Raw genomic sequence first — 113,640 nt, 5'->3', positions numbered from 1 at the left:
ACACCTTGTGCCTCACATTCACACACCGACGGCGGAGGCGACCATGCAAGGTGCCGACCTGCTCAACGGGAGCAATTAGGCGTTAAGTGTCTTGCTCAAGGACACTTTGACACACTGCCCGGGAGGGGCGGGAATCGAACCCAGAACCTCCGGATTAGCAGACGACCTCCTCTACCTCCTGAGCCACTGTCGCCCCCATATCATGATATATATGGAGATACATATGTTGGTCAAATAAAGCTCATGATATTAATATTGTTCCATACAGCCCGGCTACAATATGACACTGTGCGTGATGTTTTCTCCTTTTAAACTAAATGTAAACATTACAGGGAGATTATTGTATTAGTTGTATTGTCATCCTTCTGGATCTTTATTATAGATATTTTATCATGTGAATATTATTGAACAGAATGATACTTAATACGTCTTCAGTAAATACAAGGTAGATTAGCTGAGTGAACTTTCAGGGATCCACTCTACTCAGACAGTAGGTGGCCTCCCCTCCCTCCCCTCAGACTGGGTTCCCCTCCCTCCACTCAGACTGGGCTCCCCTCCCTCCACTCAGACAGTAGGTGGGCTCCCTCAGACTGGGCTCCCCTCTCTCCACTCAGACTGGGCTCCCTTCCCTCCACTCAGACTGGGCTCCCCTCCCTCCACTCAGACAGTAGGTGGGTGGGCTCCCCTCCCTCCCCTCAGACTGGGCTCCCCTCCATCCACTCAGACTGGGCTCCCTCCCTCCACTCAGACAGAAGGTGGGCTCCCTCCCTCCACTCAGATTGGGCTCCCCTCCCTCCACTCAGACTGGGTTACCCTCCCTCCACTCAGACTGGGCTCCCCTCCCTCCACTCAGACTGGGCTCCCCTCCCTCCACTCAGACTGGGTTACCCTCCCTCCACTCAGACTGGGTTACCCTCCTCCACTCAGACTGGGCTCCCCTCCCTCCACTTCCAAAAATATAATACTGGTCTCAAATCTACACTGTTTTGCAGAGAATGTAATGAATTGGAAGACAGTGATATATCAGCCCTTAACGAACCTAGAATCTTCCCTTGCTCACGGATTTGGTGGCTTAGAACTCAAAGAGCAGGTCTATACAAGTTATAACAAACAATATATTCTCCTGTTTTCTTGTCGAGAAACATCCTTTTGAAGTCTCTTGAAACTTGTGAAACAATAAATGTTTTGTGCACTAAAAACATTGTTTGCCAGGTCTGACGTCCGGTTAACCTGAAGTCAGGTGTGGTAGTTGTAGTCCGGACAGAGCCTCTGAACCAGCCTGTAGTCCGTGCTGTAGAAGGACACGTAGATACAGATGACCTGGAAGGGCTTGGAGCACATCCAGGTCACGTGGCTCTGCGTCTGATCCAGGCGCAGGTCTTGGAGGGGTCGTAGTTGCACAGCGTCACCTTCCTGTGGCGCTCCACCCGCTCGTAGTGCACTCTGCAGTTGAAGGTCTTGGAGTCCTTGGGGTGGACCACGCTCTGGCGCTCCAGGTCGAACTCCACCTCCTTGGCGGGCGGGACGAGGCTGAGGGAGACGTTGCCTTCGCCCGTGCTGTTGTGGCGGACGTAGACGCCAAGGGACCCGTTGCCGTGTCCACGATCTTCCCCGCGATCAGCAGGTTCAGCTTCACCGTCTTGACGTTGGAGTAGAAGTCGCCACCCCCGGCCGAACATCGTGGAGAACTTCGACGTCTCGCAGACTTTCAGGGCGGGGCGAAGCGTAATGCGTAGAGAGCGATCGGGAAGCTTGATCTGTAGAGAGGGATCGGGAAGCTTGATCCGTAGAGAGGGATCGGCTGAGTGAGAGGTGACTCCCGGCGTCTCGCCAGACTCCTGCTTCGGAGAGGGCCGGGAGGAGGGCTGCAGGGAGGAGGGCTGGGAGGAGGAGGAGGGCTGCAGGGAGGAGGGCTGGAGGAAGGAGGGCTGCAGGGAGGAGGGCTGCAGGGAGGAGGGCTGGAGGAGGAGGGCTGCAGGGAGGAGGGCTGCAGGGAGGAGGAGGGCTGCAGGGAGGAGGGCTGGAGGGAGGAGGGCTGCAGGGAGGAGGGCTGGAGGGAGGAGGGCTGCAGGGAGGAGGCTGCAGGGAGGAGGGCTGGAGGGAGGAGGGCTGCAGGGAGGAGGGCTGCAGGGAGGAGGAGGGCTGCAGGGAGGAGGGCTGGAGGGAGGAGGGCCGGAAGGAGGGCTGCAGGGAGGAGGGCTGGGAGGAGGAGGGCTGCAGGGAGGAGGGCTGGAGGGAGGAGGGCCGGGAGGAGGGCTGCAGGGAGGAGGGCTGGGAGGAGGAGGGCTGCAGGGAGGAGGGCTGGAGGGAGGAGGGCCGGGAGAGGGCCTGGAGGAGGAGGGCTGCAGGGAGGAGGAGGGCTGCAGGGAGGAGGGCTGAGGGAGGAGGGCTGCAGGGAGGAGGGCTGCAGGGAGGAGGGCTGCAGGGAGGAGGGCTGCAGGGAGGAGGGCTGCAGGGAGGAGGGCTGCAGGGAGGAGGACTGCAGGGAGGAGGGCTGCAGGAGGAGGGCTGCAGGGAGGAGGGCTGCAGGGAGGAGGGCTGGGAGGAGGAGGGCTGCAGGGAGGAGGGCTGCAGGAGGAGGGCTGGGAGGAGGAGGGCTGCAGGGAGGAGGGCTGGAGGGAGGAGGGCCGGGAGGAGGGCTGCAGGGAGGAGGGCTGCAGGGAGGAGGACTGGGAGGAGGAGGGCTGCAGGGAGGAGGGCTGGGAGGAGGAGGGCTGCAGGGAGGAGGGCTGGGAGGAGGAGGGCTGCAGGGAGGAGGGCTGGAGGGAGGAGGGCTGCAGGGAGGAGGACTGGGAGGAGGATGGCTGCAGGGAGGAGGTGCAGGGAGGAGGGCTGGAGGGAGGAGGGCTGCAGGGAGGAGGGGGCGGTGAGGGAGGAGGGCTGCAGGGAGGAGGGCTGGAGGGAGGAGGGCTGCAGGGAGGAGGGCTGCAGGGAGGAGGGCTGCAGGGAGGAGGGCTGGAGGGAGGAGGGCTGGGAGGAGGAGGGCTGCAGGGAGGAGGGCTGGAGGGAGGAGGGCTGGAGGGAGGAGGGCTGGGAGGAGGGCTGGAGGGAGGAGGGCTGGACGGGAAGCTTGCCGTTTTGGCTCAGACTCTTGGGCTGTGTCCAGTGCTTCAGTGGAGAAGGCTCTTGCTTCCTGTTGCTGTCAGTGTATTTGTCCTGCGTCTGGTCGTGGCCAAGAACCAACTATGGAGAGGAGATTAGAGAGAAGATATTGTAAATGAGGTGGAAGTGAAGAAAAATTGACAAAGGAAACGATGGAAACAAAATAGAGCAGAAAGGGTTGAGCACTCTTTGCTTCTCTCCAGTCCTTGTGTTCATGTGGAACCCAAACAAAGAGCCATTTTTAACTCTTGCCAATGAAAGAAAAAGTTGCATTAGCACATTTTCCATTTTCCTCACCTGTTGAAGGACGTATTGCACCTGCATACTGACTCTAACTAATGTGACTGTAATATCATGTTTATTGTAATTTTTACATTGACACGGGAGCACGAGATGCAGCACTCAGGTCTCGGTTATAGCCATTTGATACTCGATAAACTAGAATAAATACTGATCCTCATGATAGACATACAAAATAAAAATCCAGTAAAGACGAATCATTCAATAAAAACAACGAATTAATTCAATATAAAACGAATCCATTCAATAAAAACCTAGTCTAATTCAGTAAAAACTGATTTAATTCAATAAAACAAATTTGATAAAAACGTATTTGATTCACTGATTAAAAGAGAGATGAAAGTGCCATAAAGTGCTACGGTGCAGTGTGCAGAGGCATGGCAGTGATGAGCTGCGATGAACTGTTCAGTAGTCTCACAGCATCCGGGAAGAAGCTATTCTTCAGCCTGGTGGTTCTTGCCACGGATGCTGCGCAGCCTCCTGCCTGAAGGGAGGGTTAGGGTCACCCAGCCGTGGGCATGGTGAGTGGGGACTCTAATATGACTGTATTATGACTCTAATATGACTGTATTATGACTCTAATATGACTGTATTATGACTCTAATATGACTCTCTCTATCACAGGTTTGATACTAGTTTGTCTACTCACCACACAAATGGTCCCTTTCAGAAGCATCCAGACGAGGCACTGTCTGCTGTGTGTCTCCATCCCGTCAGAAGATCCACGGTCCTCTAGGGTCTAGAACCTTCCTCTAGCGTCCAGAACCTTCCTCTAGGGTCCAGAACTGTCCTCTTGGGTCCAGAACTCTCCTCTCTGGTCCAGAATTCTCCTCTTGGGTCCAGAACTCTCCTCTCTGGTCCAGAACTGTCCTCTATGGTCCAGAACTGTCCTCTATGTCCAGAACTGTCCTCTACTACTAGGGTCCAGACGCTCTGAGTGACTAACTCCGGGAAGCTGCTGCACATCATTGTTCTCCACCTTTTCACCAAAGGTTCCACGGTAACTGGAAATATCCCCTGGAAGACGAGCGTCGATATTCCCACACAGATCCAGGACCTGTCTGCCAGCATAGAGTCTATATTCCCACACAGATCCAGGACCGTCTGCCAGCACAGAGTCTATATTCCCACACAGATCCAGGACCAGTCTGCCAGCACAGAGTCTATATCCCACACAGATCCAGGACCTGTCTGCCAGCACAGAGTCTATATTCCCCACAGATCCAGGACCTGTCTGCCAGCACAGAGTCTATATTCCCACACAGATCCAGGACCAGTCTGCCAGCACAGAGTCTATATTCCCACACAGATCCAGGACCAGTCTGCCAGCACAGAGTCTATATTCCCACACAGATCCAGGACCAGTCTGCCAGCACAGAGTCTATATTCCCACACAGATCCAGGACCTGTCTGCCAACACAGAGTCTATATTCCCACACAGATCCAGGACCTGTCTGCCAGCACAGAGTCTATATTCCCACACAGATCCAGGACCTGTCTTCCAGCACAGAGTCTATATTCCCACACAGATCCAGGACCTGTCTGCCAGCACAGAGTCTATATTCCCACACAGATCCAGGACCTGTCTGCCAGCACAGAGTCTATATTCCCACACAGATCCAGGACCTGTCTGCCAGCACAGCGCTGCCTTGGAGCCTCCGCCTCTCTGTGTGAAGCTGAGAGCAGTTCCACGTTTTAAACTCCCAACGCTGCTCCCCCCCTCTCTCATCCCCCCCCCCCCTCCCAGTGTTGCTCCCCCTACCCCCCCCCCCTCTCTCTCATATCATCCACCACCCCCCCACTGTTGCTCCCTCTACCCCCCCTCTCTCTCATATCCCGGACCCCCCCCCCCTCCTCCCAGATAATAGATAATAGAGTGATGTTGAGTTGGCCTGATTGATTGATTTAAAACTTTAATTAACAGATTGCAGAATGGGTACAGTACAGTACGGCTCAATACACACAATTGTTAAGGGGATGCAGACCAGAGAAAGACTTTCGTCTTGTTTACATCAGGGTCCCCCATTTTCAATTCATAATAACATTTATGACATACATGACATACAGATATACAGTACTGTTACATTTGTGACATACAAGATATGCAAATATACAGTACTGTTAAACAGATCCTAACAGTAAATATATACATACGAGGGGAAGGAAACTGTACATTAGGAGGGGTGGGTGTGTGGGAGGGGGGTTCTGGAAATAACGTTGTAAATGAAGAGAGGAGTGGAAGTGGGATTGTTTTGAAATGTTATTTTACCTGATGTAATTTTCATGTATGGAGTGCAGGACGGTTCCGTTTTCCAGTAGAACGGGTCCGTTCAAGTCACGTCTGAAATGTTATATTATATTCGGTGGGCGAACTTAATAGAATGGGAATAAATTAATAGAATGGGAATGGATCCAATCCTACCTGGAGGGGAGAGAACAGATGGTGGAGGTAAACGGTACTCTACCCCCCCCTCCCCTCACAGTGAGCTGTGGTGTTCCACAAGGAAGCATACTAGGACCACTACTGTTCCTAATTTATGCAAATGACATGTCGTCAGCTTGTGACTGCAACTTGTTCCTGTTCGTGGACGACTCAGCCCTGCTGGTCTCTGACAAGAACAAGTTACAGGTTGAAAAAACCCTCAGCTCAGAACTCGGCAGAATCTGCACCTGGCTCGCTGATAACAAACTATCAGTACACCTGGGTAAAACAGAGTCCATTCTCTTCGGATCAAATAACAACTCAGCAAGACCGACGGCTTCTCAGTTACAGTGGGTGACAATATTGTCACAAGGAAAGAAGAAATTACCTACCTGGGTTCCATCCTAGAGGCAAATCTCTCCTGTGACAAAATGGCATCCAATGTAATAAAAAAAGTCAACCAACGAACTCGATCTTGTACTCGATCTCCTCACTGGTATACAAGAATACCCTGAAGACTCTGGCAGGAGCACTCATTCAAGGGTACTACGACTATGCTTGCACCTCATGGTACCAAAGCACCTCAAAGGCGCTAAAAACAAAATTACAAACATCTCAAAACAAACTGGTCAGACTACTGCTTGACCTTACTAGAACCCACCTCACCCCTGCCACTTTGACAACCTAGGATGGCTTAGAGTAGACGACAGAGTATAGCAACTTGCAATGGGCCTGGTCTACAAGATACACTACACGACCAAGGTACCCATGTACATGTCAAAATACTTCCCAAAGGTCAGTGAATACCACGATCACAACACCAGAGGGAGCTCCACAAATCATGTTAAACCAAGATTCGCTCAAACAAGGGACTAACACATTTCGCAATTATGCCACATCAATGTGGAACGCCCTACCCAAAGCTGTAAAGGAATGTGAATCACTACCCACTTTCAAAAACACTCTCAAAAAACACCTACGGGAGACTGCAATTCGAAACTGGCCCCTGTAAATGTCCTAACACAACCCCCTCCAATGTACAGTAAATGACCAAGTATGGTCTTGTCATACAGTTTTGCTTGTACAGTTGTACAGTGTCACCCACCCACCCCTCCTACCCCACCCCCCCCCCCCCCCCCCCCCCCAATGTACAGTTTCTACGTCAAATGTATATACTCTCTTTCTGGACTCTTTTCGTATCACAACGGTACTGTATTTGCAAATCTGGTATGTCATAAATGTATAGATGTAGCAGTACTGTCTATCTGTATGTCATAATGTTATGATGAATTGAAAATGGGGGACCCTGATGTAAACAAGACGAAAGTCTTTCTCTGGTCTGCATCCCCTTAACAATTGTATGTATTGAGCTGTACTAGGACGAGTGTCCGCCGTCCGGGTAATAATAATGTCATTACTAGGCGACCATGCTGGGGAATAAACAGGCATGCGTTCTTCATGGGACGGGGTTGCACTAACGCCACATAAGTACTCGCTATTTGCATATCAATAGCACCGGTCGTCAGGTGTGTTAAATACGTTCTCAGATACATTCACACCTAACTTGTTGTGAAGACATGTGTTACATTCCATTCGTAGAGGCAATTAGGCACTGTCTTTAGTCTGTGCTCAAGCGAGGGGACATTAAATGCGCATTCGCGGGAGCGCCCGTGCACGTGGTGCGTGTCACCCCAGATGATTTCAATAACGCACCACTGGGAATAAAGCTCTGCCAACGATACCGTTACATATAATGTTACATAACTTTTTTTTTGTATACTTTATTTTACCCACTGTTGCTTGTGGTTGGTTTTGGAAGATTCTGGCCTGGGTTCACTACAACACGATGACATCACATGACATAATGTACAGTTTCTTCCCCCTCAAATGTCTGAGACACTTTTTTGTACTAATAAACAGACAGTACTGTATATTTGTAGATCTGGTATGTCATAAATGTCTAGATGCAACAGTACTGTCTATACCTGTATGTCATGTATGTCATTTATGTTATGATGAATTGAAAATGGGGGACCCTGATGTAAGCAAGACGAAAGTCTTTCTCTGGTCTGCATCCCCTTAACAATTGTGTGTATTGAGCCGTACTGTATTGTGCCCATTCTGCAATCTGTTAATAAAATGTTCAATCAATCAATCAATCAATAATGATGCCCAATTAAAAAGTACTAGTGCTGAAAATAATTGAGATCCTGACTTGATAATTCGCTGGCTAACTTGGTCTTAATAACATCCCCTGGTGGGACTCTGGTAGAGAGTGACGATGAGACTGAGTGTAGTTTATGACAGACTGACTGTAGTTGATGACAGACTGAGTGTAGTTTATGCCAGACTGACTGTAGTTGATGACAGACTGAGTGTAGTTGATGACAGACTGAGTGTAGTTGATGACAGACTGAGTGTAGTTGATGACAGACTGTAGTTGATGACAGACTGAGTGTAGTTGATGACAGACTGAGTGTAGTTGATGACAGACAGACTGTAGTTGATGACAGACTGAGTGTAGTTGATGACAGACTGAGTGTAGTTGATGACATACTGAGTGTAGTTGATGACAGACTGTAGTTGATGACAAACTGACTGTAGTTGATGACAGACTGAGTGTAGTTGATGACAGACTGAGTGTAGTTTATGACAGACTGAGTGTAGTTGATGACAGACTGTAGTTGATGACAGACTGACTGTAGTTGATGACAGACTGAGTGTAGTTGATGACAGACTGAGTGTAGTTGATGACAGACTGTAGTTGATGACAGACTGAGTGTAGTTGATGACAGACTGTAGTTGATGACAGACTGAGTGTAGTTGATGACAGACTAGTTGATGACAGACTGAGTGTAGTTGATGACAGACTGTAGTTGATGACAGACTGACTGTAGTTGATGACAGACTGAGTGTAGTTTATGACAGACTGACTGTAGTTGATGATAGACTGAGTGTAGTTTATGACAGACTGATTGTAGTTGATGACAGACTGACTGTAGTTGATGACAGACTGAGTGTAGTTGATGACAGACTGTAGTTGTTGACAGACTGAGTGTAGTTGATGACAGACTGTAGTTGATGACAGACAGACTGTAGTTGATGATGTGGTGTTATGTTAATGTGTGTGCGCTATACGCGAAGTGTACAGGCCACCGTACTGGGGGTCAGGGGGGTTCGAGAGGAACCTAAGATGGACACCCGTGTAACGTAGCGAGGCATAAGCTAATAAAGATACTAACAACCAAAGCAGAGGACTCACGTATTTGTTACCGTGTGAAGTAACACGACATGGTGTCAGAAGTCCTGCTGGAGTTGTGTATAAGTTCGGTCGGACGTTAAAGTGCCATTTGAGACTCGTTGATGACGAAGAAAAGCAGAAGGAGAAAAAAAAAGATGAACGTGGCTAACAACGCTGTAGCCCCGGTAGCGGCAGCGGTTTCAAGTGCTACGTTTAGCATCCAGCCTCCCGAGTCCTTCGACTTCTCAAAGCCGCAAGAGTGGGCCAAGTGGATACGCAGGTTCGAAAGATTTCGTCTGGCAAGTAACCTAAATGCTAGCTCTGAAGATAATCAAGTCAACACGCTAATATATTGTATGGGCGATGAGGCGGACGATATTTTACGTGGATTGAATCTGGCTGTTGATCTACGACGTACGTACCAAGGAGTGCGGGATGGATTGCAAGGTTTCTTCGTGGTCAAGAAGAACGTGATATATGAACGAGCCAAATTTAACATGCGCAAACAGGGAGAATGTGAAACAGTTGACTCCTTTGTGACGGCATTGTATGCGCTGGCGGAGCATTGTACATACAGAGTGTTACATAATGAACTTATACGTGACAGGCTTGTCGTCGGTCTGATGGATAAGCGGCTGTCAGAACGCATGCAGCTGGACCCAGAATTGACCCTGGAGAGGCCATTGACCATGGCGAGGCAGAGTGAGGAGGTGAAACGACAGCAATCCTCTCTGCGAGGGGATGCCAGGACAGAGGCAAGTGACATTACATCGGTGGACAGGGTGTTTAAGAGCAGTAGCAAGAATTATGCTAAGAACAGCCCCCAACAGGCTAACAGCTACCCAGCCAAATCACTCAGTACCCAGTACTCGAGGGGGAGAAGTGTCCAGTGTCATAAATGTGGCAGTTCTCAGCTCCACCCACAGCGCGATTGCCCTGCTAATGAGGTGAAATGCCATTCATGTGGGAAGATGGGGCATTATAAACGTGTGTAAATCTTCCAAAAATGTACATAAGGTTGAAGAAGACTATTCCTGCTCCTGTGATGGGGAGGAGGAGCACATGTTCTTGGGCAGCATCACAACTGATGGGGAGCCATGGATGGTCGACATAGACATCAATGGCAGACGTGTGCCATTCAAAATAGACACTGGCGCTGATGTTACTGTGATGCCTCACACTGTATTCAGAGAGATATACAGACACAAGGATCCACCTACCCTACAGAAACCGACAAAACCACTGATGGGACCTGGGAGGAGTCCACTAGATGTTGTGGGCGTCACCAAGCTGTTGCTGAGGAGAGGAGAGAGAGAGGTGTTGGAGGACGTGTACGTCGCTCGACACCTGCACTCAGCGTTGCTGGGGAGACCTGCTATCAGCAAGATGGAGCTTATGGCACGTCTAGACAGTATCACGATGGAGACGCTCAACACGACCTACCCGAGGATATGCAGTGGTCTCGGTGAGATGAAACAGCCGTATGCAATCAGGCTGAAACCGGGGGCTCAACCATTCTCACTGAAGACGCCCAGAAGGATTCCATTGCCACTGATGGACAAAGTCAAGCAGGAACTGTCCCGCATGGAAAGCCTCGGAGTGATCAGCCGGATCGAGGAGCCAACCGACTGGTGCGCTGGCATGGGAGTAGTCCCTAAGAAGAAGACAGAGGAGGTACGCATATGTGTCAATCTCACAAACCTCAATGAGTCAGTGTGCCGGGAGAAATACACCCTGCCAACAGTTGAGGAAACACTGGGAATACTGGCCGGAGCCAGGATATTCAGCAAGTTAGACGCAAACATGGGATTTTGGCAAATAGCCCTGACTGAGGAGTCGTCAAAGTATACAACCTTCATCACGCTGTTTGGTCGTTACCACTTTAATCGCCTACCTTTCGGCATCGCCTCCGCCCCAGAACACTTCCAAAACAGAATGGTGACTGAGGTCACAGAAGGGCTGGAGGGTGTCGTCTGCCACATGGATGATGTGCTGGTGTGGGGCCGATCACAAGAGGAGCATGACGCTCGTCTGCATGTCGTGCTGGGGAGGATCGAAAAAGCAGGAATCACCCTGAACACCGACAAGTGCGACCTGTCAAAAGAAGAGGTGACCTTTCTAGGCCATGTGATCTCCAGCAGTGGCATTAACCCCGACCCGAGTAAGACGGATGCCGTGAGGAGGATGGAGGAGCCGACAAATGTCAGTGAGCTGAGAAGCTTTCTCGGCATGGTAAACCAGCTGGGGAAGTTTATCCCGCAGCTGGCGGAGAGAGACAAGGCCCTGCGAGACCTTCTGTCAAAGAAGAACTGCTGGCTGTGGGGCATCGAGCAGGCCAGAGCCTTTCAAGATTTAAAAGATGCACTAATATCTCCACCAGTGTTGGCCATGTACGATAACCACAGGGAGTGCAAGGTCTCAGCGGATGCGTCGTCGTACGGCTTGGGGAGTGTGCTTCTCCAAGAATGGGATGGAGTGTGGAGACCAGTAGCCTATGTGTCGCGGTCTCTCACACAGACTGAGCAGAGATACGCACAGGTTGTGAAGGAGGCCCTGGGCTTGACCTGGGCTTGCGAGAGGTTTAGAAATTTTCTCATCGGCAGACACTTCCAGCTGGAGACGGACCACAAGCCTCTCCTGAGTCTCCTGGGGTCTCAGGCATTGGATGATCTCCCTCCACGGATTCTGCGCTTCCGGATGCGCCTGATGCGCTATTCCTATTCCATTGCACATGTGCCAGGGAAGAGCCTGTGGACTGCAGATACGCTCTCACGTGCTCCTGTGAAGAGGAGAGAGACACCAGAGGAGAAGGAGTTATTTGAGAATACAAATATCTATGTGGACATGGTAATGGAGAACCTGCCAGCGAGCACTGCCTACCTGGACGAGCTGAGAGAGCAGTTGGAGGGGGACAGTGTGTGCGCACAGGTGAAGCAGCGGTGTGCAGAGGGATGGCCAGCACACAACAGTGAACCGGCTCTCAGGCTGTACTGGGCAGAACAGGCGTCACTCACAGTAGAGGATGGACTGTTGCTGAGGGGAAGCAGGCTTGTAATCCCTTCAACAATGAGAAACGACGTGCTTGCCAGGCTGCATGAAGGCCACCAGGGGGTGGTAAAGTGCAGGGAGCGCGCACGGCAGTCTGTATGGTGGCCCGGGCTCAGCCAGCAGCTGAATGAGCTGGTCCTCAACCCCGAACATGCAGCAAAGAGAGAGAGAACCAAAGGGAGCCCCTGATGCCATCTCAATACCCGGGGCGACCGTGGCAGACGTTGGGAGCAGACCTGTTCATGCTGGAGAGCAAGACTTACCTGCTGGTCGTGGATTATGCATCAAGGTACGTGGAGATCGCTCTGCTGACTCCCACAAAATCAACAGACGTCATCCACCACCTGAAGTCAATTTTCGCAAGGCACGGTATCCCGGAGGAACTGGTGACGGATAATGGGCCGCAATTCTCCGGAATGGCCTTTGCAGCGTTTGCGACATCATATGGGTTTCGCCATTTCACAAGCAGCCCGAGATATCCCCAGAGCAATGGGGAGGCAGAACGTGCTGTCAAGACGATAAAAGGCCTCCTGAAAAAGGCAGCCGACCCATACCGTGCTCTGCTGGCATACAGAGCCACCCCGTTGCATAACGGATACAGTCCAGCCCAGCTTCTTATGGGGAGGAGACTCCGCACAACGGTGCCAACGCTTCCTGCTCTACTGGTCCCTACTCTTCCTGACAGTAAGGCGGTGGTTCTGAAGGAAGAGGAGAAGAGAATGAGAGATGCACAAAGCTACAACCGGCGTCATCGTACGTGAAGTCTCGACAGGCTCACTCCAGGAAAGGAGGTGTGGGTCACAGATCAAAGTGCAACTGGAGTTGTGGTCAGCAGTCACCCCACTCCACGTTCGTACATCATAGATGGACCCCATGGAACATTAAGGCGAAACCGTCGCCATCTCGTCCCCATGGAGCCCTCACCGGAGCAGAATGCAGCAGAACCTATGGAGCAGGATGTCCTGGAACCACCAGCTACTAGGGATGGGTACCGAATTCGGTACTTTTGAGGTACCGAACCGAAACACGTCGGTACTACCGAGTATCGAATCAAGTGAGAAACCGAAAAAAAATAAAAATAAAAAATAAAAATAAATATTTTTATTAACTTTTTCTTTTTTACTTTTTTTTTTTTTTTTTACTTTTTTCTTTTCATGTCAACGTTCACACGCACAATATATGCTTACCTAGGATTTGACTTGATTCAACAACAAAGCAGTCGGAGCAATGACAAGCCGAAAACTGTCGAAATTGTAGTTATTTGAAGTTTGGATTTTCTTTTACGACTGAGGTAGGTAAATGAAATTTATTGAGACTAAAGTACCGAAAAAAGGTACCGTTGGGTACCGTTATCGATTCACAGGTAACGGTACCGGTATCGGTTCAAATGTGAAAGGTACCCATCCCTACCAGCTACTCCCAGAACCAGGTCTGGGAGATGTGTGGTGAAACCAACTAGGTTGGACTTGTAAGAGACAGTAGAGAGAGAGTAAAGAAAAGTGACATTCCTGCGATAGAATGAAAGAGGTTTATGGTTAAGATAAGACATGTGTTTCATGTTTATATATATATTCGTTTAGATATAATGTTCGAAAGAAAGCAATTGCTATGTTTAATATAGCCCATGGTTTATATGGCATTAAAGAAATTGTTTAGATCAGTTCAGATGAACAGACCTTTTAGATATAGAGGCAGTATAATCCTCTAAGGTCTGGGGAATCAATGGCAGTCTACCCATTGATTCTAGAAAGGGAGATGTGGTGTTATGTTAATGTGTGTGCGCTATACGCGAAGTGTACAGGCCACCGTACTGGGGGTCAGGGGGGTTCAAGAGGAACCTAAGATGGACACCCGTGTAACGTAGCGAGGCATAAGCTAATAAAGATACTAACAACCAAAGCAGAGGACTCACATATTTGTTACCGTGTGAAGTAACACGACAGATGACAGACTGAGTGTAGTTGATGACAGACTGAGTGGAGACTGAGTGTAGTTGATGACAGACTGAGTGGTAGTTGATGACAGACTGACTGTAGTTGATGACAGACTGAGTGGTAGTTGATGACAGACTGAGTGTAGTTGATGACAGACTGAGTGGTAGTTGATGACAGACTGTAGTTGATGACAGACTGACTGTAGTTGATGACAGACAGACTGTAGTTGATGACAGACTGACTGTAGTTGATGACAGACTGAGTGTAGTTGATGACAGACTGAGTGTAGTTGATGACAGACTGACTGTAGTTGATGACAGACTGAGTGTAGTTGATGACAGACTGAGTGTAGTTGATGACAGACTGTAGTTGATGACAGACTGAGTGTAGTTGATGACAGACTGAGTGTAGTTGATGACAGACTGACTGTAGTTGATGACAGACTGTAGTTGATGACAGACTGAGTGTAGTCGATGACAGACTGAGTGTAGTTGATGACAGACTGACTGTAGTTGATGACAGACTGTAGTTGATGACAGACTGACTGTAGTTGATGACAGACTGTAGTTGATGACAGACTGAGTGTAGTTGATGACAGACTGTAGTTGATGACAGACTGAGTGTAGTTGATGACAGACTGAGAGTAGTTGATGACAGACTGTAGTTGATGACAGACTGAGTGTAGTTGATGACAGACTGAGAGTAGTTGATGACATACTGTAGTTGATGACAGACTGAGTGTAGTTGATGACAGACTGTAATTGATGACAGACTGAGTGTAGTTGATGACAGACTGACTGTAGTTGATGACAGACTGAGTGTAGTTGATGACAGACTGTAGTTGATGACAGACAGACTGCAGTTGATGACATACTGAGTGTAGTTGATGACAGACTGAGAGTAGTTGATGACAGACTGTAGTTGATGACAGACTGAGTGTAGTTGATGACAGACTGAGTGTAGTTGATGACAGACTGACTAGTTTATGACAGACTGAGTGTAGTTTATGACAGACTGAGTGTAGTTGATGACAGACGAGGCAGCAACAGAAGCAATAACTGATGATTGATTGAAAACTTTATTTAACAGATTGCAGAATGGGTACAATACAGTACGGCTCAATACACACAATTGTTAAGGCGATGCAGACCAGAGAAAGACTTTCGCCTTGTTTACATCAGGGTCCCCCATTTTCAATTCATCGTAAAACATTGTTTGATGTGTGGATTCTAGGAGAGATGAGAGAACAGTATTATGGAAATTGAGAAACAGATTGTATACCAAGTGTGTTATCAAATCAAATCTAATATATATAAATGCATAATATCATCTGCATCACAGGGAAGCATGGCTAACATTACATGTGATATAAGCCCCAGAATGAACAATGAGTTTATGCAGAGAACAATGGGGTGAATATTGTAGATATTGCAATATACGTTTATGATAATCAGTTGGAGAATCCAGGCAAACCCATCTGTAAATTATATAAATTGCAATAATCAAAATAAGAGAAGCAAGCTACGATCACTGGGCTCAGGGGTTTAATTACATTAAATGGCCATAGAGGCATAATTACAAAGATACTTCAAATAAATAGCCATTATGTGGCCTGTGGGGTGAATAAAGATTGTGATTGGTTGATATAAAGATTGTGATTGGTTGATATAAAGATTATGATTGGTTGATGTAATGATTGTGATAGGTCGATATAAAGATTGTGATTGGTTGATATAAAGATTGTGATTGGTCGATATAAAGATTGTGATTGGTTGATATATAGATTGTAATTGGTCGATATAAAGATTGTGATTGGTTGATATAAAGATTGTGATTGGTCGATATATAAAGCATTAGGACGCACTGGTGATGTTATTGAGATTAGTGCTCGGCTCGCAATGAGCGCACGGTGCAGATCAGTTAGGAGTGACGGAGACACTCTGGAATGGTTGGCGCTGTGGAATAACCTTCTTGTCCAACTGGCTTTTACAAGATTAAATATTAAATATTAAAAGCGCGAGCTCAGCCGGCTGCTGGCAGGATGTGGTCGACTGCTTTAAGGGTTTTGATCTCCTCAGAGACGTGAGCCTCAGCCTTCTGGACGCTGCAGCCGCTTGAAGTGTCCTCTGACCTCTGTCCTCTGACCTCTGATTCTGGCTCAAGGTGTCCTCTGACCTCTGTCCTCTGACCTCTGATTCTGGCTCAAGGTGTCCTCTGACCTCTGACCTCTGATTCTGGCTCAAGGTGTCCTCTGTCCTCTGACCGCTCCTCTGATTCTGGCTCAAGAAGACACCAAGGAGCAGAGGACCAAATCAAATCAAATCAAATTTATTTGTAAGGCCCGACAACATACGTTAATGTCCCCATGGGCCGGACACGTCTTCTTTCCGTGCCCGAGCTCGGTGCCCCGGAACCTCCTTGAATGCCGCCACCCACTTCAATGTTAGCGTTAAAAACGCCTAATCTATGTTTTAAATTATGGCTATGTGTCTAATCTGCCCGTCGCTTATCAATGACTCGTTTGCAGTCAACATTGTCAAAACGGATTGTTTTTTTATCGGTTCATTTTCGTTTTATAGCATTTTGAAAAGCTTACTGGAATATTCTAGAATACACAAAAACGTTGTCATTTTTCGGCCTATTTATGAATCGTTTTCAAATAAATGCTAGATTATCAATAGTAGGCCTATATGTGTACGTAGGCGATCTGAAAAATCGATTCTCTTATTTCCTCATCAGCGATCACAGCCAAACAGCCACATCACACATAGGGGACACGCTGTTATCTCAGCGAATACAGCTCCGATTACCCCAAGACTGGTAACATAGACTCCTTACCTTAGATCAGATGTTCTCCAAAAAGATTATTCCAATTCCTGATCGCCATTCCAAATATCGATCACGCTTATTGATTGATTATTGGCTGCTGTAAATATATATTCCAGGCTGATTTCCGTCCCGCGATCAGATCCCTCTTGAGCAGACTGCTCGCCAGCACAAGGAGCCAGTTGGCTCCACCTCTACAGATCTACAGATCCCAGGTCAGTCTAAGCGACTGACCTGCAGTTACACAGGGATAGACGATAGGGGGCGCTTTTTTCAAATCTGAGCTCCTGTAGGGGCTGGTGTACCAACGGGAGACTCGGTTGATGAAATATGAATTCAGATCGCTAATAAAAAAATTAAACAATATTTTTCGTCGTGGGCACTCAATGGGGGGGCTGATAAAACGAGTAATGTCGTCCGTGGCACTGAAAGTGTTAAACAAGTCAAGAAGAAACATCACAATAAGTCAAGAACAAAACAAGAACACCATAAGGTCCAACACATTTAAAATAAATGCAAAATAAATGAATGCAACACTCCTAGACATACCCCACGCGAAGGTAAGGAAAAACTCACTAAAACCTAGCAATAGGAAAAAATGCACCACAGGCAATGTGGAGGAGAGAAACCTTAGAAGGGCCATTCAAGGGGGGATCTCCCTTAGATGGCGGTGATAGTAGTGTTGCAGATGGACAGTTGGTAAGCATGCACTCATGTGTGTAGTGAAACACAGATGAGTGCATGCAATAGCAACTGAACATTTTGAAAAATTTAAGATAGAGCTGATAGCGATAGCAACTGAACATTTTGAAAGATTAAAGATAGAGCTGATAGCGGATCTATTTGAGGCACAGGGGCAGGCCGCTTATAGCTTATCCGCAACAGTAAGTTACTTCCGGGGTAGGCCTGATTGGCCCCGACAGGCACGTGACGCGCAACTTTCTCTGCCGCGCGGCACGCTCCGCGGAGCCGAGCGGCAGAGCTTGCGGAATTACGTAACCGTCCAAAATACGCCATGACTTTCATTCGGCGCTTCAGCTCACCTGGCAGAGCAGCGGTCCTGCGATCCTGCGGTCCGTTGTTTTGTTGGTGAGTTCGAATCCCATCAAATCTTTTTTTTTTAACGTGATTTTTTTTTTAACGTGTATTCTTTCGCCGGTTAAGGTTAGGCATGGTTAAGGTTAAGGTTAAGGTTAAGGTTAGGCATTGTTTCGGAGTTGGTTAAGGTTAGAACGGTTAAGTTTAGGCGCTGTTAAGGAGCTGGTTAAGGTTAGAGTTTGTCTTAGAGAATGGCAATATTCTTTCTATGGTTAAGGTTAGGCATGGTTAAGGTTAAGGTTAAGGTTAGGCATTGTTTCGGAGTTGGTTAAGGTTAGAACGGTTAAGTTTAGGCGCTGTTAAGGAGCTGGTTAAGGTTAGAGTTTGTGTTAGAGAATGGCAATAGACAGCCTATTTCCGCGCGACAGCTCTCAGCAGCCTCGTTGCGCGTCCTGAGTTTGCCGCGTCACGTGCCTGTCGGGGCCAATAAGGCCTACCCCGGAAGTCACTTACTGTTGCGGAACAGTTACAGGCGGGCAGGCCAAAGTGCCTTGACCAAGTGTTGGATTCCTTCCTTCATAATCAGATAAACCTCTGACCTCTATAGACTTGTCACAGAACTGATGACGACATGTGTTATTCACACAGGAATCAGAGCTACAATGTTGTAAACTACATATTAAGAAAACAAACTTCATTTGAAACATCTTGAAGCCACACAGGTCAAATTCAGGTTCTCGTGAATGTAAATGTTTCTTTACTGCTCCTTGGTGTTTCCAGATCCTTGGGTCGTAAGTAACCAAACTAGAACACATTCTCACTTCTTCTTCATGGCTTCATGGAACTGAGTGGTGAGAATGATGACCTATCCCAAAGAGCGCTCTCTATCTTTATTTAAGAAACTTCAATATTCCTTAAATGAACGACCATCAGACGCACAGTTTCTACATGGGTCCTTAGATTAGATTCATATGTATTGTCATCATGCAGCACAAGTACAGTACAAGGAAAAGAAGTCTGGCATCCAACCAGAGTGTAAACGTAACAGTAAAGTGCAATATTAATATACAATGTACAGGTGATTAAACTGGGTATAAATGAGTAATAGTGCTAATCAGATGTATGTACAGTACAGAGTTGTAGTATTAATATGTACAGTGATACAGGTATAAAGACACTATGGTAGTAAGTAGGGGTGTAAAGGTACGCGTATCCATACCGAACCGTTCAGTACGGCTGTGTACCGAACGAATACAACGGTATGTTAACCACTAGCAACCGCCCACCGGGGGCTGTTTTTTTCACAATCTAATATAATTATTTTTTAATTTTCTATTTAACAAATCAATTATTAATTTCAATATAGAATATAGAATATTCGTTGACAGCCCTACAAGTACAATTAGTTACTGCACACTACATCACCCCTGAGTGGAACATGGAAAGCCAAACTTTCCCCCACTATACCGAAAACCCGTACCGAACCGTGACTTCAAAACCGAGGTACGTACCGAACCGTGGTTTTTGTGTACCATTACACCCCTAGTAGTAGTCATCCTGACCAGCAGCGTAACTAGTAAGAGTAGGTAAGGGATATAGATCTACAGATATTTAAAAAGCATTATATGTAGGTATATAGAGACAGATGTGGATATATAAAGATATACGGTAAGAATATATAATAATAATAATAATAATAGTAATACATTTTATTTAGGGATGTCCGATATTATCGGCCGACCGATATTATCGGCCGATATCGGCAGTAAAATGTGATATCGGAAAATAACGGTATCGGTAAAAATTTTTTTTTTTTTTTTTTTTTTTTTTTTTTTTTACATTTATTTAACCTTTATTTACCCAGGCAAGCAAGTAAGAACCAATTCTTATTTTATTTATTGTCAAAAGTATGCATGTTGGTTTAATTCAACAACAAGAGATATGTAATGTTAATTTTTACTTTTTTAATTATCATATTTTGCACAGATAATGCTTACATTTAGAAAGCCTTTTGAATGCATCCAGTGAAATTATTAATTACCTGAAATTATTTAGTTTTTTTGGGGGGAAACCCTGCATATATCGGTATCGGTTGATATCGGTATCGGTATCAGTATCGAAATTAAGAGTTGGACAATATCGGAATATCGGTATCGGTAAAAAAGCCAATATCGAGCATCCCTAATTTTATTTATAAAGCGCTTTTCAAAAACCCAAAAAAAACAGATGAACAGAGAAACAAAGAACCACAGGGAATAAGCAACAGCAAGACATAAAACCACGGGTAACATGTAAAAAATACAGAGTTCAGAAGGGGAACAGTCAGGGAAGTAAGGAAACCGAGGGGAGGGGGGGGACAGGAGACGGAGAGAAAGTAGGGAGGGTAAAGGGAGGTGGTAGGTTGAAGGAGGGTGGCACTGGTTATGGGTAGGGAAGGTTGTATGCTTGGGAGAACAGGTAGGTTTTGAGTCGGGATTTAAAGGTGGAGAGTGAGGGAGAGTCTCTGACAGTCAACCAAACACTTCCTTTTCTCCCATGATTTCTTCTCATTGTATTCCTGATTTCATAACTGCTGTAGGAGCCATAATATGTAAGTTACAGTATCCTCTAATCAACTGGTGGGTCGCGACCCAAATGTGGGTCGCGGGGCCATTTTGAGTGGGTCGCGGATGTGTGTGTAAAAAAATAAAAATAAAAAATTTACTTTCTTTTTATTTTTTTTATATATATACTTTTTTTTTTTGCACTAGCTATCTTTGTGAAAGTGGCTTCTCAGCTCTGGTCCAGCTGAAGACAAAGCAGAGGAACAGATTGGACATTGAGCATGACCTCAGAGTTGCTTTGTCTACCATCACCCCAGACTTTGAGACTCTTGTCAGGAGCAAACATCCCCAGTTATCCCATTAGTTCCCTGGGATGTTTAAGCTAAGAAGTCTGCTAGAAGGATATATTATTTATTATTATTATTATTATTATTATTATTATTATTATTATTATTATTATTATTATTATTATTATTATTATTATTATTATTATTATTATTATTATTATTATTATTATTATTATTATTATTATTATTATTATTATTATTATTATTATTATTATTATTATTATTATTATTATTATTATTATTATTATTATTATTATTATTATTATTATTATTATTATATTATTATTATTATTATATTATTATTATTATTTTATTTCATTGTGTTTTTAGCCCTAGTTGTACATTTGTTGCAACCCCAGTTATCCCATTAGTTCCCCCAAACTTACTGTAGGTCTGTTATGTTAAGCTAAGAAGTCTGCTAAAAAGCATAATTATTTATTATTATTATTATTTTATTTCATTGGGTTTTTAGCCCTAGTTGCACTTTTGTTGCAACCCCAGTTATCCCATTAGTTCCCCCAAACTTAGGTCTGTTATGTTAAGCTAAGAAATCTGCTAAGAAGCATATATTATTTATTATTATTTTATTTCATTGGGTTTTTAGCCCTAGTTGCACTTGTTTGTGTTTATTTCATGTTTTTAACAGTGCATGAAAGATTGTGTATTACTGCACATGTTTTATTTTTTTAAATCATAGTCGTTAAAAAATTTGGGTTGCGACTTAATGACTAAGGAAAATGTTGGGTCCCGAGGCTAGACCAGTTGAGAACCACTGCTCTAATCTATGGTGTTGTATGGTTAGTTGTACTGTCACTTTAGGTGGTGGGCGTGTTCACTGGGGTTTGGCGGCAATAGAGAGGTGTAGTCTGACGTCACTTTGAACCGCCCACGAGGTCCACCCGTATAGGGATTTATCATTGGGAAAATGGATTATCGGCTATTGTAACAATTCTGCCTCATTATTATTTTACGATTAATTGCGAATATTTTCATGTTGAGCTATAGATTGTGGATGAATACGCATGCACAGAAAGGTACACATGCAAATGTTCATGCTTTATTTGTTTTAAATGAGACGATTTAGAAATGGGCAATGGGGAAATACGTTGCAATTTTGCGAGGTGGACCGGCCGGAAACAGCAATGACGTCACCACTACACCTCCCTATAGGAGTGTTCATGTGGGATTTCATTCACCTTTTCACAGGTGTTGACAGTTTACGGAAAGAGGGAGTGAGCTCAAGGAGCGCATATTTTCTATTGACCACAACTCTGCAAGAGTATAGTATCCAAGAGTGCAAGTATTACAAGAGCGCAAGTTGAAAAGCATATTCCGGACGTGGAACGGAATTATTATATGACGCGCGTCACAGTGTTTATACTCATAGATATATAACACTAGATGGCTTACCCGCGCTGCTGGCCAATGGAGACCGACGTTGCCACATACTCCTCAAAAGACATCATGGTATCTGTAACTGAGGGGTACAATTCCCTGACTGTATTGATAAGTATGGTATCATTAAACCACTACCGCTTGATGTACTTTAACTTCTGGCCATCCAGTACACGATATCTAAGTATGATGAACACTTTCCCACATATGAAACCAGGTCCACACAAATATAACAGTCGAAGGTTTAATATAGCAAAGGGTATATACAACATTCACTTAATTACATTTATGATTTGAATGCACTTGTAAGGCAAATGAGTATTCGTAGGCAAATCAACACTGAATGTCCAATCTCTGGTTACGCAGGAAGCAAGTATACAACCTGGTTCTTTAGGGAAACTATAGCGATGGTACTTAAGGATTATAGCGGGATACAAAAGGGGTCCTGCTGGTTGTAAGTCAGTAAGGGGGGGGGGGGGTTTGGAGAGCCGTCAGCTGCATCCCATCTGGCCAACGATTCCTGGGGAGAATTCAGGTACAGAAAACAGTGCCCGCAGGATCTTGATCCACAGATGAATACACTTGGGCCCTCTTGTAGACGGTAGCTGTAGGTCCACAACGAAGGAGAAGCGAGGCGGCCTCGGTCTGGGTTGAGCGCCGTCTCACCTGGGCTCCTCTCGGGGGTAATTCCAACACTCACTGGCGTTGGCTGTTATCCGCTCCACAAATCAAAGCACCCAAAGCAAATAGATATTCCATGCCGTATAGGCTCAGCAGTCGTCCGGGTAGGTAATCCAATGTGCAGGTCCACTCATCCTCGCCCAGAACTCCTCGGATGAAAGCACCACGCGTGGTCTGCCCAGCCTGGTTAAGACTCTAGATAACGCGAGGAAACGATGGGGGTGCTGCTCACTTTAGAACTTTAACCGAACGATGCACCATACATAATAGACTATTATTACTTAATAGAAATACGTCCCACTCGACAGTACAGTGCCAAACTATGACAATTCAGCTATGAATTTACACGAGGTCTCAATGCCTATTCTGGGGCCAAAATAGGCCATACTGCACCACACGTGGGTCGTGGGTGAGGCTTCACGTCTGTTACTAGGTTGGAGGGTAAAGGACTAATGGACTAAAAGAAGGTTCTACTTTACTTGCGCCCTATTTATATGCACGGTGAACAAATAGTACCATTCGTATTTCGGTAGCCGTATTCCTACGCGGAACCGGGGCTAGTTGGGACATGTTCGTCGGCACTATTGAACTTGACTCAAGGGGCCTGTCTGCTGGGGCCAGGTTCTTGTCCAATGAGAGAATGAACTATTATGGGCTGTAGTAGACTAAAGGGATATTCAGTGTATATGTACAAAGAATATACAAGGGATATCAAACGATATACAAATACTATTAAATATATATCCATAAATAAATATATATATTCGGTTTAATCTGATCCTTCACAACAGCCGCCCCCTAATTAGTCCCACCTAATTAGCTAAGCAGAGACAGATTAACCGCACTGTCTACCACTCAAGGTCCGCTGTAAGGGTCAGTCAACTCACAAAGTCGTGGGGTCATGGTCGTCATCGATAGTGTCTGGGAGTCTTGGCAGTTCTATTAGCCTCGCCACGGGTCGTGTGTAAGTTCGCCCTTGGACGAGCACTTCAGCTGCTCGGACCTTGCCATCGGCACCAGTGATCACTTTGCTTACGCGGCCAGCCGGCCACATAGCTCTGGGTAGTGACTGGTCGATAATCATGACGACTGTTCCTTCTGTCAAATTGTCTCTCTCTTTTACCCACTTCTGGCGGGTCTGTAGAGACGGTAGATAGTGGAGTAGGAAGCTATTCCAAAACTTGTCAGCCAGTACTTGACTGTACCTCCACATTCTTCGGCCGTTCGCTTCTTCAGGCCTGTACATTGTCTGGGGTAGCGCAGGGTCCAGCCGCCCCATCAAGAGTGTGTTGGGGGTGACTGGGTCGACATCTGCTACATCACTTGAGACGTAACCGAGGGGCTTGGAGTTCAATACTCCCTCGATCTCCGTGAGGACTGTCATTAGGACTTCTTCCGCCACAGTCTGGGCCCCAAGCACGGCGTACAGGGCTGTCTTTATAGAACGTACTTCTCGTTCCCAGGTTCCACCGAAGTGGGGTGCGTTCGGGGGATTAAACTGGAAGTCAATCTGGGATGGAGCGAGGTGGGTCTTAAGTTCTGGGCCCATAGCTTGGAAGCTCTCTCTCAGCTCTCTTTCTCCGCCTTTGAAGTTTGTCCCGTGATCAGACAACAATGTAGACGGTTTTCCTTTCCGCGATGTGAATCTTCGGAAGGCCATAAGGAATGAGTCTGTGCTCATGGTTGGAAGGAGTTCGATATGTATCGCTCTGGGGGTCATGCATTTGAATACAATACCCCACCGCTTCTCGGTTCCTCTTCCTTTCTTTATATACAACGGGCCAAAACAGTCCATGCCTGTGGAGTGAAAGGGCTTGTCGCCGAGTCGGAGGCGACAGGGAGGTAGGTCAGCCATCCGGGGTATGCTGGGCTGCGCGCGCCACTTTCGGCAGTCTAGACAGGTTCGCTGGAAGCGTCGCACTGCTTCTCTCCCTTGAAGTATCCAATAGCGACGTCTGATCTCCGCGAAGACTCTCTCTGCTCCTGCGTGGTGCACATCCTCGTCGTATTTCTTTATGATCAGCTCTGTGACCTTGTGTCGGCTGTTCAAGACTATCGGGTACTTAACGTCATCCGGTAGGTCGGGGGCTCTCCGCAGACGACCACCCACTCTGATGAGATTATGTGCGTCACTCTCTGGTGCCAGGTGAATCAGTCTGCTGTCGGATGGGACGGGGTTTCCTCCCTGTAGACAGTCTAGCTCATCGGGGAACGAGTCTCTCTGGGCTCGTTGTAGTAGAAGAAGTTCTGCTTCTTCGTAGTAATGGGTAATGCAGTCATCTCTGTTGGGATCTGTGGAGGCGACAGTGCTCAGTCCACAGAACATAGGCTTCTTGTTCTCAGCCTCCTCTTTACTCGCTTCCCGTGGGGTGGGCGTAGGCCACTCTTCTTCCGGGAGCTTGAGGAACTCTGGTCCATCACTGTAGATGTTGTGACGGGTGAGGTCATCTAGGGACATTCCCCGGGTGATGACGTCAGCTGGGTTGTGTTTGGTGTCCACATACCGCCAGCTTGCTGCTTCTGTTAACTCTTGAATCTCTGTGACTCTGACTCCCACGAAGACCTTGTATCTGCATGAATCAGACTTGATCCATGTGAGTACTGTCGTAGAGTCTGACCACAAGATTGTTCTTTGCACCGGGATGGTGAGTTCACGTTGGATTAACGTGGCTAGATGCGCTCCTGCTAGGGCTGCGCAGAGCTCTAGACGCGGGATAGATTGTTGCTTTCGTGGGGCTATTCTTGAGCGAGCCAGGATGAAAGCGGTGTGTATCTCTCCTCCCTTCTCTTGGGCACGCAAGTAGGCCACAGATCCATAGGCTACTTCGGAGGCGTCGCTGAAGACGTGTAGATCCATCTTGCATGTCTCTGGCCTCACTGTGGGTGGGAAGTAGCTGCGGCGTATGTTGACGCCTGGGAGTGAGCGGAGTTCCGTCTCCCACTCTCTCCATGTGGAGGCAAGGTGTGCGGGTATTGGGTCGTCCCAGCCCTGGTCCTTGTCCCATAGTGCTCGTACAATCATCTTTGCCCTGGTGGTGTAAGGTAGAATACATCCCAACGGGTCATATTGTCTGGCGAGTGTTCTGTACACACTCCGTCTGGTGGTCGGTATCGCCGTCGTCAGGGGTTTGTGTCTATAGTGGAGCGAGTCTGTTTTGAAGCGCCAGACTAGTCCTAGTGTCATTTCTTGGGCTTCTCCTGGGATGGTCGCCATCCAGGTCTCGCTACTGGCTGCCTTGTCCGCGGGGGAGAGGCTGCACAATACTTGCGGGTCGCTGCTGGCCCACTGCCTGAGATCAAAGCCGCCTTTGATCAGGGAGGCGCGTAGCTTGAGTAGGAGAGCCTCGGCTTCTTCTTGGGTCGAAACGCTTTGTAAACAGTTGTCCACGTAGAAACTGTTCTTCACACTGTGTCGGACCTCTTCATCTGCTGCTGGGTCCTCTGCGACGTGTTTCTGCAGTGCAAATGTAGCACAGCACGGGCTGCATGTGGTTCCGAAGGGGAGGACTTCCCATTGGTAGATGGCTGGGTGCTCATCTCCGATCCTCTCTCTCCATAGGAACCGCAGTAGGGGCTTATCCTCCTCCACTAGTCTCACCTGCAGGAACATCCCTTTGATATCCCCGCTGATAGCCACCTTGTCCTGGCGGAAGCGTAGTAGCACGCCTAGTAGAGAGGGGCCGAGTGTGGGGCCGGGCAAGAGCTCTTTATTCAGATTCTGGGATCCGATCTGGTAGCTGCAGTTAAACACAATGCGATCCTTGCCGTTGTGGTGGACCTTGTGGTGCGGCACGTACCATGATTCGGTCGTCTGATCGGCCTCTTTAATGTCAATCTTCATTACGTGTCTCGCTGTGATTAGCTTCTCAATCTCAGCGCGGTACACACTCTCTTGAGCGGGGTCTTTGGCTAGGCGCCGCTCTGTGTTCAATAGATACCGCTCCGTAGCTTCTTTCGTGGCGTGAAAGGTGGGCATTCCCTCTCGCCTCAGGAGTGGAGTTGCGTATCTCATCACTCCGCCGACTGTGATTCTCTTTGTCCCTTGCTCGAGGAGGTTTATGGCGTAAATGTCTTCTTTAGAACGAATGTCTTTCTTTTCGTTCTTAAAGGGCATTGTCTCTAGTGTCCATAGCCTCTCGACATGCTGCAGGAGAGTGGTGTCTTCTTCTGTCACTCTGGAGTGGAGGCAGCTAGTGGCTGCTGTTCGGTTGAGAGATTTAGCGAGGGGGCCTTGTAGTGTCCATCCTAGGCGGGTCTCGACTGCTGCAGGACAGCCTCTGGGTCCTGTATGGACCCGGTCTATCGGGACTATGAGGTCTGCATGGTCGGAGCCTATCAGCAGGGTCGGGGTGGCGCCGTCTATGAGCGGGATAGGTAGTTGACGCAGGTGCACATATTTATCCATCAGCTTGGCGATGGGGTAGGTGTACTGTGATAGTCCTATTTCTTGGCTGGTGAAAGCATTTGTAATCCTATACCGTCTCTCTGGCTGCCCGCTTGCTGCGATAGTGAAGGAGACATTCTCGCCTTTTATCGTCTTTAAATCTCTTCTTATTGTCCGAATCGTCATCTGGTTCTCGCTCCCCCGCAGTCCCAGCTGGGCCGCAGCGGATGCGAGGAGAAGGGTCTTCTCTGACCCGTCATCAAGGACGGCGTAAGTGTCCATGACTTTATCTTGGTGGCTCAATGTTACACGGACTACCTTTAAGAGCACCTGGGCGCCGCTGCTGCTGGCGGGGTCAATGTACATGACACTTGCCTTTGTGCTGCTCGATGGTGCAAGTGCAGGCTTTCTTCTGTTACTGTCGTGTAGGACATCTAGGTGGGCTCCGTCACACCGACTGCACCTCTTCTTTAGGCGGCACTCGGCTGCCATGTGACTGCGCGCACATCGGTAACAGCGCCTGTTGGACTTTATCCATTGACTCACTTCTTCTGCATTCATCTTCTTGAACAGGTCACATTGTGACAGCCAGTGTTCCTTCTCGCAGTACGGGCACACCATCTTCCACTTCTCTTTTCTCGAGGGGGTACTGTGGTTCTTACTGCTCGGTACTGATTCTGATTGGTGCATGACAGTCACTGATCTTCTTCCATCGTTTACTCTCCTAGGTCCCTCTCTGGAGCTTGGTGTGCTCCGCACGAATGTATCCAAGCGTAGGCTGCTGACTTCTCTCTTCAGGAAGTCGGCTAAATCGAGGAGGGATGGTTCGGGACCGTTAGGATCACGGTGGTCTCTTTGCCGCCTAAAGCGCTCTTGTCTGGCGGGCGGCAGCTTCTCTAAAATCCTCTCGATGTTAGAGTTGGCATATAGCTCGTGCATACCCTTTTCTCGTTGCGCTCCCAGCATCCCTACCAGGGACTGCACTTTTATAGACAGGTCGTCTAGTGAGCGATTGTCTGTTGCTGGGGGTAGGCGGTCAATATGCCTTATCTCTTGGATTACGTAATCCCATATACGTCCATATCTCTGGTCCAGCGCTGCTAGAGCCGCGGTGTATGGGGTCGTAGAGGTGGCATAGGCTAGCGCTATATTGTGCGCTCGGGGTACTTTCAGGTGCTTCAGTAATATTGCATACTTGTGGCGTTCGTCAACGACATCCACCATCATTGTCTCTAAGCACATCCGGAGCTCCGTGTACTGTGCTCGATTCTCATGGGTGAAGTCTGGAAACGTCGGTGTGCCAATGTATGACGCCGTGGATGGCTGGCACATCGGTGAGCGTTGGGAGAGAGGCCTCCTAGGCGAGTCTCCTCTTGCGCCTCTCTGTGGGCTGGTACCGGCAGGGTACCATGGCCCGCTGGTCCAGGTGCTGTTCCTCGGGGCTGGTCGTGCGTCATGCTCACCCGTGAATAGAGTCGGGGGTCTGTAGCGCAGCGCCGCGGGGGTATAGCCTGGGCTGTACTGGACCTCCTGGTCCGGTGGAGTACTGTGCTGTCGTCGGGCTTGGTTCTCCTCCTCTCCCTCTTCTTCTTCTGTCAGGTCCTCTAGATCCTGTAGTCGTTTATTTAGCCTCTCCGCAGTGTATGCTGCTCCTTCCTTGTAGCTGGGTCTCGCTTGGACCGGTCGGGGAAGGGGGTCTGCGGGGGGTATAGGCTCTCTCTGGTGGTCAAGTTCAGGGTCGCTTGGTCGGTTAGGGGATGCTGCCCTTGACTGTTGTCTCGACGAGGCCCTTGAACCCCTGGCGGAGGGAGAGGGTGTTGCCCTGGTGATCAGCTGCTCCATTAGCTGCGCTTGTAGTCTGTCGCGCTCGGCTTGTAGTCTGTCGCGCTCGGCTTCGCGCTGGATGAGAGCGATGTCGCGCTCTGCTTCTCTTTGGGCACCGTCAGCGGCGCGCTGGGTGTCGGACCGGTCTCTTGCCATATTCTCTTCCGTCTGAAGGCGTCTCATCTCCAGGCGTATGTGCTCTTCTTCGCTCCGTTGCTGTGTTTGGAGTCGATCGCGTTCACCCTGAAGTCGATCGCGTTCACCCTGGAGTCGATCGCGTTCGGTAGAGGCTGTCAGGCTGACGAGGAACGCCTGTGACAGCATCCTCTCCGCCTCGCTGGGGGAAGACGCTTGTAGAGGTGAGCCGCTCCTGGCTGTCCTCGTTGGGGAGTCCTGGAGCTCTATCTCCTCGGCGCTCTCCTCATCTTGTTCCGTGCAGGGTTCCACCTCTGGAGGGTTGTCTTCCTCCCGGAGCTGGTCGGGGACTACTTCTTCGGTATTGGCGGGGGGTAAAGGCATGTCTGTTCCCTCCTGGTCCCCACCGTGAGCTTGGTCAGTTACATTAGAACCCACTAGGGCCTCTGTGGTCGGGGTAACCTGGTCGTTAAGGTCAGACATAATTTTACTTTCTACTTTTACCGCGTTTACCGTCTGTAGAAGGCTAGGTAGTTGACTGACAGCGTAATCCTCTAAGTACTGAGGTGTCTGTCGTCTGCGCCGCAGGCGTTCTACGTTAGGAGGACCGTTTCGTGGAGTGTTCATCATAGGCCATTTCAATATTAATAACACTATATTAATATTACACTAGTTACCCTCCGGCTCGAAGGACCAATTGTAACTGAGGGGTACAATTCCCTGACTGTATTGATAAGTATGGTATCATTAAACCACTACCGCTTGATGTACTTTAACTTCTGGCCATCCAGTACACGATATCTAAGTATGATGAACACTTTCCCACATATGAAACCAGGTCCACACAAATATAACAGTCGAAGGTTTAATATAGCAAAGGGTATATACAACATTCACTTAATTACATTTATGATTTGAATGCACTTGTAAGGCAAATGAGTATTCGTAGGCAAATCAACACTGAATGTCCAATCTCTGGTTACGCAGGAAGCAAGTATACAACCTGGTTCTTTAGGGAAACTATAGCGATGGTACTTAAGGATTATAGCGGGATACTAAAGGGGTCCTGCTGGTTGTAAGTCAGTAAGGGGGGGGGGGGGTTTGGAGAGCCGTCAGCTGCATCCCATCTGGCCAACGATTCCTGGGGAGAATTCAGGTACAGAAAACAGTGCCCGCAGGATCTTGATCCACAGATGAATACACTTGGGCCCTCTTGTAGACGGTAGCTGTAGGTCCACAACGAAGGAGAAGCGAGGCGGCCTCGGTCTGGGTTGAGCGCCGTCTCACCTGGGCTCCTCTCGGGGGTAATTCCAACACTCACTGGCGTTGGCTGTTATCCGCTCCACAAATCAAAGCACCCAAAGCAAATAGATATTCCATGCCGTATAGGCTCAGCAGTCGTCCGGGTAGGTAATCCAATGTGCAGGTCCACTCGTCCTCGCCCAGAACTCCTCGGATGAAAGCACCACGCGTGGTCTGCCCAGCCTGGTTAAGACTCTAGATAACGCGAGGAAACGATGGGGGTGCTGCTCACTTTAGAACTTTAACCGAACGATGCACCATACATAATAGACTATTATTACTTAATAGAAATACGTCCCACTCGACGGTACAGTGCCAAACTATGACAATTCAGCTATGAATTTACACGAGGTCTCAATGCCTATTCTGGGGCCAAAATAGGCCATACTGCACCACACGTGGGTCGTGGGTGAGGCTTCACGTCTGTTACTAGGTTGGAGGGTAAAGGACTAATGGACTAAAAGAAGGTTCTACTTTACTTGCGCCCTATTTATATGCACAGTGAACAAATAGTACCATTCGTATTTCGGTAGCCGTATTCCTACGCGGAACCGGGGCTAGTTGGGACATGTTCGTCGGCACTATTGAACTTGACTCAAGGGGCCTGTCTGCTGGCGCCAGGTTCTTGTCCAATGAGAGAATGAACTATTATGGGCTGTAGTAGACTAAAGGGATATTCAGTGTATATGTACAAAGAATATACAAGGGATATCAAACGATATACAAATACTATTAAATATATATCCATAAATAAATATATATATTCGGTTTAATCTGATCCTTCACAACAGTATCTGAGTCTGGCAAATACTGATTTTGGATTACTTTAAGTCCCTCACAGGCCCATAATTTAAATGATGCATCAGCTCTGCCTGGAGCAAAAAACTCATTACCCCACAACGGACTAAACTCTGACAGTGGATGTGGTTCTTCTAAATGTTTCTTTACATCATACGATATCTTTATCATGTTTTACTATTGGGTTTCTATTTTTTTATGTAGTTTTCTTACTGTATCTGAATACATATATTGTGGAAGGGGTTTATTTCAGACCTTGAGATTCCATTCAGTCCAATGAGGAACATTATCTGGTGAAAAATAAAACATAATAAACCTCAGTTGCACAGCCCAGTAGTACCACATTAGGTTTGGGCATTTCAAACCGCCTCGATCATATGCTAAGTACAACAAAGTCAGATGCAGTCTTGACCTCCTGTTATTCCATATAAATCTCAAAAATGCTTTCCTTAGCCGCAGCTGGGTGGCGCAGCGGACATTGCGCTCGTCACCAATGCAAGAGACACCGGGTTCGAATCCGGCTGTCGGCGTTGCCTACGGCTTGGGCCGGCCGTCATACTAACTCAATTGGCAGAGTTAGCGGGTGGACGTCGATGGGTGGTAATCTGGACGTTGTGGACAGCGACTCCTACAGGTCGGTTCGGGGACGCCTGCACAGCAGAGACAGGAAATGGCGGGGGTAGTGTGAGCCTCCCACACGTTACACCTCGCCAATGACAGTCCGCGCTGGCAGGTGAAAAGATGGGACAGGCTGCCTCCTCGTGTATCAGAGGGGACACGTGATGCAAGGCTTCTATCCTCCCTACAACTGACCAGTGGGGGGCATATGCGAGCAACGTTCAAGACAGGGGAGGGAGGAATTGGCACAGCGAAATTGGGATGGGAGAAAAATAGAAAAAGAGGAGAAAAAGTGGACCAAAAAAATAAATGCTTTCCTTAATCTTGCGAAGATGTCTATAGGTGGAGGCAGAGGAATGTTTTGGAATAGGTAGAGTAGCTTTGGCAGTATATTCATCTTTAGTATATTTATTCTCCCAACTATGGATATTGGCAGTGACATCCATCTCTCAATTGACTCATTAATTTGAAGCATCACAGGGGTTCATAGTTAGCGTCAGCCACATGCTCTAGTCTAGGCATGATCTGCACCCCTAGGTACGTAAATTGTTCCACGACATTGAATTGGACTACCTCAGGGATAGGGTTCCTTCTCTCATATGCATTACGTATTAAAATAGAAGATTTCATATTGTTCACTTTATAGCCTGAGGTATCGCCGAATACTTTTATTAACTGTAACATGGCCGGGATTGATCTATTTAAATTTGACATGTATACAATTTTATCATCTGCATATAGGGAAATTCTATGTTCTGTCTGACCTACCGCCACCCCACAATATTCCGGGTGTGTGCATATTTTTATTGCTAGAAACTCTATCTCTAACGTAAACAATAAGGGAGATAACGGACATCCTTGTCTACAACCTTTACTGATCTTTATTGGCCTTGAGATATTCCTATTTGTTAATATCTCCGCAGTAGAGTTCTTATGTATTACTTGGACCCATTTTATAAAGTTGTTCCCACACCCGAAGCTTTCTAGAACTTTGAACAGATAGGGCCATTGGATCCTGTCGAAGGCCTTTTCTCCATCTAGTGTCTGGTCAAAGTCAAGGTCAAGGTCAACTTTATTTATATAGCACATTTGAAACCAACCGAAGTTGTACCAAAGTGCTTCACAATATAACACAGAGAAAATACTAAAAATACAATATAAAAACTGAAAAATACAAAAAAAAAATATATATATATACAAAATACAGTATACACACAACCAGAAGCTGCAATACATTAAAACAATATAAAAAAAACTAAGAAATACAAAAAATTACAAATACAGTATAAACAAAATCAGAAGATGCAATACATTAAAAACAATCACGACACGACCAGGGATATATGGCTTACTAAGCCTCAAAACGCCAAAGAGAATAGGTGAGTCTTTAGCTGAGCCTTAAACTTTTCTAGGGTCTGAGCAGACCTAATTTGTAATGGAAGACTGTTCCACAATTTACGGGCAGCCACTGCAAAGGCTTGGTCACCTTTTGTTTTTTGCCTAGACCTTGGGACATCTAAAAGTAATTTATTTGATGACCTTAGTGCTCTAACTGGGGTGCAAACATGGAGAAGTTCAGCTAGGTACTGAGGGGCCAGACCATTTAAGGCTTTAAAAACAAACAACGCCATTTTTAAATCAAACCTGAAACGAACAGGGAGCCAGTGCAGGGAAGCCAGCACTGGACTGATGTGCTCACGCCTCTTAGTGCCAGTCAAGAGACGTGCAGCAGTGTTCTGCACTAGCTGCAGGCGTCGTAAGGAGAGCTGGTCGAGACCCACATATAGAGCATTACAGTAGTCCAGCCTTGACGATATGAACGCATGGATGACCCTCTCCAGGTCTTTGGGAGATAGGTAGGGCGTTACCTTTGCCAGGAGCCTTAGTTGAAAGAAAGAGCCTTTAACCACAGACCCAGTCTGGTGCTTCTTTATTAAAATACCTGTAGATGAAATTCAGTACCCTTCTTACATTGTGAAAGCCTTGCCTATCCATTATAAATCCATTTTGATCTTGGTTGATAATATTTGGTAGTACTGTTTGTAGAAGTCTTGCCAGTACTTTACATATTGTAGGAGTGCAGTAATAAAAGCACAGACGGAGTCGCTTTCCGATGCAAAACAAAACAGATTTATTACACACTCTACTGTCGCACTAACAACGCTTGCATTCCATATTCACTCGTCTCTCTTAATGAATGTGTTAACATATTTGGCAATGGGGCGACAATAATGTATACAAGAGGCATGGTATTCTATCTTTGGCCTAGCTCTGCTGGCAGCGGTTTATTTATCATGTTGTCTCATAATACAGCAGCACATATGATCTCCTCTCCTGGAGGGGCAGAAGTGAGAAGAAGGAACAGTAGGAGGGAACCAAGGTTTATATAGTCCCAACCTGGTGTAGACAGTAGACGCTCCGCCTACAGCGCCCTCCAGTGGACACAGATATACATGCAGTCATGAGGGCAGTAGAGAGCAATTACAGTCAGTTACAACCATACATACACCCTCTATATTCAACACTCCCACTTATGGTTGCTTAACATTCTGTATGGACTCTTCAAAACAATTTACAAAAGAAATAACACAGTCTTAGAACATCAAAAAGAGTATGGCATTCAATATTTACACACCAAACATAACCTCTGCAAATCTTTTCAATTTCAGTCTGGAAGCAGGTTTCGTCATAGCGTCTGCTACCATGTCATCTGTTGGACAATAAATCAGTGTCATTCTTTCTTCTCTGATGACAGATCTGATGAAATGGTACTTTATGTCCATATGCTTACACCTCTGTCGGCACACAGGGTTTCTCGCAATGGCAATAGTACCTTGGTTGTCCTCATAAACAACAGTTTTCTTATATACATAATTATCCATCCCTCCGAGCAGTTGTTCTAGGTAAATACACTCCTGTATCGTCATGGCCAGAGCCATGTACTCGGCTTCACAAGTTGACAGTGCTACTGTGGGCTGCTTCTTTGTTTTCCATGAAACCAGTGAGCTGTTTGTGTTTAAACTAACACAGTATCCAGTTGTACTCCTTCTATCTGTGGTGTCAGCAGCCCAATCTGCATCACTGTAGGCTTTAAGCCCTAGGCCTTCGCTGCTCTTTCTGAAACAAAGTAGTTTATCTACTGTACCTTTTAGATAACGAAAAACATGTTTTACTGTGATCCAGTGTTCCTCTGTGGGATCAGCGAAATGCTGTGACAACTTACTCACTACAAAACACAGGTCAGGGCGGGTACATGTTGTTAAGTAGATGAGGCTACCCACGGCTTCCCTGTACATTTTTACATCTGTCAGTTTCTGAGCATCCTCTTGGTAATCAAGTTTCTGATCACATGGTGTTTCCCTTGTTCTACATTCCTGCATGTCAAAACGTTTCAGGATCTTTTCCACATATCTCTTCTGGGATACTGTTACACAATTTTCCGACTGCTCAAAGTCCATACCTAGGAAATGCTTTAACCTGCCAAGGTCTTTCATTTTGAATCTGGTGGAGAGCATACCTTTTACCTGATCTAGGTTCCTGGTGTTGTCTGCTGCGATGATCAAATCATCCACCCAAATGACGATTATCACTTTCCCTGACTCTTTTGACTCCCTTGAGTAAACACAGGGGTCTACTGGATTCTGTAGGAAGTGATCCTTGATGAGGCATGTGTGGAGCATCTCGTTCCAATTTCGCCCAGACTGTTTCAGGCCGTAAATGGATTTTTCTAACCTGCACACTAGCTTTTCCCCTTTCTTTTCATAACCTTCAGGTTGTTCCATATATATCTCCCTATCTATGGGTGCGTGCAGATAGGCTGTCTTCACATCCATCTGATGTAGAAACAGATTGTCCTCAGCTGCTTTCTGAACCACTACCCTTACACTGGTCAGGTTGGCGGTGGGGGAAAATGTTTCACCATAGTCTATCCCCTCCCTTTGGCTGAAACCTTTAGCTACAAATCTCGCTTTGTACTTTTCGTGGCCTTCGATCCCTTCCTTGATTGAGTACACCCATTTTCCTCCCACTGTCTGTCTGCCCTCTGGCAATTGTGTGAGAGTAAAAGTGTGGTTGTCCTCTAAGGACCTCATCTCCTCGTCCATCGCTCCCACTTACTCGACTCTGGGGACACTATGGCTTCCTTAAAGGACTGAGGCACGCCACACACCACTCTGTAGCAGTAGTCAATATCGGCGAGTGTACTGTCATCCTCGTCACTCCTTCTCCGGGCATAATCCATCAGATATTTTGGGGGTTTGTGTTCCCTTGAGGGATACCTCCCATTGCTTGGGGCATTTGACGTCACCCTCGGGTGCTCCTCGTCATCGCTCTCTGGGGGTGGCTGGCTGTCTGCTTGCACGCCTGTGCTCAGTACGCTAGGCGGGGGTGTCTCTGTCCCCCCATACCTTACCCCGGAGTCCAGCCATGGCTCCTCTGTCTGTGTCTCGATTTCGCACGTTGTCTTGGTGACAAATTTCACTAGTCTGTGCTTTTGCACCTTCCCTTTACCGGGATAGTAGACTAGGAGTGCTGGGCTCCCTCTGTCGTGTCCTACAAAGAACCCTTTTTCACATCTGGACTCAAGCTTGCCTCTGTCCTGCTGGTAAGTATAGCACACTGATCCGAATTTGTGCATTCTGGCTAGATTACATCTTTTCCCAGTCATTGCTGTATATGGGGTGGTGCCAGTGTGTTTATTAAAACACCTGTTTCTGGTGTAAGCAGTTTCTTGTACCGCATAATGCCACAGGCTCTTCGGTATGTTACTATTGTCTAGCTTACACCTGGCCATTTCAAAAAGGGTGCGCCATTCCCTCTCTGCTACCCCGTTCTGATGTTGTGAGGATTGGTCCGATTCCGCACGCTTCAAGGTACCAATTACCTTCGCGCACCTGAAGTGAGTTCTAATCAGCTCGGTGGAGCCCTTATATACTCTGGTGTTCCTAACGTTCTGTGTCGGGTCGTTTTGGATTACCACTGGCTGCTGCTTGTTTCCTCCCGTGTTGTGCCTCGTCTGTTTTTCTCCAGGACGTCTATGGAAGTCGCCGCTGTTGCTTTTCTCTGCCATCCGTTGGATCTGTGCCTCGTTGCCCGCTTTGCGCAATTGCGCCTGGGTGAGTTTTGGAACGTACTTTTTTTGGATACTCTGTTTTTCCTCGCATCTTCCTGACTCGGGACCTTTCTGTTTTTTGTGTGTTTGGGTAACACTGAAGATGTGCCGTTTTTGTTTGTACTGGACTCAGCTAAGGAGGACTGGACTGCCTTATTCCGTTCGCTTGTTTGTTGACAATTCTCTCTCTCTCTGTTTCCTCTCCGAGTGGATCGTCAAGTAGCTGCAGAGCCGCAGAGTCAGAGGCGCAATGCCACAGTGCCGTCTCTGCTCTGAGACAAGCTGCAGAGCCGCAGACAACTCTGCCAAGAACATTCCTCACTTGTGCTTTTTGTTGTTTTTGCATTTCTCTGTTATTGGAAATAAATACGCCCTGGTTTTTGGCTAACTCTGAACTACCTGTCTGTGCCGTGCTGTTGGGGTTGGTAACAAACCATAACAGATGTGGGGAGTAGGGACATGACGTCTCGTGTCTGATCCTGTTCTTTCTTAGCAGTGATTGGAACTCTCTGTTCGTAAACTCGGTCCCGTTGTCTGATCTCAAACATTTTACTTCCCCATAGGGGGCTACATCGGCAAGGAACTTTTCCGTGGCTTGGAGCGCATCACTCTTTGCTTTGAGGAAATAGACGAACACTACGCCTGTACCCACATCTGTAAAGGACTGTACGTAGTTAAAGCCACCTATGGACTCGTTCCTTACTGGACCGGCTAGGTCGGTGTTAACTAGCTCCAGCGGGCTCTTTACTTTCTCCGTGGGGCCCCTGTTCCTTGTTTGGGTAAACTTCCCTCTTATGCAAACTTCACATTCTTTGTCAGGTCTATGCCTCTCACCTTTAATGTGCATACCGTCTGTCACTGCTTGTAGCTTTAGCAAATCCTTGTGATTACAATGACCCATAATTTCATGCCACGTCTGGATGTCATGGCTAACAGTCACATTACATTTGTCATTATTATTGCACTCCGTTTGTAAGTAATACATTCTCCCATATACGTCGATATTAAACCACGTACCATCTCGTTCTACAAGAAGATCTTTACCTTCACTGAAGAACACTTCGGCGCCGTTAGCAGTAGCAGATTTGACTGAGAATAGTTCTTGTGGGAACGAGGGTATATATAAAGCATTCTTTAATGTCACTGTACACCGGCGTCCATTACTGTCTATAAGGCGTACCTGTGCGTCTCCTCTCCCTTGCGCCAACCCGTAGGTGCGCTTCCCGTCTGCCAGCTCCATGCTGTGTCCCTCCGGCTCGAAGGATTTATCGAAGTTCTTGAAACTGCTCCTGTCGTTGATGATGTGGGACGACGCACCTGTGTCTACGATCAACCCCCTCCTCGGGAGCTGCCGGTGCTGCGTTGGCCGGGTGACGCCTGTAGTCCACGCCCTGAAAACGAAATCCTCTCGTCCTGCCGCTCTTCGTGCGTCATCTCGATCTCTGTTGCCGCCATCTTGTCTGTAGTCACCATCTCGTCCACAGTCGCCATCTTGGCCGCGATCTCGTCCATCGCCGCCATCTTGTTTGTAGTCGCGGTCTCGTCCGTCGCCGCCATCTTGTTCATGTGCGCCGCCTCGTCTCTGGCCGACATCTTGCCCATGTGCATATCAGGTGCTCTGGTCTCGTTTCTTTCGGAACTCTTTGTCTGTGTGCCCCGATGATCTGCAGAAGTTGCACCAGACTGTCCTGTTGCAGTTATCTCTCCGATGCCCATTCTCTCCGCATCGCCAACATGTCAGCTCCGTCGTGGGCCTGGCCCTTTCCCTCTGTGTCGCTCGGGCTTTCAGTGCTATCCCCCCCGCTTCCGCGACGTCTGGGTGGATATCCTCTGAGGCCTCAAAGTTCCGCAGCTTGGCTTTGAACTGCCCCAATGTCATGTCCGTTGAACCGTGGGTAACCAGTAGCGCGAACGGCCTGTATAACTCCGGCAGTCCTCTCATGATTCGCTCCGCGGAGAGGGTGATCGGCTGTCCCCTGCCCTCCCTCAGGTCCCTGCACGACTCCAGGGCGCTGAAGAGGGCGAGAAAGATCATGGCCGACCCATCCCACCCCGGTCACAGCCTCTTCACCCTGCTCCCCTCTGGGAGAAGGCTGAGGATCCCAAAGGCTGTGAAAGCTCGACACAGACTGAGCTTCTTCCCCTCAGCCGCCAGGCTGATCAATGCCTCAGGCCCCCCCCCCCCCCCTCGGTACCCCCCCCCCCCCCCCCTCTGCCCCCAAGTGACACTGGCTAATATGACATTGACTGCACTGCACTAGTCCGTACTGGATCTCTGCACACTTCACTTTATATATATATATATATATGTATTTTATTTATTGATTAATCCCCCACTGCACTGTTTTCGTTTCTTGTCTGTGTTGGTGTTTGTTTACTGTGAAAAAAGAAAAATGCATACACTGTATTGCTGCAACAATTACCAATGTGTTTTACACAAATGGCTCAATAAAGGAATCTGAATCTGAATCTGAATCTGAATCACCATTGCCATCATTAGCCCCTCTCCTGGTGCCTCTCCTGCACTCTTGAGCGCCGTCATGATCTGCTCAGCTCGGATGATGTATTCTGTCATCGTCTCTGTGTGCCCCTTCTTCAGAGCCGTTAACGTTACGTAGAGGGACACTACTCTGGGCCTTCCCCGTCCGATGTAATGCTCCCTCAACACTCCCAGGCTTTCTCGGCCTTTGTCCTTCGTGTCGCGGAATATTAGTCCCAAGCTCGTATCGTCGAGCAGCGGCGCCAACTCACAGTATGCGTCCGCGTTTAGTTTGTCGTCTTGTGCTTGGTCCTCCGCCGTCAGTGGCCCCGCGGGGGCCGCCAGGATCACCGCCTTGAGTCTCGCGCTGTGCATGCAACATAGCATGCGCTCTTCCCAGAGCTCATATCCTTCCGCTTTCCCGTTAAATGTGGGCCACTTGCTTCTTCCCTTGGTCGCCATCCTCTTTCTTGGTGGTAGGTGGTTGGTGTAGCTTAAGCTCCGTTGGCCTAGTATCTAGCCACACGGTACTCCCGGTGCTGCTCTGGCCTACACGTCAGCTAAGCTAACTACCTTTATTATTTCGCCCCTGCGAGATCTGGGCCCATAACCTGTTAACAGATTTGGCAATGGGGCGACAATAATGTATACAAGAGGCATGGTATTCTATCTTTGGCCTAGCTCTGCTGGCAGCGGTTTATTTATCATGTTGTCTCATAATACAGCAGCACATATGATCTCCTCTCCTGGAGGGGCAGAAGTGAGAAGAAGGAACAGTAGGAGGGAACCAAGGTTTATATAGTCCCAACCTGGTGTAGACAGTAGACGCTCCGCCTACAGCGCCCTCCGGTGGACACAGATATACATGCAGTCATGAGGGCAGTAGAGAGCAATTACAGTCAGTTACAACCATACATACACCCTCTATATTCAACAGAATGAATGAATTAAATTTGTATAGCGCTTTTCCAAACAAAGTTACAGAGTGCTTTACAGCAAACAGCAAACATCAGGAAAGGCGAAAAAATCGAATAGAAAATAAAACAAGAGAAAAAGAGACAAAAAAACGTTCAAACAGGATTTGTAGGCAGATTGATGAAATAGCTTGCCTTATGCAATCAGAGCTGACCTAGACCCATAACATTGGGAAAAACATTTAAAAAACAGATGTGTCTTTAAAAGTAACTTAAAAGAGGACACTGACTCTGCTAGCCTAAGATCCAAGGGCAAAGCTTAAGCTACGTCATCCCCCGCTAAGAATCACAGGAGATGTAGTAAACACAACAGTCCCTCCATGTAGGCTAGAACCCTGTGAATTATGACTCAGTAGCCACTACAATATAATCTTTAAATCACAATTTAACAAACTTATGGGCCTCATGTTCTCACACTTATCGGGGGGTTTACCTGGTTTTGGTAGTGGAATAATTTAGGCACTATTCATAGAGGGCGGTAGATTGTCATTTTTGAACGATTCTAAAAACATTTAAAAAAATTGGTGTTAGCAATTTATCTTAATTTCTTTTGTAAATGTCTATTGGAATGTTGTCTGTGCCTGCTCTTTTCCCTGATTGCATGTTGTCGATTGCATCACCTACTGTATCTCTTCCATATTAATTTACAGATCTAGTTCCTCTTTATTCTTTTTGGGGATAGTTGGTATGGGTAACTCCTCTAAGAAGTTACATGCTTTTAGCATATTACTTTCATTTTTGGCATCGTATAGTTCTTCATAAAATCATCTAAAGGCTTCATTAATATCCATTGGGTCTATTCTATAACAACCTATCCTTTATAAGTAATGGTTGTGATTGACGTTTTTGATTCTAATTGCTTAATCAATCTACCTGACTTATCACCTTGTTCATAGAATGTTTGTTTTAGTCTTAGTAGGCTACATGGCAGCCCTGAATGCCGATAACTTTTCATATTCTCGATATTAATAGCTCGCTTTCCAGTTGGGGGTTACTATTCTCATTTATTTTCTCTTGAAGAATCGTTATCTCAACACTTAACCCCTTTATTTTATGTTCAAATTCTAATCTTTCTGCCCTTGCCTTTTTTATTTTTAACCTGTATAACTAATGATTGTTTGTGTAGTATTAATGTCAAAGTAGTCATCTATCTGTTGGAAATGCCATCTAAATGGGTATTTTGTTAATTTATCGTCTTTACTGTATATACCAAACCGCATGGTGCGTGATCCGAGATCACAATGATATCATAGAAGCTTTTGTGGATTTTGGAACGCAACTCTGCGGAAACCAAAAAGTGATAAATTCTTGAAAATGTCTGGAACACCGCGGAGTAGCAGGAATAGGCTCTAGCATGTGGCTTCTGTTCTCTCCATATATCTAATCATCTCAATTCCTTAATGAAACGGAGGATAACTGTTCTACATTTATTATGCGTTTGATCTGCACCTGTGGATCTATCCACACTGGGGTCCAACGTGCAATTGAAATCCCCTGTTATAATGTATTGTCCTGCGAGTGTTGAGAGAAGGGTGAATAAATCTGTGTAGAACTTTGAGTCATCTATGTTCGGGCCATATACGTTTACAAGGTTTAAATTTATAGTTAACAGAGACCCCTGAACTATTAGATATCTTCCCATTCTATCTTTGATTACATTCTTCACCTGAAAGGGGACTGATTTGTGTATGAGAGTCATAACTCCTCTGGCCCGGGATGAACAAGATGCCGTGAATATACTACCTTGCCATCTCCTCCTTATTTTTTTATTATCCTCTTCTAAAAGTAGGGTTTCTTATAGAAACGCCATCGTTACCTCCATATCTTTAATTTTATTCATGACCTGCTTAACATTTCTAAGCTGCTGTAGACCTCTGCAGTTCCAAGACACAAGATTAAGTTTTACTCCTTGAGAGGTTCATGTCAAACGAAATTAGATTACCCTGTAAACATAAGTTGAACTTTTCGGGAGGCATAACACAACATAACACAACCAGCACATCAAACATAAACACATCAAACATAAACCCTTCCCCTTCTATATATTCATTTATGAAAGGAAAAAAACGAACAAATTAAGTGCATTTGTAATAAAACAGATACTTGTGCCCTAATGATAAGGATAGGCACAGCTGTCCTTGCTGGTCCTAGATCAGCGTGGCGGCGGTCAGGAAGCTCAGCAGCAGGGTCACCAGGGAGATGAGCTGAGCTGGAGCAGCACTGCTTCTGGTGAGGACTGGACCTGGAAGAGGAAACCATGACAACACCATGACAACACTGACCCCCACGCTGAAGAGGAAACAATAACAACACCATGACAACACTGACCCCCACGCTGAAGAGGAAACAATAACAATACCATGACAACACTGACCCCCACGCTGAAGAGGAAACAATAACAACACCATGACAACACTGACCCCCACGTTGAAGAGGAAACAATAACAACACCATGACAACACTGACCCCCACCCTGAAGAGGAAACAATAACAACACCATGACAACACTGACCCCCACGTTGAAGAGGAAACAATAACAACACCATGACAACACTGACCCCCACCCTGAAGAGGAAACAATAACAACACCATGACAACACTGACCCCCACCCTGAAGAGGAAACAATAACAACACAATGACAACACTGACCCCCACCCTGAAGAGGAAACAATAACAACACCATGACAACACTGACCCCCACCCTGAAGAGGAAACAATAACAACACCATAGGGAAGAATCTCAAGCTAGCTAGAGGGGCGTCATAGCAAAATGCTGATTTACCCTTTTCAGAGCATTTACATTTACATTTAGTATAGCTAAAGTTCTGTACGACAAGTCAGCAGTAAGGGTACAACTCTGGTTCTAGCATTGAGTCACTGAATATAATAATAATATTAATGAAGCAGTTTTCTTATCAGTCCTGGACTATGGTGATTTGATTTATAGGCATTCTGCAGCCTCAACCCTTAAATCCTTGGACTCTGTCTATCACTCTGCCCTCAGATTCATCACTGATGATAGATACAACACTCATCACTGTGTCCTTTATGAGAAGGTTGGTTTGTCCTCGCTGATGGAGAGGCGCAACAAACACTGGTTCTGTATCGTTAGTGGCTTAGCTTGGCATCGCTACTGCACTATCTCGCGTACGTGCACGCGTACTGAATAAACCACAAATGTACCTCTAATACCAGTATTAGTCTGACCACACCCCTCATCAGCTTACCTTCATAAGCAGGTGTGTGGTCACCTGCTCTCCTCCTTCTCGCTTTCACCACAAGGAAGAGGTGCCTCGGTAGATCCCCACACTTGACACCATGATGGAAGAAATTGGATTAGGAACAGCTTGGGAAACAAGGATACGTTGACATCATATCTTTATTTTCTCTCTCACTATTTTCGAGAAAATACGGCGATATTGTCTTCGTACTGGAGTGTCTAGAAGATGATGATCATTCTACAAACCCTCCACCGGTTTTCGTATTGGGAGCACGCCGCTGCATGCTTCTCAACTGCAGTTCCTTGCTGTGTTTGTTGGGGTGAAACCTGTCAGGCCACAGCTGAACTGTCGGACATGCCGCTGTTGTGAGGAGCGGTGCGTTCCAGGTTGGGTGAGTAGTGTTTGCTGGCGGGCTCCACTTGTCTGTTAGTGCTATGGGGGCTACTTGACAAAGTTTATGGAAACCGGCCCCAGGCTAGGGTCCTTTGTTTAGCCGTCTAGGCGACAGAAGGCCTTGGTCTGGCGACCATTATAGTTTTAACTAGTGGGCCGCGACCATTGACACTGGTGATCCCTGTGTGTTCTGGACGAGTGGATTCTCTCTGTCACCGTGTTAAGACCCCATCTTTCATATCCAAATGAGAGTATTCCTTCACGAGGGGATATGTGCATGTAATGTGCGATAGCGGCAGATTCATGTTCAAAGTCAGCTATACAGGCCAGTTGGTACTGTGCTGATTCCGCCGGACGTGGTAATGTCACCGTTGTGAAGCGGTGTTGACGTCTTGTTTTCTCTTTTCTCTTAAAAAGTGAGGAGGGTTCAGAACGGCGGCCTGTCTGGGTGAGTGTTATGTCATTGTTTACATGTTCATAGCTTACGGTTAGCCGGTCGGTGGCCTGGCGCGGGGTAGCTTGGCTTCTCGCGCGCCGCCGGGAGCTCGCTCCTGATCGCGTGCGTCGTTAGATCGGCGTCTCGCGAGCGGAAGCAATAGCACCCGAACGGTTGGAGCAGCCGTTAGCTTGATGCTATTCTGTTGAACGTGCTTTGATTTTAACATGTTTTACACTCTTGACCACGACGTCATCCTTGACAGGGGATGTTCGTCGACCCTGCCTGAGCCTAGACGGGGATTGCGTCAACAAAGAGGACTGTAGCGACTGGTGGAGCGGCGACGCTGCCCGGATCGAACAACACAGGACGGCTGTGTTCTACGGTGTCTTGTGACTGCACTTCGCTGATCTGCGTTCCGGGTAGGTACGGGGTTGGCCAGACCTCATAACACGTCTTCTGGTTTTACCTTGCTAAATGTATTGTGAATAACGGTGTTTTTTCCCAAAACGTGTGTTGTTGCAATACATTTGGGATACGTTGCGGGTTGTGTGTGAGCTGTTTTTGTCACTGGCAGTTAGCTTCTCCGTGCAGATCGTGATGTATTGATCTGGTTGTTGTGTGAGAAACATCATGGTGTTTATGTGTACCGTGTACTCACTACTAAGGCAACTAACCTATGAAGCTATGCTTGGTGACGAGTGAGTAAAAGAATGTTCTTTCTCAGACTGTAATGACAATGAACAGTGAGTTCACACATTAACAGGTTTTCCTGTTTTAACTGGCCGTATTGAGGGTAAAATAGGAGGATTGTGTTTCCCCCCCCGGTTCCCTGGGGACTTTATCACCTCCTATCAGACATGTTGTGCATTAATTGTGTCTTTTGTGTGGTAGGGATACGATGTAACTCTCAGCTTGATTGCTGAGGTTGTGCTAAATCTGCTGGAGAAACTTATTTCCTAAAGGGAAATTGGTTTGGTTGCTGTCATGTGTGCTTAGCAAGGCCTGTGGTCGATACTAATCAAGAATGATGTATTCTCTCATTGTGAAAAAAACGGCGTTCCTCTGTTGAGTGTTTTTGCCATTTTTTGTAGGTGATGATGGGTTGTGTGTGTCATGTGACCTACAACTGGGTTGTACTGGCCACAGAAGCACATGTGTATGTTGGACCGGGGTTCTTAGAGCCCTCTCTATTCTGTGTTTTTCCTTAGTAAAAATCAGATAGCAGGTTAGCTCGTGCGCTGTGTGGAGCTGTGAAACGCTTCATAGAGCTGACTATGACTGTGTCATATTCTCTTTTTGTCGTTACGTCGTATCATGGGTGTGGGGTCGTAAAGGGGTGAACTGGTAACCTTTCCTCTCCCCATTGTTCTGTCGGTCAGGGGTACACCCCCTGTCCTTCAAGGTTCCCGTCACGTGGCGGTTCGGCACGTTACAGGGGGGGGGGGGGGGGGGGGGGAGGGAGTTCCTGGTCCCACGGCCTGGTATATTGGGCGTGTGCACCGCAGGAATTCCCCCGCCATAGAGTACGTCACCGTGCGCGTCTCTGTTGGTAGGACTTCCGTGTGCTGTTCAGGTCCATGTGATGGATCTGTTTTCAGGGGGGGTGGTCAGGGCTCCTCCTCACCAAGCGCCTACTCAGGCCTTCTGTGAGTTCGGACTCCTTCTTCCATGTGAGGAAGCCTCCATCAGAGTACAGAGCCTTCCTCCTCAGATTGTCAAAGTGAGTGGACCCTCTAGAAGGGTCCTTTTCTATTGTATGTATATTCGATTCAATTCGTTTATTGAGTGTGTATGGGTTCGGTGCCTCTTCCCCGGAGGCCCTAAAACCAGTTTTTTACATGGCTCAAGGTGCAATATATTCTTTTCAATCTGTACAGCTCGCGTGGGAAGTCTCTCTGGGGATCCCCGTCTCTTTCCTATGGGAGGGTGGTGGGATGTAAAAATGTGAACATTTTTTACCCCGGCTGTGTAGACTGGGATACATACTGTTGATGCTTCCTTCTTTCTATTCCAGAAGTGTTGGAGTTAGGGAGTGTCACACCCCTCTTGTCGTTCCCCTGGGCGCCTTGGGGATTCAATGACAGGTCTAAATAGCCTGTTCATTGATGGGGGTGTGTCCCGACGCACGTATAGTGCTAGCTCGCTGTAAACAGGCGATTGACTGGCACGCCTTGGTTGCTTGTGGTTGAAACAGCGTTTTTATAAAGCAACTGAGATGGGGGTTTTTCCTCTTCCGGCGACCACATCCCATGACCTGGGTGGGTTGTCGACGGATTCTCGTTCATGTCTGGGGGATGATGACGGGATGGATCTGAACATATGTAGTGGGGTCTCACGCCCTTGGGGTGGGCCACCAGGCGCGGTTCGTCCGAACGTCTGGGTGGCGCCTTCTTTTCATGTTAAGATCAACACGCATATCTGCCCTTCTCCTGGAGTAGGCATGTCGGCGTGGTTAGGGCACGGGACTGGTTCTGGTCACGCTGGTCCAGATCAGTTGAACCCGTTGTCCGCCGGGGATGCAGATCTGCTGTTCTGGTACCCTGAGGGACTTGGGCTTTTTTCAGGGGGAAAAATGCCAGGTCGGTCTGGGTGTCACAGGGTTAAGCGCTATGGAGACCCTGGTTGGGTATGTTTTTACTCAGCACTGTCGTCATGGCTTACAGCCATGCCATTCTGTACGCGCTCGATCTCGTCGGATCTCGGCCGCTACACAGGTTGGTCCTGGTTAGTACTTGGTTGGGGGACCGCCGGGGAATACCAGGTACGGTGTGCTTAGGGGCTGGTTCTCCATTATTTTTCGCTCCTCTCTCACGCATGGCGAAGAGGGGCCTGTGGGGGTGGTTTTTTGACCTCCTCTGGTGACCCTGTGCTTCCCGTACCGCCAGGCCCGGTCCGAAGTGATGTTTGCGACCCGTAGGCCTGGGTTAACCCTTTTTGGAAACTGAAACACTTGTACTGCGGTATAGCCGGTGTATACCCGCAGGTGTGTTTTGGAGTTTTTTCTTGAGGGGTTATAGGAACAACCACCGCATTGGGTAACACCGAGGTGGTTGATTCCCTGGTGTGTTGGAGCAGTGTCAACTCCCGGGTTCACCGTTTGAGGGTGCCCCTGCACGTTCATGACGTCTGCCAATCGTGTCAGCCTTCTCTGCCTCGACCCCTCTGGGTGGGGGTTGTTAAATGGAGGCTTGGTCATGCAACACCGCCAGCTTACGCTCCTTCCGCCGGGGCGGCTGTGTTCAGCTGTCCCCTCTGGCGCCTGTCTCGTCCGCAGTCTCCAGGCTAGGGTTAACAGCCTGTTGCCTGGTTTTTCCCCGGTGCGCTGCCTGCTTCCGTTGGTTAACCTTTTTGTGTGCTTACGGCCATGCTGACTGCCTATTCTGCAGGGTCAGTGTGCCAGGCGGTGTGCTATTGGGGGGACGGGCCCGCTCGGCTTACGGCCATACCGACCTGAACACGCCCGATCTCGTCCGATCTCGGAAGCTGGGCAGGTTCTGGCCTGGTTGGTTCCGCCTGGGAATACCAGGTGCAGTAACTGAGGGGCCTTTGTCCGAATACGCTGGCGATGTGGGGGGCGGGGCACTACGTGCCCACCTGGTGGGGTCTTGATGCTGGCATCATGGACTTCTCCGGGCCCCCATTCTAGGGAGTCCAGTCCTTTTGGTGGGTCTGGGTCTTCCTTCGTGCTCCGCTGCTACGGCCTTGCCACGGGGTTGGGTTTGCCCTTGACCCCGTGATTCTGGGGGCAGTAACGAGGTTGTTCCTCCGTTCGTTCCCGGGTGGCATGCGGGTTGTGCGTGTGTGTAGTCGTGGGGTCGAGCCACGGTCTGCTCACCCTGTGCGTTGAGTTGCTTGAGTGCCTCTTCGCACGGTCGGGTCCGTCGCCCTCCCGTGACGTCCCTAATAGGGGGGCTACCCTCCATTAGGGGGGGTCGGGGGGGCTCGGCCCTCCCTGTTCTGATGGTTTTGGGGGGCTGTCAGCGGGGTGTATTTGTCAGCCAAGTGGCTCCGCTTGGCCTCCCTTGTGCAGTAGCGATGCCAAGCTAAGCCACTAACGATACAGAACGTTAGGTTATGACTATAACCAAGTTCTGTTAGTTAGGGGCGATGCTTGGCATCGGACGGCCGCTGCAGCCCTTGTCCTCACCTTGTGGTGAAAGCTTGGGAAGGAGGAGAGCAGGTGACCACACACCTGCTTATGAAGGTAAGCTGATGAGGGGTGTGGTCAGACTAATACTGGTATTAGAGGTACATTTGTGGTTTATTCAGTACGCGTGCACGTACGCGAGATAGTGCAGTAGCGATGCCAAGCATCGCCCCTAACTAACAGAACTTGGTTATAGTCATAACCTAACGTTAATTTTTAAGGCCCTTATTGGTAAACTACCTCCTTATACTACCTCATTACTGGAATGTAATTTTGGAACCTATGGAACCTGTTCTAGTGACTGGCTGGTCCTTATTAAGGTCCCCTGAGTTTGCTCGGAACAGGGTAAATCTGCATTTGGCTATGATGCCCCTCTAGCTCATGGAATGAACTCCAACAGTCCTTAAAGCTTGAGATTCTCCCCCCTGTTGCAGAGTTTAAAACCTTCATCTCCAACCTTTCTTAATCAAGTTGTACATGTTTTAATTGATTTGTTATCCTTACTTGTCTTATTGTTATGATTTTATATTTTGTGTGATTTGATATGCCATTTTCTTAGCTTAACTCTCTACTTACACTCGACGTGACTGTAAATGAGGGAAACCTCAGTTGCCTGTCGAGTTTAAATAAAGGTTTGAAATTACATTAAATGAAGTGTGTCGACTTGTAACTGTCTTAGCTGATTTGTTATTGTTTACCTTTATTTATTGTGTCTATATGTATGAAATGTGCACAAAGCTCTGCTTAAGCTGGTTCCCTCATACCTAAGCATGTTTCTGTGCACTAAGCAATACAAGTATGCCCTTCGTTCCCAAGATGCTCTGAAACTGGATGTTCCCTATATGAGAACTGAATTGGGAAAAAGGGCTTTTAAATATGCTGCTCCTTCATCCTGGAACAAGCTACAGGAGGACCTAAAATTGCCAGGACTGGTCACCCTCGGAGAATTTAAAGCCATCTTAAAAACCTACAAATTCAGTTCCCTCGGACAGTGCAACTGTGTTTGATAACTTGCCTGTTTGATAACTTGCCTGAAATTGGATCTCGCTGTGAATGTTTTATCTGTATTTTATTGTGATGTTCTTTTTTATGTTGAACCTTTCTGCTGCCTTGCTTGGCCAGATCGCTCTTGAAAAAGAGATTTTAATCTCAATGATGCTTATTCTGGTTAAATAAAGGATTTGATTTGATTGATTGATTGAAATTGCTGATAAACCGTCTCTTGTTTTGTGAGCTTGTCGTCACTGAAAATTAGGGAAACCGTCATCAGTGTCTCAGGAGTTGAAATGAAGGTTTGAAATGAAATGAAGACATGTGTTCTGAAAGCAGACAGCTGTACCTGGTCCCCGGAAGACCAGTGGGCCCATGGACAGGGCTGTGGAGTCATGGAAGGACAGGTCCCTGCGAGCTCTCTGGTTGTAACCAGGGTAACAGTGCTGGAGGGGAAACCACAGGGACAACTTCAAGCTGTGACTGTATATATATATATACCATATATATCTGTCCCATATATACCCCATATAACTGATAGCATGTACAATAATGCTGTATGTACCATATAATATGTATATATATATATATTTTTTTTAAATATTTTTCCTCCTACTTTTTTCCGTTTTTCTCCCATCTAATATTAGTCGTTATGCCAATTCCCAATCCCCTTCCTGGTCGTTGCGCACTCTACCCCCTACCGTCGGTCCGGGAGGGCGGAGACTATCACATGCTTCCTCCGACACATGTGTACCCAGCCCACCGCTTCTTTTCACCTGGCAGCGCGGACTCTTACTGGGAGAGTGTAACGTGTGGAAGGTCACACTACCTCTCTTAGATCCTCCCGTTGCTGTGCAGGCGCCCTGACCGAACTGTAGGAGTCGCTGTTTACAACGACCAGGACCCACCCTCGCCGGGTTTCCCACCCTCTAACAGGCATGATTTTTTTCCGTAGCCTCTGTTTCCGACTACACTCTCTGATTGGCTAGACCGCGTACAGCGAAGAAAATACCCTCTCTGACTGGTTTAGCTCCGAAGGGTCTCTTCCGCCTTGTACATATTCTCTGCATTCTTTCGAAGTGGTTATGCTTAGGCCCTCTTTCGAAGTGGTTATGCTTAGGCCCTCTTTCGAAGTGGTTATGCTTAGGCCCTCTTTCGAAGTGGTTATGCTTAGGCATTCTTTCGAAGTGGTTATGCTTAGGCCCTCTTTCGAAGTGGTTATGCTTAGAGTTAGCCAATCTGAGAGCATCTTTTTCTTCTTCGCTGCAATCAAAGAGCGTGTTCCTTCACAGAGGCTACGGGAAAAAATCACGCCTCTAACACTGCCAATTGTGTTAGTATGGACGGTCGGCCAACCCGGAAGCACCACAGCTGGATTCGATCCCACTGTCTCTGTGGTGGTAGACAGACGCTTAGTCCGCTGCACTACCCGGCCGCCCCACAATGTATATATTTATTCTTACCATATATCTATCCACATCTGTCTGTACATACAACGTATATTCCTTTTACATATCTGTAGATACCATATCTATATCTGTACATATCCCTTACCTACTCTTACTAGTTATACTGCTGGCCAGTATGACTTACTACCATAGTGTCTTTATACCTGTATCACTGTACATATTAATACTACAACTCTGTACATACATCTGATTAGCATTCATTTATATATTTAATACCCAGTTTAATCACCCGTACATTGTATATCACTGTTACATTGTCACTCTCGTTGGATACCAAACCTTTTTGTTGTACTGTACTTGTGCTGTATGATGACAATACATTTGAATCTAATGTAATGTAATCTAATGTAATGTAATCTAATCTACGTAATGTAATCTAGAGACATGTGTACTCATTATGTATGTTGCATTTAGTGACCATACATGCATGTGAAATACTGTACAATCTGAGATTGAGGTGTGTGTGTGTGTGAGTGTGCAGCTCACATTTTCATGCATTGTGGGGACATTCCATAGACTTACATTCACTCCCTAACCATAACACTACACACACACACACACACACACACACACACACACACACACACACACACACACACACACACACACACACACACACACACACACACACACACACACACACACACACACACACACACACACACACACACACACACACACACACACACACACACACACACACACACACACACACACACACACACAGCTAGTACGTACAGCGGTGCAGTCCATCTGGTGCAACAGACACAGCTGGATCTGGCAGTGCAGGAAGACGCTGGAGAAGTTGGTGAAGGTGAACATCCTGAAGGAGAAGCGGGCGGAGGTGGAGACGCCGTTCTGAAGCACGTCCACCGTGGTATCCTCCGGGTTAGGACATCTGGGGGACGGGCAGGGACGTTACAGTTACCAGGCAGTGAGGAGGGTTACAGTTACCAGGCAGTGAGGAGGGTTACAGTTACCAAGGCAGTGAGGAAGGCGGGGACTGAGGACAATAACTGACTACAAAGTCAGCGCCCCCTCAATGGGGAGCGACAACGCCTCTCTCGCGGACAAACTCGACTCTTTCTACGCTCGGTTTGGTGTAGACGGCTAGTGACGTCACTGGCGCGCCGGCTGTTGTGGAGGGGGCAACTGTGGGGGGGGGGGCGGGTACGCTCTCTCGTTGTCGGAACACAGTGTGAGAAGAGCATTTATGCAGGTGAACACCAGCAAAGCTGCTGGCCCAGATGGTATAACAGGACGCATACTTAAGTCCTGTGCCAACCAGCTAGCCCCTGTGTTCACCGCCATATTTAATCAATCCCTGGCGGAGTCAGTGGTCCCTGCCTGCTTCAAGATGTCTACCATCATCCCTGTACCGAAGAAACCCTCCCCAACAGGTCTCAATGACTACAGACCGGTGGCACTCACCTCTGTGGCCATGAAATGTTTCGAGAGGCTGGTCAAGCATCACATTTGTGCCTCCCTCCCCAGTGATATGGACCCTATGCAATTTGCATACAGGCCAAACAGGTCCACTGATGATGCGGTCTCCCAAGTACTGCACAGCACCCTCTCTCACCTTGACCGCCAGAAGGGGGGCTATGTGAGACTGTTGTTCATTGACTACAGCTCAGCGTTCAACACCATAGTCCCCACCAGACTGGTGGACAAGCTGATCGAGCTGGGTCTGAGCTCCGCTCTGAGCGCCTGGATACTGGACTTTCTGAGCGAAAGGCCCCAGGCGGTCAGGGTGGGGGGTCAGACCTCCAACACCATCACCCTGAGCATCGGGTCCCCCCAGGGCTGTGTTCTGATTTGGAGGGTATTCCTTCATTAAAAGGACAACCAAAAACGTCTCTGAAGGCTTATATTGTCAGAGAATAGGCGACGGTGTCAGAGAATTAGGAGAATTAGGCTACGCTATGGTATGCTCCAAATGGCATTGAGTTTCTCTCGTTCTATGTCACGGATAGGCTAGGGGACACAAATTCAGCCTGAGACGTTCAGAGTCGCTCCGGCCCGCGCGCACACACACACACACTATTGTCACCTATGTGTGTTGTTGCGCTCTGGGTAGTGTATCTGTAGTAGAGCGCTGTGTAGGCTACATCATCTGGACGCGTCCTATTTTTCTACAACGGAGTTCGGCGATTTGCGAATCTGATTGGCCACTGACGTTTCTGGTCATGTGACATGTGCGCCCAATAGCGTGACGAGCTGTGTCTTTGCCCATTTCCGTGTCGAACAGCCTGCAAAGCACCTGGCGTTCTATCGCCTAACCCTAACCCTAACCCTAACCTTAACCAACTTCGAAAGAGTGCCTAAGCTTAACCGTCGGAATCAGGGCAGGCGTTCTATCGCCATGCTCTAAGACAAACTCTAACCTTAACCGACTTCGAACGAGCGCCTAAGCCTAACCAGTGTAGAAACTTGCGGTCCCACGATTGGGCGTACATGTCACATGACCAGATATGTCAGATTCGCAAATCGCCGAAATCCGTTGTAGAAAAATAACAGGCCATCTGGACGGACTGTTTCTGTGCGAGCGAGCATGCGTAGTATGGAATTGAATCCTGACGGTGCCACTGCTGGCCCACACACCAGCCCACATTAGTGGCCCACACACCGGCCCACACACCGGCCCACACACCGGCCCACACACTGGCCCACACACCAGCCCACACACCGGCCCACACACTGGCCCACACACCGGCCCACTTACCGGCCCACACACTGGCCCACATACCGGCCCACATTAGTGGCCCACACACCGGCCCACAGTACAGACCATGTAGCCTGGGAGATGACTGAAATCACTGCTAGTAGGCTATTTTTAATCTTTCTGTGACAATTTTCATTTTTACATCAAACTTTTTCAGCCCTACCCTACCAAAGTGGGCCGATCGGAGTGGACTAAATGGGCCAGTCAAACCCCCCATCAAAAAAAAAAAGTGGACCAGCCCACTTTGGTTCTGGCCCATCGGGATTCGTCCCGAACGTCCCGATGGCCAGTCCGGGCCTGCTTGATGGGCTAACGTTATACTTCGGTACCTAGCATAACTCATTGTTACATTTGCGCTCTTTTTCATTACGTGTATTGAAACACAGCTGACGTTTTTGTCATTCTTGTGTTTGTCAGAAGGTGAAAAGAAGTTACTGCACACCAAACCTAACGCTTAGTACATTGGATATATGTCACACAGGTATGGAGATGTTTGTGTCTGTTTCTTTTGAAAACGTTTTATATGATTTTACTGTGAAATGAAAGGCTGTAGGTTTAATAGCCTTATACAGTGTAGCTAATCCACACCAGTTTAGCTATATAAATTAAAAGAGTCTGGCTGGTGTGATTATAATACAGCAGGGTTACATGTTACTCTAATGTTACTGTTTGTGATTATGATGTGTTTTATTTTCACATTTGTTATAGAGATATAATATGGGTCTTGGTTAATCATTTGGTTAAGATTGTTAATGGAATAGAATTTTGTTTTTGCTCAACACAATATATATGATAATTGTGTAATTTGTAACACTGCATTCTGGATGCAAATGAGAAGGTGAAAAGAAGTTAGTGCACACTGCACACCAAACCTAACGCTTTTGTACATTGGATATATGTCACACAGACTTCCAGTAAAAGATCCTGAGACCCAGTAGGGGAGACCGGGGCACAGTGGATCAGTGGCTATTTATAGAAACTTGTACACAGGAATGCCTTGATGATGTCATCAGTGTGTGCCTCTGGTTAATCCATATCTGAAAATGTGTTTAATTTCCAGGCAACACACTTTTGTGAAGAATTGAAAGGTAATCCCCGTTTTGTACCATCAAATGTAAAATTTCGGGTTTCTTAAGTGATTCACTGTGCCCCGGTAAAAGGAGGTTGCTTTGTTTGTTGACTAACGCCAATATTAACTCCTCAATTTAACAATTTTTTATTCCAAATATAACTATATATATATATTATATCAATCTGTGCCATACTATTGCATGCTTTATCTGGTTTCAGAAAAATAATGTATAATATCTGGACTGATTCACAGTGCCCCAGGTAGCGATCCACTGTACCCCGTTACTGGGGCACAGTGGATCAAATATATTTTTACATTCAACCCCATCTCAGCATCTCATATTTGGCAGTTGGCAGGATATGATAGACATGTTTTATAGAGAACATATTCTGCTATCAATTCCACAGTAGACCAGAACCATGCTGTCATCAAGCCAGGAAAAATGCTGAAATATTAGATTTCTGATCCACTGTGCCCCGGTCTCCCCTACTGCCTCCTGCCTGGTTAATGCCACCACACGCACCAGAACACAATGCAGCAGCCGTAACACACGGGTTACAACTACAACCCCAGGAGCTACAGTATACAGGACAGTATCCTGAGAGAGACATTGTGATCGTGTACTGAATATTCTCTGCTGTTTCAGAAACAGACGCTCTAAAACACAGTGAAACTCTCTTTACTCTGAGGCGATGAGGTTCCAGCGCACGGGGTGGTTGCGGATGTTGACGGGCGTCGCCCAGCAGGAGTCCAGGACGACGGAGATCTGTTGCCCGTCGATGCCCACGGCACTCACGTCCACGTACAGCCTCTGGTCCACCTCCACCTCCACGTTGGCGCCGCTGAACGGGTGGCGGAAGGCGGCGTCCTGGTACGGGACCATCCTCAGGCTGTAGTGGCCCAGCCCCGACGGAAGCTTCCTGGTCAAGCGGCTACAGGTGGCGACGACAATGACACGGTATGATTAGGATTCAGAGGCACAACTCTATAGTCGGTAGATTTGCACTACATCTCTACCTCATTTTTGCAGTTTCTTTGCATTTTTTTGTACAAATAAAAACATTTATTGTTTTTAAATGTGACAAATAAAACAAAACTTGAACTTGAATGAGGTTTCAGGTTCAGATTTAAGGTCATGTACGACGTAGCTCATTGGTCATGGTGAGGGGTTTACTGGACACAGTCAAATAAAGTCATCTGTTGATTTTAATTTGCTAGCATTGGTTAGTAAACAAAATGTGCTATTCGATAAGTCACTGGGAATTATTTGAATACTAATTGAACCTCGCCCCGCCCCACGTCAACATATGGTTTAGTTTTTACTAGGGATGTCCGATATTATCGGCCGATATTGGCATAAAAACTTGATATCGGAAAATATCGGTATCGGTTTTCAATTTTTTATTTTTATTTTTTACATTTATTTAACCTTTATTTACCCAGGCAAGCAAGTAAGAACAAATAATTATTTTATTTATTGTCAAAGTATGCATAATGTTGTGTTAATTACACAACAAGAGATATGTAATGTTAATTACCTGAAATTATTTCGTTTTTTTGGGGGGGGGGGGGGGGGGAACCCCTGCATATATCGGTATCGGTTGATATCGGTTGATATCGGTATCGGAAATTAAGAGTTGGACAATATCGGTATATCGGTATCGGTAAAAAAGCCAATATCGAGCATCCCTAGTTTTTACTTAAAACAAGCGAGCTAGCTGGCTGCTGCCATTGCTAACAGCTAACGCTAGCGGACCAAGCTGGTGTATCTTCCGGGAATAAAAGCATTCATTCTGAAAGTTACATCAATGATGCTTGAAATGTGTGAGCTTAGTGAAACAACAAACATTTTCACATAAAACAAATTTTTTCACACATAAAACTAAAAACGACTATTTGAAAACCCTATGACACCTTATGCATTTCACTAACAAACAAGGGACATAATCACTGAAATCCTGTAACATACATTGTTTCTCACTAGACTACTCGGGAAGAAGCAGTGTTGTCTTCTGGGTAGAAAACGGGTGTAGTGTTCTGCCTCCATGGCTCTGTAGCTGTGGGACCTGTGTTTGTGTCGACAGCGAGTCACACGCTAGATCTAATCTCTCTGCTCTGAACACAAACAGGTTTCCCATTACATTACATGAACCCTTGCAACAGGGAACCATGTAAGTCTGTTTGACGTTTTCAAATAAACAGTGTTTTCAAACCTAATTATCTAAAGTCTGTAAATTGGAGTAATGGTAAATAAATGAAGTGCTGCTTACATTGCTTGTTAAAGAGTCCAGAGTCAGACAAGAAGATAGATATTAATCTCATCTCTGCGTGCAGTAGAAAGTTATCCGGCTGCAAGCTAGCCTAGCTTAGCACAAATACATGGAAGCGGAATATGGACCAGCTAGCCGAGCTGTCTCCCAGAGTTTTAAGCTAGGCTAGTGGTCCATATCCGCTTCATTTCATTTGTGCTAAGCTAGGTTAGGTTGCAGCCAGATAGCTTTCTACTGAACGCACAGAGAAACAATTGATATCTACTTGTCTGACTCTGGAGAAGACGGCAAGTGCATTTCCCATAATGTCGGCATGTTCCTTTAAAGACGGTTTAGATTTAGATACATTTTGGGGTTAACTTTACAACTGCAATACACCTTTGTTTGTGCGGGTTCTGACTAAGCTATGTACTTCATCAGAGATTCCTCTGTTGACAATGATGGGGTGGGGTGGGGGGTGTATGAAGGCCACATGAGACGCTTGTCTCTCACCTCTCTAAGGGGTTGATGCCCATGGAGAGAGACTGGCTCAGGGGATATGAAGCTCTCACCTCTCTCAGAGAGAGACTGGCACAGGGGATATGAAGCTCTCACCTCTCTAACGGGTTGATGCCAATGTTCATGGAGAGAGACTGCGTCAGGGGATACACGCAGCAGAAGCGCAGGTGGATGTCCCTCTGGCGGCTGATGATGCTCGGGTGTCCGTGGGTGTCCACATCGCCCTGGATGACGTTCTGGTAAATGAAGTGGGTCCCATTGCTCTGTGGGAAAAACAGCAAAACGCAAGGAATAAAGGAGCCATGTGCTATTATTATTAGTGCTGTCAGGCGATTAAAAAAATGTATCTAATTAATTACAGGATTTGTAATTAATTAATCTAATTAATCGCATTTTAATCGCATAACCATTTTATGCCTGATATTCTATAATCATATTTCAAATTGCATGTGTCCGGATGGCAGAATTCAGTACTGTGCAAAACCTTCTGTTTAATCATCTTCCATTTATTAATTTGCTTAGATTTTTCAGGTCTGGTCAATTTTAGCATGGTTTTTATTGATATTCTCATTTGGTTCATTACAATTTACTCAAGCCTAGTAACAGACACAGTATTTCTGACACTGGGAATACATTCCCTGAGATCCATAGATGTCCCTATAGAATCAGATACCAAGAACATGTAAATGGACCATATAAAAAAAGTCTGTAAATGTGTATTCTAGTTTGGAATGGAATGAATTCCATGGAATGGAATGAATGAGATAAATAAAAAAAAGTATAATTTTTTTTTTTTTTTTTTTGAGTTAATTTTCATAACGAGATAATTTGCTGTGTAATTAATTAATCTAATTAACGCGATAAACTGACAGCCCTAATTATTATTATTATTATTATAATAATAATTATTATTATTATTATTATTATTATTATTATTATTATTATTATTATTATTATTATTATTATTATTTAGGATTCTTTATTGTTATTATTATTATTGTTATGTATTATTATTAACTCATTCCCCGCCAATGACGATTATACTCGTTATTGGCCGCCAATCGTTGGACGCCAACAACGAGTATACTCGTTATTTGATCGTTATTTCTTTTATTCAATATTTCTATTCATTACAGGCCCACTGACTCGGCATTAACATTGGGAATCGCATTGAGAATGCCTAGGTGCAATACTGGCTGCATCACGCTAGACGGCGGTATAGAACACCCTTTCTACCCTTGTATCTTTCTATGTGGGACGGCCCCAGGTAGGGATGCCCCCCGAAACCCGGTTCTAAATGGGAACCGGTACTAAATTAGAAAAAACCAGAGTATTGATAAGCTCCGACGTTATCGATACTGCTATCGGTAGTCTAGGAGCGGATTAGCTACAGAGCTAACAGAGTACCATCCATCTGCTATGCAACGGTGGCAGCAACACTGGAAACGGACTAACGTTAATGTTATGCCGAGTTCATACTACACTACACGTATGAACTCGACATAACGTTAACATCACTCCGTTTCCATGAAGTGTTTAATTAGCAGCAATCTGTTGTTGAAAAAGTGACGTTAAAAATCTCTGTAAATAGCACCGGAAACCGGAAACGCAAGGACAGGAAGCCGTCATGAAATCATTGTAGTCATATTGTAGTCTTTTAGTCTTATTAACTAAAAGATTTTAACAAAATAAAAAGCAGCAGCACTATTGGATAACTGAGTCATGTTTGCTATGTATTTCTTTCTTTAGGGGAGTAGGACATTTGTTTCACAGTTTTAGCATGATGTTGATGGTGATGGCTAGGTTAAACACAGGTTTTTGTTTTTAAGAGGGGGGGGTTTGATTTGATTTGATTGCAGTTTATTTCATATATGCAACACAACAAACAAACATCAAGTACAGATATGGCCTTAAGCCGTTCAAATAATAAATGTATACATAAAAAAAAAAAAATAATCTAAAAGAACCGATAAGAGTATCGATAAAGTACCGAACCGTTAAGCAGTATCGATAAGAGTAGTAGTATCGATAAAATCCTAACCATACCCATCCCTAGCCCCAGGTCTCGGGTTACATTTTTCCTTGTCGGGCAATACGAACGGTTCTGCCGGTTACATTGAAGCGTGTCAGATATCTCCGATCCATATGTTGTGGATCTAAAACCATACTTATATTCACCACGGTATAACACAGGAACGTATGGATGGAAAATGTTTCTCTTTTTTGCATCTTGACCGGAAGAAACTCAATGTCAAATGACTATAGTATTGTATCCATGGCTATAATATAGAATATAGATTTAGCTCTACAAACAAGGTGACTAACTCCCATCGTTTACAGTGTGGTAGTAGCTACCACAGGATAAGGATAATAGCTGGCAGCCAATGAGTTAAGTATTATTATTATAGTTGTTTTTATTATTATTGTTATTGTTGTTATTATTATTTATTATTGTTATTATTATGTGAAGCAGAGTAGCCCAGCCTAGTAAGCCTAGTATAGCTCGCTTGTCTGATTATCTCACATTCACTATTAAGTGTGGGGGGGGGGGGGGGGGGTCAATTAATATTCTAATAGTTCCCAGTGACTATCGAATAGTAATTATTGACTTTTGTCCATCCCTAATACTAACCCTCCTTTCCTTTATTGTAGCTATGCTATGGAAAACATGTTTTGCCTAAAATATACCCAGGGGTGTAGAAAATACCCAGAAATTATACTTTTAAGTGAAATATGGGTACCGTCTCAAAATCGTGAGTATCTAGCTAAAGACACACTTGAGTAAAAGTTAAAAGTTTCTACTTTTAAATGTACTTAAGTACTAAAAGTAAAGACTAAAAGTAAAAGTAAAGACTTTTTTTCTGACTGTCTATTCTTCTGATAGCAGGTGTTTAATCAAAGATCCCCGCTATCTAGTCTTGCACAAGGACCAATCAGCATGGGTATGGCCGGGTTCATTTTCCATTGATGGGGATTTTATTGGCTGTTTTTAAATAAAGCGCGGCCGCAGGATTAATAACGTTAATGTTAGTTCAGCCAGAGAAACCAATGTACTAATTCAAATAGTTGGACCTGTGAGATTTGTACTTTGTAGGTCTGCATTTTAAATGTACTTAAGTATTGTAACAAAGTACAATTACTCAAGTACTTTACATCCCTGAATATACCTTTGACTTGACATATGATACCATTTCTACTATGGGTCCACAACTATTTGGGTCACAAACTGAAAATGTACATGGCCTACACCATGATATTTTGCGGCCCCCTACTTGACATCAAAGTGTAGTGTTAATGCGGCCCGCGCGCAACTGTTTGCAGAGTCGTTGCGCGAGAGTTGGACGATTATGGGGCTGCGGCACTGCAGATCCAATGATCCGCACGGACGTTAGACGGTGTTGCACTCGCTACACCCAGTCTGTAAGCTAATAGCAGTCGCAGAGGCTCTGGCTAGTAGTAAGTAACGTTATCATGTTGTGATTTTCGAAGCAAAATAAATATTCAACATTCTCTTTTGAGACTCCGCCTCAGACTCTTATCCTTTGGCACTTGGAACTTACTGTACTTTGCTTGCAGGTCTGCAGCCATTATTGCTGGATTATGAATAGCACTAACTTTAGCCAAGGTACCATTAGCAAGCTAAGCTAGCTGACCTAGCTCGTCTCCCCGCATTGCCATTTGATAACGTTAGTCAGCTAACGCTATAAGTAGCTACTTGACTTAAATACGATTCACCGTGGGTGCATTATTGTTGATAGACGGATAGTGTCAGGTCCTGGAGAAAGGACAGGCCATCATCTGATTTGATGTAACGTTAAAGCGGATGTTGTTCCAACTAGCTAGCTTTTCAGCTGTTAATGCTACAGTATAATAACACCAGCAAGTGAAACACATCCCGTCCGAGCTCCCCGTCACACGCTCTGTCGGGGACAATAGAATTTAAGAAAGTGTATCTGCTGCTAAAATGACAAACAGCATCACACTTTAAAACACGTTGATTTTATAATCATCACTCTCCGCAGGAGATAAATGCGATCGGAGGCTAGAATTTCCGATACTGGTGAATGAATGAAAACTTTATTTAACAGATTGCAGAATGGGTACAATACAGTACGGCTCAATACACACAATTGTTAAGGGGATGCAGACCAGAGAAAGACTTTCGTCTTGTTTACATCAGGGTCCCCCATTTTCAATTCATAGCGTGGTCTTCAATTCATATGCCTTTTCATAGATAGATAGATATATTTATAGACATTTTACAGCAGCAAGCATGCAAACTAAACGGATGTCCTGATGAATTGAAAATGGGGGACCCTGATGTAAACGAGACGAAAGTACTTCTCTGGTCTGCATCCCCCCAACAATTGTGTGTATTGAGCCGCACTGCACTGGTATCGGAACAACTCTAATTTTAATGCAACCTTTCCTCAAAATTCAGTGCTAAGAACCACAAAAATAAATGGAATGAAATCATCATATCAAGCTGCAAGCAGAATTATTGTTAAATCTATGTCGCAACGAGAAAAAGCAACCAAGTCCTCACTCAGTGGCAAGAAGCCATTCTCTCTCTCTGATGCATACATAATAAAATAATGTATGACTGAAGTGATGGAGACCATGTTTGAAGGCAAACAAAAGCAAATCCCCCTCAGATCGCACAGCAACCAGAATAACTGAAATACTGGCTGGTGATTTGATTAAACAGCTTTGTGATAGAATAAAAAAAATGCACAGTGCATTTCCATAGCTGTGGATGAGTCCACTGACACCACTGAGAAGCCTTCATGTTCTGAATAACTGTTAATGTTCTGAAATGTTATTGCTAAAGATTGAGAAGATTGGATCAGTTGTACTTTTTTTGGGAATACTTGATGCGGCCCAGCCTCACCCAGACTCTACCTCCAGCGGCCCCCAGGTAAATTGAGTTTGAGACCCCTGGCCTACACTATTCTAAACTGTGGACCGTACCGTGAGAACTGTCCCACACGGGTTGTCCTCGTTGTCAAAGTTGAACAGCAGCCGCCCGTCCTGGAGAGACCCCCTGCAGGAGGAGTCCTGGAGGTGCAGCACGTCAGGGTGGAATCCGGCCTCAAACAGCTGGCAGCGAGACACGGACATGAGGCCGGTGCTGCTGGAGCAGGTGATGGATGAGTCTAGAGGACGGACAAGGAGACAGTTACACTAGAATCCTCAAGGTCAGAGCAGACTGGTGTTAATAAGACCATACATGATGATACTATAATGATTTAACATCTGAGACCTTCACAGTGCAATGCGGTGTCCCACAAGGTTCTGTCCTGGGCTATTTTCCATTTATATGCTACCCCTCTGCAATATTATACGCAAATTTGGTATTAACTTTCATTGTTACGCAGATGACACCCAATTATACCTACCTATTAGGGGTGTAACGGTACGTGTATTCGTCCCGCAAATTTACGGTACGGCCGTCACGGTGCGGTACGCGTGCCATACGACGAATGCGCCCCACAGCGCAAACACACAAGTCACACATACAGGCACTCGCGAGGTCCGTGCGAGAACAGCGCGCGGCACACCGAGTCCCGACTTCAGTTCAGAGCGGGCGAAAGTGCACGGAGAAAGGCACATTTACATTGGAACAGCTGCAGGGTCGTTTTCTTGTTCGCCCAATAACGTTAACCAAATGAAACCAATGGAAAGAAACACACACGCGTCGCCGACACACACACACACGCCAACAAACACATCAACATTCTCCCCCGCCGGACTCACAGGCACAATCAAATAAAAAAAAGAAACATACTTTTCCGGACAGATCATCTGAGCTCCACTGTGTTTAAATCCAAATAATCCTCTGCCATTGTTGTAATATGTCATCTGTTCTCTAGTATTCAGTCTCGTCGTGAAGTTAAATTCTCTCTAGAAGTGAAACTGAAACTTAGCAAGGATACGTTGTTAAAGGGGCAGTAGGCAAGTGGATGCCTGAACACAGAATTACACCAGTATCACTGACTACCACGGCAAGCCTATAGAAAATTATTCTATTTAATTATAATAATTATCATAAATATAATATATAAATAAAATAAAAAAATGTAATAAAATAAAATATATATATTAATAATAATAATTATAAAAAAAAATTCTGTTGTACCGAACTTGTACCGAACCGTGAACCCCAAATACCGAGGTATGTACCGAACCGTGGCTTCTGTGTACCGTTACACCCCTACTACCTATTAGTGTTGTCACGATACTGGAATTTCGACTTCGATACGATACCTTTAAAAGTATCGATATTCTATACCATTTTCGATACCAATTTTTTAATTTTTTTTTATATATTATGTATTTTTAACAAATTTTGCTTTTGTTGCTGGTTGATTCTCCTCAGCTTCTCTCTGGTACTATAAGAGAAGATAAATATAACACTTTTAAAACCCTTTGTTTATCTTTAGATCAGACATTTAAAAATAACTAAATTATCTAATCTAAATCAAACCCCTCTTAAAAACAAAAACCTGTTTAACCTAGCCATCTATAAAACATCATGCTAAAACTGTGAAACAAACTCCCCTAAAGAAAGAAATACATAGCAAACATTACTCAGTTATGCTATAGTGCTGCTGCTTTTTATTTGGTTAAAACAACAACTACAACAATTTTCATGACGGCGAGAGAGAGAGAGAGAGAGAGAGAGAGAGAGAGAGAGAGAGAGAGAGAGAGAGAGAGAGAGAGAGAGAGAGAGAGAGAGAGAGAGAGAGAGAGAGAGAGAGATTTCTCCGGAGCTATGCTCGGAGCATTTATTAACGTTACATTTTCAACAAGATTGCTGCTAATTAAACACTTCATGGAAACGGGGTAACGTTAACGTTATGTGACGTCGAGTTCATACGTGTACTAGTGTAGTATGAACTCGACTTAACGTTACTCCATTTCCATGAAGTAATTATAAAGGTGGCCAGCTAGCTAGCATAAGCTAACGGAGGAACGACTAGCTAACGTTAGCTAATAGCTGTATCGTTGGCACTGCTCTGTAACAACACTTGCAAATGGGCATCGTGGCATCTTTAGCTTTTCCTTCGTCGTTTAATTCAAACCCGAAGTACTTCCAAACAGCACTTCTGCTGTTTTCTTTATCCACAAGCACAAGTTGCGGAGGCTCTGCACTGGCCATATTCGGAGCTGAAATCTTTGTTGACAAACTGTGAGGTCTGTGAGGGGAGGGTTGCAGCAGCGTGTGTCTGTTGGTCTCTGAGGGGGAGGAGGAGGAGGGGCAAGCGTGCTCTGCAACAGCGTGTGTCTGTCTGTCAACAACTTGCGGTAGAACACTGCGAGCAAGCCAGTTGGTATCGATACTGCAGAAAGTATCGTTATTTTGGCAAATGAGTATTGAAACCGTTTTAAATATTCAGAATCGATATGTATCGATTTTTCGATATTTTTGACAACACTACTACCTATTAAGCCGAATGATTCCTCTACGAAATCTTGAGGCATGTCTGCTTGCCAATAAAAATGGGCTGTCGCAAAATGTTCTGCTCCTTAACGGAGATAAAACCGCGGCTGCACGGATACTAACTAAAACTAGAAAATGTGATCATATCACACCCATTCTGTTCTCCCTACACTGGCTTCCCATCCAGGCCAGATTTCACTTTAAAGGGTTGCTCCTCACTTACAAAACTTTGAATGGGCTCGCACCGCTCTATCTATCCGATCTCATTATACGATACTCGCCCGCTCGTGCTCTTCGTTCACAGAATGTGGGGCTCCTATCGATCCCTAGGGTAAAAAAGAAATCTGCCGGCCACAGAGCCTTTGCCTACCGCGCTCCCTACCTGTGGAATACATTACCCGCCGTCGTCAGGGGCGCCTGCTCTGTCAAAGCTTTTACATCCTCGCTCAAGACTAGACACCTAAAAACCAAAGCTGTACCTCACTGTACCATAGCTCTGGTTGTTATTCAGTCTGGAGGTTCCAGGGTCTCACTGTACCATAGCTCTGGTTGGGTCTCACTGTAGCACAGCTCTGGTTGGGTCTCACTGTACCATAGCTCTGGTTGGGTCTCACTGTACCATAGCTCTGGTTGTTATTCTCACTGTACCATAGCTCTGGTTGGGTCTCACTGTACCGTAGCTCTGGTTGTTGGGTCGATGGTGGTTCTCGTCACAGAAGCAGCCGTAGACGCCCTTCTTCTCTCCGCACCACTCGTCCTCCGTACAGTTCAGAGCATCACAGGGGTCTGACTCGGCTGGAGGAGGAGACAGATTAGATTACACTACATTGCATTATATTAGATTACATTATATTACATCACATTCGATTACATTACATTATATTAGATTACATCACATTACATTATATTACATTACATTAATTACATTATATTACGACTAAAGACACACTTCTTCAATCAATATCTGAAAGAAAATATATATAAAAAGAATATCTAACCCTAACTAACCTTACTGACATGCACTTGTCCTAATATACTAACCTACACTGTAGCACTCAACACTTTGATGAACATTGTTACTCAGATGATAGAGTTGTACCCTTCATGCTGTCTTGTTGTACAAAACTTGTAAGTTGCTTTGGATAAAAGCGTTCAGCTAAATGTAAATTACATCACATTACATTATATTACATTCGATTATTACATTATATTACATTATATTATATTAGATTACATTGCATTGTATTAGATTATATTACATTACATTACATCACATTATATTATATTATATTATATATAATATTATATCATATTACATTACATTAGATTACATTATATTATATTAAAATGTATTGTCATCATGCAGCACAAATACAGTACAATGAGAACAGGTTTGGCATCCAACCAGAGTGCAAATGTAACAGTAAAGTGCAATAGTAATATTATGCAATGTACAGGAGATTAAACTGGGTATACAATATATATATATATTAGTACTACTGAGTAATAGTGCTAATGAGATGTATGATGTACAGAGTTGTAGTATTAATATGTACAGTGATACAGGTATAAAGACACTATGGTAGTAAGTAAGTCATACTAGCCAGCAGTGTAACTAGTAAGAGTATGTAAGGGATATGTACAGATATAGATATAGTATCTACAGATATGTAAAAGGGTTATGTGGGTTATATGCAGGTGTATAAGTAGGTAGTATATAGAAGGATTGTATGCAGGTATATTCAGACAGATATGGATATATATATATACTGTATACAGTATATGCAATAAATGTAAATATATATATATGAAATGCATATGTGTTTCTGTAGTAAATATATAGTGTACTGTATGTGGAAAAAAACACAGGAATACTATAAATCACTACAGTATTTCTGTGGTAAATCTCTACAGCGTGTGTGAAAACAACGACACAGGAATCCTAGGTTGTAGTAAAATGTGTATATAGTGTATGTAGTGTATAGTGTACATGTATAGGGTAGATATTGTTTAGTGTACATTTATAGGGTAGATATTGTATAGTGTACATATATACTGTAGGGCACATAGTGTAGTGTGTGTAATGGGAAATATTAAAGGACTTTAATATTTCCCATTATGTGCATATATCGTTTATATAGTTATAGTGTACATATATAGTTTACATATTGTATAGTGTACATATATAGGGCACAGTGTATAATGTACAGGGTACATAGTGTATAGTGTACATATATAGGGCACATAGTCATAGTGTATAGTGTACAGGGTACAGTGCATGTGAGCGGATCGGAGCGTGAGCGGCGCGGGGAGCGGAGCGGGCGGTTTTGACGTGAGCGAGGAGTGGGTTTTAAAATGTGTCGGCGCGACGTCCGGAGCGAGAGTTCTCCTCCGCTCCAATCCACTCCAGGCCGCTCACAGTGGTTTAACACTGATGTAATATACATGTAGTACAATGCCAAAGCAACAGATGGCGATGTACAAACATGAAGGCCATTTTCAACCAATGAGAAGGGTGAACCTGTGATATCCTGTTCAGGCTTTGTCACTCACTCCTGTTAGAAAAAGTATCGACGCCATTGTTGTTGTCGTTAGCTTACATGCTAACGTTAATGGCAGCGACCATAGCATTGTGGCTCGGCTAGCTATCATCGCTTAATAGAGCTAGTGAATGGATAAACAACGTTATTTAACATTGCAGAATGGGTACAATTACAATGCGGCTCAATACAAACAATTGTTAAGGGGCCCAGGGGGTGTAGACTGTTGTAGTTTGAGCTAATTTACACCATGCTCCAAAAAAAATTTAAAATCTGCCGAGCGATCTGGCGCGGGGAGCGGGGAACGCTCGATTCAAGGTGAGCGGTGAGCGAGCGGAGAGCGACTTGGGGGCGGGGTCAACATGAGCGATTAGCGGAGCGGACCAAGCTTTAAAGAGCGAAGAGCGGATTTCTCCCCCGCGCCGATCCGCTCACGTGGCCTGACAGGGTACATAGTGTATAGTGTACAGGGTACATAGTGTATAGTGTACAGGGTACATAGTGTATAGTATACAGGGTACAGGGTACATAGTGTATAGTGTACAGGGTACATAGTGTATAGTATACAGGGTACAGGGTACATTGTGTATAGTGTACAGGGTACATAGTGTATAGTGTAAAGGGTACATAGTGTATAGTATACAGGGTACAGGGTACATAGTGTACAGGGTACATAGTGTATAGTATACAGGGTACAGGGTACATCGTGTACAGGGTACATAGTGTATAGTATATAGTGTACAGGGTACATAGTGTATAGTGTACATATATAGTTTACATAGTGTATAGTGTACATATATAGTGTACATAGTATATACTTAGTGTACATGGTACATAGTGTACAGGGTACACTACATAGTGTATAGGGTACAGGGTACATAGGGTACAGGGTACATAGTGTACAGGGTACATCATGTACAGTGTACATAGTGTATAGTATATAGGGTACAGGGTACATAGTGTACAGGGTACAGGGTACATAGTGTACAGGGTACATAGTGAACGTACCACACAGCAGACCAGCACGCCAGGCAGGGATGTCCAGCTGCAGCACAGAGCAGCTCCTCTCGTACGCCTCCACGGCGGAGCACAGCATGCCGTTGGCCGGAGTGTAGAGGCAGAGGTCATACACGCAGGAGCTGAAGAAGGGTTGGGGGTCAGAGTGCAGGTGGCAGGCGCTGAACGGCCCGCTGGTGTTGGTGATGACGCTGCAGAGCTGAGAGAACTCGTCTCTGAAGGGACAGTCCCCTCCCCCGCCTCGCACGTCTGTGGACCCGCATCTACGAGGACGACGTCAGAAGTTACATTTTAAACTGTTATTCCCCTTGTTTATCAAACGTAATCTAAAGTACTTCTACTTTTCTTCTTTTTAGGAGAATGGGCAGTCCTCTCCCTTTATTGAGACAGTAGGAAGGCTGAGAGGGAGACAGAGTAGAGGAAACACAGGAGAGAAGGATCTTTATTGAGACAGTAGGGAGGCTGAGAGGGAGACAGAGTAGAGGAGACACAGGAGAGAAGGTTCTCTATTGAGACAGTAGGAAGGCTGAGAGGGAGACAGAGTAGAGGAGACAGAGGAGAGAAGGTTATTTGTTGAGACAGTAGGAAGGCTGGGAGGGAGACAGAGTAGAGGAGACACAGGAGAGAAGGTTATTTGTTGAGACAGTAGGAAGGCTGAGAGGGAGACAGAGTAGAGGAGACACAGGAGAGAAGGTTATTTGTTGAGACAGTAGGAAGGCTGAGAGGGAGACAGAGTAGAGGAGACAGAGGAGAGAAGGTTATTTGTTGAGACAGTAGGAAGGCTGAGAGGGAGACAGAGTAGGGGAGACACAGGAGAGAAGGTTCTCTATTGAGACAGTAGGAAGGCTGAGAGGGAGACAGAGTAGAGAAGACACAGGAGAGAAGGTTTTGTTGAGACAGTAGGAAGGCTGAGAGGGAGACAGAGTAGAGGAGACACAAGAGAGAAGGTTTTGTTGAGACAGTAGGAAGGCTGAGAGGGAGACAGAGTAGAGGAGACACAAGAGAGAAGGTTCTTTTTTACCCACTATATGATAATAATAATAATTATTATTACCCACTATATGCCCGTTTTGTTGTTGTGAACACATTTTGTTATTGTGAAGGTCTGCACTTGTATACTGTGTATATGTTTTTTTTATTTATTTTGTATTCTGCTGTTGCAGCTTCAGGTGGACAGCAGGATACAATGGCGCCATCAAGTGGCCGTCAGGCTGCTGTGCACCTAAAGACGAGGCTACAGTGAGGGCATGAATGAATGAATGAATGAATGAATGAATGAATGAATGAATGAATGAATGAATGAATGAATGAATGAATGAAAACTTTATTTAACAGATTGCAGAATGGCTACAATACAGTACGGCTCAATACACACAATTATTAAGGGGATGCAGACCTGAGAAAGACGTCCACCTAGCGCACATTTCCAGCTGAAAAACGGTGGCAGTGCGCCGGTAGTGCTGGGATGAAGCGCTTGCGCTTGCTGCGTGCCTTTTGTAGCAAGATGACAGAGAGAAGAAATCTAGCGACAGCCATCTTTTTATCGTATTTTACTGCCGCGGTTTTGCACATATAGCATATTTTAATACACTTTATTGTATATTAATTATATATATAGTTATTGCCTGACACCACAGTTCGCCCTTTGCTTTTTATTAGTGTATTTGTGTAGTTATTAGTGTATTTGTGCTTTGTCGCGAATCGCAATGACCACCAACCAGCAGACGCTTGCCCTCATACTGCTCCTGTCTCTTGTGGGTAGGCAGGCAGGCAACTCCGGTGTCAGGTTACGAATGTGTCACGAGTGCCACGGCTGTGATTGGTTGTCTGAAATGACGCTCAGCGCATCGCTCTGAAAAGTTCAGAAGTGTTCAACTTTAAACGCTGGGTGCTGCCGCACAAAAAAGCTGAAAAGCGCTGAAAAAAGAAGCCGACTGCAGCGCATAGGCGGCAGCATGCGGCCGCATACGCTCCCTCCCCATTGGGATCAATTGACAAAAGACGCTTGCACCCAGAAATATGCGGCAGGTGGACGCGGGATCTGAGGCTCACCCTGGTCGGCTGGTGGGTGATTTCCAGCCGTCCCCAAAGCCATCGTCGCTCTGCGCCAATGTGCCGTTGGGCAAGACTTTGTCGTCTGAAGGGTCGTCGTTGAAGTTGCCGCACATCCCTCTGACGGCGCTGAATTGGCTCCGGTGCACACTGACCAGGAGGGTGTGTTGGCCGTCGAACTGGACCCTCAGGTCGGGGGTGTGGAGCACCACGGAGCCTTGCTCGCTCCGCACACTGGCCAGGGAGCCTGCGCTGGTGGGGAGGGTCACAGCACTGCCATCCACCTGGGGGAGGAGACACACACCATGGGGATTAATTTAACAAGGATTAAGATAAAAATAAGTTTGCTCTAAACAGGGTACATCTCCATTTCTCTATGACGCCCCTCTAGCTCATGGACAGTCCTTAAATCAAATCAAATCAAATGTATTTGTAAGGCCCGACATGGGCCGGACGCTTGTATATTTTCCCTAACGGAGTTGCACTTCCGCGTTCGGTTTGCGCGATCTGATTGGCGCCATCTGATCGTTTTTTTCAGCGCCAATCGCGTTACTCCTAACAATCACGCCAGCAGGCTGTTACCCTAACCCTAACCAACTAACCCTAACCCTAACCCTAACCTTAACCCTAACCTTAACCCTAACCTTAACCAACTTCGAAAGAGAGCGACTTTGAAAGAGTCGCCAAGCTTAACCAGTTTGTTAGGAGTAACGCGATTCGCGCTGAGAAAAACGTCAGTGGCCAATCAGATCGCACAAACCGAACGCGGAAGTGCAACTCCGGTAGGGAAAATATACACGCAGGCCGGACACGTCTTCTCTCCCAATAGTCCTTAAAGCTTGAGATTCTCCCCTCTGTTGCAGAGTTTAAAACCTTGATCTCCAACCTTTCACAATCAAGTTGTACCTGTTTTAATAGATTTGTTATCCTTGCTCTTTGCCTCGTCTTGTTGTCTCTTTGTTATGATTTTACATGCTGTGTGATTTTACTTGCTCTTATGCTTATTCCTGTATGTACACTGTTGCCTTTCGAGTTTAAATAAAGGTTTGAAGTTGTGTTGACTTGTAACTGTCTGCTGATTTCTTCATGATTTATTCTTGTATCTCAGTGTCTCACGAGTTTAAATAAAGGTTTGAAATTCACTCATTCTTCTTCTTATTTACCTTCACTCTCCTGTTGGGTCCGATCCTGACGGAGATGCTCTGGTGTCTCTCCACCAGGTGGACGTCCACCGCCGACACGAAGGAGACCCGGTTGTCTCCCCGGTGGTTGTTGGTGGCGACCACTCGGAAGCCGGTGCCGTTGGCGGCGTGGCCGGCGCTCTCCGCGATGACGTAAGAGCAGGTGCCCTGGAAGTGAGCCAGCGCGCCGTCAAAGGTGAGGTAGTGAGGGTCGCCCCACACCGTGCAGGTGGCCAGCGTCCCGAAGCAGCCCAGCCGGCCGTCTCTGATGAAGCATTCCTCGTGGGCCGCGCAGGGCTGGCTGAGACACACCAGCTCATCGGGACTGAGGCACGAACACTGCTGGGAGCAGCCTGGGGTCCTGAAGCTCTCGCCCTCCTGCGAGTGAGCAGAACCACATTGATGTTAGAGCGAGCAGAACCACATTGATGTTAGAGCGAGCAGAACCACATTGATGTTAGAGCGAGCAGAACCACATTGATGTTAGAGCGAGCTGAACCACATTGATGTTAGAGTGAGCTGAACCACATTGATGTCAGAGTGAGCAGAACCACATTGATGTTAGAGCGAGCAGAACCACATTGATGTTAGAGTGAGCAGAACCACATTGATGTTAGAGTGAGCAGAACCACATTGATGTCAGAGTGAGCAGAACCACATTGATGTTAGAGTGAGCAGAACCACATTGATGTTAGAGTGAGCTGAACCACATTGATGTCAGAGTGAGCAGAACCACATTGATGTCAGAGTGAGCAGAACCACATTGATGTTAGAGTGAGCAGAACCACATTGATGTTAGAGTGAGTAGAACCGTTACATTGATGTTAGAGCGAGCTGAACCACATTGATGTTAGAGTGAGCAGAACCTCATTGATGTCAGAGTGAGCAGAACCTCATTGCCCGTATCAGGTACATGGACTGCTATTTATACTTTTATCCAAAATGCTTTACAACTCATGCCTCACATTTGACACGTTCTCTCACGCGTTCTCTCAGACACTCACACTCACTACCTGGTGTCTCTAGGGGACTTGAACTCACTACCTGGTGTCTCTAGGGGACTTGAACTCACTACCTGGTGTCTCTCTGGGACTTGAACTCACTACCTGGTGTCTCTAGGGGACTTGAACTCACTACCTGGTGTCTCTAGGGGACTTGAACTCACTATGGTGTCTCTAGGGACTTCAACTCACTAGCTGGTGTCTCTAGGGGACTTAAACTCACGTCGTAGTAGAAACCGTCGTACAGGCAGCCACAGTGCTGCACAGGGACACAGCGTCCTCCACTCCTCAGGAAGCCCTGGTCGCAGAAGCATCCCTCGGAGCAGACCTGCTCACAGCTGGCGTCGATGCTGCTGGCGCAGGTGTGTCCGCAGTCTGTACCACACAGCTCGTAGTGGCTGTGGGCAGGACACTCCACCCCTGCAGGGAGCCCAGAGTGGGATTAGTTCAAAGGACCTGAACACACAGTGCCTTACCACTTTGGACGCCAGACCCGATGATAGTCTGGTTATCTCGCCATGCATTGAGCGCCAGGACTCCTGAAAACCAGAGTATAGTCGGGTTTTCATCGTTATTTCTTTTATTCAATATTTCCATTCATTACAGGCACACAGACATCTTGGTTAACATGGGGAATCATCCTGAGAATGCCAAAGTGCAATACCATCCGCATCCACCCAGGTGGCAGTATCGAGCACCCTTTGAAACATTATATCTTGGCCTGTGGGTCGATCAAAAGTTTCCGGTCAGATTTCTCTTGGTCGGGCAAGGGGGGCGGTTATAATGGTGGGATTGAGAAGCGTGAATTGCTCCCGGTGCATGACGTGTGGCGGATTATGTTGACGACACGATCGACACCAATACTGGGACTCGCGATCAGATAATTGGAATATTCTTTTTGGGGTACATCCTTGTGAAGGTAAGGCCTATATGGTATCAATCCTGCTGTGATCCAACCATGATTTCACTTTGATCACAATATATGTGTGTATTTTACTCCACAACGTGTGCCGTTGGTGACGATCAAAGCATAAAAAAACTACCCCCACCCTTTCATGCATTCATGATGAAACATAATACCGATAATATAATATATGATTTCAAAATAGTAGTGTGTACAGGCGAGAAATGGCAACGTTTTTTGTGAATTGCACATATTGCTGCATAGCGTCATTTTCTGGGATTAGACAGGATTACTCTAAAACTATAGTCATATTCACCACGGTATAAAACGGGAATGTATGGATGAAAAAATTATTTCTTTAACACATATTGAACGATAGATAGTCGATGTCAAATGGGCCATAGTATTGTATCCATAGCTATAATATAGAATATAGTTATAGCCCTGCAAACACCGCCACGTATTCCTATATTTTAGAGCGTCAGCCTTTTAACAACACATCACGCATTTCGCTGTGGCATCCAAAGTGTTAAGCTGGGAGACACGTCACAAAGCCTTTTGAAGAGCTACCGTGCACACAGTTGTAAACGAGACCACAAACCGCCTGGGCCGGTCCTTTATACCAGCAGCCATCAGGCTCTACGACCAAGGGCTCGGACGGCCGGCTCTGCTGCCAGGAGAACTATCGCTGTCAGAACTCGGGACGTGAGAACTCAAGACTCATATCCACGTGCACTCATTGTACTTTCTTGTATTTTGTACTTTTATATTGTATCTGTATATTGTATATTGTAATTTATGTGCAAATGTGATAACATTGCTCTTTCAGGCTCAACCTCTCGATTGAAGACCTTGCTCGTCCAATATTTATTTTTGCAACTGGTTTAAAGTGTGTAAGTGCCGAGTTTACTGCATGTGACTGGAAGAAATAAGAACCTTTTGTCTTGAAAGGTAAAATATCACCGTTGTAAATGTCACCTACGGTTGATATTACTCCATATTATTGATATTACTTCATATATTACTCCATATTATTGATATTACTCCATATATTACTCCATATTATTGATATTACTGAATATTATTGATATTACTCCATATATGACTCCATATTATTGATATTACTCCATATATTACTCCATATTATTGATATGATTGACTCCATGTGGTTTTAAAGACTCACTGCAGGTGGTGTTCTGTCTCCAGGGGTAGACTGCAGCGTTGGCAGCCTGGCAGGCGCTGACGTAGGTCTGGATGGCTCTGCACAGCACGTCTTGGCCTCCGTCGCCGGAGACGCACACGTCGAACACGCAGTCATTGAAGAAGGGCGCCGGGTCCACCTGGCCATGGCAGAAGCTGAGAGGCCCCTCGGGCGAGCTGATGGCTGAACACTGGGCGCGCGCGGGGGCCTCGTGGGCACAGCGCGGACAGGAGGAGCCACAGCCGTCGCTGCAGGTGTCGTTGCTCGGCACCTTCCAGGACGTCCCGAGCTGAGAGGGAGAGGAGGCCACGGCTCCGGACGGGGTGTGGAAGTCGTCGTCTGGATTGCCGTTGAAGTTCCCACACAGTCCGCATGTGTTCCCACTGCATGGATGATAACGATGACGTCGATTCCATTATCAATATTTCCAAAAGGTGATGAACCTACAAGCTGAACTAAGCCAGCATTATGGCAAATAATCTTACTGTCTTCTCCAGAGTCAGACAAGAAGATGGATACCAGTTTCCTCTCTGTACGTTCAGTAGAAAGCTATCCGGCTGCAAGCTAGCCTAGCTTAGCACAATGAATGGAAACAGAACAGGCCAGCTAGCCTAGCTGTTGCCCAAAAACACCTCTCCTGGAGTTTTAAGCTAGGCTGGTGATCCGTACAGTGGTGGCCGGTCCGATCCACTTTTGGGTGGGTGCACGGGGTAGGGGTAGGGGGGTGGTGGGTAAAGGGGGGGGGGGGGGGGGGGGGGCAAACCCCCCCCTTCCCTTTTTGCAATGGTCACTTTTGGCGAGTTGTTCTACATTTAGGTTAAACATTAATGAACAAAGGGACAGCTACAGTATGTAAATTGTAAAAAAAAAATTTTATTCCAGTCAACGCGTACTGTGTGTGAGAGAGAGAGAGAGCGAGAGAGAGAGAGAGAAAGAGAGAGAGCGAGAGAGAGAGAGCGAGAGAGAGAGAGAGAGAGAGAGAGAGAGAGAGAGAGAGAGAGATAGAGAGAGAGAGAGAGAGAGAGATAGAGAGAGAAAGGGAGCATGAGAGACAGGGAGAGAAAGAGAGAGAGAGAGAAAGAGATGGATATATATATCGCGCCACTCACTCATATCAGACCTCACTGCACGCCTATCATGTATGTGACAAATAAACCTCTTGAATCTTGACTTGCCATATTCATTCAGTTTCAGTAACTACAGAACACTACATATTGTTAGACTCACTTGTTGTTTGGAACGAGCCTCGAGCCGTCGTGTTAACCCTCCGAGAAGCTTTTGTGGTCCGGAAGGGCTTGATAAAGTGTATGTCCACTGTCCAGACTCCATATAAATCCAAATCCAACACTGTCAGTAATGTACAGTATCTCGTGCTGATCTCTCCAACTCCTGAGAATACACTTCTTATATCTTATTACCGAACCACGAGCCTAGCTAAGCTAACACACTGAATCGAAACGGAATAAATAAAATAGGACTGACTGGCTCCTCCTCGCATTCTTTTCTGTCTGACGACGTGGGGAGTACAGTGGCGCAGAGCTTGCTTCGAGCGCTAGAAAAACGTGCCATGATTACATCATATTTGAACGCACTGATAGGCGAAATGTATTTGCTTGACCTATTTACATTGGCTGCGATGATACAGTGACGCGCACAGTGTGCGTGCTACGTCTATGCACCCAGCTTTAGAGGTACTCTCTATATCATTAGAGACAGTGACGTCATGTGAATCACAAAACAATGATTTATATTTGATATATTAACGTTATTGTGCATTTGAAACACAAACATACTTAAAATGAGTAAATATTATTCATTTTAAACATGTTTAGTTTATTTTTAGGGGTCTAAAATAAAAATAAAACATTTTCTTCTTCTCCTGCTCTCTTCACCAGGGGGGGGCGGCGCCCCAGCGCCCCCTATCGGCCGGCCGCCACTGGATCCGTATCCGCTTCCATTCATTTGTGCTTGCACACAGAGAGGAAGATGACAGATCTTCTTGTCTGACTCTGGAGAACACAGTAAGTGTATATCCCATAATATTGGCGTGTTCCTGTAAAAAACGCAACTGTTTCCAAGAATTCTAAATAATGGAAATGAGTGACATTTTAAAAAGTTCTACATGCCAAGTTCTGTGTATTTCACTTGATAAAAGACACCAGATGTCTTCAATCAGAAGGTCTATTGGTGTTAAAATGTCTAATAAATATGTAAATACCGGCCCTTTAAAACGTGGTTCAAAGCATTTCAACGTAGTCTGCGGTAAGAGACACATTACGTCAGCAGAAGCTCTATAATAAACACCTGTAGTTTGAAGCACTATAACAAACACCTGTAGTTTGAAGCACTATAATAAACACCTGTAGTTTGGAGCACTATAATAAACACCTGTAATTTGAAGCACTATAATAAACACCTGTAGTTTGAAGCACTATAATAAACACCTGTAGTTTGAAGCACTATAATAAACACTTGTAGTTTGAAGCTCTATAATAAACACCTGTAGTTTGAAGGCACAGAGATGGACACTGTGCTGCCTCCGTCGTAGCTGACACTCAGACCAAAGTCAGCGTTCACAAAGGTGCGGAATCCACTGGCGTAGATGGAGACACGACCTCCGTGCAGAAGTACTGGTAGATGAACAGTCACATCGTCCACCTAAAACACAAAGTACTGGTAGATGAACAGTCACATCGTCCACCTAAAACACAAAGTACTGGTAGATGAACAGTCACATCGTCCACCTAAAACACAAAGTACTGGTAGATGAAACATTATTTCTGCTTTCACTTTGATCTTTTTGCAAAACGTTTTTTGTTCGTTTTCTTTTTTTACTCTGCCTTCATGTTGTGGAAACATAACCTCTACAGTGTGTATCTGATCTTTGCTAGTGTCTATGGAGGTAACACCTCTACAGTGTGTCTATGGAGGTAACACCTCTACAGTGTGTCTATGGAGGTGACACCTCTACAGTGTGTCTATGGAGGTGACACCTCTACAGTGTGTCTATGGAGGTGACACCTCTACAGTGTGTCTATGGAGGTGACACCTCTACAGTGTGTCTATGGAGGTGACACCTCTACAGTGTGTCTATGGAGGTGACACCTCTACAGTGTGTCTATGGAGGTGACACCTCTACAGTGTGTCTATGGAGGTGACACCTCTATAGTGTTTCTATGGAGGTGACACCTCTACAGTGTGTCTATGGAGGTGACACCTCTACAGTGTGTCTATGGAGCTGATCTCTAGGGCCTCTACTCACTTGCACCACACCATGTTGTCCCCTGGACATGGTGACCCGGTGACCCCCCACGCTGACGTACACCTCGGCCGTGACCGACACCGGCAGCCCCTGCCACGCCTCGTTCCTGCCCTCCACCTGGAAGTGCTGCAGTCCACCGGTGCCATTGCACACGGTGGCCAGGACGTAGCGGCAGGTGCCCTGGAAGTCGTAGGCGCGGCCGTCGAAGGTGAGGTAGTGGGGGTCTCCGGACGCGGAGCAGGTGCCGCGGGGGTTGGGGTGGCAGCCCAGGTCTCCCCCCACGATGCCGCAGGTCTCCTGGGGGCCGCAGGCAGTCGGGGCGCAGCTGACCGCGCCGGTGGTGCCGTTACAGGAACACCAGCTCCGGCACTCTTCGCCGTCCCAGAATTGCTCGCCGCCCTGCCGGTAGCGGCCCTGGTGGTGGCATCCGCAGGCGACGGGCGGCACGCACCGGTTGCCGCTGAGGAGGAAGCCGTCGTCACATTGGCACCCTTCCTGGCACGCGGTGGCACAGAGGAACGGGAAGGACAGGCTGGGACAGGAAGAGGGGCAGGACGTGCCACACAGCTCGTAGTGGCTGCTGGACGGACAGCTCTGCCCTGTCGAGACAGAGACAAGACATGGTGCGTTTATTTAACAGCTTTTATCCAAAGCGCTTTGCCATTTATGTTCCTCACATTTTACCCATTCACTCACACATTCACACACCGACGGCGGAGGCGACCATGCAAGGTGCCAACCTGCACATCGGGAGCAGTTAGGGTTCGACACACTGTTTGGGAGGAGCGGGAATCAAACCGGTAACCTCCAGATTACCAGACGACTGCTCTACCTCCTGAACCACTGTCGCCCCCTCTCTGTAAATAAGTCATACCACGAATGGCGAAGTGCTTACCACAGCCCGTTGCGTTCCTCCAGTCTCCGATGGGGATCCTGTTCTGTTGGCAGAGCAGGGCGTAGTCTCTCAGGGCCTCACACAGCACCCCCTCCGCCCCGCCAGACGCCCTCATGTTTTGCACACACTCCTCTATCGGCCCCCATGGCTCCACGCTGTGCTGACACTGAGCAAACGGCCCGCTCAACGACGCCATCAGGCCGCAGAGTTGATTGTAATCTGTGACGTTCGGTCCAACGCGCGTCCCCCCCCCGCCGTCTCCTCTCTCCACGCAGTGCGCCGAGAGGGAACCGTCGCGCCAACTGTCGCCGAAGTCCTGAGGGCCGCTGGCTAGCGTGCCGTTGGGCGTGCGGAAGTCGTCGTGTTGGTGACCGTTGTAGTTACCGCAGAGTCCGGCGAGCGAGCCGTTGTAGACGCCGGGCGCGGTGACGCGCACCAGGTGAGGCCAGTCTGTCTGCACGGTCACTCCGAAGGAGGTGTGGAGGATTATGCTGTGGGCGCTGCTGTGGTAGAGGAGGATCCGGTTGGACGCCGTGCTGAAGGGCAGTTGGACGAGCTGACCGTCAACCTGAGGATAGTTCAACAAGGGGTCAGTGCAGGGAAGCACTTCAGAGACCTACACACCACACACGCTCATTACACGCACACACTGCTGCTAACAGAAACCTTGTATTGTATACGTTTGTATAGTAATTGTGTACTATAGTTTATAGTTTTAGTTTATAGTCTCTTTTCTAGCTATTTATACAGTTAGCATAACATCGTTTTATAAAGATAGAATATACGTTGTGTATTATGTTTAGTTTTATAAAACATAATGTTGAATAATAATAATAATAATAATAATAATATGTTGAACATAATGTTGAACCTCATCCTTCACTCTGTTATCTTTCTCTCCCATTACAGACGCCGAGACCCTGAACCTGGTAACGTGGAACCGTCCGACTACATGCCAGCTGGATCAGCTACCCTCCCCACTCCTCCAGACCATAGCACCAGACATCCTCCCATTCCTAACTGCAACCATCAACTCAGTGGAGGTTATTGCATGACTACTAGTGAGGCAGTGCTTCACTAGTATACAAAATATATATATATTATTACATATTTGTATTATTTGTATTATTATTATTATTTAAAAAAAAATTATTAGAAATGTTTTCCTCTGTGAAAAAAAACAATGCCAGTGAATTTTCTTCAAAAATGTCCAAGTGACAGCTCTCTGACCCTGATCCCATAACACATTGATGCTGGTCAGACTGTCAGCTGTCAATCAGTCACTGCAAATGTTTGCACTGGGCAGGGCTTAAGAATCTAATAATCCAATCAAAATAGGGTATTTGAGAAAAAGGGAAAAAAAAAGTGGTTAGTGAGGCCATGCGCACTTGATTGATTGGCGTTCACGCCGTGTTACATTGTGTTGACAACCTTGAGATCCAATCAGCGAATGGTGCCAGCTAATGATACGGAACTGCAGCTAGACCCTATTGACTGTGGCGTCAATAGCCATCTAATGTTCTAGATTTTTCTGTCATCATCTCACCACTGAGACTAACTGTGTGCAATTTACCTTGAAAGAGACTGACATCGAGAATAAGATATTTATTCAATTGTTCATGAACTTATTGTGCATCGTTTGATGATATATATATATATTTTTATCTCAGTTGAAGTAGTGTAATTTACGTGAACGTGCCGTCTTGGACTCTGTAAGCTAACTTGTTGTAGCTAATGTGAGCTAATAGCTAAGTCATCGAAACGTTCACCCAGAGGAAGAAGAAGAAGAGGAAGATGGGGTAGGTGCCCACAGCTTTGATGAGTGCACTGCTTTGGCAATCGCTTGGGTGACTGTCTGAGTGACCACCTGTCGGAGTCGGAGTCCAGAAAATGGAACGTGTGTCACGCATCAACAGAACAATGTTTAGTGGATTTCGACAGCATCCTCACGCAAATGAAGGATCGATTAGATCACAAAAGACTGCTGTTTGTTGCATTGCCTGATTTGCAACTGTTTGCAAGCAGAGGAGGTCATTGAACGTTTCATCAGAAAATATCGAAGGATGGATTTAATTTACAAGTGATCAGATGGGAGGGACACTATTTCCTCGTAAAGAAGTACATCAAATGGTGATTGGATTTAAAATATATATATATATTGGGACGCTGCGTCCAGTGTGTCAGTGACGTGTGTGTGGCTGAAATGCCTTTCGAATTACCCACATAATTGTCCTTGTGTTACATAAAACCCAGGTGTTTTGGCTGATGTTTGACTGAGAGGCTGAGGTTCAGCAGCTTGTTTTCACCGTGCTGCTCTTATCCACGTTTCCCTCGATATTCAAATGTACAGTTTTGCTTGTACAACTTTGACTCAGAATGGTCTGTTTTATTGAAATCGTCACAGCAGTATAGTTTGTTTATACTTCAGAAGTATGATATTTAAACATGGTCCCCAAAATGAATGGAAGCGAATAAGGAGCCTGACACCTGGGAGGAATGGGGGTGTTGCAGCCTTGGAGATGTTTTAAAAATATAATTTAATATATAATGTCCTCGACGACCAGTTGAACATCTCCGCTCACATCGCAGCGACAACCAGAACCTGCAGATTCCTCCTGAGCAACGTCAGAAGGATACGCCCCTTCCTGACAAAAGAAGCCACCCAACTCCTTGTCCAATCAACAGTCATCTCCCGCCTCGACAATTGCAACGCACTGCTTGCTGGCCTTCCGGCCACTGCCACCAAGCCTCTTCAACTCATTCAGAACGCAGCGGCCCACCTGATCTCAAACCTACCGAAGTCAGCCATGTCACCCCACTTCTCAGGGACCTGCACTGGCTCCCCATTGCTGCACGAATCCGCTTCAAGGCCCTCGACCTGGCATACCGTGCGGCAAAGGGAACCGCTCCCGCCTACCTCCGGTCAATGGTCTCTAACTACACACCCTCAAGACCCCTACGCTCTGCATCTTCTGGCCGTCTCAGACCCACTCCTATCCAAGCTCCGGGAAGATCATCAAGGAGAAGCCGCCTTTTCTCAGTCCTTGCCCCACAATGGTGGAATGAACTGCCCACCCCAGTTAGGACAGCCAAAACCCGTCCAATCTTTCGTCGTCGACTAAAGATGCACTTCTTCAACCATTATCTGAAAAACACTAACTAACCTTACTGTCATGTCCTAATAAACTAACCTACACTGTAGCACTCAACACTTTGATGAACATTGTTACTCAACTGATAGAGTTGTGCCCTTCCTGATGACTTGTCGTACAGAACTTGTAAGTCGCTTTGGATAAAAGCGTCAGCTAAATAACATTTAATAATGTAAATGTAAATGTATATAGATAGAATATACATTGTGTATTATGTTTAGTTTTATAGTTAGTTTATAGTTTTAGTTTATAGTTTAGTCATAGCTTATCTAGTTTATAGTTATAGTTTACAGTTATAGTTTATAGTTTGTATAGATAGAAATATAGGTTGTGTATTATGTTTACAAAACCTACTACGGTTGAGGAGCCGGGAAAAATGAGCATCTCACTTTTTTTCTGAATGTATGCACAATAAAATAATCAGAATCTCAATCAGAATCTGAATCTGAATGGGAAGCATAGACAATAGGATTTCACAACGAGCAAGAGCATATGTATGTACTGTATTGTATTGTGGGGATTATGTGTATATCTCGTAACCTACATTTATTGATTCAAATACAGGAATGTATATTCCTGTGATTTATTGGGATATTTACTGTTAATGTTTGTCTTGTCAAAAAAAAAATTAAAATGTGTACAATAGGATTTCACAGAACATCCCAAACACTGACCTGGACTCTGCTGTCACCTCCCATCTCAATGGACACCTGTGTGCCCTCTGCCTCAAACTTCAGGAACCGCTGGAAACCCTGCTGCCCTCCGGGCACCTTCTCCGCGGTCACCGTGAAGTGGGGGTAGGGGGACAACCCCGTCACTCTGGTCAGGGTCAGACTACACGCCCCGGGGTACTGGTACCTCAGTCCGTCAAACGTACGGTACGACCTGGGTCCCTTCACCCAGCACGTCTCGTAGCCGGTGGGCCGGCAGCCTCTCTCTCCAGCCTCCACCCTGCAGGCCTCCAGTGGACCACAGCCGTGCGCCTGGCAGCTCATGGAGTCAGGAGTGCAGGTACAGCGCCTCCCGCAGGCCTGGTCCAGGATGACGCTCTGTCCTAAGCTGTAGTAGCGGCCTTCGAAGGCACAGCCACATCGAGTGGTCGGTACGCAAACCCCACTACTGAGGACGTGGCCTGGGTCACAGATGCAGCTCTCCTGAGGAGGGATGGGGCAGTTCTGGGTGGAGTTGGGGCTGGTGCAGGTGGCAGGGCAGCCTGTGCCTTGGGACTCGAAGTGGCTGTTGGCTGGGCAAGGGATTTCTGTGCAAGGACAAAACAATTATATTTATATAGCAGATGTCTGACCCAAAGCGTTAGATCACAACATATCGTGTGGCTGACATACTGTATATATGAACACTTACCACAGAAGATGTCTGGCTGACATACTGTATATATGAACACTTACCACAGAAGATATCTGACTAACATACTGTATATATGAACACTTACCACAGAAGATGTCTGACTCACATACTGTATATACAGTATGAACACTTACCACAGAAGATGTCTGACTCACATACTGTATATATGAACACTTACCACAGAAACCATGTGACCTCCAGGCTCCTGGCTGGATACCATGCTGTTGGCACTGACTGGCGTACACACTCAGAGCCTGGCAGAGGATGGGCTGGTACCCTCCTCCCACACACAGATCATACACACAGCTGTCTGCGTAGGTCTGTGGAGGCAGCCGCTGGTGGCAGGGGGCGAAGGGTCCAGTAGGGTCCTGGAGGATCCCACAGTGACCAGTGTTGCCATAGAGACTGGTCTGCGCTGCCGTGCAGCCAGCACAAGCCAGACCGGCACACCGGGTCCCACAGCCGGCCTCGTCGTCCCCTGGCGCCTGCCAGCTGTTGGCGAACTCAACGTCAGAATTCACCAGCTCGCCTTGCCGGGTTCGGAAGTCATCCGCACGGAGGTTGTTGAAGTTTCCACACAGACCACACGTGGCGTTCTGGTAGCTGAACGGTAAGCTGATCCGGACGTAATGGTGGGCGTCGTAGGTGACCACCAACCCGAAATCAGTGCTGACGGCCAGGGAGAAGCCTGTCTGGTAGACCTGGACGCTGCCATTGCGGAGGGAGAAGGGGGTGGAGGTGAAGCTCCCGTCGACCTGAAGGAGGAGCCAGGGGTCAGTGGAGAGGAAGAAGGAGCCAGGGGTCAGCGGAGAGGAAGGAGGAGCCAGGGGTCAGCGGAGAGGAAGGAGGAGCCAGGGGTCAGAGATTAGGATTTGATACATGAAGTCCTATCATACATGAAGTCCTATCATACATGAAGTCCTATCATACATGAAGTCCTATCATACATGAAGTCATATCATACATGAAGTCCTATCATACATGGAGTCCTATCATACATGAAGTCCTATCATGCATGAAGTCCTATCATGCATACAGTCCTATCATACATGAAGTCATATCATACATGAAGTCCTATCATACATGGAGTCCTATCATACATGAAGTCCTATCATACATGAAGTCCTATCATGCATGAAGTCCTATCATGCATACAGTCCTATCATGCATGAAGTCCTATCATGCATGAAGTCCTATCATGCATACAGTCCTATCATACATGAAGTCCTATCATACATGAAGTCCTATCATACATGGAGTTCTATCATACATGAAGTCCTATCATACATGATGTCCTATCATACATGGAGTCATATCATGCATGAAGTCCTATCATACATGAAGTCATATCATACATGAAGTCCAATCATGCATGGAGTCCTATCATACATGAAGTCCTATCATACATGAAGTCATATCCGTACATGAAGTCATATCATACATGAAGTCCTATCTGTACATGAAGTCCTATCTGTACATGAAGTCCTATCATACATGAAGTCCTATCATACATGAAGTCCTATCTGTACATGGAGTCCTATCATACATGAAGTCATATCTGTACATGGAGTCCTATCATACATGGAGTCCTATCATACATGAAGTCCTATCATACATGGAGTCCTATCATACATGGAGTCCTATCATACATGAAGTCCTATCATACATGGAGTCCTATCATACATGGAGTCCTATCCATACATGAAGTCCTATCATACATTAAGTCCTATCATACATGAAGTCCTATCATACATGATGTCCTATCATACATGAAGTTATATCATACATGGAGTCATATCATACATGAAGTCATATCATACATGAAGTCATATCATACATGAAGTCCTATCATACATGAAGTCCTATCATACATGAAGTCCTATCATACATGAAGTCCTATCATACATGAAGTCATATCATACATGAAGTCCTATCATACATGAAGTCATATCATACATGAAGTCATATCTGTACATGATCACCATCAGTCCATCACTGACCTTTGCCTCAGCGCGGTGACCTTTGACCAGCTCGATGACGACATCGTAGACGAACACTTTGACCAGCCGGGTCCAGGCCACCCTGGTGCTCCCGCGGTTCTCGTTCTTGCCCTCCACGCGGTAGTAGGGCAACAGGCCGGCGCGGCCGCAGGACTCCGAGAGGACGTAGGTGCAGGTGCCCTGGAAGTGGAACACGGTGCCGTCGAAGGTGTAGTAGTGCGGGTCTCCGGACACGGTGCAGGTGCGCCTGCGGAGCCGCTGGCAGGAGAACTGGAAGGAGGCGCGCCGGCAGACCTGGGAGAAGGAGCAGGGCTGGTCCTGACACTGCAGCCCCGAGGAGGTGCAGGTGCACTGCTGCCTGCAGGTGGCGTCGCTCCAGAAGGAGTCGCCCTGCTGGATGGAGGAACCTGGGGAAATAACACGAGAAGATTGATTTCTAAAGTAATAACGTAGTAACTGTAGTAGTATTTAATAGGTATTTAAAACTTGGGTATTTATTTCAAAAATACTATAGCGTAGTAAGTGTGAGTAGTATTTATAGGTACGTATTTAGACCTTGGGTATTTATTTCTAAAGTAATAGCGTAGTAACTGTTAGTAGTATTTAATAGGTATTTAGACCTTTGGTATTTATTTCTAAAGTAGTAATGGTAAATGGTGCATTTATATAGTTATTTTATTTAACGACACGGAACGGGAATAGAACAGGGAATCGAACAAGGAACTTCCGGATTACCAGACAACTGCTCTACCTCCCGAGCCACTGTCACCCCACAGGTCATGGGGGAGGATCTAAGGAGAAAATCCACTCTAAAATAGATCACAGGTGCTATTTCTATCATACTGTACAGCTCAGTGCCCATTTGCGAATATGAGCAAGTCTCTCCTGAAAGGAACAATTCCATTTTACATCAATTACTCAATCATTATTTCTCACATGCCTCCACGTTGAATCCAAAAATGGTAGCCATACTTGAATGCAGAATTTATCCAAAATGTGGATAAATGTGATTGGGAGGTACTGCGCAACGACTAGATACACGAGACTTGGATTATATGGATTATACTGAATTTGTAAATGGATATTTTGATATAGTATAGCTGTTGTTACATTTCGACGCCATTAACTTAAATGCATCAAGTATGGCTGCCACATTTCCCTTCCAGGTGGAGGCATGCAAGACGAGTGAGTAAGTGATATATTAATGGAAGAGGTTAAGCAAGGCTGATGATGCGTTCACCCTCTGGTCTAACCCTGGAACCTGCAGCCTCTGGACCCGTGGTCGGTGCTGACTAACCCTGGAACCTGCAGCCTCTGGACCCGTGGTCGGTGCTGACTAACCCTGGAACCTGCAGCCTCTGGACCCGTGGTCGGTGCTGACTAACCCTGGAAGCTGCAGCCTCTGGACCCGCGGTCGGTGCTGACTAACCCAGGAAGCTGCAGCCTCTGGACCCGCGGTCGGTGCTGACTAACACTGGAAGCTGCAGCCTCTGGACCCGTGGTCGGTGCTGACTAACCCTGGACCCTGCAGCCTCTGGACCCGCGGTCGTGCTGACTAACCCAGGAAGCTGCAGCCTCTGGACCCGTGGTCGGTGCTGACTAACCCAGGAAGCTGCAGCCTCTGGAACCGTGGTCGGTGCTGACTAACCCAGGAAGCTGCAGCCTCTGGACCTGTGGTCGGTGCTGACTAATCCAGGAAGCTGCAGCCTCTGGACCCGTGGTCGGTGCTGACTAACCCAGGAAGCTGCAGCCTCTGGACCTGTGGTCGGTGCTGACTAACCCAGGAAGCTGCAGCCCTGGACCCGTGGTCGGTGCTGACCAGAGCATGTGAGCGGATCGGCGCGGGCGAGAAATCCGCTCTTCGCTCTAGACGGCTTGTTCCGCTCCGCTAATCGCTCATGTTGACCCCGCCCCCAAGTCGCTCTCCGCTCGCTCACCGCTCACCTTCATTTATGAATCAAGCGCTCCCCGCTCCACATCGCTCCACAGCTCGCTCGGCAGATTTTCTTTTTTGGAGCATGATGTAAATTAGCTTGATTTGACCAAACTACAACAGTCTACACCCCCTGGGCCCCTTAACAATTGTTTGTATTGAGCCGTATTGTAATTGTACCCATTCTGCAATGTTAAATAACGTAATATCCATTCAACTAGCTCTACTAAGCGATGGTAGCTAGCCTAGCCACAATGCTATGGTCGCTGCCATTCACGTTAGCATGTAAGCTAATAACAACAACAATGGTGGAATATATTTTGGTCTAGCAGGATATGAGTGACGGTTCACCCTTCTCATTGGTTGAAAATGGCCTTCATTTTTGTACATCGCCACCTGTTGCTTTGGCATTGTACTACATGTATATTACATCAGTGTTAAACCACTGTGAGCGTGAGCGGCCCGGAGCGGATTGGAGCGGAGGAGAACTCTCGCTCCGGAAGTCGCGCCAACCCATTTTAAAACCCACTCCGCCGCTCACTTCAAAACCACCCGCTCCGCTCCCCGCGCCGCTCACATGCTCTGGTGCTGACTAACCCTGGAAGCTGCAGTCTCTGGACCCGTGGTCGGTGCTGACTAACCCTGGAACCTGCAGCCTCTAGACCCGCGGTCGGTGCTGACTAACCCTGGAAGCTGCAGTCTCTGGACCCGTGGTCGGTGCTGACTAACCCTGGAACCTGCAGCCTCTAGACCCGCGGTCGGTGCTGACTAACCCTGGAAGCTGCAGCCTGTGGACCCGTGGTCGGTGCGGAAGGCCCAACGCCCTGCGACGTTGACGTTGCTGCCCAGGAGAAAGTTGGTGTAGTTGTTTAATGATCCAGTGCAGGGGAATGACCCAGGGATGGAGAAGTGATGGGTGGAGTTCACTGTATCATAACCAGCCTGGAAACAGATCACATTCAAACGTATTGTCATCATGCAGCACAAGTGCAGTACAATGAGAAGAGGTTTGGCATCAACCAGAGTATAAATGTAACAGTAAAGTTATACAGTAATATACAATGTACAGGTGATTAAACTGGGTATAAAATATATAAATTAGTACTACCGGGTAATAGTGCTAATCAGATGTATGTACAGAGTTGTAGTATTAATATGTACAGTGATACAGGTTTGAAGACACTGGTAGTAAGTCATACTGGCCAGCAGCGTAATTAGTTATAGTCGGTAAAGGATACAGATATAGATATAGTATCTACAGATATGCAAAAAGGATTATATGCAGGTATGTACAGACAGATGTGGATATATATATATATATATATATATATATATATATATATATATATATATATATATATATATATATATATATATATATATGGTAAAAATAGATACATACATATACATATACGGTATATACAGTATTATTGTACATGTTATCATACAGCGTTATATGGGTTATGCAGGTGTCTTAAGTAGGTATATAGGAGGATTATACATAGGTATATTCAGACAGATATGGATATATATGCTGTAAATATGAATATATACATGTATATATATGGTATATACAGGACTATTGTGTACATGAGTTTTGGCATGAAATGTGATTTATGGAAGATTCTCCTGTGTGAGGCTTCACTCATTCACAGGACAAATACTTGTGCATCTTGGACATTGCTACGTTAGGTGGTTCTGTAGCAAGTGAAGGCAGACAGATGGTCAAACACACTCAGACGTCAGTGTTCTGACCTGCACGGTGCGATAAGTTGGGTCTATTGTCTGGTAGTTCATCAGGACAAACGAGTGTTGACCACCAGAGATCAGGACGGCTTGGACAGTGGAGCCCTGGAAGAACAGCGATTAACCATTAAAAACACGTCTAACAATCACACTGTTGTTTCTGACACTCACTGTTTCAGAATATGCATTAGATTAGAATAGGATAAATGACTATTTTGGTAGTAAGTCATACTGGCCAGCAGCATAACTAGTAAGAGTAGGTAAGGGATATGTACAGATATAGTAACTAGCAAGAGTAGGTAAGGGATATGTACAGATATAGTAACTAGTAGGTCAGGGATATGTACAGATATAGATATAGTATCTACAGGTATGTAACAAGAATTATATGCAGGTATGTACAGACAGATGTGGATATATATAGGGTAAGAATAAATAAATGTGCTGCATACAATACATGATTATATGCAGTTATATTCATGAATAATTCAGAACAGCACTATTGCATTATTTTACCCTGTCTATTCTATTCCACTAACTATTTTATTGCACTGCACTATTGCTCTATTTTTCTCTTTTATTACTGTCTATTTTAAAATTGTCTATATGGTGTGTGATGATCACAGAGGCTGAGCCCTATTGGGATGTTAGATCCTAATGTGAAAAACTGTGATTTAGTGTTCGGTGACTTTGTCTATTTTGATGCTCGTTTTACTCTTGTTTTCTGTATTTTCTTTTTTTATATATCTCTTTTATCGAAAGCGCATTACAATTTGTTCCTCACATTTTTACCCATTCACTCACACATTCACACACCGACGGTGGAGGCGACCATGCAAGGTGCCAACCTGCTCATCGGGAGCAGTTAGGGGTTAATTGTCTTGCTCAAGGACACTTCGACACGCTGCCCGGGAATTGAACCGGGAACCTTCGGATTACCAGGCGACTGCTCTACCTCCCGAGCCACTGCTCTTGATCTTCTGTCTTATTTTACTGCTGTGAAGCACTTTGAGCTGCAATTATTGTATGAAAGGTGCTGTACAAAGAAATTTTATTATTATTATTATTATTATTATTATTATTATTATTATTATTATTATTATTATTATTATTATTATTATTATTATTATTATTATTATTATTATTATTTTTATTATTTTTATTATTATTATTATTATTATTATTATTATTATTATTATTATTATTATTATTATTATTATTATTATTATTATTATTATTATTATTATTATTATTATTATTATTATTATTATTATTATTATTATTATTATTATTATTATTATTATTATTATTATTATTATTATTATTATTATTATTATTATTATTATTATTATTATTATTATTATTATTATTATTATTATTATTATTATTTATTGAGGAGCGTGACTCACATTTCCTGTTCAAGGATAGTATTATTATTATTATTATTATTATTATTATTATTATTATTATTATTATTATTATTATTATTATTATTATTATTATTATTATTATTATTATTATTATTATTATTATTATTATTATTATTATTATTATTATTATTATTATTATTATTATTATTATTATTATTATTATTATAATTATTAGTATTAGTATTATTATTATTATTATTATTATTATTATTATTATTATTATTATTATTATTATTATTATTATTATTATTATTATTATTATTATTATTATTATTATTATTATTATTATTATTATTATTATTATTATTATTATTATTATTATTATTATTATTATTATTATTATTATTATTATTATTATTATTATTATTATTATTATTATTATTATTATTATTATTATTATTATTATTATTATTATTATTATTATTATTATTATGATAGATGGAAGAGCATGACTCACGCTTCCTGTTTGAGGGTAATATTATTATTATTATTATTATTATTATTATTATTATTATTATTATTATTATTATTATTATTATTATTATTATTATTATTATTATTATTATTATACATGAAGAGCATGACTCACATTTCCTGTTTGAGGGTAATATTATTTTATTATTATTATTATTATTATTATTATTATTATTATTATTATTATTATTATTATTATTATTATTATTATTATTATTATTATTATTATTATTATTATTATTATTATTATTATTATTATTATTATTATTATTATTATTATTATTATTATTATTATTATTATTATTATTATTATTATTATTATTATTATTATTATTATTATTATTATTATTATATATTATTATTATACATGAAGAGCATGACTCACGCTTCCTGTTTGAGGGTAATATTATTATTATTATTATTATTATTAGTATTATTATTATTATTATTATTATTATTATTATTATTATTATTATTATTATTATTATTATTATTATTATTATTATTATTATTATTATTATTATTATTATTATTATGATACATGAAGAGCATGACTCACGTTTCCTGTTTGAGGGTAATATTATTATTATTATGATACATGAAGAGCATGACTCACGCTTCCTGTTTGAGGGTAATATTATTATTATTATTATTATTATGATACATGAAGAGCATGACTCACGCTTCCTGTTTGAGGGTAGTATTATTATTATTATTATGATACATGAAGAGCATGACTCACGCTTCCTGTTTGAGGGTAATATTATTATTATTATGATACATGAAGAGCATGACTCACGCTTCCTGTTTGAGGGTAATATTATTATTATTATGATACATGAAGAGCATGACTCACGTTTCCGAATCGATTGTAATATTGCACATTAGCCCACGTGGCGACGAAGACCCAGCTGGCGGTGAAGCTGATGCTGGGGAAGTACTGGTGGATGTCTCGTGTTGCCTGTTGGAGGACGCTGCCACCCGTGTACTGCTTGTAGAAGACGGCACCCTGATCTCTGTTGTCCAAATCTACCCAGAACGGAGCGATGATGTCTCTGGTTGAGTGAGCTGGGAACTGGTAAGGAACATACCGGCTGAACCCTTGGTCAAAGGTCAAGTCTCCATTGTGATTGACCTGGGGGGGGGGGGGGGGGGTGATAGAACAAGACTTTTCATTTCACAGTCATACAAGATATAAAATAGAGATTACCACAATACAATAAAGGTAGGGTACTTCACAATAAAAGTAAGTGGCACGTCACCAAAGGGGACATTTATTTTGCACATACTCTCAGACGTCCAAAAACTTTAATAAGTTTTGCACATATTCATTTAGTTTGACAGTTATTGAGAGTAAATTAGTTTGAATATGGCCACCAGTGATGTCATCAGGGACATTGAATCCTTGTGTTGTATTAATTATAGCTCAATGAAATTATAAGGTAGCAGTCCCTATAAGACATGGTGTTGTGTTAATTACAGCTCCATGAAATGATTAGTCCCTATTCTCTACATTGTTACATTGTGCTGTAATTAATACAACACAAGGATTAAATGTCCCCGATGACATCACTGGTGGCCACATTCAAATTAATTTACTCTCAATAACTATCAAACTAGAGTCTTTGGATGTGTGTCTTTTGATTATGTGCAAAATAAATCAGCGTTGTTTTTTGGTGAAGTGTCCCTTTATCCTCACAGACAGTGTGTTTCGCCTCCTTGTTTCCTGCACTTTGAATAACAGTGTGTTTCGCCTCCTTGTTTCCTGCACTTTGAATAACCAGTTGTTTCGCCTCCTTGTTTCCTGCACTTTGAATAACCAGTTGTTTCGCCTCCTTGTTTCCTGCACTTTGAATAACCAGTTGTTTCGCCTCCTTGTTTCCTGCACTTTGAATAACAGTGTGTTTCGCCTCCTTGTTTCCTGCCTCCTTGTTTCCTGCACTTTGAACAGCCAGTGTGTTTCGCCTCCTTGTTTCCTGCCTCCTTGTTTCCTGCACTTTGAACCAGTTGCCTTGAAGTCACAGTATTTGCCAACAGACTGAAATATAAACTATATTATTCTTGACCACACATTCCACATGGCAAGACACTAACTTTAAATAGTGTGTATTTTGGAGATTGTCACGTACATATATCTGATGATGCATCGTTCCAAAATAGGGAAAAGCTCGCTGCAGAGTGATTCTGGGAGAATATCCATCATCTGATCGGCTGCTCCTGGTACCAGTTCCATATCCATAGAGTTGTCCTAGGAGGAAAAATCGAGTTATTAAAGATCCCCTCCACTCAAAAACAAATTTTCAATGGCCAACTCCCCATGGAGGCATGACTATACAGATTGTTATTTATGACTTTGACTATACAGATTGTTATTTATGACTTTGACTATACAGATTGTTATTTATGACTTTGACGATACAGATTGTTATTTATGACTTTGACTATACAGATTGTTATTCATGGCTTGATGATACAGATTGTTATTTATGACTTTGACTTTACAGATTGTTATTTGTGACTGACTATACAGATTGTTATTTATGACTTTGACTTCACAGATTGTTATTTATGACTTTGACATACAGATTGTTGTTCATGACTTTGACTATACAGATTGTTATTTATGACTTTGACTTCACAGATTGTTATTTATGACTTTGACAATACAGATTGTTATTTATGACTTTGACTTTACAGATTGTTATTTGTGACTTTGACTACAGATTGTTATTCATTAGTTTGAATATACAGATTGTTATTCATGGGTTTGAATTTACAGATTGTTATTTATGACTTTGACTATACAGATTGTTATTTATGACTTTGACTTTACAGATTGTTATTTGTGACTTTGACTACAGATTGTTATTCATTAGTTTGAATATACAGATTGTTATTCATGGGTTTGAATTTACAGATTGTTATTTATGACTTTGACTATACAGATTGTTATTTATGACTTTGACTTTACAGATTGTTATTTATGACTTTGAATATACAGATTGTTATTTATGACTTAAGTCTTAGACTATACAGATTGTTATTTGTGACTTTGACTATACAATAATAATAATAATATAATAATAATAATGCAGTATACAGATTGTTATTTGTGACTTTGAATATACAGATTGTTATTTATGACTTTGACTTTACAGATTGTTATGACTTTGACTTTACAGATTGTTATTTGTGACTTTGACAGATTGTTATTCATGACTTTGACTATACAGATTGTTATTTATGACTTTGACTATACAGATTGTTATTTATGACTTAAGTCTTTGACAATACAGATTGTTATTTGTGACTTTGACTATACAGATTGTTATTTGTGACTTTGACTACAGATTGTTATTTGTGACTTTGACTATACAGATTGTTATTTGTGACTTTGACTATACAGATTGTTATTTGTGACTTTGACTACAGATTGTTATTTGTGACTTTGACTACAGATTGTTATTTGTGACTTTGACTATACAGATTGTTATTTGTGACTTTGACTACAGATTGTTATTTGTGACTTTGACTATACAGATTGTTATTTGTGACTTTGACTGTACAGATTGTTATTTGTGACTTTGAATATACAGATTGTTATTCATGACTTTGAATATACAGATTGTTTTTATGACTTTGACTATACAGATAGTTATTTATGACTTTGACTATACAGATTGTTATTTGTGACTTTGACTATACAGATTGTCATTTGTGACTTTGACTATACAGATTGTTATTTATGGCTTTGACTATACAGATTCCCACTCACACCAGATTCCGACTGAAACAAGATTCCCTGGGACCATAGGATCCACAGCTGAGCTAAAAGGGTCAGAACCGTTATAGACTGCGACCAACTCCTCAGTAGTTTACAGTCGTCCTCACCAGGAGAAGTGCACTTTCCCAGGGTTAAGGCGCTGAGATCCCACCCCTCTTTCTACATAAACCTGGATACAGATTCACAGGGCACTGAGGGCAGTGTCACCAATGTAACCCAGTGGATTTGAAACTGGGACCATAGGATCCATAGGTGGCTGCACTAACCAGCTGAGCTAAAGGGTCTGACCCGTTAGCAGGTGCTGGTTGACTGTAGTTTACACTAACCAGCTGAGGTAAAGGGTCAGACCTGTTAGCAGGTGCTGGTTGACTGTAGTTTACACTAACCAGCTGAGCTAAAGGGTCAGACCTGTTAGCAGGTGCTGGTTAACTGTAGTTTACACTAACCAGCTGAGCTAAAGGGTCAGAGCCGTTAGCAGGTGCTGGTTGACTGACTCCTCAGTAGTTTACATAAGACATTTAGGGAGAATCAAATGAACAGTCTCGGAGGAGAAGGAGAAAAAAGTGGAGTTTGAAAAAGTTCATTAGGATCACAAGGATGACTTGGATATGACATAGCAACAACACATTTCAGATGTCATCATGATCCGACAAATTGTTGAGAAGTTCAATTCTTTATTTAGGCTACGGTATATTATGGTCTGGCCTCCTTGCTATCGTGAGACAAACATATTTGCAAAGTCTGGTGCAAATTGGACAAAGTGTTGACAAGTAACAGTTTGTGTTTTTCTCTGAACGTGGATTGGATCTGGCACCACGGCTGGTGATGATTGATGCGGTTTGGTCTGTCAACTATTTAAACGACACATCTAACCGCGGCGGTCCCTCGATGCCACTCAGCAGGTGTGATGAGACTCGCCTAAAGGCAGTGAAGCGCAGAGAGGATGATGTAAGACTTACATCATCCTCTCCTTTTTGCGAGGCCCCCCTTCCCGCAAGGCCCTTTTTCATCACAGACCTAAAATCTAGTTTTGCTTATATGCTTATATATTTCACATTAGACACGTTCCTGGCTCTGAGGCTCTGCAGGCAGCAGAATTGGTTTCAATGAGGGGAGGGGTTACAGCCAGGTAGCGTCTGTTGAGTTCATTGTGTGTGTCTGTGTGCGTGCCGGGGGGGGGGGGCGTGAACCGACTCATTGCCAGACGTGAGTGATTCGACTCACGCTCACGGTAATGAATCGGCTCTTATGAACGAGTCGCTCATGACCGACCCATCACTAGCGTCTGACTATTTCGCGCGTGCAGCATTGGAGGTTATGCCAGCCAAGATGAAGAGGACATCGTTCGGCAGATGGACTGAAGATGAAAGTTGTTGCATGTTAGACAGTTCAGTCAGGCTAGCCATCCCGGCTAAAGACAGGGACAGCTAGTTAGCTTTAGCTACGTTATAATATTAAGTGTGGTTCAGTCGGGATATAGCCATGATGATGTCGGCTAGTAGCTAGCTTATCTAAAGGCTAACTAGCGTTAGCTAACCTAGAGACAGCGCGTGCAGCCAAGATGAAGAGGATGGTCGTTCGGCAGATGAACTTCGTCAACTCCACGCGGTTGTCTCCATCCTCTTGGACGTTTGGTGAGTTTTTAATGCACTCTATTCTATTCCCGCCGTGGATATCTCTCTCTCTCTCTCTCTCTCTGGAGCCAAACTGGCCGACTAGCTGTTGTAGTACTAGTAGCTAACGGTGTGTGGCCTGGTGTCAGCACCTGTATTGCTTTTCTCACGTTGTACAGTTTTTCAGTGGTAGCCGCATAGCTTGCTTCTGCGTTAGCTAATGGTTAGCGATAGCCGGGTTGAGCTAACTGTTAGCCAGTTAGCTGTTTAGCTACGACGTTAGCTGCCGGCTGCGCTCGGCTGGGAACGTTAGTTTGATGCTATCAGTTAGCCTAGAGTTAGCTGTTAGCTTGTGCTACGACCATTGACATTAGCCGTGAGAATAGCAGGGGGTTCTGGCACTCTGACTACGACATCATCTTTGACAGAAGATGTAGTCGGGCCTGCACCATGACAAGGCTCCGGCCATAGCTTCTTTTTGTCCTGCCAGCGAGAGGCCTTTCGTCAACGTGGAGACCTGTGTTGCGGCCTTTCGCCCTGCGTTCCTTGGTGCAGGTAAGATGAATGAAAATGTCATGACATTACCCCACTCTTCCTTCCTTCCCCTCCCGAATGTTTTGTTAATAACAATGTTTTTTTCCAGGCAAAACATATGTTACTTCACAACATTTGGAGATACGACATGTGCTGTGTGTGAATTGTCTTGGTCGTTTGTGTAGCTTGGGTAGCGTTGGGCCGTTGGCCAAAGATGTGTGTGGCCTGGTGTCAGTACCTGGCTAGCCTATTTAGCTGATGTCGGCCATTGGCTCCTTGCTGCTTTGTTTTCTCTGGTATAGACCCTCTTCTCTTTGGATTTAAGTGTTGATCTTTGTCCTTTTGGATCTATGTATATTCATGTTGCCTTTGTGAAGTTATCTTTTCCTTCTGTTTTGTTCTTCCATTAAAAGTTGAATATCCTTTAGGGGCTCAACTTTGCTTATCTCTCTCATACATGCTCTCTCTCTAACACACACACACACGACAAACACACATGCTCTCTCTCTCTCTCTCTTCTCTCTCTCTCTCTCTCTCTCTCTCTCTCTCTCTCTCTTTCTAACACACACAGTCTGCCTATGGCGGCCTTTCTCAATGGCTAGGCTGTGCTCGCTGAGTCTGTACCTAGTCAAGGATCTTCAGTCACAGTGCTCAGGTATTCTGCCACTGTGTACTCTCTGTTTAGGGCCAAATAGCATTTCAATTTCTTTCCAGTGTCTCTCTCTCTCTCTCTCTCTCTCTCTCTCTCTCTGTACACTGTATATTGACTGTAGAACGGGAGCTCTCTCTCGCTCTCTCTCTTGCTATATGTTGACTGTATCATGCCCAGCCTCGGCCAGTGCTATTATTTAAGAATATGTTGACTGTATGAAAAAAAATAAAAATAAAAAAATTATATATATATATATATATATATATATATATATTTTTTTACCTTTGGGGGGGGGGTGGGGGGGGGGGGGGGGGGGGGGGGCTCGCGTTTAAATCTCGCACAGGGCCTTGCATTTCTCCCAGGCGGCCCTGAAACTAATGTACCAGATGTTACCCTCACCCTACAAGCTAATGTACCAGCTGTTACCCTCACCCTACAAGCTAACAGCTGTTTCCCTCACCCTACAAGCGAATGTACCAGTTGTTACCGTAAGTGTTTCCCATAATGTCCACCTCCTCTTGCTGGGAACAATGACACAGTCTGCACAGCAAGATGCCAACAATAACTGAAATGCCATTCTCCTTAATCCTCCTAGTGTCAGTTAAAGCTGCAGTAGGTAACGTCAGAGAAATGACCTGCCCAGCAGAAGTAGAACAGACTCCCAGAGGCTCTAGCAGCTTTAAGCTGAATAAAAAAAAGAATAATAATAATACAAAATATGTCCCAGTCTCTGATGGGCAGGTGGTTTTCCACATTGTGTGTTGAAGGAACGTGATGGTGGCCTTTGTTGTATAACTCCACTTGGCAGGTGTTTGTTTGGTTATATCTTATTATCTGGTTATTGATGCAGGGAGCAGTTGTTTTTGGACAAGCAGATGTTTTTGACCAGCTTAAGAGGGGAAAGCCTCTGGCAGTCGGTGGAACCCCCTTGTTGCGCGTGAAAAAATGGATCTAGGGGTCAACATCTTATATAGATTTCCGGTAAACGCATAGTAAACAGGAAGCAATGGGTTACTTATGACTGCATTGTCCGATTTGCACCTAATTCTCCTGCTATAACAAGGTTTTTCTCACTGGGTCACTATTCTACTATAACAAGGCTTTTCTCACTGGGTCACTATTCTGCTATAACAAGGCTTTTCTCACTGGGTCACTATTCTGCTATAACAAGGCTTTTCTCACTGGGTCACTATTCTGCTATAACAAGGCTTTTCTCACTGGTTCTGAGTGATCTGACCTCTGACCTCACGCAGCACCTCATCATCCCATCATTACAACATAGAAAATATTGTGATATCCTACTGATCAATACAGGGTATTCAGATAGCCTACTGATCAATACAGAGTATTCAGATAGCCTACTGATCAATACAGAGTATTCAGATATCCTACTGATCAATACAGAGTATTCAGATATTGTACTGATCAATACAGAGTATTCAGATAGCCTACTGATCAATACAGAGTATTCAGATATCCTACTGATCAAGATATACTACTGATCAATACAGAGTATTCAGATATCCTACTGATCAATACAGAGTATTCAGATATCGTACTGATCAATACAGAGTATTCAGATATCGTACTGATCAATACAGAGTATTCAAATATCCTACTGGTCAATACAGAGTATTCAGATATCCTACTGATCAAGTAAGAAGCATTTTGTATAAAAGTATTCTGTACTTCTGTATGACAACTATTAAAGAAACTTGAAACTTGAAACTCAATACCGAATGTTCAGATATCCTACTGATCAATACAGAGTATTCAGATAGTTGTTGCACCAAACTGTATAACCCCGGCTACAAACTAATTACAGAAAAATGCATGAAGCGGATGAGTTACTTGTGAACTCTTTATCTGATTTGCACCAAACTTGACAAACTCATACATTTGAAGTAGCATCACCGTTGTTGATACATGAAACATGGACTTACAGCCTGGGTCTGTTGAGACTCCAAATCCAAAGCACTTTACAGTTTGTTCCTCACATTTTACACATTCACTATCACACCAAATCAGGATAGGTGGGAGATGGGTTTCCCCCGGCCATTTGAAAACGTCACAGGCGCTTTTTCTTGCTGGCCAAGAGACATGTCCGTGAGTTACAGGGCCTGTGCTACAGACCGCTGTCATTGTAAAGGATAGGTGATGCAATGCAGTAGAGACAATTTATCTTCTACTCTGCTCCCTACCAGTAGTGTATATTGGGTCAGAGCCTCCTCCTCAGGGTGTTTTCAGAGTCTCCTCCTCATGGAGTTCAGAGCCTCCTCTGAGTTTCAGAACCTCCCTCTCAGTGTGAGAGCCTCCTCAGAGTTTCAGAGTCTCCTCCTCAGAGAGTCTTGGTCCAATGAACCTTTTTCAATTGTTTTTACTCACGTTGTGGTCTCTCTGGGAGAATCGCTGTCTTCTCCTCTTACATGAAGAGCAGAATTGACAGGTTTTTATTCCCAGGCTCAAGAGGCCATTGAAGCACAAGCGCGTTTTCTTATTGGCCAAGAGACATGTCCGTGAGTTACAGGGCCTGTGCTACAGGCCGCTGTCATTGTAAAGGATAGGTGGTGCAATGTGGTAGAGACAATTGTCTTCTACTCTGCTCCCTAGTTGTGTATTGGGTCAGAGCCTCCTACTGAGGGAGTTTCAGAGCCTCCTCCTCAGGGAGTTTCAGAGCCTCCTCTGAGTTTCAGAACCTCCCTCTCAGTGAGGGAGCCTCCTCAGAGTTTTCAGAGCCTCCTCTTCAGAGAGTCTTGGTCCAATGTGTTACATGAACCTTTTTCAATTGTTTACTCACGTTGAGGTCTCTCTGGGAAAACCGCTGTCTTCCCCTCTTACATAAGGAGCAGAATTGACACGGTTGTTATTCCCAGGCTCGTCATGTGTGGACCCGTGTCTTTGTAGACCGGCTCCCTGCTGCTCGTCCCAGACAGCAAGGGGAAACGTTGTGAGGCTCTTTCTGGTTGGAAATTCGCCGTCACTGTTCTCGGGTTCTTTGCGAGCATATACGCTGTTTATGAAACCAGCGTATGGTCTTACGAGACCGATGAGCGCCGGCCCAGGGTGTTTTTTCAATGATTGAATATGCTTTGTGGGCCGGCGCGCCTTGGTTTCCCAACATCATAAAAACAGAGTTTTTTATGCGGACGGCTGGGAAGGAGATTTTTTGTCTCTACCGAGCACCAGTGCACTAGGTTAGACTTGACGGCTCACGTACATCTCCGGGGGGAGATGACGGAGTAGATCAAACATTGACAGGGGGGGTTCACGCCTTTGGGTGGGCCACAGAAAGCAGTGCGTTCGCGTACTGACCGTCTTGGTGGCGCCCTCTGTGATGTTTTGCATCGACACGCGTACCTACCCCCCTCTTAGGACTGGGGGCCGCGGCGTTACTAGGGCACGGGACTGGTCCTGATCGCGCCGGACCGGATCAGTTTAACCTGTTGTCCGCCGGGGCACGGACAGGTTCTGGTTCCCCGAGGGACTCTGTGCTTTTCCGGGGGGGAAATGCCAGGTCGGGCCGGACGTCACAGGGGTTGATGTCATGAATGTGTGTGTCATATACATGTCACCTTGAGTTGCCCTTAACAGTGGAATGCATTGGTCCATACTGTGTTGTACCTTTTTGCACGATGTTAGGGGGTTGGACCTTCTCCATTTGTTTCACCCCTCCCTCCCTGTTAAACGGGGGATGGGAGGGGGCTGTCGGGGAGGCTGCTTCTGTCAACTCCTCTATGCATCCCTGTGTAGGTCCCAGTCCACCAGGCCCAGGTCGGGCCTTGCCCTCAATAAACCTGTTGGCCTGGGTTAACCCTTTTAAAATCTGAAACGCTTGAACTGCATTGTATAGCCTGTGTATACACGCAGTTGTGTTTCTGGGGTTTCTTAGTGGGTTAAGGGAGCACCCACCTCCTGTTATAATATACATAGGGGGGTGGTTGTCTCCCCGGTGTGTTGGTAGCAGAGTCGACTCTCAGGTTGAGCCCGGGTCTGACCCCGGCTGCCCGAGAGTATGCCCCCGCATTTTTCATGACGACTGCCAATTGTGTCAAACTCTTTCTCTGAACCTCGACCCCGCGGGATTAATAATTTTTGCGGGGTCAGGGCTTGTGGAGATTGTGACATGGTGCACAGCATACCGGAACACCCTTTACCCTTTCCGCCGGGATGCTGTTCTTAGAGTAAGCCCCTTAGGCGCCTGTCTAGTCCGCAGTGCTCCGGGTGCAGGTCGAGTTCTACTCTTGGGACCTGTCAGCCTGGATTGAGGGATCAACCTCCTTGGAGGGTTGTCTCCCCGGCGCGCCGGCTGGCCCCACGTTATAGTGGGGGGGGGAGCCTCCTTGGGAGAGCTTCGGAGCGGCGTGCCAAGGGGAGAAGGGCCTTCAACTGATTTAGGCCCTGTCCGATACGCTGGCGATGTGGTGTCACCAGTGACCGTCTGGTGGGGTCTCGATGCCACGGCCTCATAGACCTCACCAGGCCCCTTTTTCGGGGGGTCCTAGCCCCGGGGTGGCCTGAGGCTGGGACCTCCTCCGCACTCCGCTGCTACGGCCTTGCCACAGGGTTGGGGTTTTGACTCCGACCCCGTGATGTTGGGGGCTGTGACGGGGGTTTTGCTCACGTCGGTTCCCTGGTGGCGTGTGGGATGCGCGTCTGTAGTCGTAGTCGCGGGCCCTTCTAAACAAAGGTAAGTCCCACGGTCTGCTCACCCTGTGCGTTTGAGGCGCTAAACCCTCTTCGCACAGTCAGGGTCTGATCTCCCTCCCGTCCCTCGCTAGGGGGGGGCGGGGGGGCCCGGATCCTCCCCGGTTCTGATGGTTGTAGGGGACCTCAGCGGGTGCATCTGTCGGGCTTACGCTCTGCTCAGCTCTTGTGTTCCAATAGAGCAAAGCGTAAGCTATAACGAAATATAACGAAGGTTATCTTATAACCCTAGTTATATGAGTAATAGCGAGCGCTTTGCTCTGACTCACTGAGGACCCCAGGGTCTTCCGTTTCGGCGGTGAAAGACTGGGGAAGGAGCTGTTGTATGGCCATGACCCCGCTTTATAGGAGCGGATGTGGGAGTGGTCAGGCAGATGTCGGCAGGTACACGAGGTGAAAGCTTTCATTTAGGATATGATTAAAGGGACAGTTCCAATAGAGCAAAGCGCTCGCTATTACTCATATAACTAGGGTTATAAGATAATCTTCGTTACTATACTCATACTAGCCTATACTGCAGTGCTATGCTATGTTATACTGTTATGCTAAACTGCAATATTATACTAAACTGTGCTATACTGTCTATTTATCTTTTCTTTGTACAACCTTTTGAAGTGAAATATATAGAACTCTTTTCATCATTCTGCAAAGAGATCCATAGTTTGATACCTATAACTTAGGTGCACCTTTGTTTTAAGGTGGTTTGTGCAAATTGGTGCTTAAAATTGAATTTCCTTCTGCTGTCATCTGGACAGGGAACGAACAACCTCTGTATATTTGCTGGTAATACTCTGCATTTTGCTCTAAACAAAACTAATAAAGTCTGTATTTCAGCTAACTCTTTAAGTTTCAATAGTCTGGATTTAATAAATAATTCATTGGTATGTTCTCTTGAATCTACTTTGTGAACTATTCTTACTGCTCTCTTCTGTAATATAAATAATGGCTTTATGTTGCTTTCATACGTGTTACCCCACACTTCCACACAGTAACTCAAATATGGTAGGATAAGTGAACAATATAATATTCGCATAGAATTATAATCAAGCACATTCTTTGCCTTGTTCAAAACAAAAACACTCTTGGCTACCTTCTTTTTTATGTACATTATGTGAGGCTTCCATGTCAATTTCTCATCCAACATAACACCCAAACATTTGAACTCAGATACTCTTTCAATATTAACTCCGTCTATACATAATGCCACATTGTCCTCCTTCTTTCGATTAGTAAATAATCATACATTTTGTTTTTTCCAAATTTAGGGATAACTTATTATACGCATACCCCTTTAAGACCCCTTTAAGACCCCTTTAAGCCTTGGCTGAGCGTCTCAAGTGATGGTTAAGACCCCTTTAAGAACCCTTTAAGACCCCTTTAAGACCCCTTTAAGACTCTTTAAGACCCCTTTAAGACCCCTTTAAGACTCTTTAAGACCCCTTTAAGACCCCTATAAGACTATTTAAGACCCCTTTAAGACCCTTTAAGACCACTTTAAGACCCCTTTAAACCTTGGCTGAGCGCCTCAAGTGGACATGCGGTTAAGATCCCCAGACTGATATGTGACGCTTCCTTCTGCTATTGTGAATATTGCCGTTCTTTGCTAGTCAAAGAATAGTTTCCTACTGTTGACTTACACACCTAGATACACACTTCATCACTACACCATGACACCTTCCAAAGTAGAAATCAGAATCTGGTGTATATTTTTCTATATGCTTGTATCTTTGTTGGCTATACTATGTTATTTGATACTATCTTGTCTAGCACAGTCTCTGGAGCGTAACAGTAAGAAGCATTTTGTATGAAAGTATTCTGTACTTCTGTATGACAACTATTAAAGAAACTTGAAACTTGTATATTACATTTTTGGTATTATTGTTATTCTTCTTCTTCTTCTTCTTCTTCTTCTTCTTCTTCTTCTTCTTCTTCTTCTTCTTCTTCTTCTTCTTCTTCTTCTTCTTCTTCTTCTTCTTCTTCTTCTTCTTCTTCTTCTTCTTCTTCTTCTTCTTCTTCTTCTTCTTCTTCTTCTTCTTCTTCTTCTTCTTCTTCTTCTTCTTCTTCTTCTTCTTCTTCTTCTTCTTCTTCTTCTTATTATATTATTATTATTATTATTATTATTATTATTATTATTATTATTATTATTATTATTATTACTATAAATAATAATACTGTTATTAGTATTACTGTTGTGAAGGGCCAGATTAAACCGAATATATATATTTATTATATATATATATTTAATTGTATTTGTATATTCTCTAATATTCCCTGATATCCCTTGTATATTCCTTGTACAATATGCATTGAATATCCATTCTAGCCTACTGAACATCCCATAATAGTCTCCATTCTACTATTGGTCGAGACCTTGGTGCCAGGCTGCCATACCCCTCAGACCCAGTTCAAACGTACCGCTCAACATGTACGAACAAGTCCTAGTTCCGCGTAGGAATCTGGCTACCGCACCACTAATGGGACTATTTGTTCATAGTGCGTATATATACTGCGCTACTAAAGTAGGACTTCCTTTTCAGTCCAGTTTCTTACCCTCCAATAGAGTCACAGACGTAAAGCCTCCCCGCGACGCCACGTGTGGGAGTAAGGCCAAGTTCGGCTTACCATCGGTATTGAGACATCGTGTATATTAATATTTGAATAGTCATATTTGGCACTATATCGTCGAGTTGGACGTAGTCTATTAAGCTAATAATAGTCTGTTAATATATAGTGCTTCGTGCGGTGAGAATACTACCGTAGTCAGTACCCCATCGTTTCGGGCAGAGAACTGGCTGCTTATCCAGGGTGGTTGACCCCACGTGAAGCTGCACCCGAGGAGCCCCAGAGCCGACGAGCGAGTGGACCTGTATACCGGATTATTCTACCGACGACAGCCCGCCTTCCCCGGCACGGATTATGCTTTGTATACGTTGATTATTCCATGGATAAAGACCCCCGACACTGCCGTGTGTTGGAACCCCCCCCCCCTGGAGAGGACGCAAGGTGAGGAGACGCTCTGCAAGACGAGGTCGCTTCACGTCTCTCCTCCGTGGACCGGAGGACGCCGGCCCACAAAGAGTCCACCTGCTTTCATCTGTGGTCCAAGGATCGCCGGCGCATTGAACGGCACTACAGTGGGTTCACCTGGGATACCCTTGGCCGGATGAGGCAGCCGGATTCTACCCCCCCCCCCCCCCCTTCCTACTCCTGTCGGCTTACAAGCGACCGGATTAACCCCCCCTAGTGTATCCAGTCTATAATCATTAAAGTACCATTGCTGTTATTCCTTAACTATTCCAGGTCGTATATGTACCACCTGCGCCTTCAGAGATTGGACATTCTCTATTGATATACCGACGAATACTCTTGCCATAAAAGTGCATACTAATTCCCATTCATAAATGTGATTGATTTGATTAAGTGCTTGCTCTACACACCATCGCTGTGTAGAAATAAAGACCTATTTCTAATTCGTACATTTGTGTTGGATCCGTTTCATCTACGTGACAGTGTTCATCATAATATATTTATGCCGAGTACTGGGTGGCCGAATATTAAGTACAAAGGTAGTGGTAGTAAGTATCATATCTAGTAATACAGTCAGGGAATTGTACCCCTCAGTTACAATTGGTCCTTCGAGCCGGATGGTAATTAGTGTAATATTAATATAGTATTATTAATATTGAAATGGCCTATGATGAACACTCCACGAAACGATCCTCCTAACCAACGCCCGCAGCGCGAACGACGGCTCCCTCAGTACTTAGAGGCTTACGCTGTCAGTCAACAACCTAGTCTTCTACTAACAGTAAACGCGGTAAAACTAGAAAGTAAAAGTATGTCTAACCCCAACGCCCAGACTACCCCGACCATAGAGGCCCCTACGGGTTCTAATGTAACTGACCAAGTTCACGGTGGGGACCAGTGGGAACCAGACATGACTTCACACCCCGCCAGTACTGAAGAAGTAGTCCCCGATGAGTCCCGGGAGGAATACAACGCTACCGAGACAGAACTCGGCACGGAAGAAGACGGGGAGAGCACCGTGGAGATAGAGCTCCAAGGCTCCGCAAGGAGTACCCCGAGGGAAGGCTCCCTTATACAACCGCCTTCTCCCAGCGAGGCAGAGAGGACCCTACAGCAGGCCTTCCTCATCAGCCTGAACGCCGCTGCTGAACGCGACCGACTGCAGATCCAGCAGCGGAGCGAAGAAGAGCATATACGTCTAGAAATAAGACGCATTCAGAGGGAAGAGAATGTGGCCCGAGACCGAGCAGACAGCCAGCGAGCAGCTGCTGGTGCTCTACGGGACGCAGAGCGCGACAGACAGCAAGCGCAACTAATAGAACAGCTGATCAGACGGACAACACCCTCTCCCTCCGCCAGAGGCTCCAGGAACTCGTCTAGACACACCTCCAGGGCGGCATCCCCTAGCCGAGTAAACAACCCTGAACTTGACCAACAGACGAGGTCTATACCCCCCACAGACCACCTCCCCCCACCGGTCCAAGCGAGACCTAGCAACCGGGAAGGAGCAGCATATCCTGTGGAGAGGCTAAACCAGAGACTACAAGCACTGGATGACCTAACTGAAGACGAAGAGGAAGAGGAGGAGAACCACGCCCGACGACAGCACAGTACTCTACCGGACCAGGAGGTCCGGTACAGCCCAGGCTATACTCCCGCGGAGCTGCGCTACAGACCCCCGACTCTATACACGGGTGAGCACGACGCACGACCCGCACCGAGGAACAGCACCTGGACAAGCGGGCCATGGTACACTGCCGGTACCAGCCCATACCAAGGAGCGGGAGGAGACTCGCCTAGGAGGCCTCTCCCCCAACGCTCGCCGATGTATCCACAGTCAGCGTCATACATTGGCACGCCTATGGTACCCGACTTCACCCAAGAGAACCGGGCCCAGTATACAGAACTCCGCATGTGTCTGGAGACCATGTTGGTGGATGTATCGGATGAACGCCACAAATACGCCATCCTACTGAAGCACTTAAAGGTACCCCGCGCACATAATATAGCGCGCGCTCGCCTACGCGACTTCCACCACCCCATACACAGCAGCGCTGGTAGCATTGGACCAGAGGTATGGGCGCATATGGGATTACGTGATCCAGGAGATCCGACACATCGACCGCTTACCCACAGCAATAGACAATCGAGCACTGGACGACCTGTCCATCAGAGTGCAGTCCCTGGTAGGGATGTTGGGAGCGCAGAGAGAGAAGGGGAGGCATGAACTTTACGCCAACTCAAATGTGGAAAGGATCTTGGAGAAGCTGCCGCCCGCTCGACAGGAGCGTTTTAGGCGACAGAGAGACCACGAGACCCGAATGGCCCCGAACCGAACCTCCTCGATCTAGCAGACTTCCTGGCGAGAGAAGTCAGCAGCCTACGGCTAGATACATTCGGACGGAGCACCCCTGGCTCCAGAGAAGGAACCAGACGACTAAATGATGGAAGAAGATCGGTGACTGTGATGCACCAATCGGAGTCAGTACCGAGCAGCAGGAGCCACAGTACCCCCTCCAGAACGGAGAAGTGGAAGATAGTGTGCCCCTACTGTGAGAAAGAACACTGGCTAGCGCAATGTGACTCCTTCCCCAAGCTGAACGCGGAGGAAGCAAGTCAATGGATAAAGTCCAACAAGCGCTGTTTTTGCTGTGCGCGCTCACACATGGCAGCCGAATGCCGCTTAAAGAAAAGGTGCACCAAGTGCGATGGAGCCCATCTGGACATACTTCACGACAGTACCAGACGGCGCCCTTCACCCGCACCATCCAGCAGCAAAGCGAGCGTCATGTACATCGATCCCGCCAGCAGCAGTGGAGCCCGAGTACTCCTAAAAGTAGTGCGTGTGACACTAAGCTACCAGAATAAAGTCCTGGACACTTACGCCGTCCTCGATGACGGGTCCGAGAAGACCCTTCTGCTCGCCTCCGCTGCGGCCCAGCTAGGGCTGCGGGGAAGCGAAACCCAAATGACAATTCGGACAATAAGACGAGATTTGAAGACGATAAAGGGCGAGAATGTCTCATTCTCTATCGCAGCAAGCGGCCAGCCTGAGCGACGGTACCAGATTACAGACGCTTTCACCAGCCAAGAAATAGGACTGTCGCGGTACACATACCCCGTCGCCAAGCTGATGGAGAAATATGCACATCTGCGCAAGTTACCGATCCCGCTCATAGACAATGCTATGCCGACCCTGTTGATAGGCTCCGACCATGCAGACCTCATTGTCCCGATAGACCGGGTTCATACCGGACCCCGAGGCTGTCCTGCAGCAGTCGAGACCCGTTTGGGATGGACTCTCCAAGGCCCGCTCGCCAAATCTCTCAACCGAAGTACAGCCACTATATGTCTCCACTCCCGAGTAACGGAGGGAGAAACCGCACTCCTGCAACACGTAGAGCGGCTATGGACCTTGGAACAAATGCCCTTTAAGAACGGAAAGAAAGACATTCGCTCTAAAGATGACATTTACGCCATTCACCTCCTCGAGACAGGGACCAAGAGAGTCCCGGTCAACGGCGTGTTGAGATACGCCACGCCACTCCTGCGGCGAGAAGGAATGCCTACTTTCCACGCCAAGACAGACGCCACAGAACGGTACCTGCTGAACACGGAGCGGCGCTTAGCCAAGAACCCCGCCCAAGAGAGTGTATACCGCGCTGAGATTGAGAAGCTCATCACAGCGGGACACGTCACAAAGATGGACATTAAAGAGGCTGACCAGACCACTGAATCGTGGTACGTGCCTCACCACAAGGTCCATCACAACGGTAAAGACCGCATAGTATTTAACTGCAGCTACCAGATCGGATCCCAAAATCTGAATAAAGAGTTACTGCCCGGTCCCACACTCGGCCCCTCCCTACTCGGCGTTCTACTCCGCTTCCGCCAGGAAAAGGTGGCCATCAGCGGGGACATTAAAGGAATGTTCCTGCAGGTGAGATTAGTAGAGGAGGACAAGCCCCTGTTACGGTTCCTATGGAGAGAGAAGCCAGGAGATGAGCACCCAGCCATCTACCAATGGGAAGTCCTCCCCTTCGGAACGACGTGCAGCCCCTGCTGTGCTACATTTGCACTACAGAAACATGTAGCAGAGGACCCAGCAGCGGACGAAGAGGTCCGACACAGCGTAAAGAACAGCTTCTACGTAGACAACTGTCTACAAAGCCTTTCAACCCAGGAAGAAGCCGAGGCTCTCCTGATTAAACTCCGCGCCTCATTGATCAAAGGCGGCTTTGATCTCAGGCAGTGGGCCAGCAGCGATCCGCAAGTACTGCGCAGCCTCTCCTCCGAGGACAAGGCAGCCAGCAGCGAGACCTGGATAGCTACAATCCCGGGAGAAGCCCAGGAGATGACCCTGGGATTGGTGTGGCGATTCAAAACAGATTCGCTTCACTACAGACACAAGCCCCTGACTACGGAGCAGGGAAGGCCGGCGGCGGCGCCGACCACCAGACGGAGTGTGTACACAACACTCGCCCGACAATATGACCCGCTAGGATGTATTCTACCGTACACCACCAGGGCAAAAATGATTGTACGAGCATTGTGGGACAAGGACCAGGGCTGGGACGACCCCATTCCCACACACCTAGCATCCACCTGGAGAGAGTGGGAGATGGAGCTCCACTCACTCCCAGGCGTTAATATGCGCCGAAGCTACTTCCCACCCACGGTGAGGCCAGAGACATGTAAAATGGACTTACACGTCTTCAGTGACGCCTCAGAGGTCGCATACGGATCAGTAGCCTACTTGCGGGCCCAAGAAAAGGGGGGAGAGATCTACACAGCATTTGTCCTCGCCCGCTCGAGAATAGCCCCACGCAAGCAACAATCTATCCCACGTCTAGAGCTCTGCGCAGCCCTAGCCGGAGCGCACCTAGCCACGCTCATCCAACGTGAGCTCACAATACCGGTGTCTAGAACAATCCTGTGGTCAGATTCCACGACAGTACTCGCCTGGATCAAATCGGACTCATGCAAGTACAAAGTCTTCGTGGGAGTCAGAGTCACCGAGATTCAAGACTTAACCGAAGAGTTAACCGGAGAAACAGAGTGGCGCTACGTTGATACAAAACAGAACCCAGCTGACGTCATCACCCGGGGGATGCCCCTGGATGACCTCACCCGTCGCAATGTCTACAGTGACGGCCCCGCATTCCTAAGACTCCCGGAAGGACAGTGGCCCATGCCTATCCCGAGGGAAGCAAGTCCAGAGGAGGTGGAAAATAAGAAGTCTGTGTTCTGTGGATTGAGCACCGTAGCCTCCACCGACCCTAACATAGACGATTGCACGTCCATAGAGAGTGCACAACAAAGAACATTCCTGCGGTACCACCCGGAGTGCAAGTCCCCCGCTGATATGTCAGCAGCTAACTACGAGGAAGCAGAATTGCTTCTACTGCAGCGAGCCCAGAGAGACTCGTTCCCCGATGAATTGGCCTGTCTACAGGGAGGAAAGCCCGTCCCATCCGACAGCAGATTAATTCATCTGGCCCCCGAGAGCGACGCTCATACCCTCATCAGAGTGGGTGGTCGCCTACGCAGAGCCCCCAATCTACCGGATGACATTAAATACCCGATCGTATTGAACAGCCGACACAAGGTCACAGAGCTGATTATAAAGAAATACGATGAGGATGTACATCACGCAGGAGCAGAAAGAGTCTTCGCGGAAATCAGACGTCGTTACTGGATCCTACAAGGAAGAGAGGCGGTACGACGCTTCCAGCGAACATGTCTAGACTGCCGCAAGTGGCGCGCGCAGCCCAGCATACCAAGGATGGCTGACCTTCCTCCATGTCGCCTCCGAATCGGTGACAAGCCATTCCACTCAACGGGTATGGACTGCTTTGGCCCGCTGCACATAAAGAAAGGAAGAGGAACCGAGAAGCGGTGGGGTATTGTATTCAAATGCATGACCACCAGAGCGATACACATCGAGCTTCTCCCGACCATGAGCACAGACTCATTCCTTATGGCCTTCCGTAGATTCACATCACGGAAAGGAAGACCGTCTACCCTATTGTCCGATCATGGGACAAACTTCAAAGGCGGCGAAAGAGAGCTGAGAGAGAGCTTCCAAGCTATGGGCCCAGAACTTAAGACCCACCTCGCTCCAGCACAGGTTGATTTCCAATTCAACCCCCCAAACGCACCCCACTTCGGTGGCACTTGGGAACGAGAAGTGCGCTCCATAAAGACAGCCCTGTACGCAGTACTTGGGGCCCAGACTGTGGCGGAAGAAGTCCTAATGACAGTCCTCACGGAGATTGAGGGAGTACTTAACTCGAAGCCCCTCGGATATGTCTCCAGTGATGTGGCGGATATCGACCCAGTTACCCCCAACACACTCCTGATGGGGCGGCTAGATCCTGCATTACCCCAGACAATGTACCGGCCTGAAGAAGCGAACGGCCGACGAATGTGGAGGTACAGCCAAGTATTAGCCAACAAGTTTTGGAGCAGTTTCCTACTGCACTACCTACCGTCTCTACAGACCCGCCAGAAGTGGGTAAAGGAGAGAGACAATTTGACAGAAGGAACAGTCGTCATGATTATTGATCAATCACTGCCCAGAGCTATGTGGCCGGCCGGCCGCGTAAGCAAAGTGATCACCGGTGCCGACGGCAAGGTCCGAGCAGCTGAAGTGCTCGTCCAGGGTCGCACTTACACCCGTCCCGTGGCGAGGCTCATAGAACTGCCCCGACTCCCAGACACAATCGATGATGACCATGACCCTATAACCCTATGACTTGGTGAAGTTGACTGACCCCTACAGCAAACCCTTATGTGTAAATAGACAACGCGATTAATCTGTCTCTGTTTAACTGATTAGGTCTGGGACCAATCAGGGGGTGGCTGTTGTGAAGGGCCAGATTAAACCGAATATATATATTTATTTATATATATATATTTAATTGTATTTGTATATTCTCTAATATTCCCTGATATCCCTTGTATATTCCTTGTACAATATGCATTGAATATCCATTCTAGCCTACTGAACATCCCATAATAGTCTCCATTCTACTATTGGTCGAGACCTTGGTGCCAGGCTGCCATACCCCTCAGACCCAGTTCAAACGTACCGCTCCACATGTACGAACAAGTCCTAGTTCCGCGTAGGAATCTGACTACCGCACCACTAATGGGACTATTTGTTCATAGTGCGTATATATACTGCGCTACTAAAGTAGGACTTTCTTTTCAGTCCAGTTTCTTACCCTCCAATAGAGTCACAGACGTAAAGCCTCCCCGCGACGCCACGTGTGGGAGTAAGGCCAAGTTCGCCTACCATCGGTATTGAGACATCGTGTATATTAATATTTGAATAGTCATATTTGGCACTATATCGTCGAGTTGGACGTAGTCTATTAAGCTAATAATAGTCTGTTAATATATAGTGCTTCGTGCGGTGAGAATACTACCGTAGTCAGTACCCCATCGTTTCGGGCAGAGAACTGGCTGCTTATCCAGGGTGGTTGACCCCACGTGAAGCTGCACCCGAGGAGCCCCAGAGCCGACGAGCGAGTGGACCTGTATACCGGATTATTCTGCCGACGACAGCCCGCCTTCCCAGGCACGGATTATGCTTTGTATACTTTGATTATTCCATGGATAAAGACCCCCGACACTGCCGTGTGTTGGAACCCCCCCCCCTGGAGAGGACGCAAGGTGAGGAGACGCTCTGCAAGACGAGGTCGCTTCACGTCTCTCCTCCGTGGACCGGATGACGCCGGCCCACAAAGAGTCCACCTGCTTTCATCTGTGGTCCAAGGATCGCCGGCGCATTGAACGGCACTACAGTGGGTTCACCTGGGATACCCTTGGCCGGATGAGGCAGCCGGATTCTACCCCCCCCCCCCCCCTTCCTACTCCTGTCGGCTTACAAGCGACCGGATTAACCCCCCCTAGCGTATCCAGTATATAATCATTAAAGTATCATTGCTGTTATTCCTTAAACTATTCCAGGTCGTATATGTACCCCCTGCGCCTTC

General features: G+C 45.8%; 1 protein-coding gene across 1 annotated transcript; it reads right to left on the bottom strand.

Moving 5' to 3' along the window:
* Positions 1–40,191: 40,191 nt before the first annotated feature.
* On the bottom strand, positions 40,192–93,556 carry LOC311235477 (alpha-tectorin-like; the record flags this gene model as incomplete). Its single annotated transcript, XM_084322940.1, has 23 exons — positions 40,192–42,743; positions 50,042–50,138; positions 51,900–52,059; positions 55,642–55,890; positions 57,823–57,989; positions 62,698–62,882; positions 65,846–65,965; positions 68,719–68,990; positions 70,780–71,063; positions 71,943–72,338; positions 73,185–73,381; positions 75,049–75,449; positions 77,567–77,724; positions 78,329–78,927; positions 79,224–79,791; positions 83,050–83,633; positions 83,919–84,495; positions 85,741–86,147; positions 87,126–87,230; positions 88,447–88,615; positions 89,429–89,524; positions 92,180–92,458; positions 93,548–93,556. The coding sequence occupies 23 exons, from the start codon at positions 93,554–93,556 to the stop codon at positions 42,649–42,651; spliced, it is 6,174 nt and encodes a 2,057-aa protein (XP_084179066.1). The 3' UTR covers positions 40,192–42,648.
* Between the last annotated feature and the right edge of the window lie 20,084 nt (positions 93,557–113,640).

Source organism: Notolepis coatsorum, assembly GCF_963971535.1.
Source record: "Notolepis coatsorum genome assembly, chromosome: 10".
Classification (NCBI taxonomy): Eukaryota; Metazoa; Chordata; class Actinopteri; order Aulopiformes; family Paralepididae; genus Notolepis; species Notolepis coatsorum.
The sequence above is the reverse complement of the archived record's forward strand: the minus strand, read 5'-3'. Positions and strand labels throughout refer to the sequence as shown.